General features: G+C 43.3%; 1 pseudogene; it reads left to right on the forward strand.

Annotated features, from left to right (window-relative positions):
- The first annotated feature begins 88,716 nt into the window (after positions 1-88,716).
- On the forward strand, positions 88,717-88,834 carry LOC124723589 (annotated as a pseudogene).
- Positions 88,835-144,179: the final 55,345 nt, after the last annotated feature.

The following is a 144,179-nucleotide window of genomic DNA, read 5'->3' on the forward strand; positions in this document are numbered from 1 at the left end:
TACTAATGATTATTACTTACAAAACGCAATTTATGTTTTGTATGGTTGTAAAATACACAATGGAATAACGTTGAACAAATTGCGGTTCTAATTATGTGCAAACAAACAAATGGTTCAAATGGCTCTGAGCACTATGGGACCCAACTGATGAGGTCATAAGTCCCCTAGAACTTAGAACTACTTAAACCTGACTAACCTAAGGACATGACACACACCCATGCCCGAGGCAGGATTCGAACCTGCGACCGTAGCGGTCGCGCGGTTCCAGACTGGAGCGCCTAGAGCCGCTCGGCCATTCCGGCCGGCTGCAAACAAACAAACAGACAACAAAGAGAGGTCGTCGGCTCTCAGTTTGTCTCTCACACGTTCATTTGTGTTTCTTTTCCTATTAATTCTACCAATACTACCGGTAATCTTACTATTTACTTAGTCATTTATGCACTGTACAAAAACTGTTCTGGTAGAACGGAACTCTAATAAGGCGGTTAGCCACACTTCAGTTACTACTAATACTACTAGTATAATAAATAAGTAATCCCATACTCACGGAATTAGCATAGGGGGAGAAGATGCAGGGATCCTGCACCGCCGCGCGGGATTAGCCGAGCGGTCTATGGCGCTGCAGAAAATGGTTCAAATGGCTCTTAGCACTATGGGACTGAACTTCTGAGGTCATCAGTCCCCTAGAACTTAGAACTACTTAAACCTAACTAACCTAAGGACATCACACACATCCATGCACGAGGCAGGATTCGAACCTGCGACCGTGACGGTCGCGCAGCTCCAGACTGTAGCGTCTAGAACCGCTCGGCCACTCTGGCCGGCTAAGGCGCTGCAGTCATGGACTGCGCGGCTGGTCCCGGCGGAGGTTCGAGTCCTCCCTCGGGCATGGGTGTGTGTGTTTGTCTTTAGGATAATTTAGGTGAAGTAGTGTGTAAGCTTAGGGACTGATGACCTTAGCAGTTAAGTCCCATAAGATTTCACACACATTTGAACGGTTTTTTTTTTTTTTTTTTTTTTTTTTTTTTTTTTTTTTTTTTTTTTTTACCGCCGATCATGGCAAGGTCCTAGTGGAGGTAGTTTGCCATTGCCTTCCTCCGACCTGTTATAAAGTGCCAAGTGTAAGAGTCGTTTGGATGACCGCTATGTGTGCTTGTATAATGTAATGTTGGGTTTGTATTGTTATTTATGAAGGGAGGGAAGAGGATGAAATCTGGTGACACTACACAGCTGATTCCTCTGAAAAAGCCCGAACGATGATGCTGAGTACCGTTCCCATCCGACGCACGGATTACCACAAACAGTGTCGCATAGCATCACTTCATGAGACCTGGTCGAGCGGTTTGGAATTTAATCCAGGACACTAGTGCAATGACTAGTGATCAGAAACTTCACGCCATCCACTCCTCTCATCTTGGCGGCCAAATATTGCCATTGAAAACTCCATCTTCCACCAGTATTCGCACTGGCTTACATCCAAATCGAGCGCCATTGCACACGCGTGCGTTAGCGACCTCACTTACGGAGGCGGGAAACACGACTATTAAAAACAAACACAGTCAGAACAGGCCTGGAAGCCTCAACGGTACTGACCGGCCGTCGTGTCATCCTCAGCCCTTAGGTGTCACCGGATGCGGACACGGAGGGGTTCTGCCGGTCGTTGTCAGTTCTAATGACCGGTGTAACACGACTATCACCATGGTAAAACTTCCGGTTTGTTACATGAGATTTCTTAATTTTTTAGATTGTATGCATTTCGATACTTCATGCTGTTCGACACTTTCTACTCCCATGCTAAGTGCGATTACACTGAAATACGAAGCCATCAACAAACTGTATTAAGAATTGCCGTCTCGCTTCCCGCGCCCGGGTTCCCGGGTTCGATTCCCGGCGGGGTCAGGGATTTTCTCTGGCTCTTGATGACTGGGTGTTGTGTGCTGTCCTTAGGTTAGTTAGGTTTAAGTAGTTCTAAGTTCTAGGGGACTAATGACCATAGATGGTAAGTCCCATAGTGCTCAGAGCCAGTTGCCGTCTTCACCCACTGGTGCTACATCACTTCAAGTTATTTCAATCAACGTGCTTTGCACGTGTGTATCTAATGTATATGTATTTTAGTCCACAAAAGATATCTTTTTGTCTATCCGTCACTTCCAATTATATTTAAGCACACATTTTGTGACATGCTTCCGTAACATTGCATCAGAAATCCATGGACTCTTTTCTTCTCTGTCTCCCTAAACGCAGCTGTGTCATTTCACTGCAGTGCGGTTTTTCAAAATTATGGTTCCGGAAACTCTTTCCATGGTTTCCGATCAACATTTGACAATAATAAATTCGCATTGTTGAAGACAGCATTTATTATCGATTCTATTTTGCTTCAAATGTTCTCACTTCAGTAACAAAGAGTGATTTACATTTACACACTCAAAATTTTATTTCTCTTCTTGTTTTAGGCCTTCATAACTTTAGTATTTCTCGTGTTTTTGTTTAGAAAGCACAAAATACATTTTAGTTAATAATTAGTTTGGAGAACCGTACATTCAGTGAGAACAGACGTCTCCTTGACTGATCCATTAGTGATGATTTGAAACATTACTGACTAACCCGTGAACCTGTTACTGATTTTTCGTGGTTTCCCTGCATCGCTACAGGTGGACGCCGCGTTGGCCTCTTCAGCAAGCCACGATCGATCCTTCCGCTTGTGTAAACTGGGCTAATGCTCTGCTCCTAATGAATCCGCTGTCAGTGCGAGATTAAAAGGAGTAACAGAAGACACCTTCTTGACACGACATGCGGTATAAACAAAACTGGTGATAAGTCAGTTCCCTGCCTTACTTCCTTTCAAATTAACGTCTTTCTTCCCTTTTAATAGCCATTCGGTTTTCGTAATGGCAGAAAATAACTCGCCCAAGACTATACTTCATTGTAAAATCTTTACAGATCACACACTCTGTTATCAACACGACCTTTATAGGCTTTTCTTCTTAGTCAGTCTTTGTTTCGTTGAAAGCACAATGATGACGATGAAATATTACGGGAAATCTGATAATACTTCACTTATTGTACAAAGCTTTGCTCAGGGACTAAGTTATCCGCTGGCTTCTACGTCACAAGCCGGTTATAGCATTATATCGACAATTACCAAGGTATTTTCTTTTAAATTTTAAGTTTAATTCTTCAGTCACACTAATAAATACTTCTCCCTTCTTGTAAGTTCCCGCAGAATTACTTCCGTCAGTGTGCTTAACGGCAGATTTGCGTTCATACAATCTGTACTGATAGTCATAAGTCTTAGTTCCAAAGATTGTGCTTGCTACCCATGCGTTTGGCACTGATTCTTTCTTCAGTCTTCCTTTTTTCACTTTTAGTGTAGTATTTTCGATGTTAACTTTTTGTAACCCCTGTTAATTTTTTTTTCTAAGCGAACCTTGCCACAGTCTTTTTCCTCAGTCTATGAATTTATATTTTCATCATGAGAAAGACGAGTTATCTGTCCTTTGACCCAGTGTTCCATTAACAATACCTCTCTGATATTTTCAATTCTTTCTCCAATATCGAGAATTTTTCGTAGAACGTTGTGAAAGACGTTAACCGAGTTGCAGGTGCCTTCTGACAACCATTATGATCTGCATCAGTTGGACTTTTCAAGAGACAGATAACTCCCCATGGTCTCAGATGTGGTAATGAAAACTTTTGCACAACCTAATAACCTGATGAAGAGGGTGACTGACCCTGACAAACGAGTTCTGGATGTCTTTCTTTCGAAAAGCATTAATGATCTCAATAAAAAGGGGGTTCATCTACCTACTGAAATAGTGTGACTCAAATTTATTACAGAACATCTGTATCAACTACACAACACGAAATTTCTGACAAACTGATACAGAGAGGAATAACCACAGAGGAAATAAAACAGCTAATCTTAATGGATAATGAGCAACATAAACTAATGACTGATTCACTTGACAAAGACCGCGAGAAATAGGAAAAAGAGAATAGTCATCATCTTATTTTTTTTTTTAAAAAAAGAGATAGCTGTATCCGCACACACACACAGTGACTGCTTCTTCGACAGTTCCAGAGAGCACAGTATTTCATGTGCACTTAACAGGGTCTTTCTTGAGCCTCGGAACACCTAATGAAACATATCGTGATTCCGAAATCTAGCCGGCCGATGTGGCCGAGCGGTTCTAGGCGCTTCAGTCTGGAACCGCGCGACCGCTACGGTCGCAGGTTCGAATCCTGCCTCTGGCATGGATGTGTGTGTTGTCCTTAGGTTAGTAAGGTTTAAGTAGTTCTAAGTTCTGGGGGACTGATGACCTCCGATGTTAAGTCCCATAGTGCTCAGAGCCATTTGAACCATTTTGAACCGAAATCTAACTTAGTCAATGGTGTCACCGCCAGACACCACACTTGCTAGGTGGTAGCCTTTAAATCGGCCGCGGTCCGTTAGTATACATCGGACCCGCGTGTCGCCACTATCAGTGATTGCAGACCGAGCGCCGCCACACGGCAGGTCTAGAGAGACTTCCTAGCACTCGCCCCAGTTGTACAACCGACTTTGCTAGCGATGGTTCACTGACAAAATACGCTCTCATTTGCCGAGACGATAGTTAGCATAGCCTTCAGCTATGTCATTTGCTACGACCTAGCAAGGCGCCATTACCAGTTACTATTGATACTGTAAAACATGTACCGTCAAGAGCGACGTTCACCATTTATGGATTAAAGTTAAGTATTCCACAGCTACGTCCTTTTTTGCTAAAGTCTAATTCCCTTGTCCTGTTCCAGACCTCATGCCAGCCTGCGTGAGCTAAAACGCGTGCCTTTCGGCTTCCTCTCATACCGGTGTTGGCTCTCCTGCCAACCCACAACAGTCAAAACCATGCTCCTACCGACCAATTGGTAAACTCCTGCTTCCAGTCCCCTGGGCTGCAGATTCTCTTCATTATTTAAGATGTAGGATGGAGTAGTGTGGACGGATCCCGACAGATTGGCCACTGGATCCCATCTCCTCCCTTAGAAGGAAGCCCATTTCCATTCAGTCACGGATGGTGGTACAGAATCACAGTGCTCCCGAGGAGATGTCGAACTCGTCTGTTTTCTAGAGTTGTCGAACCAGAGTGCCCTTGGCAGAGATGTATCCACTTTGCTCTCCCCATAGTTCACTTGAACTATCTTTCGACAATAGAAATGCTTCGTTAAATTATTGTCAACGAAAACATTTGTAACGAAACTACGAAACTACCATCCTATGGAAAATTTGATCAGCCAGTCAGTGACTTGTGTTACCGTGAGCACAATTCCTAAAATTTAAACAGAAAATTTCCACTCTTCACGGATGTTTTTTTTTCAGCCAGTCGCTAGCTATCCTGTCTGTAATTCTCAAAACACGGCATGCCACCTTACACTCTCCATTAATTTTTAGGGGCAGCCAATGGGCCTCTTTCCCACGTTTTCTACAAAATGACAGATCATTTATCTTGGGTGGAGAAGGTGTCTGGCTGACAGCATCTCGTCTCCACAAAGGGAGAAAAGAAAATCTACGACGGACTCAATTACACTGCGCAACGCAATTAAAGGATCATTTTTGGAAACCCTGTAACTGTCTCCCAGAGCAACTTAGAAGTTTGAAATGTGACTCAAAGGTGCCTATAAGCTCTCTCTGTAATGGTGCAAGAGCGTTGTGGCCTGCGACGCTACCCTGGGTCTCGGCGACAATTCAGACGCAAGAAGTCAACCCATGCGAAAAGAAGGCCAGAGCAAAAAACGTCATTAGAGGCGTAAGGCGTCTTAGTGAAGTCATATTGGCATCACGTTTCACCACAATTCCTCCCAACGCCACCATGGACGTTTCACACGATGGGAAGGTCGTCACACCTCCTCTTACCCACATTTCACCCCTTTCTTTAACACCCTTTCGATGGAGGTCAGAACCAGCACGCCCAGCGTTGAAATCAAACGGTTTCCTTATGGGTAGCCGAGCAAAACAATACAGACCCACTGCCTCTCAAAACAGACACGGAAAGACCTTAGGTGGTTGCACTAAGCACCTATTTCCTTGAGGCGTTGATTCCTGCACATGCAAAGTCAGAAACGACATTTCGAAGGCAGTGTGATGACCAACAGGAAGATGTTCTTGACAACCTTTGACACTGCTGATATCCCCCCTGCCGCCTGAGCCCTTCTCTAAGGACATCGTGGTTGTACCACATTGAACATGATCGTATCGGTTTCGAGTGCAGTGAGACTGCAGTTATTGCTCTGGTGTACAGGGACCGTTAAAAACCATTCGACGAAATTTGAACGTGATCTGAAAGAGCAAAACGTGCTTATACTTTTTCAGCCCTCCTGTTTCGAGTCCTCCTGTAGCGAGATCGTGGGAGGTGGTGTGACATTGACACATGCATGAATGAAACGCCAAAGTGTTCCTCTAAGACCAACCGGTTTGGCAACTCCGTCGATACCACCGACCCATCTTTGTAGAGCGCTTTAAAAATGTGCCTGTTGAGGGGCCTGCAGACAAGCTACACTACTGCTGTGTCCCCTGCTAGTGAGCAGGCAGAATCGGAGTGGTGTTATGGATTTTCCTGCCTGAAGGCGCCTAGGACTCCATCACGAATTATCTGTATACAGGCACATTTTTAAAGTGCTCAATAATGATGGTCGGAGGGCACCGAGGATGTTGCCAAACTTAGTAGACTTACAGGACAGGAACTGTTTGCCATTGTATTCACACATGTGTCAATGTCGAAGCCCCTCCCTCCCCCTCCCATGACCACGCCACAGAAGGGCACAAAACAGAAAGGCTGAAAAAGTGTAAACACCCTATGGTACTTCAGATTACTTTCAAATTTCGTCGAATGGTTTAGAACAGACTCTAGTGGTTCCACCCTGTACACCAGAGCAAGAATTGCAGAAGCACTGCACTCCAAAGGGCTGTGATCACTTTCAGTGAGTTGCAGATCCACGATGTCCTTAGAGAAAGACTGAATCATCCGGTTGGTGTTATCAGTGTCAAACGTTGCCGAGAACCTCGTCCTGTTGCTCATCTCACTGAGAACTGTCGTTTTCGTCTGGGAGATGTGTACGAATCAATCCACCTCCCCAAAAATAGAGAGTGGTTTCGTTGACACCTTGTAGATAGAGAGATGCTGAATGAAGTGCGTTTGGCGATGGAGATAGACAGTAACTCAAATTGAGAGTAGCAAAGCAAAATCAGAAATGTTTACCTCGTTTTCAAAAGTTCCTTTACAAAGGAAAACAAGAATGTTACCCCAATTTAATTCTAGTACCACTGAAAAGGTGAGTGAGATCGATATTAGTCTCAGTGGCATTGAGCAACAGCTGCAGTGGTTAAAATTGGACAAAGTCCGAGGACCCAGTGGAATCCCAACAGATTGTATACCTAGTCTGCGGCTCTCTGACAACTGTAATCTGTCGTAGATCACTCGAACAAAAAACCGTGCCCAGTAACTGAAAGAAAGCACAGGACACACTTGTCTACAAGAACTACCACCCAGTATCCTTGACATCGATTTGTTGTAGAATCTTAGAACATATTCTGAGCTCAATCATAATGTGGTATTCGAACAGAACGAACTCCTCTATTGTAATGTTGTTGCATTAATTTGTTCTGAAAGCGGTGCTGATATTCAAGACCATAAAAGTGGGTTAAAAGCTGTGAGCTATCTGAGGAAGTTAACCTTGCATTACTGCGCAACTGTTTCATCAGGTATCCAGTCTAGCTTACCAAATTCCCAACCAGACAAACATTAATTATAATCTTTTAGTACTCATCTTACCATAACCGGTGATATATATATATATATATATATATATATATATATATATATATATATATATATATATATATAAAGACAACTCAAATAAAAAGAAGTAAATCAGTTTATATTTGGACATTTATTTTAACGTTGCTTAAAATCCGTCTTGATTGCAAATTTTTCTATTATTCATATGACCGGTTTCGGTTTCGGTTCATTCAGAACCATCTTCAGATCTGATATTTCAGTTACAGGAGTAACCCGTCCAAATCCAGCAACTTTCACATGCTACGTCACATAACGTAGCATGTGAAAGTTGCTGGATTTGGACGGGTTACTCCTGTAACTGAAATATCAGATCTGAAGATGGTTCTGAATGAACCGAAACCGGTCATATGAATAATAAAAAAATTTGCAATCAAGACGGATTTTAAGTAACATTATAAAATCACTGATTGCTGTTATCCCATACGACATTTGTCTGTTTTCGCAAAATTTATTTTAACATTGATCATTGTTCTGTTAAAATTTCAGCATATCAAACTTGATTCATAACTGAACTGGTGCCTTATTTATGATTGTGTAAACGTGAGTTTGTAATCTTACGGAACACATCAAATAGGGAGCCAAGATTGGGAGACTACATACAACACTGCATTCATAAAATAACACACGAAGAACGTTGAAACATATGCAAGAGGAAATTAACCACAACCAGCCGATTCAATTTTCACCCAAAGAAGTTACGTTCGTAGCGCAATCCTGTCCGTCATGAAATTACCACACACTGGTATACTAAATTCATACTGACTCTCTGTGAAATCTTCCCGAAAAGAATAGTTGAGGGCTACTTTGATGCTTACACCACCTGCTTCACGTGGTCAACTTGGTTTACACAAAGAGTGTAACTCCACAATAATTTTGATAGTTAAAATAAATTACATCGAAACGCAATTTACAAAAGAAAAACCTCGAACTGGTTACTATCGTCTTATTATTAACCTGATGGGTCAAACAATTGTATAAGCACGTGCTACTGGTCTCACAACGTACACCCCACGTGGGTTGAACATAAAGAAAAGTCGCTATATTGAAAAATATTGTCAAGACGAGACGTTATAATCTCACGCACATTCGCATTTAAGATTGATGATCTTAGAGTTACTGATCAACGCGTGGTTCCACTTTACTCACAAAGTAGTGACAAAGCGACTACCGGAAGATGTTCTGAACTTCACACTCGAATTACACTGCGTTGCAATTTAAGATAATATGAGATATTTTAGAGCTAAACCTGAAATAAAGGTGATTAAATTTTCAGTTAGGCTGAACTTAAGAAATCCATTGTCCTACGGACTTTGCAGACACGCGCTTAGCCGGAGATCTTACCACTTCAGACGCTCGCCGCGGACAGACTGACTGGGCCCGTACCGAGGGTGCTTAACCGATACAAACGGAAGTGACCAGGCAGGCAGCTTCCTATACCAACATGACAAGGGACGGACAGGACCATACTAAGAATAGAAACCTCTCTGCTTTTAGAAAGCGTAGCTACCTGTTCCGACGTTGGTCCTACTGTTCTCTAGCAGACAGGCTTGTCTGCTACCATCAAGCATGCAACTAGAAATACATTTGCTCATTCATCCTCTCACACAGAAGGGAAGGGGGGTGACAGTATCTTATCATATACAGTATATAAAAGAAAGCGGATGTAGGTTCCGTATGAGACTGTGTAACATGAATTACATATAAACTGTGTTTTAAAGTGTAGTAGTGTGACAGATCGTTCTTGTTCATGTGTAAAAGTAACACGTTCCACTGCTCAGTCTCCTCCCAGATAGTCAGAAACACCACAGTAAATTTAGAAGAGGAATTTATGCCGTAAATGACAACATGTTTAAGAAATTAACATGAAATGAATCCAACAGAGACCTTTCACTATGACAGCCAGCATAGATTTCGAAAACATAGATTATGTGAAACTCAACTCACACTTTTCTCACATGACATGCTGAAAGCCATGGCTCAACACAATCAGGTAGAATCAGTATTTCTCGACTTCCGAAACACATTCGACTCAGTACCACACCTGCGCTTATTATCAAAAGTAAGACGCAGCGTGTTATCTCGGATGGAGAGTCATTGACAGATGTAGAAGTAACATCTGATGTATCTCAGAGAACTGTGTTGGGTCTCTTGCTGTTCGTGTTGTATATCAATGACATTGCGAACAATATGAATATTGGCCTCAGACTTTTCGCAAATGATGCAGTTAGCTACAATGAACTACAGTCTGAATGAAGCAGCACAAATATTCAGTCAGACTCGATAAAATTTCAAAGTGGTGCACCGATTGGCAACGTGGTTTAAATATTCAGAAATGTAAAATTCTGCGCTTCACAAAACGAAAAAAACGTAGTACCATATGACTACAGTATCAACCGCCGCCGCCGCCGCCGCAAGCCGGTCCCAAGCCCGGGCCCATCTAAAAACAAGAGGATGGGGAAGTGTGGAGGGGGAGGAGTAACAACCTCGTAAAAAAACCAGGGTCCGTCCGGCTCCAGATGGTAGCACCCTGTCATAGGGCCCCTGCCTAGGGTTACTAGGTGAAACCCAGCCAACGGTCTCAATGGCGGAAGAGGAACAATTTCCCAACGGCAGAGAGAGCGGAAGAGCTAACTCCAGGGCTTACTACCTTGGTTTTAATTTCGGATTCGGGGCAACCCGATCCCCCAATTTATTATCCAACAATTACTGCAAAGCATGATGGGAACGTCGTCAAAGATAGACACTACTCCAAGAGGTAGACCGAATGGCAAATCCTCCGTTGTTCGTAGAAACAATGCAAAGGGGTCAAAGGATTTTGGAGGACCCCAACCAACATGTATGCAGCCCTCAACACTGAAATTTAAGAAAGCAACTATGTTTGCAACCCTAAATGTAAACTCTCTAATTAAAGTAGGAAAATTGAAATTATTGATTGAAAAGCTGAACCAGAAAGAAATTTTAATATGTGCATTACAAGAAACAAGGTTTTTAGATGAAACTGCTTTAGATTTTGAAAACTATCGTTTATTTAAAGGAAAACCAGGTAAAATCTTAATGAAACAAATGCCATACCTGGGAACAGCATTTCTGGTACATCACTCAATTTTAGATTCAGTTACTAACTTCTACTCGAGTTCTGAGAGACTATCCATTCTTGAGATTAAATGTAAAAACAAAGGATACTCTATAATCAACTGCCATGCACCCATAAACCAGGACAACAAAAATAACCCGGAGAAAGTTGAAGAATTTTGGGAGATACTTGAAATGGAACTGGATAGATGCTCAAAGAAGAACATAAAAATGTTAGTAGGCGATTTTAACGCACAAATAGGAAGGGAGAAAAAATACCATGGAACAGTAGGCCTCTTCCCAGGTCACAAAAGAACTTCAAAAAATGGAGAAAGGCTTATAGAGGTATGTAGGCATTTCAACTTGAAAATAATGACAACACATTTCAAAAAGCTGAGCCGAAAAACTAAAACATGGAGATCACCAAATCCACTTCTCGGAGAATTCCAAATTGACCATGTGGCTATCTCACTTCATTGTCAAGAAGAAATTCAAAACACTAAAGTGCTGAAAAGCCTTGATGTTGATTCAGACCACTATTTGACTACGATTAAATTCAGACCACTCCCATTTCGAAAAGAGAAGAAAACCTTTTACAAAATTCCAAAATATAACACAGAAACGTTAAAAAATGAAGAAATTAAACAACGGTTTCAAAGAGCATTGCACAAAGATAGCGATGGCATATCCACAATAAATAAGGAAGCGGGATGGGAGGAGATCAAAAACGAAATAGTTGAAATAGCAAAAGAAAATTGTCTCGTGAAAAGAGTAAGAAGACATCCATGGTGGGACAATGAATGTGATGAGAACCTGGAGAAGAGACAGAAATTGTGGCAGAAATGGAACTCCACAAAAGATCCTCAAGATCTTGACAATTTTAAAATCCAGAGAAGAGAAACAGCTAAGCTTTTCCGTAATAAAAAAAGAAGACAATTTCAGGATAACCTAGAACAGATTGAGGAAGACTTTAAAAGAAATAATTCTAGAGATTTCTACAAAACTTTTAGAAAACAGCTAACCAAATACCAATCCCCAAATTTATGTTTTAAAGATGAAGAGAACAAGCTAGGTTTGACAAACAAGACTAATTGTGAAATATTAGCAAAATATTTCGAGAATCTACTAAATTGCTAACCACCCAAAGATAAAATGAGTTTTGAAAACCACCGAAATACTAATACCGAGTCAAAACCTCCAGACGCTGAAGAAATAAAACACATAATACACAGTCTAAAAAACAATAAAGCCCCAGGTGAAGACTCCATAGTACCAGAAATCCTAAAAATAATGGATACCAACCTCCCACAAGTTTTGGAACATATGTTTAAGAAGATCTGGGACGAAGAAAGAATTCCTGAAGACTGGCAGTGTGCCCTGATACACCCACTACACAAAAAGGGGGATAAGATGAATGTTAATAATTATAGAGGGATCTCGCTACTACCAGTAGGATACAAAATTTTGTCAAGGAAATTACTTCAAATCGTGGAGCCAGTTCTGGATAAAAAAATAGGTGAATATCAAGCAGGTTTTAGACAAGGTAGATCCTGTGTTGAACAAATATTTAACCTGAAAACACTAATTCGTTACAGAATCTCAAGAGGCCAGAGATTTGCAATAGTATTTGTAGATTTCAAAAAAGCATACGACTCGGTAGATAGAGAAACATTACTGAAAGTATTGGAAGAATTTGCGGTCGATACGAAAACAATTCAAATTATCAAACAGACGCTAACAAACAGTAAGGCCAAAGTTAAATTTATGGGTGAAATTTCAAGGAAGTTCGAAATTAAAACAGGTGTTAGACAAGGTGATGGTTTATCCCCAATCCTCTTCAACTGCGTACTGGAAAAGATATTGAGAATATGGAAAGAAGAACTCAAAGGCACCAAGAATGACATCAGAATTGGAACAAAAAAAGAAAAAATAGAAGTGGACTGTTTAGCTTTTGCGGACGATCTGGCAATAATTACAGAAAACGAAGAAATAGCTCAGAACTACCTGGAGAAACTACAAGAAGTTTCGGCCAGAGCTGGACTGCAGATTTCATTTGAAAAAACCGTGTATATGTCTAATCATAGAAATAACAAGAAAAATCTTATTACTAAATACGGCAATATTAAGAGAGTAGAAAAATTTAAGTATTTAGGTGAAATAATTCAAGTGAATGGTTTAGACAAGAGTGCAAACCAGGCGAGAGCAAGGAAAATGGAATTTGCTTTTCAAAAAACCAAAGACATATATAACAAAAAAAAACATTTCGATTCAAGCTAAATTAAGACATTATAAAACTGTCATTAGACCAGAATGCCTGTATGCATCGGAGTGCTTAACTCTTAACAAAAAGGGGGAAATAGAAAACATGGAAAAGAAAGAAAGGAAACTTTGAGAAAAATATTAGGACCGAGAAAGATTGGAGAAGAGTACAAGCTAAAGAGTAATAAGGAAATATACAAAACTATTGAGAAAGTGAGTGAGGCAATGCGTAAACGCAGACTAACGTTTTATGGTCACCTGTCGAGGATGGATGGAAACAGACTAACAAGAAAAGTGTTTGAACATAGTAACAGGAACGAAAAAACCAACAATAAATGGATACAGATGGTGAAAAAGGATTTGGCCTATTTTAATGTCACCCGTGAGTCAATCAGGGACAGGGAAAAGTTTAGACAAATAGTGAACGAAATTAAGTGTTTTCCAGAAGAAACGAAACTAAAGAATAATAACAGGAAATGGTCGGAAGAGCGGAGGAGGAACCACTCGAAAATGATGAGGAAATATTGGGAAGAGAGAAAAAAAGATCAAAAAGCCGGGCAAGTGAATTGTTGAACGTGGTCCAAAGATGGCCGAAATCGAAAGAAGAAGAAGAAGACAGTATCAACGAGTCACGGTTGGAATCTGTAAACACTTTGTAGGAACATGAAATGGAATGATCACATAGGCTAAGACGTAGGTTAGCAAACATCGGTTTATTGGTAGAATACCAGGGAAATGCAGTCTGTATACAAAAGAAACTGCTTACACATCAGTCATGCGACACATCCAGGGATATGCTCAAGTTTGTGGGACTCATACCCAAGAGGACTGGCAGGGGATATTGAACATATACTGAGAAGGGCAGCACGAATGTTCACAGGTTTTTTTGACCTGCGGGAGAGTGCCACAGTGATGTTGAAAAAACTAAACTGGCAAATTCATTAAGATAGAAGGATACTATCCCGAGAAAGTCTACTAGCAAAGTGTCAAGATCCAACTTAAAAAGATAATTGTAGGCATATACACACATTAAAAAAAGCTTTGCGTCACCCCAGTGTCCAGAACTCCTGAAGATAGACGTTGACTGTGGATATTCTATCACAAACACAGTCCCTTTGACTGTTCAGAGACGTCACTAAACCCGCCTAAAGATGTAAACAACCAAGCACGAGCAGCGCCTATTACACAGAAGGGGTCAGACAGCCGATCAGTTCCAGTCATTCCACCAGGAAGGAGGTACACGGCTCGTGTTGTCTGTAGTTCAGCCATGCCTAGACGGTCAATACCGCGGTTCGATCGCGACCGCATTGTTACTTTGTGACAGGAAGGGCTCTCAAAGAGGGAAGTGTCCAGGCATCTAAGAGCGAACCAAAGCGATGTTGTTCGGACGTGGAGGAGATACAGAGAGACAGGAACTGTCGATGACAAGCCTCGCTCCGGCTGCCCAAGCGCCACTAATGCAGTGGATGCCCGCTACCTATGGATTACGGCTCGGAGGAACCGTGACAGCAACGCCGCCATGTTGAATAATGCTTTTCGTGCAGCCACAGGACGTCGTGATACGACTCAACTGTGCGCAATAGGCTGCATGATGCCCAACCTCACTCCCGACGTCCATGGCGAGGTCCACCTTTGCAGCCGCGACACAATGCAGCGTGGTACTGATGGGGCCAACAACATGCCGAATGGACCGCTCAGGATTAGCATCGCGCTTTCTTCACTGATCAGTGTGACATATGTCTTCAACCAGACAACCGTTGGAGACTTGTCTGGAGGCAACCCGGTCAAACTGAACGCCTTATACACACTGTCCAGCGAGTACGGCTTGGTGGAGGTTCCCTGCTGTTTTGGGGTGGCATTACGTTGTGCCGATGTACGCCACTGGTGGTCATGGAAGGCACCACAACGGTTGTACGATACGTGAGTGCCATCCTCCGACCGATAGTGCAACCATATCGGCAGCATATTGGCGAGGCATTCGTCTTCATGGACTATAATTCGCGCCCCCATCGTGCACATCTTGTGAATGACTTCCTTCAGGATAACGATATCACTCAACTAGAGTGGCCAGCATGTTCTCCAGAAATGAACCCTGTCGAACATGCCTGAGATAGAATGAAAAGGGCTGTTTATGGACGACGTGACCCACCAACCACTCTGAGGGATCTACGCCGAATCGCCGTTGAGGAGTGGGACAATCTGGACCAACAGTGCCTTGATCAACTTATGGATAGTACACCACGACGAATCAATGCAAGAGGACGTGCTACTGGGTATTAGAGATACCGGTGTGTACACCAGTCTGGACCAGCACCTCCGAAGGTCTCTCTGTATGGTGGTACAACATGCAATGTGTGGTTTTCGTGAGCAATAAAAAGGGCGGAAATCAAGTTTATGTTCATTTCTATTCCAGTTTTCTGTACAGGTTCCGGAACTCTCAGAACCGAGTTAATGCAAAACTTTTTATATGTGTGTACTACTAACCCATGCATATCGCTTCCATAGGGATCGTGAGGACAAGATTACATTAATTACAGCACGCACAATGACATTTCAACAGTCATTCTGTGATTTCAGGAGTGCCGCAGGGCAGTGTCGTAGGAACGTTGCTATTCGCAATATATATAAATGACTTTGTGGATAACATCGGAAGTTCACCGAGGCTTTTTGCGGAAGATGCTGTGGTATATCGAGAGGTTTTAAAAATGGAAAATTGTACTGAAATACAGGAGGATCTGCAACGAGTTGACGCATGGTGCAGGGAATGGCAGTTGAATCTCATTGTAGACAAGTTTAATGTGCTGCAAATACATAGAAAGAAAGATCCTTTATCATTTAGCTACAATATAGCAGGTCAGCAACTGGAATCAGTTAATTCCATAAATTATCTGGGAGTAGGCATTAGGAGTGATTTAAAATGGAATGACCATATAAAATAAACCGTCGGTAAAGCAGATGCCAGACTGAGATTCATTGGAAGAATCCTAAGGAAATGCAGTCCGAGAACAAAGGAAGCAGGTTACAGTACACTTGTTCGCGCCTGAATACTGCTCACCGGTGTGGGATCCGTACCAGATAGGGTTGATAGAAGTGATAGAGAAGATCCAACGGAGAGCAGTGCGCTTCGTTACAGGATCATTTAGTAATCGCGAAAGCATTACGGAGATGATAGATAAACTCAAGTGGAAGACTCTGCAAGAGAGACGCTCAGTGGCTCGATACGTGCTTTTGTTGAAGTTTCGAGAACATACCTTCACCGAGGAGTCAAGCAGTATATTGCTCCCTTCTACGTATATCTCGCGAAGAGACCATGAGGATAAAATCAGAGAGATTAGAGCCCACACAGAGGCATACCGACAGTCTTTCTTTCCACGAACAATACGAGACTGGAATAGAAGGGAAATCCGATAGAGGTACTCAAGGCACCCTCCGCCACACACCGTCAGGTGGCTTGCGGAGTACGGATGTAGATGTAGATTCTTCTCGTGCTCCAGCTGTGAACGGAACGAGAAAAATACTAGTAAATACGAGTACTGTAAGGTGTCAGGCAAATCCAACACCTTCCATGAAAACCCTGACATGATAAGCAAATCCAGTAGTATGTCACATAGCTCCGAATAAATCGTGACATTAAATTAACCAAAGTAATTCGAGTAACGAGTGAGCAAATGGAATACCACAGACTAACACAAGAATGCCTAAATGCATGTCATACCTTCCCACCGTGAGACAGAAGCAGTTCCGAGGGGAGAAACGAGAACAGAAGCCGAGAGCAGAACCGTGTTAAGCTAGAAGGCCCTACGGTAAGGGACGGACACCCACGTCGCCAGCTAACCGACAGGACCACTCCCCAGCCCATGTTAAAAGCTAGAGCCCTCCAGAAGAACAGTATAAATCATACAATAACACCAAAAGGGCCACACCAGCCGCAAGTTTTAGCGTGAGACTTTTTCGCGTCTCTGTTACGTTGCAAATGTTAAAAAAATTGCCCCACCACGAAAAGTAACCGACAGGACCACCCCCCAGCCCACGTTAAAAGATAGAGCCATCCATAAGAACAGTATAGATCTTACGATAACACTAAAAGGGCTACACCAGCTGCAAGTTTTAGCGTGAGACTTTTTCGCGTCTCCGTTACGTTGCAAACTTTAAAAACATTGCCCCACCACGAAAAGTATAACGTTTCTCATTGGACAGACAGAATTTTTGCAGGCGGAGCTTAAGGTTAACATTGAGACCTGACTGGTCATATGAAAACACAGCCAGATAGTTTTTTTTAAACCAACTTCGGTAAATTGTAGTAACGAGAAGTTAGGAGAGAGTTGCTTCCGAGACGGCGAGGTGAGCGGAGCTGTGCTGCCCGCCGCCCCATGACAAACTCTGACGAGGTAATGAATGCACGCGATGCCGCATTTTTGAGCGCATAAGGCTTCACTCAGAACTGAAGAAGTCTCATCTGTTACATCCCCTTTTTACGTAATACTAGTGTCGATCGTCAATTAAAGCTCATGGTATTCACATTTGCTACGTAAGTTAAAATCTGAAACGCGATGATTTTTCTGTTATATAATTATTGAGAAGCCACATCAGCCACTGTAATTTACGACAAGTTAGATAAGTAATTAAAGATAATTGAGGGTCACTGTAGACCATTTTGATAGTTTTCTCTTTTGTGAAACTTAATTTAAACCTAGATTATAGATGTGATATGGCATAGGTCATCCTTCGGTCCATTGTAGAACTTGGAAACCCATTCAGGGAATATTCGTTCACATTTTTGTTGAACGCAGTTGGTTTTTATCATCCTGTATTAAAACATTTCCTTTTATCAATAGTGCAATTTATAAACAATGTTTTGTGAGTTGAATAAAATTTCCAATGGTAAACTTAACTTCTTTTTCGACGTTATTTTACCAGCTAACTAAAAATAGGAAAGCCTTGAACCCCTTCCACTAAATTTAGTTATTATTAAGATTCTTTTACAGAGAGTGCAGTGGAGCTGACGCTGAAATCATTAAGGATTTGATTATATCATCGGTAGTCTCACTGAACTCTTCTGAACTCTACATGTCATGTGTGGTCTGGCGTCTCCTTACCAGCAACAGGTCCCAGGTTCAAACTAGTCAATTCCCTAAAAACACGCTCAGTGCGTCGTTGCGCGAAAGTGGTAGGGAGACACAACTTAGAACAAACAGAAACAACGCAGAATGTTAGAGTACTACTACTTCCACTACTACTACTCCTCTCTGCCATGCACATGCAGAGCATAGATATAGATGTAGATTTCAACTCTAGGCTTCGCGGTTCTGACCTCCATCGCAGAGGTGTCAAAGAAAGGGGTGAAATGTGATTAAGACGAGGTGTCACGACCTTTCCATGTTGTGACACGACCACCGTGGCATTGAGCAGAATTGTGGTGAAATTTGATGCCAATGTGACGTCATTAAGCCATCTTACAAAGTCACATGAACTTTTGAGACCCGACCTTTTGCGCATGTGTCGACACCTATCTGTTTGAAGCGACTCCGAGGCCTAGAGTTACGCCGCGGAGCGCCACACATTTGCACCATTGCAAAGGAATGCTGTAGGCACCTCTGAACTAAGTTTTATACTTCTATGTTTCAGTGGGAGATAACTACGGAGTTTCAAAAAAGTGGTCCTATAATTGTGTTGTACAGTTTATTTCTCTTCCCTCGAAAAATACAGAAATCTTTGGCGTTCCACTCTTTTGCTTTCTAGGAAGACTGTCGGCTATGGCAAACAAGATTCCGTGGAGCCTTGCTCTGACTGAATGGATTTGGCTTGTAAAAATTCGCAGCATCGAGCACATTGCCAAGTTTTCGTCACGACTCATTATACTAGCGTTTTGATGTGGAGTTGATGGGCTACTGAGCTGTACTGACCACCGTAATCAGGCAAAATGTATGGGCTAAAGAAAACAGGTGACGGCCTACCTGCCCTTTGTCCCATCGAAGATTGGCGGCATTCTCTTAGAAATGGAACTGGCTCTCCAGGGAATAATCCTGAGTCACCTAGCCTCGCCTGTTCCCTCCTCATTACGTTACCCAGACATTCACCCCCAGAAAAATTTCACAATCATTAGCTATCTAGTCTGGAGAGAATACTAAAGCAGCAGTTGACGGCTTATTGGTTGCTATCACTCATACTGTCCATTAACAACACTGACGTATTTAATCGGTACAAGAGTGTCTCACATGCGAAAATGAATTAAAGAAGGGTAATAAATATGAGACGAGTCGGTCCACAAGAGACTGACACTTTCCGTTGAACAACGAAGGGTACCAAGCGAGTGGAAATAAGTGGAAATCTTTCCCATTTTCAAGGAGGGAGTTCAGACATATGCCCATAATTACAGCCCTGTATCACTGACGTCAAGCTGTAGCAGAATTATGGAACATTTTGATATTAACGTTATCGGAGAACGAAAACGTCTTTTATAGAAAACAACATGGATTCTATAAGCAGAGATCTTGTGGAACGCAGCAGCCTCTGTTCGTAAATGAAATGCAGCTCTCTATAGAAAAGGGCATCTTGGTTGATGCCATGTTCTGTGATTCTGAAAGGCATTAGATACAATTCCATACTTTCGCTTTATGAAAGAAATACGATTATGAGAGCAGATTTATAGCTAGATTCAGGACGTCCTAGCAGGCAGAAGTCAGCACATTGCCCCTGATGTGACGAAGTCTACAGACGTAATTGTGATTTCGGGAGTACCACAAGGGTTTGTTATATGGCCGATTCTGTTTATGGCGTATATAAATGATATAGTCTATAATTAGGAAGCTCCACGAGGCTGCAGGTGAATACAACGAAATGCTGGAAGGCCTAAGGAGGATCGATGATTGGCATTCGATCCTGAATGTAAAAAAGTGTTATTTGTGTGCGTAAATACACTACTGTTCGGTTACACTGTAGATGATAACCCACAGGAAGTAGTAATACCCGTAAAATACCGTGGAGTAACCGTCCGGAGAGACGTAAAGTGGAATGGACACATGAAACCAATTGTGGGAAGGGCATATGCTTGGCTGAGATTACCGGGAAGAATGTTAAGGGAATTTAATTCATTCACGAAAGCAGTAGCTTAAAAGCCACTTGTAGGAAGGATTCTTGTCTATTATTAATTAGTCAGGAACTGTTACCAATATCGGTTAACGGAGCAGTACATTTCGTCACGAGATGGTTTAGTGAACGGGAGAGCGCTATGAAATTGCTCAACAAACTCCAGTGGCAGAGATTTGTGTTTTGTGTCACGCAGCCGTTTACAGTTGAAATTCCGAGTATGCACCTTCGAAGAAGAGTGGGTGAACATACACTACTGGCCTTAAAATTGCTACATCAAGAAGAAATGCAGATGAAAAACGGGTATTCATTGGACAAATATATTATGTGATTACATTTTCGCCGGCCGGAGTGGCCGAGCGTTTCTAGGCGCTACAGTCTGGAACCGCGCGGCCGCTACGGTCACAGGTTCGAATCCTGCCTCGGGCATGGATGTGTGTGATGTCCTTAGGTTTAAGTAGTTCTAAGTTCTGGGGGACTGATGACCTCAGAAGTTAAGTCCTATAGTGCTCAGAGCCATTTGATTACATTTTCACGCAATTTGGGTGCATAGATCCTGAGAAATCAGTACCTAGAACAACCCCCTCTGGCAGTAATAACGGCCTTGACACGCCTGGGCATTGAGTCAAACAGTGCTTGGATGGCGTGTACAGGTACAGCTGCCGATGCAGCTTCAACACGATACCACAGTTCATCAGGAGTAGTGACTGGCGTATTGTGAGGAGCCAGTTGCTCGGCCACCATTGAAGAGACGTTTTCAATTGGTGAGAGATCTGGAGAGTGCGCTAGCCAGGGCAGCAGTCGAACATTTTCTGTATCCAGAAAGGCCCGTACAGGACCTGCAACATGCGGTCGTGCATTATCCCGCTGAAATGTAGGGTTTCGTAGTGATCGAATGAAGGGTAGAGCTACGGGTCGTAACACATCTGAAATGTAACGTCCACTGTTCAAAGTGCCGTCAATGCGAACAAGAGGTGACCGAGACGTGTAACCAATGGCACCCCATACCATCACGGCGGGTGATACACCAATATGGCAATGACGAATACACGCTTCCAATGTGCGTTCACCGCGATGTCGCCAAACACGGATGTGACCATCATGATGCTGTAAATAGAACCTGGATTCATCCGAAAAAAATGACGTTTTGCCATTCGTGCACCCAGGTTCGTCGTTGAGTACAACGTCGCAGGCGCTCCTGTCTGTGATGCAGCGTCAAGGGTAACGGCAGCCACGGCCTCCGTGCTGATAGTCTATGCTGCTGCAAACGTCGTCGAACTGTTCGCGCAGATGGTTATTGTCTTGCAAACATCCCAATCTGTTGACTTGGGGATCGAGACGTGGCTGCATGATCCGTTACAGCCTTGCGGATAAGATGCCTGTTATTTTGACTGCTAGTGATACGAGGCTGTTGGGATCCAGTACGGCGTTTCGTATTACCCTCCTGAACCCACCGATTCGATATTCTGCTAACAGTCATTGGATATAGATCAACGCGAGCAGGAATGTCACGATACGATAAACCGCAATCGCGACAGGCTACAATCCGACCTTTATCAAAGTCGGAAACGTGATGGTACGCATTTCTTCTTCTTGCACGAGGCATCACAACAACATTTCACCAGGCAACACCAGTCAACTGCTGTTTGTGTATGAGAAATCGGTTGGAAACTTTCCTTATGCCAGCATATTGTAGGTGTCGCCATCGGCGCCAACCTTTTGTGAATGCTCTGAAAAGCTAACCATATGCATATGGCAGCATCGTCTTCTTGTCGGTTAAATTTCGCGTCTGTAGCACGTCATCTTCGTGGTGTAGCAATTACACTCCTGGAAATGGAAAAAAGAACACATTGACACCGGTGTGTCAGACCCACCATACTTGCTCCGGACACTGCGAGAGGGCTGTACAAGCAATGATCACACGCACGGCACAGCGGACACACCAGGAACCGCGGTGTTGGCCGTCGAATGGCGCTAGCTGCGCAGCATTTGTGCACCGCCGCCGTCAGTGTCAGCCAGTTTGCCGTGGCATACGGAGCTCCATCGCAGTCTTTAACACTGGTAGCATGCCGCGACAGCGTGGACGTGAACCGTATGTGCAGTTGACGGACTTTGAGCGAGGGCATATAGTGGGCATGCGGGAGGCCGGGTGGACGTACCGCCGAATTGCTCAACACGTGGGGCGTGAGGTCTCCACAGTACATCGATGTTGTCGCCAGTGGTCGGCGGAAGGTGCACGTGCCCGTCGACCTGGGACCGGACCGGACCGCAGCGACGCACGGATGCACGCCAAGACCGTAGGATCCTACGCAGTGCCGTAGGGGACCGCACCGCCACTTCCCAGCAAATTAGGGACACTGTTGCTCCTGGGGTATCGGCGAGGACCATTCGCAACCGTCTCCATGAAGCTGGGCTACGGTCCCGCACACCGTTAGGCCGTCTTCCGCTCACGCCCCAACATGGTGCAGCCCGCCTCCAGTGGTGTCGCGACAGGCGTGAATGGAGGGACGAATGGAGACGTGTCGTCTTCAGCGATGAGAGTCGCTTCTGCCTTGGTGCCAATGATGGTCGTATGCGTGTTTGGCGCCGTGCAGGTGAGCGCCACAATCAGGACTGCATACGACCGAGGCACACAGGGCCAACACCCGGCATCATGGTGTGGGGAGCGATCTCCTACACTGGCCGTACACCACTGGTGATCGTCGAGGGGACACTGAATAGTGCACGGTACATCCAAACCGTCATCGAACCCATCGTTCTACCATTTCTAGACCGGCAAGGGAACTTGCTGTTCCAACAGGACAATGCACGTCCGCATGTATCCCGTGCCACCCAACGTGCTCTAGAAGGTGTAAGTCAACTACCCTGGCCAGCAAGATCTCCGGATCTGTCCCCCATTGAGCATGTTTGGGACTGGATGAAGCGTCGTCTCACGCGGTCTGCACGTCCAGCACGAACGCTGGTCCAACTGAGGCGCCAGGTGGAAATGGCATGGCAAGCCGTTCCACAGGACTACATCCAGCATCTCTACGATCGTCTCCATGGGAGAATAGCAGCCTGCATTGCTGCGAAAGGTGGATATACACTGTACTAGTGCCGACATTGTGCATGCTCTGTTGCCTGTGTCTATGTGCCTGTGGTTCTGTCAGTGTGATCATGTGATGTATCTGACCCCAGGAATGTGTCAATAAAGTTTCCCCTTCCTGGGACAATGAATTCACGGTGTTCTTATTTCAATTTCCAGGAGTGTATAATGGCCAGTAGTGTATTACTCCTATAACTAAGTACATGTACTGGCAAAAGCATCCTACAAATAATTCACATGCTAACGAATCTCTACACTGTGTCTCTAGTAAGAGCCGTCAGGCGCATTTTCTCTTATGTGTCGGCAGATGTTTGCTATTTTGTTTTCGCAATGTTTAGCTGGAATCGGCCCAAACATATACTGGTTATAAAGTGCGTCATGCGGCGCCCATTGTCTACGGAAAGCGTCGGTTTGTTCCCCATTACAAACAAAATGAATTATAATATGGAATTTTACGTGCCCAATCGATAGAGGGGTCCCAAATTAGTCTAGTGTGATATTCGTTACATCGATATGGATTAAGAGGGGCAGTAAACGGCAAAGACTAGTCAGCAGTCCAGCAGCGGCTGAGCAGCGCTTCTGCATGCCGGTCGTCGGGACCCAGTTCGAAGCAGGACTCATCGCTGAAAACAGCTCTACTCCAGTCAACGAGATCCCAGGCCGAAGACGGGTCTGGAGACCACCGGATAGCGGTGGGATACTTGCCTGACTGTCGCCTGCCAAACAGCCCAACAACCAGGAGTGATGGCCCTGGCTGCCGTTTCTTTTCACAGCTGGACCCCTATCGTTGTCACCCGTGGCACCCTTACAGCACAGCGGTACGGCGATGATATTCTGCGGCCCGTTTTGTTGCCCTTCATGGCAAACCATCCTGCACTTACATTTCACTAACAAGGGGACCCTCCATACTGTAAATCGCGGATTTTTATGCGCTTCTAATATGTTGTAGAGGCACGTACCCTGAGTTCCTGGCTATCCGGTTTTTTAGCGACGGGCCTTGTTTTTGAGAAAATAGATTTTGAAGTCATTAAGTGTTTTGTATATTTGTTACGTAATAAACAGCTCGAGCAAGTCGGCGTAGCGCAGCGGTAAAGGTTCAGGGCTACTGTGCTGGAGGTACTGTGTTCGAATCCTACTCGTGCACTTTTTTTTTTCAAAATCGACCGATTTTTTCAATTTTATGTCAAAGATTATCAAAAAACAGTGTAAGGTGTGCGAAATTATAAAGATGTATTCAGTTACTAATTTTTCAAATATTCATTCCGTTTGTAGTTCGCATTATATTCTCCCAATTCATCGTCTTCGTTTAACTCTGTCAATTCAACAACAATAATGATTTGTCTTTCGACCAAGAGATCATGTATTGCGACACATATCTCTTCGCCAATTGCAATGGAATTGGCAGAGATCCGCTAGGCGGTGTATTCGTTACGAGATTCAAATCGCGAAGTAGATTTTCGGCCTATTTAATGGCATTTGTGATTTCGCCATTTGATTCTTCGTTCGACTCCTCTACTTGTGAATCTTCTTCTAGGTGCAGTACACTTGGTTCTTCCATCTCACAGAATTTTTCTAACTCACGGCACTAGAGACGCTTTGCGATTAACTGACGCTGTAGTTAGAAGCGAACGTAAAGGAATACAACTCGCATCCTCATTGGCCTAGGAGCTGATGTTCCCGTTACGGCTAACGGTATTCGCGGGAGAGGGGACGATAATGGGTGGAGATCGATTTCAGGTAATACAAGAAGCGACGGTTGTACGAACATTTGGAATTCCAACTGCGAACCACAAACAGAATGAATATTTGAAAAAGTTAAAAACTGAATAATTCTTTATAATTTCGCACACCTTACATTGTTTTTTGATATTCTTTGACATAAATTTGAAAAAATCGGTCGATTTTGAAAAAAAAAGTACACGAGCAGGGTTAAACACAATTCCTCCAGCGTAGTACCCTGAACCTTTACCGCTGCTCGACGCTGACTTACTCGATCTACTTCTTGTGTAACGAATATACAAAACACGTAAGGAACTTCAAAATCGATTTTCTCAAAAACCAAGGTCTGTCGCTAAAAAATCGGATAGCCAGGTACTCAGGGTAAGTGCCTCTACAACATATTTGAAGCGCATCAAAATCCGTAATTTACATAATGGAGGGTCCCCTTGTAAGACAATGCCCGCCCGCACACTGTGACAGATTCTACCGTTTTTTTCGTTCTTAACAAACCCTAACTTCAAAAGAAAGTTCGCCGGATCCCTGCCCAAATGAGAACGATTGGAGAATCATGGACAGGGCCCTCTAACCGTCTCGGAAATCTGACGATCTGACGCGCCAATTGGACCGAATCTGGCACGATATCTATCAAGAGGACATTCAGCAACCCTATCAATGAGCCAAGTCGAATAAGTGCTTGGATAAGGGCCACAGACGGATGAACACGTCAATGACTTGTTCAGTGTGTAAACCTTTTTCTCTAAAAAAAATCATTAATTTTTTTCTGCAATTGTAATCATTTGTTTGTCTGTATATGTAAAGCACATCTACCGATTTCCGTCCGATTTGGATAATTCATTCGTCGTATGTCTTTTTTTATTTTCATCATCTCCCACTTCTTCGAGGAGACGAGCATATACAGGGTGGTCCATTGATCGTGACCGGGCCAAATATCTCACGAAATAAACGTCAAAAGAAAAACTACAAAGAACGAAAATTGTCTAGCTTGAAGGGGGAAACCAGATGGTGCTATTGTTGGCCCGCTAGATGGCGCTGCCACAGGTCATACGGATATCAACTGCGTTTTTTTTTTTTAAATAGCAACCCCCACTTTTTATTACATATTCGTGTAGTACGTAAAGAAATATGAATGTTTTAGTGGGACCATTTTTTCGCTTTGTGATAGATGGCGTTGTAATAGTCACAAACGTGTAAGTATGTGGTATCACATAACATTCCGCCAGTGTGGACGGTATTTGCTTCGTGATACACTGCCCGTGTTAAAATGGACCGTTTACCAATTGTGGAAAAGGTCGATATCGTGTTGATGTATGGCTATTGTGATTCAAAATGCCCAACGGGCGTGTGCGATGTATGCTGCTCGATATCCTGGACGACATCATCAAAGTGTCCGAACCGTTCGCCGGATAGTAACGTTATTTAAGGAAACAGGAAGTGTTGAGCCACATGTGAAACGTCAACCACGACCTGTAACAAAAGATGATGCCCAAGTAGGTGTTTTAGCTGCTGTCGCGGCTAATCCGCACATCAGTAGCAGAAAAATTGCGCGAGAATCGGGAATGTCAAAAACGTCGGTGTTGAGAATGCTACATCAACATCGATTACAACCGTACCATATTTCTATGCACCAGGAATTGCATGGCAACGACTTTGAACGTCGTGTACAGTTCTGCCACCGGGCACAAGAGAAATTCCGGGACGATGACAGATTTTTCGCACGCGTTCTGTTTAGCGACGAAGCGTCATTCACCAACAGCGACAACGGAAAACCGGCATAATATGCACTATTGGGCAACGGAAAATCCACGATGGCTGCGACAAGTGGAACATCAGCGATCTTGGCGGGTTAATGTATGGTTCGGCATTATGGGAGTAAGGATAATTGTGGCCCCCATTTTATCGATGGCAATCTAAATGGTGCAATGTATGCTGATTTCCTACGTAATGTTCTACCGATGTTACGACAAGATGTTTCACTGCATGACAAAATGGCGATGTACTTCCAACATGATGGATGTCCGGCACATAGCTCACGTGCGGTTGAAGCGGTCTTGAATAGCATATTTTGGAATGGATTGGTCGTCGAAGCACCATACCATGATCCGCACGTTCACCGGATCTGACGTCCCCGGATTTCTTTCTGTGGGGAAAGTTGAAGGATATTTGCTATCGTGATCCACCGACAACCCCTGGCAACTTGCGTCAGCGCATTGTCAATGCATGTGCGAACATTACGGAAGGCGAACTACTCGCTGTTGAGAGGAATGTCGTTACACGAATTGCCAAATGCATTGAGGTTGACGGACATCATTTTGATTATTTATTGCATTAATGTGGTGTTTACAGGTAGTCACGCTGTAACAGCATGCGTTCTCAGAAATGATAAGTTCACAAATGTACATGTATCACATTGGAACAACCGTAATAAAATGTTCAAACGTATGTTTTTTTTTCCTTTATTGTAATTTTAAACACCTATACAGGCGAGCTGTCAGCAGCATAGTACGCTGCTCTTCAGCCTTAAGTGGAACAATAAACATGACAGAGAGGTGATATATACAATACAAAAAACGGCGGGCAAAAAATGGAGATACAAAAAAAACGAATAAACAAGAAGCCCTTCACGGTGGACGAAAAAAACACTAACACTTGGAGACATGGCGCACAAAACACGGAGAACGGCGACGGCACATGTGAACAGTTGAGTTGTAACTGCACGAAACACAAAACGATGCACACACACTAAACACAGATGGCGATGATCTCCGGCGCTCGAATGTTCACTGAGCTTGTACGAGTCCGGGGGCCTGAAAGAGAGGAGGTGGAGGAGGAGGAAGGGGAAATGGGAGAGGGGAGAGCAGAGATGCCATGGGCAAAGGAGAGAGGGGGAGGGAGGAAGGGGGAGGGGAAGCCCAGGGGAGAGGGTAGGAGGGAGGGGGGAAAGGAAAGAGAAGGGAAGGGAAAGGGAGGGAGGGAGGGTGCCTAAAGGAAAGGACACAGGAGGTGGGGGGGGGAGGATCAAAGTTGATAGGAGGGGTAGATGCAGGGGAGGAGGACATCATCAGGGAGGGGGAGCTGGCGGAAGCCACCTTGGGAGAGGGTAAGGAGGGTTGAGAGATGGAGACCGGGTGGGACATGGGAATACAGGCACGGCAGCGGGCGGGGGTGGGTGAGGATCGGGGAGACGAGCGAGTGAGGAGGGTCGAGTTAACGGGAGGTGTACAGGATCCGTATCCTGTTCAAACGTACCTACGTTCTGTATTTTAATGTAAAAAACCTACCTGTTACCAACTGTTCGTCTAAAATTGTGAGCCATATGTTTGTGACTATTACAGTGCCATCTATCACAAAGCGAAAAAGTGGTCCAACTAAATATTCATATTTCTTTACGTACTAAACGAATATGTAATAAAAAGTGGGGGTTGCTATTTAAAAAAAAAACGCAATTGATATCCGTTTGACCTATGTCAGCGCCATCTAGCGGGCCAACAATAGCGCCATCTGGTTTCCCCCTTCAAGCTAGACAATTTTCGTTCTTTGTAGTTTTTCTTTTGACGTTTATTTCGTGAGATATTTGGGCCGGTCACGATCAATGGACCACCCTGTATATTTGGGCGTACAAGTAACACACACTCCAATAAATAAATGAGACTAATGCTGGTCATCAAGTAGCGCTGCTAACGTACGATGCTACTGCGCCCCGCCGCTACCGTCCGGCGTACGGCGCGCTCTCAGCCACATTCACTCCTGTGTAAATGGAACGCGTAGCCCGGGGAAGAACGGCCATGGCCTCAAAGCACACGCGTTGGCTCCAGTAACTGGCGGAAAAACGTCCTACGCAAAACTGATAAATGATGAATCACGGATCTCTGTCCTTGTTGTTAATGGTTCAGAATTCCTCTCGCCTGCCTGCTTCCACCAGATAACAGTCACAAAACCTCTTAAAAGACGACCGCTGGCGCCGATGTGCGTACTTGCGATTATAGCTTGCCGGCGGAGGAGAGGACGCGATAAGATGACACTCGTCAAAAAGCCTAACAGCCAGAGGGTATAGAAAGCAACGAGCCTTAAAAAGTTCAAAAATTACTTTCATTACACGCCTCATGTATGCCCCTCAGCAAGTCTGTGAGCTGCTGGATTTGTCCATACAGTCCTTTTCGCAAAGTACATTGATATCCGGCGCAAATAAATACATCATTTCACAAGAAATACATGCCTAATTTACTCGTGATATCACTTCAGTACAATAAAATCATCAGGTGAAAGTGTTGGATGTTAAGATTTACGACGATACCTTCTCTCCAGTTTTTCAACTGTCGTTAGAGCGGTAATGACTTCGGCAACATCTAGTCTATGACAGTGTCTTTGATGATGAAGCGCAAATCATCTAAGATCAGAGTCAAGTTCAGTGCCTGAGACTGATGAGAAGGGAAGTTTATAGACAGGATATTACCTACATCACTGTACAATTTCTTTTCTTTCTTTTTTTTTCGTTCTCTTGGAACGTGGTAAATACAGAACTTCGTGCCGTCGAACCAGAGTTCCCCGGAAGAGTTCTATCCTCTCTGCTCTCCCCGAAGTTCACATAAACTATCTTTCGCCAACAGCAATGCTCCGTTAATTTCTGGCCAACGAAAATCTTCGTAGGAAAACCAGTAAACTCCCACCCTAGGAAAATTTTTGTCTGCTAGTCAATGACTTATGTTTCCATGAGCACAATTCCTAAAAGTTAAACGGAAAATTGGCACTCTTCACAGATGTTTTTTTTATTTCAGCCAGTCCACAGCTCTCCTGTGTGTTTAATTCTCAAAAAGCAGACCGCCACCTTACACTCTCCACTAATTTTTAGGGGCAGCCAGTGGACCTACTTCTCACATTTCCTATAAAACGACAGATCATTTATCTTGGGTGGAGAAGGTGACTGGCTGATGGGACCTCGTCTCCACAAAGGGACAATAGCAAATCTAAGAGGAACGCAATTACACAGCCCAACGCATTTAAAGGATGATTTTTTCGGAACCCTGTAATTGTCTCCCAGTGCAACTAAAATGTGCCTCAAAGGTGCCTACAAGCTCTATCGGCGACAATTCAGACACAAGATGTCGGTACATGCGAAAAGAAGGCTCGAGCTCAGAAGCTCATTAGAGGCGTAAGGTGGTTTAATGATGACACATTGGCACCAAATTTCATCATAATTCTTTTTAACGCCATGACGGACGTTTCAAACGATGAGAAGGTCGTCACACCCCCTCTTACCCGCATTTCACCCCTTTCTTTGACACCCGTGAGATGGAGGTCAGGACCACGACGCTCAGCGTTGAAATCAAGCGGTTTTCTTTTGGGCGGCCGAGGAAAACATTACAGAGTCACTGCCACCCAAAACAGACACAGGAAGACCTCAGGTGGCTGCATGAAACCACTCCATTCCTTGAGGCGTTGATTCCCACACATATAACGGTCGGAAACCACATTTCGCAGGCAGTGCGTTGAGCAACAGGAATATGTTCTTGACAGCCTTTGACAGTGCTGACAGCCCCCAGCCGATTCAATCCTTCTCTAAGGATATCGTGGTCTGCCCCAATGAACATAATCGTATCCATTTCGATTGCAGTGCTCTGGTGTACAGGATGGAACTAATAGAGACCGTTCAAAACCATTCGACGAAATTTGAACGTGATTTGAAACAACGAAACGTGCTTACACTTTTTCAGCCCTCCTGCTGTTTCGAGCTCCTCTGTAGCGAGATCGCGTAGAAGGGGGGGGGGGGGGGGGGGGGAGGGGGTCAGGTGCGACATTGAGACATGCATGAGTAAAATGCTAAAGTGTTTCTCTAAGACCACCCGGTTTGGCAACTCCGTTGGTACCACCCACTCACCTTTGTTGTGCACTTTAAAAATGTACCTGTGCATTGGCCTGCAGGCAAACAGCTCTGTTGCTTTAGGCTCTGCTAGCGAGCATGCTGGATCAGAAGGTTGCCTGCCTGAACGCATATCACGATTTCCTCGTATGGATCGTCCCCTGCAGTGCAGTTTTTAGGGTGCATACGTTTACGGTAGGTTGCGCGATTAATTAAACACCGTCGCGCGGCGTGGCCGTGCGGTTTGAGGCGTCATGTCACGGATTGAGCGGCCCTCCCGCCGGAGGTTCGAGTCCTCCCTCGGGCATGGGTGTGTGTGTTGTTCTTAGCATAAGTTAGTTTAAGTAGTGTGCAAGTCTAGGGACCGATGACCTCAGCAATTTGGTTCTTTAGGATTTCACACACATTTGAAGATTTGGGCAATTAAACACCGCAGCATTATATCTATTAATCCAATCTGGTAGGAACCTCAGACTTACAAGCGAATCTTGTAACCTCTTTTTTCTTTTTTTCGTAGCACACGACGAAAAACACACTTGAAAATCCGATTATTTTCCGAAATGTGGTATACGTGTTGTAAATAATCATAGATTAAATAGGTCATTATTGGTAATCATAGGTAGTTTTCGAGAGCATACTGACATCAGTGTAGCATGATGGAACTGTAACACACATATTCATGTATAATGTTATCTTGCATAGCTGTAAAGAAGCTCGTCGGCCGGTGTGGGCGAGCGGTTCTAGGCCCTACTGTCTGGAACCGTGCGACCGCTACTGTCGCAGGTTCGAATCTTGCCTCGGGCATGGATGTGTGTGATGTCCTTAGCTTAGTTAGGTTTAAGTAGTTCTAAGTCTAGGGGACTGATGACCTCAGATGTTAGTCCCATAGTGCTCAGAGCCAATTGTAGAGAAACTCCTATCACAAATCAACAACGGCACAAACCATCTAATCATGTTACGTGGTTTTTTTATGTGTACTATCAACACGAATTCTAATTTCTTATGAAAGATCACCTGAAGTCGCCGAAGTGGCGTCAAATCGAACCCGGCGAATGGTCTACCCTACGGGAGGCCCTAGTCACACGACAACAGACAGATCACCTTAAGTGAAGCCATGATCACGTGATCAGTTTATAATACATGCATGGTGGTTTTTAATGTTAGTTGGAGGCATCTGTCCGTAATCTCGCAACGCAGTCTCCATCTTGTCCTTAAATTTCTTGAAATTTGTTCTCACTTTGGATTTTTCCCACCACCCGATGAGAATCACAACATCCTTCGTATTTGCTCTTGAGAATAATTACACTTCTGATTGGTAAATGGTTATATGTAGCCCATTCTTTCCCAAAGCACTTGAAAATCCGAATCATTTCCCGGAATGTGGTTTGCAAATGAAAACTAATTGTAACTAAATCGACCCAGACGTGTAAAATATGCTTGCTGTGGCTTATTACCAATAGCTTAGCTTAGTGGGATTGGACCACATACGATTATGTGTATCAGTCAGGTAATTTTTAACAATGGGTGAACTGTCTTAAAACTTAACTACGTTCGTTTTCATATTTAACGTGCTTCCCTCTACTACAGTAAAATCATTAGTTTTAAAGTGCTTGACAACAAGACTTCCCTCATATCCTCCTTTTCTGTTTTTGATGTTTCTTGCTTGTATTGTTAGAGCAATAAAAAATTCGCGTTAGAGGTGGAAGATGACATCACGAATCAAAATCCAATCACATAACGTGTTATTTTTATCTGTATTGTCAATACGTATTCTAATTTTAGGAGTCACGTCCGGTAGTGGAGAGACGATCATGTGACCAACTTCAAGCTCATATTATTTACCAGTAGGCGAATTTCAGAACTACGTATTCTCAAGAGTCTCATTGTATGGTGGAAAATCCATAGGGAGAGCAAAGGTTCAAGAAATTGAAAGACGAGATGGAGATTGTGTTGCAAAATTGCAGACTGATGCCTCCAATTATATCTCTAACCTTACAAACCGCCATGTATGTATTATAAATTGATCATATGATCATGGCTTCACTTCGGGTTATGACTGATAATAAATTACAATGTCTGTTGACAGGGCACATGAAAATTCACGTAACGTGATTGATTGATTCGTGGTGTTTTAGATTTGTATTAAGTGCTTCTCTAAGGCAACAACACATAACATATGTGGATATGTGTGTTATACTTCCACCATACTGCGCTAATGTCAACATGCTGTCGTAAAATACCTGTGATTACCAGTAATGATCAAGCTAATCTATAACAATTTAAGCCGGCCGCTGTGGCCGAGTGGTTCTAGGCGCATCAGTCCGGAACCGCGCTGCTGCTACCGTCGCAGGTTCGAATCCTACCTCGGTCAAGAATGTGCGTGGTGTCCTTAGTTTAGTTAGGTTTAAATAGTTCTATGTCTAGGGGACTGATGATCTCCGATGTTAAGTCCCATAGTGCTTACAGCCATTTGAAACATTTTATAACAATTGATCATTTGCATATACCACGTCTCAGAAAATGACTCGTGCATCTTTCGTCGAATGTTACGTAGAAATACGAGGGACGTTCAGTAGGAAATGCGACACATTTTCTTTCTGAAAGAACGTTGGCTTTATTCAGCATTCCAGTACACCACATTATACCTGACTTTTTTGGCTTCAAGACATATTTTTCAACATAATCTCCGTACAATGCGACGACTTTATGCCATCTTCCTGGGAGGGCTTGTATGACCGCACGGTAGCACTCTAGCACTCAGTCGGAGCCAACGGCTTCCTGCATTAATAAATTATCCATAATCCACTTACTGCTTCCCACGGAGTGAATCCTTCCTTAGGCCCAACAGATGAAAGTCGGGAGCTGGCACAAGGGAGATCGGACAGGTTTGCACGACCTTGTTGTGAAGATAACAGACGCCTCACCTAACGACTCACCGTGCTTTTGTTCACTGCCAGATCTCCACAGACATTCTACAAGCGCTGATTAATATCTGCGATACTCTGGTTTTCCCCCAAAAGAAACTCAGTGAGAGCTCTCTGTTCGGAACCTACCTCCGTTACAGACCTCATTTTGAAGACTACGTACAGCACCGCCACCTATCGGAACTTCATAAAGCTATAGTGGCTGAAGTGGGAATATTCCACGACGTCCCACGACAAACTGTGCATTTTTTTTTCAATACGCCCCTCTTACTTTGAATTATCTATGCAACTGATTTTTGAACCTATAATGTCACTTGTCAATAGTGCATGGGTAATATAGTCTTAGTACTTAGCAAATAGATATTTTTGTTAAATAATTAATTACGTAATTTATTCAACATTCAAGCTTCTCTTATGTGTTTTAGAATACTGGTTGGGCCCATGCTTTGTAGTGCGTACAGAAAAGTCAGACATACACACACACACCCACACACACACACACACACACACACACACACACACACACACACACATACTAAAAATACTGTAGCGGTAATGTAGATTTCGTTTATTTGTTTAAGTATCTTGTTGTGGCAGGTTAATTGTAATTACATGTCTTTATTGTCTTTTTTATTCTATGTGACGGTGCTGGCTGACCAAAAATGATGATGCACACACGTAGACTCTGATTTTTAAGAGCATGTTGGGTGGGGGATGACGGAGCTTGGTTCTCAAAGGTCCAGAGAGAAGGTGGGAGGGGGTGGGGGGAGGGGGGAGAAGAATTCTGGTTGGTTGTAGGGCAGACAGCTATAAACAGAAATGAGTGTGAATGATCATTCGGCAGTGAGCTCGCAGGCGGTCCAAGTAGGAGTTTATTTTTTGTTAATTTTTTCCGATATGTCTATTGTTAATAAAGTATGATCGACTTATAGGGGACTAAGGTAGTTTCGTCTGTAGAATGGCACTGTGGACCTCCTGTTCGCACCTGAAGGAAACGGACAGGTGTCCCCTCCAGGCTAACTTCGCCGAGATGACGGAAGCACGCAATTCGCCTAGAGGAGTGGATAAACTAACATTTTCCGCCATTTTTTGCAAAAGCATCTACGTATTTTGAAGACTCAAGTTTAGAAACAATGTCATGCTTTGTAATGAATGAGATTGACTCTTCCACCTTACTGGACAAGATTTGCCACACAGAATTGTCACACTATATTACACCATGAATTGTATTATATTTACCATTTTTTGCATAATATATAGCGACGTCTTCGATTTACTCATACGCTGCATTGTAAAAGTGTCTTACACTATAAATTACGTTAATATTTACCGCCATTCTGCGTAATATATCCTGATGTCATTCATTTAGCTACACACTGCACTATTAAAGTGTCTTAGATCGCAAATTACTTTAATATTTGCGTCCATTTTGAACAACATACCTTGGGTTGGTTTGGTTGTTTGGGGAAGGAGACCAGACAGCGTGGTCATCGGTCTCATCGGATTAGGGAAGGATGGGGAAGGAAGTCGGCCGTGCCCTTTCAGAGGAACCATCCCGGCATTTGCCTGGAGTGATTTAGGGAAATCACGGAAAACCTGAATCAGGATGGCCAGACGCGGGATTGAACCGTCGTCCTCCCGAATGCGAGTCCAGTGTCTAACCACTGCGCCACCTCGCTCGGTAAACATACCTTGAATTTATTAATTTATAACGTCAAAGTGTCTTTCCTCGTAATATTTGCCAAAATTTAGCTGTGATCATCTTGACGTTGATGTGATGCAACGAGGACGTGATGTACTGCACCACTGATGTGACGTGACATGACGTAGTTGTGACGTCGAGAGCAGTAGTACAATACTAACGTAACTCGAATAATAATGAATTTTATTTATTATTTATAACAAATACCCACACCTTGAATCTCTCACTACAACGTACAGATCCCAAATGACAAAAATTCACAATTCGAATAATGATACAGTTAATGAATTATTTATAACAAATACCAGCACCCTGGTCCTCTCATTATAGAGCTCAGGCCTAAAATGACGAAACTTGCAAAACTGAAATAATAATAAAATTAATTTATTATTATCAACAAGGACAAATACCCACACCCTGATCCCAAACAATCATTATCATCTCCGTATGATGCACATAACAAGACTGAGATCACCGATTCGGTTTCTGTAGTTATCAGGGATGGGGAGGGAAAGTTGTGATATGAATCTTATTGGTCCAGGGCGAGGGTTTCCCCTGCGTGACCTCACTCTATTGTCTTTGGTGCGTGGACTTGACAGGGGATCCCCAAGGAAGAGAAGTGGGGGAGAGGGGGGCTGACCTCTTCGAAGAATTCCCTTGGGTGTAACCAGACACTGGATGTGTACTCTGATGCTCAAGGTCAAAGTAGTGCATAATATTCTCTAGATAACTACTTACGTTATAACTTTTTCAATTTTTTGTGCCTACAAATATTCATGTCAATTTTTCTTCCAGTGTTTCATAGACTAATATTTGGATAACTGCTTCTTCTCTTTTAGGTGATGTTGTACATTTGATCAAGTTACCAATGTATTTTGAGTGACTGACCATCCATGAAAGCTGAGTCTTGTCACTTCTCGATGAATCACTGCAGCTGACTTCTTTTTCCTGTGGCTGTAACAGTAGACTTCTCCCACAGAAGCTGTAATACACCAATTATCCGAAATCAATCATTCGTAATCAATAATCTTACACTATTATCCCTATACTATCACTTCCATTCCAATGCTTTCTACATTATTTACTTATGATGTTACTTTTACCCTGTGATTTCCTGACTAAAATGTCGTTTTGCTCTTTGTATTTAAAATCTCTGATGACCCAGTTCACTTCTGACTTTAATCGCTTATAATTTCCTTACAAAACTGAGGCTTTTTAGATTTTACACTCTCATTCGTTGGATATTAGCTGAATGAATTTACTGTTGGTATCCCAGTTCGAGCAACTGCTACATAATGTTCAGATTTAAGTCTACATCCACATACACAGGACTACACCACTAACCACTTTGCAGTAACATGGCGGAGCATATTTCGCACTATTCTTAGGGATTCCTTTTGCTGTTCCAGTGACAAACTGTGCGAAGGAAAAGTGATTGCCTCGTTGTGGGTGGAAGGGAAGGGTACGAGGGGACAGGCGGGCCGTAGGAAGTACGCAGTTACGCCACTAGATTTCTTGTTACAGACTATTCCACCCTAAAATGCTGATACCATTTGAGCTGTGAGGAAGCAGTACGTCCCAAACGCAGAATCAGCCACCTCTCTGTATCTTCATACTATTTATTATTACTGCTTCTTTGACCGGCAGGACAAGCTTCTCTCGTCTGTCAGACAGGAGCTAAGAGTAGTTCCCTAATTTCTGGCCCTTCAGGAGGAAGCTTTCGAGACAAATTTCGGAGATCATTCGTTCGACAGAACCTTTCATCCGAAATACCTTGAAAGTTGCATATTAAATAGGCACTTCCAGTTTTCCAATTATATGTTCTCGTTGGCTCACAACCTAGTCTTTGCTGATACTCTACAACGAAATTTCTGTAACAAATATAACAAGTATCGACTACAGACAGTCATGATGTTTCAACAGTCAACGCTTAAGCCGGGGAGGGGGGGGGGGGGGGACAGCAGGCTGGCTAATAACTGCAATAACTGCGAAGGAGACACGTTGTCTTACTACATCGAATGTGTAGACAGCTGGCAGGTAAGACTGCCGCAGGTCTGCCGTCTTGGTGAGGCAGTTCTATTAATTACGATTATCCGAACGGATTCCTCATAAGCAAGTTTACTTTATTAAATTGTTCATGAGGTGTTCCACGGATAACTTTTTTTTCTAAACTTGTTATGGACTGCGGAAATGAACATGTTTACATCCATGTGGTGTTGCAAACGATTCGCGCCTTTGTGAAGTCAGTAAGTGCGAGTCCGGTTACAGAATCGAAGTCTTGTCACTTAACCCGAAACATTACGCAGTCAATTCAGTAATTCTTTCCTTCGGTTTATTATTCAATGATTGTCCTTGTGTCGTGTACAGAAATGAGTTCATGTGACGCTGACAGCCCTATATCCGACTTGTATTTCACGTGTCTTTGTGGTTCAAGGGGTCATCTGTAATGTCCATTTGGTTTTTGACCAATTATATAACTTAAATTTAAAGACAATTTCTTCATTTAACCATTCTGATCATTTACTGAGTATTTAAGTGCACCTTTGCATAATGTTTGTCTGTCGCCATTTTGTAATCGTTTGTTACGAGACACTACCTTTATCTAAGCTAATGGTTGTATCTGATGAATTCCATCGATGATTTAATTTCACAAATAGCATCGGTACTTTTAACAATACATAACCCGGTTCTGATGCATACATTTCCAGCTAACAAGGAAGGTCTTGACGACGAACCTTGGCCGGAGGGACGCTGTGCTTGATCGTGCAAAAGTGTGTTTATTCCTGTTTTACAAACTACCTCGAATAGAGTATCTACAGCTGTATCTACATGAGTACTCTGCAATTAATACTTACGTGCTTGATAGAGGGTGCATCGAATCACTTTCACACTATTCCTTTACCGTTCCACACCCGAACAATGCACTGGGAAAACGAACGTTTAAATCTCTCCGTGCGAGTTCTGATTTCTCTTATTTTATTACGATAGTCATTTCTCCTTAACAAGGTGGGCGCCAACAAAATGTTTTCGCATGCAGAGGGTAAAGTTATAGGTGAAAATACCGTGAAAAGATCTGGCCACATCGAAAAAGCCTTTGTTTAATGATTGCCATCCCAACTCGCGTGTCGTATCTGTGTCACTCTCTCTCCTATTTCGAGACAGTACAAAACGAGCTGCCCTTCTTTGAACTGCTTCAATGTCCTCCGTCAATCCTATCTGGTAGGGATCCCTTACCGCACGGCACTACTCTAGCAGAGATTGGAAAGCCATAGTGCATGCATTATCACAAAGTGTCCCTCGCGTTTTGGATAACCACCGACATTCAGATCTTCCAGACCGAAACATCATCCAACCGACTTTAATTCGTATTATTAGTAGATATTTAACGTTTCATATTTGGCTATTATCATTACAGTATGGAGTCTGTGTCTCCATTGCACAGTGACCAACAATAAGTTGCTCACTACTAAACTCTTGATATTGTTAGGATCTTGAGAGTGATATTCATGTTACATGCTGTTCTGTTTCTAACGCTGCAGCTGATATTTTCTGGCGCGCGATTTAACGTAAGCGTGTGTAGTTCATTTAACTTTCTTTCCTCACACCGAAGTCAGATTGCGTTTATTAATGAGTTCCTTTGGTCATTATCGGGCATGTTACAAGCTGTAATTTCTTCTTATCAGAGCTAGTAGGTTTATTATACAGTGGATAAACCATTTCTCAAAAGAGTACACACCTTGCAACATTCCCCGTAATATGATTTAGCGTTCTCTGTAATTCCTGTGTCGCTGCTGACTTAACAGAAAAAGAGACTGGCGGTCACAAGCTTTTTTACACATTTATTTAAGCATCAGGGAAAATCGTAAGATTGTTATTACTGCATTTCTTGAAAAAATAAAGTTAATCGATCGCTCCTCGTGACATTGATTTGAATTTATTTCACTTCACAAATGTAAAGCATTCTGCTAGGAAAATAATCGATTTGTTCTCAAGTTTCTGCTCAACCAACTGTTCAAGGTCTCATACACATTGAGCTACTTACTACTCAGCTTACATTACAGATGTGCTTGACAATGTCAGACAACAATTAATTATGCCACCTGAAGTTGGTTCGAGTTCGTTGCATACCGTAGTTTAGAAGCAGTTACACTCTCACTAGATGCCGTGTTTGCATGAGTAATGACACGCAATCAAACCTACAACGATATAGTGATGCACGGCAGAGGTTATGTGTGGAAGTGGAAATCGCTGTCGAGTTGTGACTCCTCATCTGTCTACAGTAAGTCACCTTTATTAACATTGTAAACATCCTTGAGAACGTTCTCATTGTATGAGGATGTAGAGAAATGACTTCTAAAAGCAGACTTCCAAAACCTACAGCATTTCCCTGCATTTAGGAAAAGGGCTTCGAATCCATATACAACTATCGGCTCCAAAACCGTTTCATAGTGATGTATCCTAGTGTTTTGTGAAAGGAATTTTTTGGTGTAGATCGTGCGCGACGTTTGGTAGGCCACTTGAAGTCCACATATTCGCTCCTGAAATGCTTCCTAGTCTAATCCGTTTTTCATAATGATGTAACCCAGCTACTTAAATATTTCTACTCTGCTGATGTCTCCAAAGTTTGTCCAGAGTTTTGGGAGAGCATTTTTATGTCAATTATTATTTCTATTTTTTCTTTCAAATGCTACGTATCTGTAACTCAGTTTGTTCGGCGGTTTTCTTTAGTAGTTACAGTTAAATCCTAGCAGTTTCTACGACGTTTGACAGAAGGGCTACATCATCGTCAACAGATACACAGTCTACTATCATTCCCTTGATTTAATTCAGATTCTTATGGGGCTATAGTAATTTTCCATAAATCTCGTCCTGATAATTTTTTCAGTAACACAGTTGAAAAGCATCAGAGGCAGCCCATCGCCTTGTCTTCCTCCTGCTTTGATATTAAAGGAATCTGAGAGGCACAATGGGAAGTTTGTCTTCGAGTTTGTATCCGTAAGGGTGACTCTAATTCCAGGAGTTTAAGCTCGATATTATCATAATAATAATAATTACTATTATTTTATTGTAATTATTACTAAGCCGGAACTCAATTTCATAACAAACAAAGTCATGTAATAAAGTCGAAAAAAACTCCTTAACACGACCTACTTTACAAATACACTCCTGGAAATGGAAAAAAGAACACATTGACACCGGTGTGTCAGACCCACCATACTTGCTCCGGACACTGCGAGAGGGCTGTACAAGCAATGATCACACGCACGGCACAGCGGACACACCAGGAACCGCGGTGTTGGCCGTCGAATGGCGCTAGCTGCGCAGCATTTGTGCACCGCCGCCGTCAGTGTCAGCCAGTTTGCCGTGGCATACGGAGCTCCATCGCAGTCTTTAGCTCTGGTAGCATGCCGCGACAGCGTGGACGTGAACCGTATGTGCAGTTGACGGACTTTGAGCGAGGGCGTATAGTGGGCATGCGGGAGGCCGGGTGGACGTACCGCCGAATTGCTCAACAGGTGGGGCGTGAGGTCTCCACAGTACATCGATGTTGTCGCCAGTGGTCGGCGGATGGTGCACGTGCCCGTCGACCTGGGACCGGACCGCAGCGACGCACGGATGCACGCCAAGACCGTAGGATCCTACGCAGTGCCGTAGGGGACCGCACCGCCACTTCCCAGCAAATTAGGGACACTGTTGCTCCTGGGGTATCGGCGAGGACCATTCGCAACCGTCTCCATGAAGCTGGGCTACGGTCCCGCACACCGTTACGCCGTCTTCCGCTCACGCCCCAACATCGTGCAGCCCGCCTCCAGTGGTGTCGCGACAGGCGTGAATGGAGGGACGAATGGAGACGTGTCGTCTTCAGCGATGAGAGTCGCTTCTGCCTTGGTGCCAATGATGGTCGTATGCGTGTTTGGCGCCGTGCAGGTGAGCGCCACAATCAGGACTGCGTACGACCGAGGCACACAGGGCCAACACCCGGCATCGTGGTGTGGGGAGCGATCTCCTACACTGGCCGTACACCACTGGTGATCGTCGAGGGGACACTGAATAGTGCACGGTACATCCAAACCGTCACTGAACCCATCGTTCTACCATTCCTAGACCGGCAAGGGAACTTGCTGTTCCAACAGGACAATGCACGTCCGCATGTATCCCGTGCCACCCAACGTGCTCTAGAAGGTGTAAGTCAACTACCCTGGCCAGCAAGATCTCCGGATCTGTCCCCCATTGAGCATGTTTGGGACTGGATGAAGCGTCGTCTCACGCGGTCTGCACGTCCAGCACGAACGCTGGTCCAACTGAGGTTCCAGGTGGAAATGGCATGGCAAGCCGTTCCACAGGACTACATCCAGCATCTCTACGATCGTCTCCATGGGAGAATAGCAGCCTGCATTGCTGCGAAAGGTGGATATACACTGTATTAGTGCCGACATTGTGCATGCTCTGTTGCCTGTGTCTATGTGCCTGTGGTTCTGTCAGTGTGATCATGTGATGTATCTGACCCCAGGAATGTGTCAATAAAGTTTCCCCTTCCTGGGACAATAAATTCACGGTGTTCTTATTTCAATTTCCAGGAGTGTATATACGATACTTGCATACCCAAAGTCAACAACAAAATAAAATAAAATAAATTTTCACTTTCCCATGCAGCCACTGTCGAGAGACGGAACTCTAGCGTGACAGGAGAGTGATGGACGAAGGAACCATCCTGGTATTGGTGTGGCATGATTTTAGTGTAACATTTGGAAATCTAAACCAGAATGGACGGGAGAATACATTGAGGAAGTGTCGTGAAGTTGATGTTACATACATTGTAAATCGTAAGGTAAAACTTTGAGAAAGTTATATTTAATAGTTTTTTGCAAAACGAGATTCTCGTGTTAATTAGTTATTCAGTTTCTGCTTGATAAAGCAACTTCATGCTTTTAAGTGAAAAGCGCAAAATAGTGATGTTCCACAGCATTAATTTAGTTAGTAAACGGGTTTTTGGCTTACAAGCCCATCATCAGACTATAACTGATACTGCACGAGTACATATCCACTATTTTATTCTTTTCGTTTGTAAAAGAAGGAACAGGTTCTTAAGTATTCACTTCTATATTACTGTATGAGAACATATATTGTATTTTAATAGGAAATACAATAGATTTCACTGCACATACTTTGTATTGTACTGAAAATAATTTCTATATTTCTTAACAAACTATAGTTACAGTGCCTGTATATGCTGTGTTAAATAACATGAGTGCTTCACATAATTTTAGATAAACAGTTAAGGCATAAATAACTCAAATGCGAACCAAACGGTAGTAAGTGACTCCATGGAACAACTTCAGATTTTACATTTATTGTTATTCCCTTTACTTATTTAATTACACTAAATATAATTCATTTAGTACATGAGTAGATATTCATGAAAATACACTCTTGAGTTGTTCAAGAATTCATTTTACTAAGAGATGTGATTAAAGTACCACACTCACATTTGGGACGAGCGGAAACAGCTTCCCTAAGTCAGTTAAGGCGAATGTTGTGATCGTTCCTGTGAGGAGAGCATGGCCGCTTTCCTTTCCCATCCGTGTCCAATCCAAACTTTTGTTCAGTCTCTAGAGACCTAGTCACTGACAGATAGTTATGTTCTAATCTTTCTTCTACATCTACATCTACGTGATTGCTCTGCTATTCACAATAAAGTGCCTGGCACAGGGTTCAATGAACCACCTTCAAGCCGTCTCTCTACCGTTCCACTCTCGAACGGCACGCGGGAAAGCTAGCACTTAAATTTTTCTGTGCGAGCCCTGATTTCTTTTATTTTAACGTGATGATCATTTCTCCCTATGTAGGTGGGTGCCAACAGAATGGTTTCGCAATCGGAGGAGAAAACTGGTGATTGAAATTTCGTGAGGTACTACCGTCGCAACGAAAAACGCCTTTGTTTTAATGATTGCCACTCCAATTCACGTATCATGTCTGTGGCACTATCTCTCCTAGTTCGCGATAGTACAAAACGAGCTGCCCTTCTTTGTACTTTTTCGATGTCATCCGCCAGTCCCAACTGATGCGGGTCCCACACCGCACAGCAATACTCCTGAATTGGGCGGACAAGCGTGGTGTAGTCTCTTTAGTAATCCAGTTGCACCTTCTAAGTGTTCTGCCAATGAATCCCAGTCTTTGGTTTGCTCTACCCACAATATTATCTATGTGATCGTTCCAATTTAGGTTATTTGTAATTGTAATCTCTAAGTATTTAGCTGAATTTACAGCCTTCAGATTTGTGTGACTTATCGCGTAATCGAAATTTAGCTGATTTCTTTTAGTACTCATGTGAATAACTTCACACTTTTCTTTATTCAGGGTGAATTGCCACTTTTCGCTTCATACAGATATTTTATCTAAATCATGTGTCAAGTCTTTTGATCAACTGATGACTTTACAAGACGGTAAATGACAGCATCATCTGCAAACTATCTACGACGGCTACTCGGATTGTCTCCTATGCCATTAATATACATCAGGAACAATGGAGGGCCTATTACACTTTCTTTGGGAACGCCGGATATTACTTCTGTTTTACTCGATGACTTTCCGACTATTACTACGAACTGTGACGTTTCTGACAGGAAATCACGAATCCAGTCGCACAACTGAGGTGATACTCCGTAGGCACGCAGTTTGGTTAGAAGACGCTTGTGAGGAACGGCGTCGAAAGCCTTCTGGAAATCTAAAAATATGGAATCAATTTGACATCCCCTGTCAATAGCACTTATTACTTCATGAGTATAGAGAGCTAGTTGTGTTTCACAAGAACGATATTTTCTGAATCCGTGCTGACTATGTGTCAATAAATCGTTTTCTTCGAGGTACTTCATAATGTTCGAATACAGTATATGTTCGAAAACCCTACTGCAAATCGACTTTAGTGATATGGGCCTGTAATTCAGCGGATTACTCCTACTTCCCTTTTTGGGTATTGGTGTGACTTGAGCAATTTTCCAGTCTTTAGGTACGTATCTTTCTGTGAGCGAGTGGTCATCAGAATTAACTTACACTAGATCGCGAAAATCCAGAAACGAACTGTCTAATTTTTCTATGTGTCGTTACATGGGATATTTATGCTGAACTAATAGGGTTTTTAAATTTATATATGGTAGTGGCGGTGTAAGTAGTTATCAAGGGCCAGTTCTACCCACATTATGATTATAACTGGTTTCTTATCTAAAGGTCACTGATAAGGGTCTCAGATCACACACTTGGGCTACTTATATTCAAGGTCAACCCCCCTACCCACCCCCCTCTCTCCAGGGGAACACCAGCAATTGTTCAAGGTCATGCGGGGGAACCACAAAACACTGCTTAACACTCCCCATAGGCCAGTGGGATGGCAGGAAGCACCTTGGCGAATAGGAATAGAGTTCATCTCTGCCCTTTATTATATTATGAATCCAAATTCCCAAGACCCCTCAGTCAAGGCTGGATCTTCATAGTGAAAGGATGAAGCACCAGCAGGGACTAGACAGAGCTCCCAGACATAATAATAATAATAATAATAATAATAAGACTGTTAGATTTGAAAGTAGGTATCTATTACTAATATTAGTATTATTAATATCGTTATTTATAGCTTTATACGATTTTCCTTGTTTGTTACTTTTTATTCCAGAAGCAGCACAGTGTGACCATTACCCTGTAGGAGCAGAACTGCTGAATGAGGACACTGATGTACTATTGTCCATACTGCACATCAGCAGCATCTTCCTGCTTTATTGGACTTGGTGACATCCGGCTATTCTGTACTACCCGAGCCGCAACTGCAGCAGCCAATGCCGTTGGAACTACCATAGGTCACCAAGCTGCAGACAAGTCCCACAACAGCACTGATGTTTGCCAACATTTCCACTCGACTTCAAGTGGATCTATATGAATTACGGGGTAGTGACTTTGGTGTGGTAATTAAAGTTGAAAATGCACAGTCAGTCATTGCCAAAGTGCAGTATTCATGGTACAAGTGGGAATGTACGAGCAATATGCTGGAGTATGCAGAAAGAAAGATGACAGACGAGCATGACCTGCCTCACACTCATATACGAGGGTTATTCGGATAGTAAGGAATGATCGGTCGCGAAATGGAAACCACAGTGAAAATCTGATGAAGTTTTTCTCGGGTGTGTTGGGCAGTGTCTCTAGTATGCCTGTCGATCGCGTCACGCCGTTCTTTTTAGTTCTGAGCGCACAGGGAGCACATAAAGATACCTAGAACAATAGTGTCTCCCGCCAAGTACGAGTGCCTGGTGAGAAGTTTCGCCTGAAGTGAGCGGACGCAAGGAGAATTGGCCACTCTTCGGGGGCAGGTGGAGGCTTTGTCTGTTAGGCTCATCGAGCTCGAGGCGCAGGCGTCGGCTCGTAGTGGCGTTGGGGCAACTGTGGTGAGACCTATGCCTACTTCGGTGGCCTTGGAATCACATGGAACCCCTGATGTCGCTGCGTCTTCCGGCAGTGAGCATCTTACCGGTCAGCCATCACTCCAGGGTGAATGGCGGACAGTGGTGGGCTTGCGCGTGCCTGGCCGAAAGGCGAAGGTGGGATCTGGCCGCGTGGCAGCTGCCTTACCCCTTTCCAACAGGTACGGGGTGCTTCCTAGTGGTGATGACATCGTTTCCGAGCCACCACAGGATGCCTCGCCTGTTGGGCCAGTGGCCGATTCTCCGGCAAGGTCCCGACAGTCACAGAGGGCGGGCCTATTAGTTATAGGGAGCTCCAACGTTAGGCGGGTTATGGAGCCCCTCAGGAAAATAGCGGGTAGGTCGGGGAAGAATGCCAGTGTGCATTCGTTGTGCTTGCCGGGGGGTCTCGTCCGTAATGTGGAGGAGGCCCTTCCGGCAGCTATTGAACGCACTGGGTGTGACCGGCTGCAGATAGTAGCACATGTCGGAACGAATGACGCCTGCCGCTTGGGTTCTGAGGCCATCCTTGGTTCCTTCCGGAGGCTGGCTGATTTGGTGAAGACAACCAGCATCGCATGCGGAGTGCAAGCTGAGCTTAATATCTGCAGCATAGTGCCCAGAGTCGATCGCGGTCCTCTGGTTTGGAGCCGTGTGGAGGGTCTAAACCAGAGGCTCAGACGACTCTGTGACTATAATGGTTGCAAATTCATCGACCTCCGTTATTGGGTGGAGAACTGTAGGGCCCCCCTAGACAGGTCAGGCGTGCACTACACACCGGAAGCAGCTACTAGGGTAGCAGAGTACGTGTGGCGTGCACACGGGGGTTTTTTAGGTTAGAGGGACCCCCCCTTGGGCGAAACGATAAAATACCTGACGGCTTACCAGAGAGGACATTATCATCGTTGATAAAGAACGTCCGTCCTCAGAGACTAAAAACAGGAAAAGTTAACGTAATATTGGTAAACTGCAGGAGTATCCAGGGCAAGGTTCCTGAATTAGTATCTCTTATTGAAGGAAATAGTGCGCATATAGTATTAGGAACGGAAAGTTGGTTAAAACCGGAAGTGAACAGTAACGAAATCCTAGACACAGAATGGAATATATACCGCAAGGATAGGATAAACGCCAATGGTGGAGGAGTATTTATAGCAGTAAAGAATTCAATAATATCCAGTGAAGTTATTAGCGAATGCGAATGTGAAATAATCTGGGTTAAGTATCAAAGGTGGGTCAGATATGATAGTCGGATGCTTCTATAGACCACCTGCATCAGCAGCCGTAGTAGTTGAGCGCCTCAGAGAGAACCTGCAGAACGTCGTGAAGAAGTTTCGTGATCATACTATTGTAATAGGGGGAGACTTCAATCTACCAGGTATAGAATGGGATAGTCACACAATGAGAACTGGAGCCAGGGACAGAGACTCTTGTGACATTATCCTGACTGCCTTGTCCGAGAATTACTTCGAGCAGATAGTTAGAGAACCAACTCGTGAAGCTAACGTTTTAGACCTCATAGCAACAAATAGACCGGAACTTTTCGACTCCGTGAATGTAGAAGAGGGTATCAGTGATCATAAGTCAGTGGTTGCATCAATGACTACAAGTGTAATAAGAAATGCCAAGAAAGGAAGGAAAATATATTTGCTTAACAAGAGTGATAGGGCACAAATCGCAGAATATCTGAGTGACCACCATCAAACGTTCATTTCTGAGGAAGAGGATGTGGAACAAAAATGGAAAAAATTCAGAAACATCGTCCAGTACGCCTTAGATAAGTTCGTACCGACTAAGGTCCAAAGCGAGGGGAAAGATCCACCGTGGTATAACAATCATGTACGAAAGGTACTACGGAAACAAAGAAAGCTTCATCATAGGTTTAAGAGTAGTCGAATCATAGCTGATAAGGAAAAGCTGAACGAAGCGAAAAAGAGCGTAAAGAGAGCAATGAAAGAAGCATTCAACGAATTCGAACATAAAACATTGGCAAACAATCTAAACAAGAACCCTAAAAAGTTTTGGTCATATGTAAAATCGGTAAGCGGATCTAAATCCCCTATTCAGTCACTCGTTGACCACGATGGCACCGAAACAGAGGACGACCGAAGAAAGGCAGAAATACTGAATTAAGTGTTCCGAAACTGTTTCACTGCGGAAAATCGTAACACGGTCCCTGACTTCAGCCGTCGCACGGACGCCAAAATGGAAAATATTGAAATAAACGATATCGGAATTGAAAAACAACTGCTATCACTAAGTAGCGGAAAAGCATCCGGACCAGACGAGATACACTTAAGATTCTACGGTGATTATGCTAAAGAACTTGCCCCCTTTCTATCAGCAATTTATCGTAGATCGCTGGAAGAACGTAAAGTACCTAGCGACTGGAAGAAAGCGCAGGTCGTTCCCATTTTCAAGAAGGGTCATAAATCAGATGCGAATAATTATAGGCCTATTTCGCTTACGTCAATCTGTTGTAGAATAATGGAACATGTTTTGTGTTCTCGTATTATGACGTTCTTAGATAATACAAATCTCCTTCATCATAACCAACATGGATTCCGCAAACAGAGATCATGTGAAACTCAGCTCGCCCTATTTGCCCAAGAAATTCACAGTGCCGTAGACACTGGCGAGCAGATTGATGCCGTATTCCTGGACTTCAGGAAGGCATTTGATACGGTTCCGCACTTACGTTTAGTGAATAAAATACGAGCTTACGGAATATCGGACCAGGTTTGTGATTGGATTCAGGATTTCCTAGATGAAAGAACACAACATGTCACTCTTAACGGTTCAAAATCTGCAGATGTAGAGGTAATTTCGGGAGTACCGCAGGGAAGCGTGATAGGACCTTTATTGTTTACAATATACATAAATGACTTAGTTGACAACATCGGTAGCTCCGTGAGGCTATTTGCAGATGACACGGTTGTCTACAAGAAAGTAGCAACATCAGAAGACTCGTAAGTACTCCAGGAGGACCTGCAGAGGATTAATGCATGGTGCGACAGCTGGCAGCTTTCCCTAAACGTAGATAAATGTAATATAATGCGCATACATAGGGGCAGAAATCCATTCCAGTACGATTATGCCATAGATGGTAAATCATTGGAAGCGGTAACGACCGTAAAATACTTAGGAGTTACTATCCGGAGCGATCTGAAGTGGAATGATCACATAAAACAAATAGTGGGAAAAGCAGGCGCCAGGTTGAGATTCATAGGAAGAATTCTAAGAAAATGTGACTCATCGACGAAAGAAGTAGCTTACAAAACGCTTGTTCGTCCGATTCTTGAGTATTGCTCATCAGTATGGGACCCTTACCAGGTTGGATTAATAGAAGAGATAGACATGATCCAGCGAAAAGCAGCGCGATTCGTCATGGGGACATTTAGTCAGCGCGAGAGCGTTACGGAGATGCTGAACAAGCTCCAGTGGCGGACACTTCAAGAAAGGCGTTACGCAATACGGAGAGGTTTATTATCGAAATTACGAGAGAGCACATTCCGGGAAGAGATGGGCAACATATTACTACCGCCCACATATATCTCGCGTAATGATCACAACGAAAAGATCCGAGAAATTAGAGCAAATACGGAGACTTACAAGCAGTCGTTCTTCCCACGCACAATTCGTGAATGGAACAGGGAAGGGGGGATCAGATAGTGGTACAATAAGTACCCTCCGCGGAGTATAGATGTAGATGTAGATGTAGAAGCTATGCAGCCAACATTACATAACTGTTGTGCATTTTCTTCTTCAAGACAATTCTCAGCTGCATTCTGCAGGGGCAATGAAGATGCTTCTGCATCGTTTTGAATTGCAAATGTTTGATTACCCACAATAAAGCCCGTAATTGTCTCCCTCTGAGTTTCATCTCTGCTCACGTGAACCGCTGGCTATGAAGACAACATTTTGGGACAGACACGAGCTGTAGGCCAGCTTAGAGAATTGGCGGAAAGCACTGGCGGCTGCCTTCTATAACGAGGGTATTGGAAAGTTGGTACAACGCTACGACAAAAGTCTAAGTCGGATCGGCGACTATGGAGATAAGTAGCTGGAAGTTGTAGCTAGCTGTTGCAAATAAAACAGTTTTGATTTTCATTGTGTTTTCCATTTTGCGACCTATCGTTCCTTACTTTCCGCATAGCCCTCGTAGAAATTCATATGTATTGATGTAAAGTATCCACACGGAAACGACCACGCAGAATACTAGAACATTTGTGGAGATGTGGATTTGCGAGCATGAATGACACCTAACGGTCCTTCTGGGAAAAGGTGGTAAAGGCTACACACCAGAGGAAATTACAGTAATACAGCAATAATCAAGCTAGAGAGAGAAACACAAGCTCAATATAGAGACAAGTCTGAGTGAGACAAGAAAATTGGAATTCATGGTTATCGAATGCGAGGGCGAGAAGAAAAGTAACGCCTCCGAAATTTTTATTCTGTTCTCAATACCGGTTGAGATATTACATGTTATCGATATTACTCGGTCGAATTTCCTGCTCCGCCGACGCAAGTTGCAACCGTCTGCCGTTAGAGGGACTGCAGTCTCTAACGTAACTATGCCGGTGTCTGAGAAACAGTTCAGTCGAGTTTCTAACTGCAGAAAACGTGCCTCCAATTGAAATCCATGGAAGAATTAATGCTGAGTGCGGTGACGACTCTATTGACATTAGTAATACGCGATGTTAGTTTGCTCGTGCTCGTAATGAAGAAAACAGTGGTGCTAACCTCATCGTGTGTGGCCGAACTCGGAATGGTCGACCACGTACAGCAACCGACGAGACTCAGCTGAATCTAGTTGCAGAACTCGCCAAAGAAAATCGTCGGATAACACAGTTACATTCTCCTTTAGCATGAGAGTGCCAGACCACACACGAACGCAGCAACGTCTGCAACTATCCCGTCATAGATCATCGTCCATACAGTCCCTACCTGGCCTCATCCCATTTTCGTCTGTTTCGAAAACTTAAAGGTCACCTTTGAGGGACTTCACTTTGATAGTGATGGAGCAATACAGTTTGTTTTACTTAGAAAGCTTTACACTGAGGTGACAAAAGTCATGAGATACTTCCTAATCGTGTCAGACCTCCTTTTGCTCGGCGTGGTGCAGCAGCTGGATGTGACATGGACTCAATAAGTCGTTCGAAGCCCCTGCAGAAATGCTGAGTCATGCTGCCTCTACAGCATAGTGTTGCCGTTGCAGGATTTTGTGCACAAACTTATCTCTCGATTATGTCCCATAAATGTTCGATGAGAATCATGTTGGGTGATCTGGGTGGCCAAAAAATTCGCTCAAATTGTCCAGAACGTTCTTCAAACCAATCGCGAACATTTCTGGCCTGGAGATACGGCACATTGTCATCCACAAAAATTCCGTAGTTGTTTGGAAACTTGAAGTCCATGAATGGTTGCAAATGGTTTCCAAGTAGCTGAACATAACCATTTCCAGTCAATGATCAGTTAAATTGGACCAGAGTGCCTGGTTTACAACATGGGTCCATGGTTTTCTGGGATCTGTGCAACACTCGAACTCTACCATAAGCTCTTACCAAAAAAATGGTTCAAATGGCTCTGAGCACTATGGGACTCAACTGCTGTGGTCATCAGTCGCTAGAACTTAGAACTACTTAAACGTAACTAACCTAAGGACATCACACACATCCATGCCCGAGGCAGGATTCGAACCTGCGACCATAGCAGTCGAAGCTCTTACCAGACTGAAATCGGGACTCATCAGACCAGGGCACAGTTTTCCAGTAGTGTGGGGTCCATCCGATACGATCAGGAGCCCAGGTGACGTGCTGCAGGCAATGTCGTGCTGTCAGCAAATGCACTCGCGTAAGTCGTCTGCTACCGCAGCCCATTAACGCCAGATTTCACCGCACTGCCCTAACGGATAAGTTCGTCGTACGATCCACATTGATTTCTGTGGTTATTTCACGCAGTGTTGTCTGTATTTTAGCACTGACAGCTCTACTACGCAAACGCTGCTGCTCTTAGGCGCTAAGTGAAGACCGTAGGCTACTGCATTGTTGTGATGAGAGGTAGTGCCTACAATTTGGTATTTTCGTCACACTCTTCACACTTTGGAGCTCGGAATATTTAATTACTTAACGATTTCCCAAATGAAATGTCCCATGCGTCTAGCTCCAACTACCACTCTGCGCTCAAAGCCTATTAACTCACGTTGTGCGGCCAAAATCACGTCGGAAATCTTTTCACATGAATCAACTGAGTACAAATGCGAGCCAGGTCTGGAGAATAGGGGGGATGTGAAACGAGTTTCCAATAATTTTGCGGCCACAACTTCTGAGGTGTGTGCAGGTGCATTGTCGTGATGGAAAAGGACTTCTTTGTTGTCCAGTCGCCGGAGTATTTCTTGCAGCTCGGTTTTCAAACGGTCCAATAACGATGAATAGTATGAACCTGTAATAGTTTTACCCTTTTCCAGATAGTCGATGAGGATTTTCCCTTGCGAATCCCAAAAGACAGTCGCCATAACCTTTCCATCCGAAGGAATGGTCTTCGCCTTTTTTGGTGCAGATTCTCCCTTGGTAACCCATTGTTTAGATTGTTGTTTGGTCTCAGGAGTGTAGTAATGTATCCATGTTTCATCCACAGTGACGAAACGACGCATAAAGTCCTGTGGATTCTACCTGAACAGCTACAAACCATCCTTGCAACACTTCACACGATTCCGTTTTCGGTCAAGTGTGAGCAATCGCGGAACCCATCTTGCGGATGTGTCCAACTGTTTATGCAAAATATTCTGTACCCGTTCATTCGAGATGCCCACAGCACCAACAATCTCACGCACCTTAACTCTTCTGTCATCCATCACCATATCATGGATTTTATTAATTATTTCTGGAGTCGTAACCTCTACAGGGCACCCTAGAACACTCAGCATCACTTGTGGCCATATGGCCACTGCCATTTTTTTTTCTTTATTGCAATTTTAATCACCTCATACAGGCGGGCTGTCAGCAGCATATTACGCTGCTCTTCAGCCTTAAGTGGTACAATAATATGACATATAGGTGACACAGACAATACAATAAAAACGGCGGGCAAAAAAATGTAGATACAAAAAAACAATAAACATGAAGCCGTTCAAGCTGGACGAGAAAAAACACTAACACTTGTTGACACGGCGCACATAACACGGATGGCTGCGACGGCACACGTGAACAGTGGAGGCGTGACGGTGAAAGAACACTAAACACAAAACGAAGGCACACACACGAGACACTGATGGCGATGATCTCCGGCGCGTGAAAGTCCACTGAGCGTGTACGAGTCTGGGGACCTGCCAAGAGAGGACGAGGAGGAAGGGGAGTGGGAGAGGGAGAGGGGAGAGCAGAGATGCCATGGGCAGGGGAGATAGGGGAAGGGAGGAAGGGGGAGGGGAAGCCCGGGGGAAGAGGGGTGGAGGAAGGGGGATGGGGGGAAAAGGAAAGAGAAGGGAGGGGAAGAGAGGGAGGGTGCCTAAAGGAAAGGGCACAGGAAGTGGGGGGGAGGATCAAAGTTGATAGGAGGGGTATATGGAGGGGAGGAGGACATCAACAGGGAGGGGGAGCTGGCGGAAGCCACCTTGGGAGAGGGTAAGGAGGGTGGAAAGATGGAGACTGGGTGGGAAGTGGGAATACAGGCACAGCAGCGGGCGGGGGAGGGGGAGAGGATGGGCGAGACAAGCGGGTGTGGAGGATCAAGTTTGCGGGAGGTGTATAGAATCCGTATCCTTTCAAGGAAAAGGAGGAGGTGGGGGAACGGAATGAGATCGTACAGGATCCGAGTGGGGGAGGGGAGACGGATGCGATAGGCGAGGTGGAGAGCATGGCGTTCAAGGATTTGAAGGGATTTATAAAAGGTAGGGGGGGGGGCGGAGATCCAGGCCGCATGGGTGTAACAAAGGATAGGGCGGATGAGAGATTTGTAGGTGTGGAGGATTTTGAAGGGGTCCAGACCCCACGTACGGCCGGAAAGGAGCTTGAGGAGACGGAGTCAGGAGCGTGCCTTGGCTTGGATTGTCTGGAGATGGGGGGTCCAGGAGAGGCGACGGTCGAGGGTGACGCCAAGGTACTTAAGGGTGGGGTGAGGGCGATAGGATGGCCATAGATGGTGAGATAGAAATCAAGGAGGCGGAAGGAAGGGGTGGTTTTGCCTACAATGATCGCCTGGATTTTGGAAGGATTGACCTTGAGCAACCACTGGTTGCACCAAGCGGTGAACTGGTCAAGATGGGATTGGAGAAGGTGTTGGGAGCGCTGCAGGGTGGGGGCGAGGGCAAGGAAGGAGGTGTCATCGGCAAACTGGAGAAGGTGGACAGGGGGTGACGGTGGCGGCATGTCCGCCGTATACAAAAGGTACAGGAGGGGGGAGAGGACGGAGCCTTGAGGCACACCGGCGGAGGGAACGAAGGTGTAGGAATCCGTGTTATGGATGGTGACGTAGGAAGGATGGTGAGAGAGAAAGGAGCCGATGAGACGGACGTAGTTAATGGGAAGGGCGAAGGTTTGGAGCTTGAAGAGGAGACCAGAATGCCATACGCGGTCATAAGCACATTCGAGGTCCAGGGAGAGGAAGATGTCGGAGCGACGGGAATTAAGCTGTTCAGAAAGGAGACGAGTGAGGTGAAGGAGAAGGTCGTCGGAAGAGGAGGACGGCCGAAAGCCACACTGGGTAACGGGAAGGAGGCAGTGCTGGCGGAGATGCTGGTGGATGCATCAGGTGAGGATAGATTCCAGGACCTTGCTGAAGACCGAGGTAAGGCTGATGGGACGGTAGGAGGAGACAGCGGACAGTGGTTTGCCAGGTTTAAGGAACGTCAGGATACGAGAGTTTTTCCACAGGTCGGGGTAGTAACCGTTGGACATTGTAGAGCTTGGCCAGGGTGGAGAGGAAAGAGACAGGAGCCTCACGAAGGTGACGGTAGGTGATACGATCGTGACCAGGAGTGGTGTTTCGTTTTGTGCGGAGTGTAGCAATGAGTTTCTGTGTAGTGATAGGGGCGTTGAGTTCTGTGTGTGCAATGTGGGAGTAAGGTAGGACAGTGGGGGGTGGATGGCGACAGTAGGGACGTGGGCCTCGATGGCCTCAGACAAGGTCTGCTGGAGAAAGTAGGCAGCATGGGTTACATCGTCAGGGTGGTGGTAGGTGAAGCGGTGGCTATCGACCTGGGTTGAGAGGGTATCCCGGCAAGCATCCCAGTTGGCATGGGAATAGTCATGGACGTACTTTGGGGGAGGGTCATTACGAGGGTTGGGGCGGGGGCGACGACCGTCTGAAACGGTGAGGAGGGCAGGGAGATGGTCGCTACCAATAGGCTCCAGGACTTCCACCGTTATGCGGCCAAGGAGGTTAGGGGAGGAAAGGATAACATTGGGAGTGGAGTTGGATTCAGGATGGGTGTGCTGGGTAATGGGGATGAGGTCGCCTTGAAGGGAGGAGAGGAACCGATGCCACCGCCGTAACTGGACTGCGGAACGACTATGGATGTTGAGGTCTTCGGCGATCATGTAGGACGAGAAGGTATGGTCAATGTGGGAGAGGAAGTCGAGTTGAAGGGAAGAGGGGCGTTAGGGCGGACATAGATGGTGGCGCAGGTGACGGTAAGGCCAGGGAAGAAGAGACTCAGGATCAGGTGTTCGGTGGGGTCGGGAAGAAGAGGTTGGAGCTGAATTGGGATCTGGTGGTGGTGGTGACCAATGGGAACTCCGCCACGTGCAATCGGGAGGGGATTATCAGAGCAGTGAAGGAGGTAGGGCGAAGTGTGGACGGTATGGTGGGGTTGGAGGAAGGTTTCATTGAGGAGGAATGCATCCACGCGGTAGGTGGCAAGGGTGTGCAGGAAGAGGTTCTTGTTGGCGGGAAGGGAGCGGATGTTGTTGAAAAGGATACGGTGCTGTCGTGCCATGACAGGGATTTAGACAAGGGTGTCAGGACGGGAGAAGTTGAAATGGGCCTGGTTGTTGGAGTAGGTGGCATACATTTTTAAGTGGAAAACGGAACGGGTGGCGAGGGATACCTGTTGGAGGGTGTGAGGGCGCTGGAACGGGTGAACATTTTGGAGGACGATGGTGAGGAATCTGATGATATCCTCAGCGGTAGGGGGTGGGCAAAGGGAATTGCCAGGAGGGGTGGGGGCGTCCAGATGGCAGACAGGAACGGTGAGTTCAGGAGTGGTAGGAGGGGGTCGGGCCTTACATTTCGGGGAATACGTAGGATGAGGGAGGTTACAGGTATTACAGGAAGGGGGCGGATTGGAGATTTGGGCACTGCTGTAAAAAGTGGGCTTGCCTAAAGTGCGGGCAGATGGGGGCCTCGTGGCACTCAGATGTTGGGTGTGCATTATACCGCAAGCACCTTTGGCAGCGGAGGGAGTGAGGAAGGGAACGGGAAGGGTCAACTTGGTAGCGTTGGTGAAAGAGAATGGCACCCTCCTTCAGGAGACGGTCTATGGAGGGGACGTGTTCGGAAAAGACCCGCATAAGGTGGGTGGGGCCGGCTGAGTTATGAATGCAGTGAACCACATGCACCTACAGATGGGAATGCACCTTGAGCTCCACCAACACCTCCTCGTCCGTGATCGCCAGACGAAGCTGAGTGATCACGGCAGTGACAGTCGGGGGGCGACGCGGGGGTTGGGGTTGGCAGGAGGGAGGCAGGGAAGGAGCAGGGGTGAGGGAGGCATTAGGGCCAAAGCAGGTGACAGGGATGCAGGAAAGGAGATCTGTGTGGAGGGTAGGGCTGGGGGAGGAGATGAGGACCGAATCACGGCGAGGGGTGAGGAGGGAGATGGGGGCACCAGGAAAATTCTGGCGAAGGAAGAGGGTGAGGTTCCGGGCCTCAAGAAGGGAGGGATGAGGACGGGAGAGGAGGTAGCGGTAGGGGGAGGGGGCATAGGAGGAGGAGGGGGAGGGGGCAGGGACAGGTGGGGAGACATCCATGGCATCATGGGCTGGGGAAGGGGGATGAGGCGGAGCCTTTTTGGGAGTAGAGGAGGCAGGGGTGTCACTGGGGCGCTTGACGGTGGCGGAGGAGGTGTGGGGGATGGGAGCGACTCGACTGTGGCAGGGAGTGGCAGGTCCTGGTGCTCGAGTCAGCGCCGGAAATGGTGAGGGCGATGGCGAAGGCGACGGTGGTGATGAAGGCGAAGGGGAGAGTTGAGCGTGGGCCGTGGCCCTCCGGGCGACCACCCTAGCGGGGGCCGCACAAACGGGAGGAACAGAGGGAGGGAGTGGAGGGAAGGGATCAGAGGAGGTGCAGGAGGGAGGAGCCGGGGATGGGGCGACAAATAGTAAGGGAGATGGGAGAGTGGGGAGTGGGGGGGATGGACTGAGGGGGGGGGGGTGATGGGGCACACCACGTGATAGTGGTGGCGGCGGCGGAGGGGGATGTGTATATGATGGCAGTGGTGGTGGCAGTAGTGGTGGTGGTGGGGGTCGACATTACGATAAGGGGAAAGACACAGGACAGGACAAAGAAGCAAATGAGGGATGGGCAAGGCGATGAGAGACACAGAGTAAAATGGACGGAGAACGATGAAGGAGACTGGGGCCGAAGTCCTACTCTGCTGCTGTTGGTGGGGGAGGCTACCTGTCTGGCTGGCCGGTGGGGACGCTGCTGCTGCTGCTGCTGGAGGCTGGCTGGGACCGCTGCCAGATGCTGGACGCTGGACGCTGGATGGAACCACCGCTGGCTGCTGGCAGGAACCGCTGCTGGCTGCTGGCTGGACCGCTGCTGGACGCTGGCTGCAGGCTGCAGGCTGGACCGCTGCTGGACGCTGGCTGCTGGCTGCTGGCAGGAACCGCACTGGCTGCTGGCTGCTGGCTGCTGGCAGGAACCGCTGCTGGCTGCTGGCTGGAGCCTGCAATATACCTAACGCTTCGATTAGAACCGAAAGGCCAATCGAAGGGCGGTAGCCTTCCGGATTACCGCCCGGAGCCACTCCGAAAATTTTGAAACCGCTTATAAACTGTTCTAATCGAAGATGCAGAGTCACTGTAATGTTTATCAAGCTTCTCTTTAGTCTCCTGAGGCGTTTTGCCTTCCATAAAGTAATGTTGAATCATCACACGAAATTCTTTTTCGTACATTTTTTGACAATCACTCGACTTCCTTGATTGACACGTATGTCAAACATAAAGAAATAGACCAATACATCTGAAACTTGGTGTGCGTTCTTTCCAGAGATGCTACTAACTAAACGTGACCTCGATACGCGCCGGTGGTGCCATCTCTCGGACATTGCACGGACTTTTCAAACGCCCCTCGTAACACCTCCGATAATGCACTGCCCTTCTTCGCCTTGCATGTGCGATGCTGCCGCCATCTGTATTATGTGAATATCGTTATTCCATGACTTTTGTCTTTTCAGTGTAAGAGATTACACGCAAAGATACTGGGAGGCAATGCTTTTCAGCACGCCCTCGTATTAAAAAATAATAGCAAAATTAGACAGGTAGATCTGTGATTGGCTGGCGCTTCTAAAGAATGGCTCACCTAGCAGAACGTGCCATCTGCCCAAGATTCTCGCTCATTTCCCTAGGAGAAATGCTAAAGGCCACTTGTAGCGATGCCTTGGTGGCTATGACTTCTCATAGAGATTTTCTGAGCTGAAGAAGGCACGGTGGTTTAATGTCTAGGTAAGTGGTAGCGATATTTCTGTACGCAGAGCTTTAGACACGTTTATTTCTCTGTTACAACTGTGTAGTCTTTGTGGATAGTTACTGTGAGTAATGGCCGGCCGCGGTGGTCTCGCGGTTCTAGGCGCGCAGTCCGGAACCGCGCGACTGCTACGGTCGCTGGTTCGAATCCTGCCTCGGGCATGGATGTGTGTGATGTCCTTAGGTTAGTTAGGTTTAAGTAGTTCTAAGTTCTAGGGGACTGATGACCACAGCTGTTAAGTCCCATAGTGCTCAGAGCCATTTGAACCATTTTTTTTGTGAGTAATGTGTTAAAATACAGCAGACGCGATGACGTTTCCAGGGTTTTTCTAAAGGTGGGCGTACTAAACTTTAATGTAAGTAATAAAATGTAGTTTTTATCTTTACAGTCAAATTACTATCGTCTCGTGTCGACCATTGGCTACAAGGCTGAACCTAGATGCTAGGAGATGTAAAAAGGGTTTTCTAGCCCAAGCTACGTAATTTCATGAAGTATAAGCATTCGGACCATTAGCTAAATTTTTCCGCGGATGGGTGAGAATACATACCTCGATATTGTTGACGCAAAAATACAGTATTCGCAATTGATGAGTTAGAAACCATTCGTGAAACCTACGAGGGTCACTCCAAAAGAGATACACACTATTTTTGTAAAAAATACAGTTTTCATTCTGCATATGTGAAAGTTTTACAGTGTGTAGATTGCATGGGGGCTTAATTATTTTAATGAATGCAAATATTTTTTATTTTTTCGTAACTGTATGTCCGATTACGAAGTCTCGTAAACGGTTGGCCCTGACTAGTTTTTGTACGCAATCTGACTGCATAGAACAACAACAAAGAATGAAATGAAAATTTTCGTTAACACAATTAATTAATTAAGTCCCCAGCAACTATAAAACCTACGAAACCAAAACACAAGTGTAATTGTTCTCTGTGTGGGAGTGTGATTCAACGTACACATCTGGCACGGTTCTTCTTCAACAAGACAAGAAATTTTAAATACCATTTATACTGAAGTAATTAAACAAAATAGAAATACTATAATTGCGCAAGAAAACCAGAATTACACTCTAATATAAGAACACAAGCCAGATGCTTTGTTGACTGAACCTGTAATGACGCATTATTTAAGACACTGAAATAATAAAAAGACAAGGAAATTTTTTTTTACCTTCATATATATTGACGAAAAGCACTCTGATCATTACAATATCTCCATTAGAACAACATCTGCTATCTATCCCATCAAACAACTGCATAAAACATGGAACAAGCACTCTCCACTACGACTTTTCGACAAGAACTTTTCACTACGACATCTCAGCAAGCACTGACTACTACGAGTTCTCGACAAGCACTCTCCACCACGACTTCCCGACAAGAACTGCCAGTGGAGGCGGCGGAATAATACTCTTTGGCGCAATCTCTGGCGCTGTGGCTCAGTGTAGCCACCTTTCATATGCCCTTCCTCCACAGGCCAGAATTTGATGGTATTTTTGCCAGCAGGGGTGGTGAAAATACCACCAAATTCGTCCATAAAAATACAGACAAAAAATAAAAAATAAAAGATAATATTAATACGTAAATATCACGTAATTAGATAAAATTTTGGCTTTGCACTGACCTTTCAATAACCTAATATATGAAATACAGTAAGCAATACAAATTCTTTCATACATGTGACTTTACATAATAGTTTACACAATACACAAAAAATCAGTTTATACAAATGTTCACATAAAATACTTTTAATTATTAAAAAAAACAAGTAGTTGATAGTTCCAGCAGTAGCACCCAGCCTTGGTCAACAGGTGCAAATACCAACAAGTGACATCATTCAGCAGAAGCAGTTCCATTAGTGGCACCCAGCGATGTTGAACAGGTGCAGACAGCAAGAAGTAACATTATTTCAGTAGAAACAGTTCTAACAGTGGCACCCAGTAATGTTGAACAGGTGCAGACACCAACAAGTGACATTATCTCAGTAGAAGCAAGCCATCAGTGGCACCCAGCAATGTTGAACAGGTGCAGACACCAACAAGTGACATTATTTCAGTAGAAGCAGTTCCATTAGTGGCACCCAGCAATGTTGAACAGGTGCAGACAGCAACAAGTGACTTCATTTCAGTAGAAGCAGTTCCATCAGTGGCACCCAGCAATGTTGAACAGGTGCACACACCAACAAGTGACATCATTCAGCAGAAACAGTTCCATTAGTGGCACCCAGCAATGTAGAGTAGGTGCAGACACCAACAAGTGACATTATTTCAGTAGAAGCAGTTCCATCTGTGGCACCCAGCAATGTTGAACAGGTGCAAACACCAACAAGTGACATTATTTCAGGAGAAGCAGTCCATCAGTGGCACCCAGGAATGTTGAGCAGGTGCAGACAGCAACGAGTGACATTATTTCAATAGATGCAGTCCATCAGTGGCACCCAGCAATGTTGAGCAGGTGCAGACAGCAACAAGTGACATCATTTCAGTAGAAGCTGTCCATCAGTGGCACCCAGCAATGTTGAACAGGTGCAGACACCAACAAGTGACATTATTTCAATAAATGCAGTCCATCAGTGGCACCCAGTAATGTTGAACAGGTGCAGACACCAACAAGTGACATCATTTCAGTAGAAGCAGTCCATCAGTGGCACCCAGCAATGTTGAACAAGTGCAGGTAACAGTCCATAATATTCACCATCACTAACCAGACAGTTCACGCATGAACAATAGTTTGAATGCACACACAATTGCTTTTACAAAATTATTCTCAATGTTCTTACACTAAACACACAAATTATAAGAAACACACAAATGATATCAGAAAATTGTCATATTAACTATTACAAATACACAAATATCAGTAAACCTATAATATTTATGAGTGTCAGTGCAAGCCACAACAAACAAGTAAAATAATATTTAGGAGATAAGTCGGTACCAATTTGGGATTGGGAAAGGAAAACACACAAAACACACTCACTCATCTTTCGTCCACATTAGTGCTACTGTGTAATTGAATAGTGTTAACTGTGTAAATGCAATTCTGTCAAAATTTGATGTTCATCATGTGTATCAAATAGTAGTGGCACAGTGTATAACAGTCAATAATAGTTAGTCAACGTCATAGTCATCATGTCAAGACCAATGTTTGCCAAGCCAAATCAAATGTACGGTTGCTGAACAACTGTCAGTGAGCCTAGATATGCAAATGCTTCCTCTCTCCAAAAAAAAAGTATGTACTGCTTAGTGATTTAACAAAGTGTGTGTAGACAATCTTCCTTCCACTTTAGTGTTCTAGTCTGCCATCTTCATCCTCCTTGTTCCATATAAACCAACAAAAAAAAAAAAAAAAATGCTCCTCACTTACTTTACCTCTTATCCACCAAAACTCCAATAATCATCAGCATCACATGATCTTAATACTTCAATAATAACTCTTACGTCGATACATATAAATCTTATCATCAATATCATTTACCTTACCTCTTGTCCACCAAAACTCCAATAATCATTAACTTCACATAATCTCAATACCTCAATAATACCTCTTCAATACATCGATACATATAAACCTTATTACCAATATCATTTACCTTACCTCTTGTCCACCAAAACTCCAATAATCATCAACTTCACACAATTTCAATACCTCAATAATACCTCTTCAATACGTCGATACATATAAACCTTATTATCAATATCATTTCACTTCCATAACAACTCTTTCCTCTAGTCAGTCTCCTCGAACAAGTACAGATAAAATTCTAGTGCAAACTTCAGTTCATCATCCCATACAATCCGAAGACACAATGTCCACACACAACCTCTGTGTAGTCCACCTGACCCATATCTTCTACTCATTATGAATCATAAAATACATTTTGGCTACCTTGTCCATCATTAAATAAAAGAAATGCATACATGACATCTAACAGACTTTAGTTCGAATAACTCTCAATAATTAAGTACGATTACGGAGTGTGAATGATCATAATTTTTCACAGTGTGTACACCACTTCAAGAATTATGGCAAACAGAAGCAAACATGTGGAGTATTTATTGTGTGAAGTGTCACTTGCTATTTCAATTGCTCACGAAGAATGCAGTGTAATAATTGTTAATGGTCTAACCCTAGTGTTGGTATGTCATGTCGTTAGCTTCCTTTCTATTAGCACAAATTTATACAGCTTCCATAAAACCTCCAGCTCATGTGACTTCTATGAAGTTTCTTGTACTAATGTCGTTCGTCGAATTATAGCAGTTCATTTTCTTATCTTAAAAATATAAGGCACTGAGCGTAAGCAAAACATGCAATAGCGAGTAAATATACCAGTAGAGAACAGAATGTCAACAAGTGGATGCAGCACAATCCCTACAACGAGGCTCTGTCAAGCGAACAATAATTAATACCATAGTGTAACCTAAACTCCATGTTCGTACACTGTATATCAGCATTTCTATATATAGCAAGTTAAAGAATAGTTATGACAACAAACAGAAATGTATAAATATGCAATCCATACGCATAGCAGCAAACATATGTCTTACACAATAAACAGGTCATTAGCATCACATCAGCGTAAGCAAATAAATGTTCATATGTAATCTTAATAAGTAAACATGAAGGCGCAAGCAGATAAATCACAAAGTATAACCTACATACATAACCATAGTCAGCACAATTAATCAGGTGACAATTATAATTTAAATAAATAAGCACAGCAGGCACATAATAAAAAAAATATGACATCAGTGAAGAAGCAGTGCAGCCAAGCGATGCATAATATATACAAATAACAACCCTGTTCATTAATCAATCATTGTCAAAATCAGTTAACGTACGCAAGCACGTCGCTTGACAAGTAAATTCATAGAACATGAAATTAGCACAAAGTATGAATCACGTAATCGCGAGCAGCAAATTACGTCTAAAGTACATACCTAAGTGGAAATATGTTACCTGAAAAATAAACTCAATTAATAGTTACCTTTTTGGTTTATTACTTTTTTCTTCTAAATTACATTCTTCCTGAAATTATCTCGATAGCAAGTCGTCTTAACGTCGGACACGCACAGAATTTACCTGAAGTTCTTAAATATTTTATACAACCGTATCCTGAAAAATACTGAACGTTAATAACATAATTCATCAAGTCACTATAGCTTTATACTGAATTAAATCGGAGAAATTAGACTGTGTATTTGTTTACGGTTGTCAGTGCATTCGCACTGAGCGCTCGATCAGCTGTAGGCGCGTGACGTAGGAAGTAATAGTTTGCGGTCAACGACTGCCTTGTGCGGCGCGCAGACTTGACTGTTGCTTTGAGTATATGCCGCCGCCAAAACACAGCGCGGTATCCTTGTACTCTCCGCATGTTTACATGTAGCTGTTAGTTTCTCTAAAGTATGTCATTCCACAAAAATTTTAACGTTTGATATATGATGTATTCCCTTAGAGCGTCGAGATTTAAGAGTTTCTACTTCAACAGTGTTATCATGAATAATTTTGCGAATTCTATATGGACCGTTATAAAGCAGAAAAAATTTGCGACACAAGCCTTTTCCTTTGTGAGACAAACGATGAGACTTAATTAACACCTTTTGACCAACTGACAAGATTTTTAAACGACCAGGATGTTTAGCTGATTTCTCTCTTCTAGCAGCCGCAGATGCAATATTTCGTAGAGCCAGGTTGACAACTTGAGAATGCCGCAGTTTCCGTGAAGGCGGAAAAGGAACGATTTCAGAAATGCGATTTGTCGGTGCTTTGTTTTTTAATATCAATATAGGCAGTAAAGAAGTTGAATCATTAGGGAGTTCATTCAGAATGTTTTGAAAAATATGAAGGTACTGATCCCATGTTCTGTGATTCTGATGACAATAAAGTCGACACAATTTATTGATTTCCTTCATCCATCTCTCTGAAGCGTTAGATTGAGGGTGAAAAAGTGAAATGAAAATTGGTTTAATCTTACGACGCCGTAGAGTACGAAGCCAAATTTTAGAGCGAAACTGTGATCCATTATCTGATATAACCTTATCAACATGACCCACTTCTTTAAGAAAATGTTTGATGAAAGCATTAGATACTGAACGAGCTGTTGCTTTGCGTAAAGGTGTAAAACACACATATTTTGATGTCAATTCCACTGCTACGAAAATGTACGCAAAACCATTAGTAGAACGAACCACTGGACCGAACAAATCGACTGCAGCAATGTCCTTTAATTTCGCTGGAATGATAGGAAACAACGGTGTTCTGTGAGAAATAGTTGGCGGCTTAGCCTTTTGACATAATTTGCATTTGGCAAGAACAGATCGAATACGTTTTTCCATATTAGTGAAGTAGCAATTTTCTCGTAATTTATGAAAGCATTTTCTGGGACCAAAGTGTGCATAACTGAAATGTGTGTACCAAATCAATTTATTGACCCACTCATCAGGAATACAAACTAACCAAACAGAGTTGTCGACCGATTTTCGTTTAAAAAGAACTTTCCAGATAGTTCGTAAAAACGAGGTGTGGCCAAATTGTCCAATCTAACAAAGCGTCTAAGAAAATTACAGACACCAAGGAAACTACGAACATCACGTTTTGTGGTAGGAACAGCATAATTACGAATAGCATCTAGTTTCTCTGGATCAGGAAGAATACCTTCTGTAGAAATAATGTGACCGAGAAATTTCACCTGAGAACGACCAAATTCAGATTTTTCTAAGTTCACTGTAATGCCAACTCTTGCAAAGATACGTAATAATGAATCCAAAATTTTGTTGTGTTCACTCCAAGAATGTTTAGCAATAAGAATATCGTCAACATATGAAGTAATATTGTCACGAAGATAAACAGGTAAAATTTCGTTTAAACTACGAATAAATGCTGCAGAAGATATAGTAAGTCCAAATGGTAATTTCCGAAATCACTTTTGGGTAAATTAGTCATATCCGGTTATTGTTAATCTACTGTCTAGATAGATTGATAGTCGAAGAGTTGGTTTGACAGATGCAAAGAATAGTAAAAGAGTAGGCAGCGGTGCAGAAAACTAAAAGGGAAATAGCACCATTACAGCTCGGGGCCCTATGCACGCTACGGCACATATTCACTTAGTGTAGTGAATCCCCTGAGGACTTTAATAGCCGCACATAATTTCCAGTTTGTGACTTAGTGGCAAACTTGGCGGGAGTGCGTACGTAAATTGATCTAACCATGCACATGGATGTATGTCATTCTTAGAATTGCGAAAGATCTTAAATTTCCGAACAGTCAAAAAGTGTTTATAGTCAAAGTTTTTCGCCTCGTGGCGACAAAGACCTACCGCGACTGTTCCAGTCCGAATGTCGATTATTGTCAAGTTCACGCGCCTGGCGCTCTCTTGTTGCATCCCGTAAATGAAACAAATTATTTTCTTCAAACCCCTCTGCTATTTGTGATTCTAAATTTCTTTTGCTGTCTTTTCCTACGATTTCGCCTTCAATTTGTTTGACTTGCTTCGTAATGCCTCAAATTCCCTTTTAACGCATTCATTAGATTTTCCCTGATTTTCAACATGCTTATTTATGTTCTGGTACTCTTCGGTTTCTGCAAATGGCAATGGTGCTGTGTCATCTGGATCTCTGTCCCCATTTAAACTAAGACTTGTCAATTTGTCTGAAATCTCCTCAACTCTTTCCGATAAATCACCTATTTGTTCTTTCTGTTTATTTACGTCTTCCGTAAGTGTCGCGACTCGGGTTTCAGTATTGACACATTTGGTAGTTAACTGTTCATATTGTTGTGTTAGGTTATTTAATCTGTCATTTGGTATGGATTCCTCGATTCTCTCAAATATTTCTTCCTTATCGTTTGCACGTTGTAAATTTAACTCTGAAAATTTCTGTACTATCACGCGATCTCTTTCTTCCTGTTCTCTATCCTGTTCCCTTTGTCTAATCTCTACTGCAATTAATCTATTATTGTGAGAATTCAAAATCGGTTGTACTTCTTCTCTGATTTCTTTGTTTTATTCATCTTTCATGTTTTTTGAAACATGTCCCTATTCGTGAGCTTAACCGTGTTGCCATTGCTTCCATCTCAGTTTTAATTTCAGATCCCAAAGTTAATATTGCATTCATCAACTGCTCCATATCTTCTGTCGTTAATCTCGTATTCTGAAAATTTTTTGATTGTGAAAAAATTTGAACTGGTTCCGGACTATTTTCCCGACTTATTAAATTGTTTTCAACTTCATTATTCATCATACTGTTGTCCTGTGTTGGCGAGTTCGCCATGTCAACAATTTCGTCATTCTGACTATCCATCATTTTTGCCTTTTTCACCGATCGCGTAATCATTTACAAAACATACAAAACTCGTCACTATACGAAAATTACACAGAATGACACCTTATCCCCAACAATACCATTCACACGAAATACTTCCCGACAAACACGCCTAACGAACAATTAATCTTCCTAACTGCACAAAATTGTCAAACCCATGTACAAGACGACAAAAATTAAACTCTGCAAAAAATGCCATTAGAAGAATGACAATTACCAAATCTACACATGCAATATAGACTACAATTACTAAACTACGAATTACTACAACAATACTACTGTCTACTATTTTTACAATCAGAAGAATTCCAAGGGACGATCCGAAGCAGCGGTCGCCACGTGCATGGGGGCTTAATTATTTTAATGAATGCAAATATTTTTTATTTTTTCGTAACTGTATGTCCGATTACGAAGTCTCGTAAACGGTTGGCCCTGACTAGTTTTTGTACGCAATCTGACTGCATAGAACAACAACAAAGAATGAAATGAAAATTTTCGTTAACACAATTAATTAATTAAGTCCCCAGCAACTATAAAACCTACGAAACCAAAACACAAGTGTAATTGTTCTCTGTGTGGGAGTGTGATTCAACGTACACATCTGGCACGGTTCTTCTTCAACAAGACAAGAAATTTTAAATACCATTTATACTGAAGTAATTAAACAAAATAGAAATACTATAATTGCGCAAGAAAACCAGAATTACACTCTAATATAAGAACACAAGCCAGATGCTTTGTTGACTGAACCTGTAATGACGCATTATTTAAGACACTGAAATAATAAAAAGACAAGGAAATTTTTTTTTACCTTCATATATATTGACGAAAAGCACTCTGATCATTACAATATCTCCATTAGAACAACATCTGCTATCTATCCCATCAAACAACTGCATAAAACATGGAACAAGCACTCTCCACTACGACTTTTCGACAAGAACTTTTCACTACGACATCTCAGCAAGCACTGACTACTACGAGTTCTCGACAAGCACTCTCCACCACGACTTCCCGACAAGAACTGCCAGTGGAGGCGGCGGAATAATACTCTTTGGCGCAATCTCTGGCGCTGTGGCTCAGTGTAGCCACCTTTCATATGCCCTTCCTCCACAGGCCAGAATTTGATGGTATTTTTGCCAGCAGGGGTGGTGAAAATACCACCAAATTCGTCCATAAAAATACAGACAAAAAATAAAAAATAAAAGATAATATTAATACGTAAATATCACGTAATTAGATAAAATTTTGGCTTTGCACTGACCTTTCAATAACCTAATATATGAAATACAGTAAGCAATACAAATTCTTTCATACATGTGACTTTACATAATAGTTTACACAATACACAAAAAATCAGTTTATACAAATGTTCACATAAAATACTTTTAATTATTAAAAAAAACAAGTAGTTGATAGTTCCAGCAGTAGCACCCAGCCTTGGTCAACAGGTGCAAATACCAACAAGTGACATCATTCAGCAGAAGCAGTTCCATTAGTGGCACCCAGCGATGTTGAACAGGTGCAGACAGCAAGAAGTAACATTATTTCAGTAGAAACAGTTCTAACAGTGGCACCCAGTAATGTTGAACAGGTGCAGACACCAACAAGTGACATTATCTCAGTAGAAGCAAGCCATCAGTGGCACCCAGCAATGTTGAACAGGTGCAGACACCAACAAGTGACATTATTTCAGTAGAAGCAGTTCCATTAGTGGCACCCAGCAATGTTGAACAGGTGCAGACAGCAACAAGTGACTTCATTTCAGTAGAAGCAGTTCCATCAGTGGCACCCAGCAATGTTGAACAGGTGCACACACCAACAAGTGACATCATTCAGCAGAAACAGTTCCATTAGTGGCACCCAGCAATGTAGAGTAGGTGCAGACACCAACAAGTGACATTATTTCAGTAGAAGCAGTTCCATCTGTGGCACCCAGCAATGTTGAACAGGTGCAAACACCAACAAGTGACATTATTTCAGGAGAAGCAGTCCATCAGTGGCACCCAGGAATGTTGAGCAGGTGCAGACAGCAACGAGTGACATTATTTCAATAGATGCAGTCCATCAGTGGCACCCAGCAATGTTGAGCAGGTGCAGACAGCAACAAGTGACATCATTTCAGTAGAAGCTGTCCATCAGTGGCACCCAGCAATGTTGAACAGGTGCAGACACCAACAAGTGACATTATTTCAATAAATGCAGTCCATCAGTGGCACCCAGTAATGTTGAACAGGTGCAGACACCAACAAGTGACATCATTTCAGTAGAAGCAGTCCATCAGTGGCACCCAGCAATGTTGAACAAGTGCAGGTAACAGTCCATAATATTCACCATCACTAACCAGACAGTTCACGCATGAACAATAGTTTGAATGCACACACAATTGCTTTTACAAAATTATTCTCAATGTTCTTACACTAAACACACAAATTATAAGAAACACACAAATGATATCAGAAAATTGTCATATTAACTATTACAAATACACAAATATCAGTAAACCTATAATATTTATGAGTGTCAGTGCAAGCCACAACAAACAAGTAAAATAATATTTAGGAGATAAGTCGGTACCAATTTGGGATTGGGAAAGGAAAACACACAAAACACACTCACTCATCTTTCGTCCACATTAGTGCTACTGTGTAATTGAATAGTGTTAACTGTGTAAATGCAATTCTGTCAAAATTTGATGTTCATCATGTGTATCAAATAGTAGTGGCACAGTGTATAACAGTCAATAATAGTTAGTCAACGTCATAGTCATCATGTCAAGACCAATGTTTGCCAAGCCAAATCAAATGTACGGTTGCTGAACAACTGTCAGTGAGCCTAGATATGCAAATGCTTCCTCTCTCCAAAAAAAAAGTATGTACTGCTTAGTGATTTAACAAAGTGTGTGTAGACAATCTTCCTTCCACTTTAGTGTTCTAGTCTGCCATCTTCATCCTCCTTGTTCCATATAAACCAACAAAAAAAAAAAAAAAAATGCTCCTCACTTACTTTACCTCTTATCCACCAAAACTCCAATAATCATCAGCATCACATGATCTTAATACTTCAATAATAACTCTTACGTCGATACATATAAATCTTATCATCAATATCATTTACCTTACCTCTTGTCCACCAAAACTCCAATAATCATTAACTTCACATAATCTCAATACCTCAATAATACCTCTTCAATACATCGATACATATAAACCTTATTACCAATATCATTTACCTTACCTCTTGTCCACCAAAACTCCAATAATCATCAACTTCACACAATTTCAATACCTCAATAATACCTCTTCAATACGTCGATACATATAAACCTTATTATCAATATCATTTCACTTCCATAACAACTCTTTCCTCTAGTCAGTCTCCTCGAACAAGTACAGATAAAATTCTAGTGCAAACTTCAGTTCATCATCCCATACAATCCGAAGACACAATGTCCACACACAACCTCTGTGTAGTCCACCTGACCCATATCTTCTACTCATTATGAATCATAAAATACATTTTGGCTACCTTGTCCATCATTAAATAAAAGAAATGCATACATGACATCTAACAGACTTTAGTTCGAATAACTCTCAATAATTAAGTACGATTACGGAGTGTGAATGATCATAATTTTTCACAGTGTGTACACCACTTCAAGAATTATGGCAAACAGAAGCAAACATGTGGAGTATTTATTGTGTGAAGTGTCACTTGCTATTTCAATTGCTCACGAAGAATGCAGTGTAATAATTGTTAATGGTCTAACCCTAGTGTTGGTATGTCATGTCGTTAGCTTCCTTTCTATTAGCACAAATTTATACAGCTTCCATAAAACCTCCAGCTCATGTGACTTCTATGAAGTTTCTTGTACTAATGTCGTTCGTCGAATTATAGCAGTTCATTTTCTTATCTTAAAAATATAAGGCACTGAGCGTAAGCAAAACATGCAATAGCGAGTAAATATACCAGTAGAGAACAGAATGTCAACAAGTGGATGCAGCACAATCCCTACAACGAGGCTCTGTCAAGCGAACAATAATTAATACCATAGTGTAACCTAAACTCCATGTTCGTACACTGTATATCAGCATTTCTATATATAGCAAGTTAAAGAATAGTTATGACAACAAACAGAAATGTATAAATATGCAATCCATACGCATAGCAGCAAACATATGTCTTACACAATAAACAGGTCATTAGCATCACATCAGCGTAAGCAAATAAATGTTCATATGTAATCTTAATAAGTAAACATGAAGGCGCAAGCAGATAAATCACAAAGTATAACCTACATACATAACCATAGTCAGCACAATTAATCAGGTGACAATTATAATTTAAATAAATAAGCACAGCAGGCACATAATAAAAAAAATATGACATCAGTGAAGAAGCAGTGCAGCCAAGCGATGCATAATATATACAAATAACAACCCTGTTCATTAATCAATCATTGTCAAAATCAGTTAACGTACGCAAGCACGTCGCTTGACAAGTAAATTCATAGAACATGAAATTAGCACAAAGTATGAATCACGTAATCGCGAGCAGCAAATTACGTCTAAAGTACATACCTAAGTGGAAATATGTTACCTGAAAAATAAACTCAATTAATAGTTACCTTTTTGGTTTATTACTTTTTTCTTCTAAATTACATTCTTCCTGAAATTATCTCGATAGCAAGTCGTCTTAACGTCGGACACGCACAGAATTTACCTGAAGTTCTTAAATATTTTATACAACCGTATCCTGAAAAATACTGAACGTTAATAACATAATTCATCAAGTCACTATAGCTTTATACTGAATTAAATCGGAGAAATTAGACTGTGTATTTGTTTACGGTTGTCAGTGCATTCGCACTGAGCGCTCGATCAGCTGTAGGCGCGTGACGTAGGAAGTAATAGTTTGCGGTCAACGACTGCCTTGTGCGGCGCGCAGACTTGACTGTTGCTTTGAGTATATGCCGCCGCCAAAACACAGCGCGGTATCCTTGTACTCTCCGCATGTTTACATGTAGCTGTTAGTTTCTCTAAAGTATGTCATTCCACAAAAATTTTAACGTTTGATATATGATGTATTCCCTTAGAGCGTCGAGATTTAAGAGTTTCTACTTCAACAGTGTTATCATGAATAATTTTGCGAATTCTATATGGACCGTTATAAAGCAGAAAAAATTTGCGACACAAGCCTTTTCCTTTGTGAGACAAACGATGAGACTTAATTAACACCTTTTGACCAACTGACAAGATTTTTAAACGACCAGGATGTTTAGCTGATTTCTCTCTTCTAGCAGCCGCAGATGCAATATTTCGTAGAGCCAGGTTGACAACTTGAGAATGCCGCAGTTTCCGTGAAGGCGGAAAAGGAACGATTTCAGAAATGCGATTTGTCGGTGCTTTGTTTTTTAATATCAATATAGGCAGTAAAGAAGTTGAATCATTAGGGAGTTCATTCAGAATGTTTTGAAAAATATGAAGGTACTGATCCCATGTTCTGTGATTCTGATGACAATAAAGTCGACACAATTTATTGATTTCCTTCATCCATCTCTCTGAAGCGTTAGATTGAGGGTGAAAAAGTGAAATGAAAATTGGTTTAATCTTACGACGCCGTAGAGTACGAAGCCAAATTTTAGAGCGAAACTGTGATCCATTATCTGATATAACCTTATCAACATGACCCACTTCTTTAAGAAAATGTTTGATGAAAGCATTAGATACTGAACGAGCTGTTGCTTTGCGTAAAGGTGTAAAACACACATATTTTGATGTCAATTCCACTGCTACGAAAATGTACGCAAAACCATTAGTAGAACGAACCACTGGACCGAACAAATCGACTGCAGCAATGTCCTTTAATTTCGCTGGAATGATAGGAAACAACGGTGTTCTGTGAGAAATAGTTGGCGGCTTAGCCTTTTGACATAATTTGCATTTGGCAAGAACAGATCGAATACGTTTTTCCATATTAGTGAGGTAGCAATTTTCTCGTAATTTATGAAAGCATTTTCTGGGACCAAAGTGTGCATAACTGAAATGTGTGTACCAAATCAATTTATTGACCCACTCATCAGGAATACAAACTAACCAAACAGAGTTGTCGACCGATTTTCGTTTAAAAAGAACTTTCCAGATAGTTCGTAAAAACGAGGTGTGGCCAAATTGTCCAATCTAACAAAGCGTCTAAGAAAATTACAGACACCAAGGAAACTACGAACATCACGTTTTGTGGTAGGAACAGCATAATTACGAATAGCATCTAGTTTCTCTGGATCAGGAAGAATACCTTCTGTAGAAATAATGTGACCGAGAAATTTCACCTGAGAACGACCAAATTCAGATTTTTCTAAGTTCACTGTAATGCCAACTCTTGCAAAGATACGTAATAATGAATCCAAAATTTTGTTGTGTTCACTCCAAGAATGTTTAGCAATAAGAATATCGTCAACATATGAAGTAATATTGTCACGAAGATAAACAGGTAAAATTTCGTTTAAACTACGAATAAATGCTGCAGAAGATATAGTAAGTCCAAATGGTAATTTCCGAAATCACTTTTGGGTAAATTAGTCATATCCGGTTATTGTTAATCTACTGTCTAGATAGATTGATAGTCGAAGAGTTGGTTTGACAGATGCAAAGAATAGTAAAAGAGTAGGCAGCGGTGCAGAAAACTAAAAGGGAAATAGCACCATTACAGCTCGGGGCCCTATGCACGCTACGGCACATATTCACTTAGTGTAGTGAATCCCCTGAGGACTTTAATAGCCGCACATAATTTCCAGTTTGTGACTTAGTGGCAAACTTGGCGGGAGTGCGTACGTAAATTGATCTAACCATGCACATGGATGTATGTCATTCTTAGAATTGCGAAAGATCTTAAATTTCCGAACAGTCAAAAAGTGTTTATAGTCAAAGTTTTCGCCTCGTGGCGACAAAGACCTACCGCGACTGTTCCAGTCCGAATGTCGATTATTGTCAAGTTCACGCGCCTGGCGCTCTCTTGTTGCATCCCGTAAATGAAACAAATTATTTTCTTCAAACCCCTCTGCTATTTGTGATTCTAAATTTCTTTTGCTGTCTTTTCCTACGATTTCGCCTTCAATTTGTTTGACTTGCTTTCGTAATGCCTCAAATTCCCTTTTAACGCATTCATTAGATTTTCCCTGATTTTCAACATGCTTATTTATGTTCTGGTACTCTTCGGTTTCTGCAAATGGCAATGGTGCTGTGTCATCTGGATCTCTGTCCCCATTTAAACTAAGACTTGTCAATTTGTCTGAAATCTCCTCAACTCTTTCCGATAAATCACCTATTTGTTCTTTCTGTTTATTTACGTCTTCCGTAAGTGTCGCGACTCGGGTTTCAGTATTGACACATTTGGTAGTTAACTGTTCATATTGTTGTGTTAGGTTATTTAATCTGTCATTTGGTATGGATTCCTCGATTCTCTCAAATATTTCTTCCTTATCGTTTGCACGTTGTAAATTTAACTCTGAAAATTTCTGTACTATCACGCGATCTCTTTCTTCCTGTTCTCTATCCTGTTCCCTTTGTCTAATCTCTACTGCAATTAATCTATTATTGTGAGAATTCAAAATCGGTTGTACTTCTTCTCTGATTTCTTTGTTTTATTCATCTTTCATGTTTTTGAAACATGTCCCTATTCGTGAGCTTAACCGTGTTGCCATTGCTTCCATCTCAGTTTTAATTTCAGATCCCAAAGTTAATATTGCATTCATCAACTGCTCCATATCTTCTGTCGTTAATCTCGTATTCTGAAAATTTTTTGATTGTGAAAAAATTTGAACTGGTTCCGGACTATTTTCCCGACTTATTAAATTGTTTTCAACTTCATTATTCATCATACTGTTGTCCTGTGTTGGCGAGTTCGCCATGTCAACAATTTCGTCATTCTGACTATCCATCATTTTTGCCTTTTTCACCGATCGCGTAATCATTTACAAAACATACAAAACTCGTCACTATACGAAAATTACACAGAATGACACCTTATCCCCAACAATACCATTCACACGAAATACTTCCCGACAAACACGCCTAACGAACAATTAATCTTCCTAACTGCACAAAATTGTCAAACCCATGTACAAGACGACAAAAATTAAACTCTGCAAAAAATACCATTAGAAGAATGACAATTACCAAATCTACACATGCAATATAGACTACAATTACTAAACTACGAATTACTACAACAATACTACTGTCTACTATTTTTACAATCAGAAGAATTCCAAGGGACGATCCGAAGCAGCGGTCGCCACGTGCATGGGGGCTTAATTATTTTAATGAATGCAAATATTTTTTATTTTTTCGTAACTGTATGTCCGATTACGAAGTCTCGTAAACGGTTGGCCCTGACTAGTTTTTGTACGCAATCTGACTGCATAGAACAGCAACAAAGAATGAAATGAAAATTTTCGTTAACACAATTAATTAATTAAGTCCCCAGCAACTATAAAACCTACGAAACCAAAACACAAGTGTAATTGTTCTCTGTGTGGGAGTGTGATTCATCGTACACATCTGGCACGGTTCTTCTTCAACAAGACAAGAAATTTTAAATACCATTTATACTGAAGTAATTAAAAAAAATAGAAATACTATAATTGCGCAAGAAAACCAGAATTACACTCTAATACAAGAACACAAGCCAGACGCTTTGTTGACTGAACCTGTAATGACGCATTATTTAAGACACTGAAATAATAAAAAGAAAAGGAATTTTTTTTTTTACCTTCATATATATTGACGAAAAGCACTCTGATCATTACAATATCTCTATTAGAACAACATCTGCTGTCTATCCCATCAAACAACTGCATAAAACATGGAACAAGCACTCTCCACTACGACTTTTCGACAAGAACTTTTCACTACGACATCTCAGCAAGCACTGACTACTACGAGTTCTCGACAAGCACTCTCCACCACGACTTCCCGACAAGAACTGCCAGTGGAGGCGGCGGAATAATACTCTTTGGCGCAATCTCTGGCGCTGTGGCTCAGTGTAGCCACCTTTCAAGATACACCCTTCCATCTTGTTTTCAAACTTAGTTCAACCTGTTCCCGTTAGTGGCTCCGTCACAGCATGTCTTCAAGATGGCTGCTGCACTTGACATTCGTCAGAAGCAACGTGCTGTCATAGAATTCCTGTGCTGTGAAAACGAGACAGTGGGAAACATCCACAAGAAGTTGAAAAAGGTGTATGGAGATGCTGCTGTCTATCGCAGTACAGTTAGTCGGTGGGCAAGCAGATTACGTGATGAAAGCGGGCACGGCAATATTGAGGATTGTCCTCGCAGCGGCAGGCCTCGTACTGCACACACCACAGACAATGTGCAGAGAGTTAACGAATTGGTGACTGCTGACAGAGGCATCACTGAAGAAACTTCAGACTCGACTGAGTTGTGTTCGACCACATCGGGAAAAGCAGGATGTTTTGCTCTTCCACGACAATGCACGGCCACATGTCAGTCAAAAAACCATGGAAGCGATCACAAAACTCGTATGGACAACACTGAAACACTCGCCTTACAGTCCTGACCTGGCTCCATGTGACTACCATCTCTTTGGGAACCTGAAAGACTCTCTTCGTGGACCAAGGTTTAAAGATGATGACTCCCTTGTGCACGCTGCGAAACAGTGGCTCCAACAGGTTGGCCCAGAATTTTACCGTGCAGGTATACAGGCGCTGGTTCCAAGATGGCGTAAGGCAGTTGAGAGGGATGGAAATTATGTGGAGAAATGAAAACATTGTTCCTAAAGGATGTATCTACACACTGTAAAACATTCAAACATGTAGAATAAAAGATGGATTTAAAACAAATAGTGTGCATTTCTGTTGGAGTGACCCTCGTACAATAGGATGATGGGAAGTGAAACTTGAACGCGATTTCTACAGACATTGGGGACACCGCTTTGTCACTGTGTCACGTCGTCCCCTCGCGGGGACGAGGAACTGCAAGCAACGGTCAAACTTCTGGGCCGAGTCTGAAACTGCAAAAGCAGCGTAGCGAGTAAAGAGCGGTGCACCAAAGGGTCGACGGCGCTTTTATCTGCTGGATGCCGGGAGCTGGCACGGCACAAAAAGCCGGCAGCTGCCGCTTCTTGCGCCAGGGCCTGCCCTCTGCCCTCTGTCATCTGTTACGCGACAACCAGCTGCCGACAAATGAACGGCCACAGTTTCCTGTCTCCAGTTCTGTCCTCTCCTCATGATACATGCGGCAAGAAATTATCAGGCTTCCTTGCTTTTCATGCACTCGCATCCAGTTTTGGTGCAAATATACACTGCCACATCGCGAATTTCGATCTCATAAAGATGCGTGTTTCCTGACAAATAATACTAATGGCTTTTGTACAACTTCAACCTGATATCCTCGCACCAGAATTGTGTGTTTTTCACTTAATATCCGGGACAACGAAGAAATCATTTTTACACAAGATCACTACTCCATACTTTGATGATCCCTCTCAAATCTCCGAAAAATAAACTGAAAAATGTAGAAAGAAATTAAATACACGTCCTAGCAACGATTTTGTTATTTTTGAATGTTCGCTTTGCGAGTAGTGGGCTCGGACATTTCAGTGGCCTCATTAGTCTTAAGAAAAACGAATTTAACCTGACATTTCAATGAAACAGCTAAATTCCCGAGTTCTTGCGATTTACTGTCGTCAGTGAAACACGAACGTCTAGTGAAAGTGTCGAAGTCGTAAAGCATTGTGCTGACTTGATGTAATGGGCCACACACTCGGCACACCAACACACCAACGGAACGTTCAAAATGGTTCATATGGCTCTAAGCACTATGGGACTCAACATCTGAAGTCATCAGTCCCCTAGACTTAGAACTACATAAGCCTAACTAGCTTAAGGACATCACACACATCCATGTCCGAGGCAGGATTCGAACCTGCGACCGTAGCAGCAGCGCGGTTCAGGACTGAAGCGTCTAGAACCGCTCGGCCACTGCGGCCGGCCCAACGGAACGTACCTCGATTCCAAGACTCGTAATGAGACGGTTAGAAAGTGAAATCTTAATGGTGAGTATGAGAACCTTCGACGAAAGAAGTCACTGACACCACTCATGAAGACTTGTTCCTCAGAACTATATTTCTTAATGAAAGTGTGAGGAAACAATGTCACGTAGCGAAATCAAAAATTTCCGTGCGGTAAGTATTCGACAAGTATTTTCGTATTCTAGATCTATATGAAAGAAGAATGTCATGTCTACTTTGGAAACAAAATTTGTTTCATTAATAAAGCTGTAGGACCAGGTAGGTGGAAAAGGCAATTCTTATTTAGCTAACAAAAAAAAAAAAAGTGGTTCAAATGGCTCTGAGCACTATGGGACTTAACTTATGAGGTTATCAGTCCCCTAGAACTTAGAACTACTTAAACCTAACCTAAGGACATCACACACACCCATACCTGAGGCAGGATTCGAACCTGCGACCGTAGCGGTCGCGCGGTTCCAGACTGTAGCGCCTAGAACCGCTCGTTCACTCCGGCCGGCATTTAGCTAACACAGAGTAAAATAGCTCAGAGGTTAAAATACTTATTTTGCATTCGGGAGGACCGAGGTTCGAAGGTTTGAAATCACTGCTTAGGAGAACTTCTATTTTCCGTAATTTATCTTAGTCATTTGAGAACAATCCGTAATGCGTTCTGCAGCCAAATCACAACCAATTCCCTTCGCCTACCTACATGGTTCTAACTCAGACTGCAATGACCTTCATGTCGAAAAGACGCTTAACTATCTTTCCATCGTTCACCTGAGAGGCTGCATTGTTCATGAAGTAGTATCATTCTGGAATAGTGTATTTTGCCTCTATTTATACGGATATGATTATCATTGTATGAAAATCCGAGAAACGATCGAGCTCGTGTAATAAACCGTCGATCAGCTTACAGAAAAAATTTTCAGAAAACACATTTCAAAACCACAAAAAGGTCTTTTTATAGTTGTTGTTTCCGCGTAGTTTCGATGTTAAATCATTAGCAGGTCGACAAATACTGTGAAAATAATGGGAAGCCGATTCGTTGGTATAAGATAAAGGGAGAATACAGCAGACCAATGTATCAAGTCTTACGATTTTACAGTGTAGTTCCAGAAGATCGTCGCCACGACTTTACCAGCTGAGATTGTGGCTGAACTTTTTCTTCGGCGGTTAGGTGGTGTGGTGCCATACCATGGACTGCTATTTTTTTTACGTTTAGAAGTGATGAACCCATGGTTCATCACTTGTGACGATGTTCGACAATCAATTCTCACGATCATCCTTGTAACGCGTCAGCAATTCCACACCGACGGTCATTCATGGCTCTTTATGGTCTTCTGTTAGGCAGCGAAAAAACCAGCATTCTCACCATACGCCTCTGAGGACCACAACCGGTGGGAAAGTGTGTCAGCTCTATGGACAGAGCCGGCCGGAGTGGCCGAGTGGTTCTAGGCGCTACAGTCTGGAACCGCGCTGCCGCTACGGTCGCAGGCCCGAATCCTGCCTCGGGCATGGTTGTGTGTGATGTCCCTAGGTTAGTTAGGTTTAGGTAGTTCTAAGTTCTAGGGGACTGATGACCTATGCAGTTAAGTCTCATAGTGCTCAGAGCCATTTTTGAACTACGGACAGAAGCCGTGCGGGGTAGCCGCGCGGTGTGAGGTGTCTTGTCACGGTCCGTGCGGCTCCCCCTGTCGGAGGTTCGAGTCCTCCCTCGGGTATTGGTGTGTGTGTCGTCCTTAGCGTACGTTAGTTTAAGTTAGATTAAGTAGTGTGTAAGATTAGCCTCTACAACACGTTACGAGAATTTAGTATACCCAGTAAAATCATTAGCATGATACAACCGTGCATGGATGGCTCCCAGGCAGCAGTGAAGTTCAGAGGATACATATCCCCCGCCTTTCCAATTACAACAGGCTTACGACAAGGAGACGCTCTTTCATGTGTCCTCTTCAACCTTGCATTAGAGAAAGTGGTTCAGGAGAGTAATTTACATCTATACAATGGTCTCCAACTCGAACACAGTGAAGTAAAACTTCTGGCTTATGCAGATGATATAGTGTTGCTGAGTGAAACTGAAGAAGAACTGAAAGACATGTACAGATCTCTCAGTGACAGTGCCAGCAAAATGGGGCTTTTGGTTAACCAAGAGAAAACAGAATGTATGGAAGCAGGTCGAGTCATAAACCCACATCCTTACTTTGAAATAGACCAAAACTCTAAATCCAGAAAAGTTCTTCAGTTTAAATACCTTGGATCACGTTTCAACAGTAAAAATATCATAACAATGGATATAAACGAAAAAATAGCCTCAGGGTCAAGATGTCTGTACTCACTAAGCATCCAACTCAAAAGTAAAGCTCTGTCAATCACCACAAAGATGAAGATATGCAACACTATCATCTGTCCCCTAGTACTGTACGGTTCAGAAAGCTGGACGCTTACAAAGAATGAAAGGGAAAAACTGAATATCAGCTAATGAAGCAACCCACTATCATCCAGAAATTAAAATGTAGGAGACTGCAATGGGCTGGACATGTGGCTAGAACGGAAAACAACAGAATCACCAAAAAAGCATTTGAAGGAACTCTCCAGGCAACAAGGGCATTGGGCTGACCTCGTAGACGGTGGAAAGATGACATAGAGAAGGACATCGCAGAATTAGGAATTTCCGCAGGGTGGAGAGAGACTACGAGAGATAGAAGGCGGTGGAAGCAGATCGTTGATGCAGCGCGTGGTCTACAGGGCCTGTGATCGCTGAGAAGAAGAGAGAAGAAGAAGTAAGCTTAGGGACCGATGACCTCAGCAGTTTGGTCCCATAAAAAAAAAAAAAAAACATCTACCGACAGAAACATCCAGTTGAGCAAAGAGGTGTTTGATTGAATCCGTTGAGTACATCGAATAAGAGTGTCCGCTCATTCCAACATGACAGGAGTCACAGCCATGTACGGCCGGCCGGCATGCGAGAGATCGGACTAATCTGCGTGACCTTGTTGCAGTGATAACAGACGCCTCGCCCACCACTCACCGTTCTTTGGTCACTGCCAGGTCTCCGTAGACATTCTGCAAGCACCTGTGAATATCTGCGATGGTCTGGTTTTCCTCCAAAAGATTCTCAATGACAGCTCTCTGCTTGGGACGCACCTCCTTTACAGACGCCATTTTGAAGGCTACATATAGCGCTACCACCTACCGGAACTTCGTGAAACTATAGAGGCTGAAGAGGGAATATTCCACGATGTCCCACAACAAACTCCGAACTTTCTCAACCGAAATTTGTCGGGAAAAAATGTGTTGCATTACGTACTGAAACACCTCGTGTATTTTTTATGGGTATTTCAAGTCGGTACCTGTGAAGATGTTCTGCTCTTTAATTGTCAACTAATTCTTAAAAATACACCTACGTGGTACTGTAACATCGTTTGATAGCAAATTTGAAGTACCCGTTGTTTATACGACTGCATAGTAGATACTGAAACTTCTCATCCCTTTCGTATGTCATTCCCATTCATTTTTAAAGGCTTTATGTGTAGACATCCACTGGACCTGAGAACGGCCTTCATAGCACGAACAAATAACAAACGGGATTATGAGAGCATTTTGACTAATCAGGTCGATTCCATGGCGTAATGTTTGTTCCCCAATGGTGATGCTGAGTTGCAAGACGACAGTGCCCCTGTTCACACAGCTCGCATCGTCCGGGCCTGGTTTTGTGGGCACTAGGATGACTCGTCACATCAGCCTAGCCCATCACAGTTACGAGATCTCAAAAATAGTGAGCCTTTACGGTCTGCTTTGAAGAGAATGGTGCGTGATCGCTATCCGCCTCCATCTTGTAAAAATGTTACTCAGTATGGTGGACTTTCATGTCAATACGCCAGCCGCGGTGGTCTAGCGGTTCTAGGCGCTCAGTCCGGAACCGCGCGACTGCTACAGTCGCAGGTTCGAATCCTGCCTCGGGCATGGATGTGTGTGATGTCCTTAGGTTAGTTCGGTTTAAGTAGTTCTAAGTTCTAGGGGACTGATGACCTCAGATGTTAAGTCGCATAGTGCTCAGAGCCATTTGAACCATTTGAGCCATGTCAATACTTGGTCACCGATGTCCGGAAATATACATCGTAATGACCATTCACTGTAACTTGAATGAATGGGCTCAAGTCAGGATACTAAAGGCACCCGCGAAACATCATAGACCCACCTCTGGTCTGAACTAGAATCTCCAGACACTGCGGGTTAAATTGCTGAGATGGACGTCCGTGCACTCGACAGCTCCCATAGTTTGAAGACAGGCAAATCGCAACACGTCGGGCCACACTACACGCTTCGAGGCAACTACCGTGCAGCTACATCGTTGATCGGCTCACTGAAGATGTGCAGCTGTATGCGCCAGTATGAGCAATGTCCTTTTTGGATGTACACGACCGCAAAAACCCATTCTATGCAACTTCATTCGCAATGTTCGTAAGGCAACTGGATTACATAGACCTACGTTCACCGAAAGTAGCAATTTCAGTGGTGTTTGATACTGATTGTCATTGGCGTAGTATACCTATCTCCGTTTTCTACCAGTGGGGATCTTTTACGACCACCGTTATTACGTCATATTACATGGCTGTTTATTCTGTCACTTCAGCCGTCTTACTGTGGTGATTCTATACAACCGACTGTCATAAACTTAGGTCAGTGTTGGAGGGTCACCTGACTGCCTGGTTCCAGTTGTACACCACCTACAGAGCTCCAAAGCGGCAGTTGTGGTCTGTTAACGAAGTGACAAATACACGACCCAGTCCCATTAATGTGAGCATTGCCTCGGTGATACGTCAACGTGCAGTAACCAGTCAAATATGGCAGTTGGTAGCGGTAGCAGTGGAGGATATACCTCGCCCGCCGCGAGGTTGAATGTCGCTTGGTGGTTTTGTGGGCACGTGATGCATTAATGAAATAATGTAAGATGAAGAGAGACGAACAGGCAGTCATTATAGGAAAGATAAGGGCCACAAATGCGGAAATCCATTGATATAAGAGGTTTTGACAAAGGGCACATAGTTGTGGCACTGCAGCTGGAAACGAGAATCTCTGAAACGGCGAAGCCAGTTGCCTGTTGGCCTACTACTGTTGTGAGTACCTATGGAAAGTGGCCGAAGGATGGTAAAATAACGAGTAGATCGTATGGTAATGAACGACCATTGCTCATCACACCTCCTGTGCAATCCATGATAGGCAGCTATCTGTGGTAGATCCGACGACAGAGCACAATGCTGGTTCAGGCGCAAGTGTTTCAGAGCACATCGTTCAAAGGTCATTGTTAAACATGCAGCTCCACACCACACGTCACCTATGTGTTCCTGTGCTGACTGGTCGTGCGGTAGCGTTCTCGCTTCCCACGCCCGGGTTCCCGGGTTCGATTCCCGGCGGGGTCAGGGATTTTCTCTGCCTCGTGATGGCTGGGTGTTGTGTGATGTCCTTAGGTTAGTTAGGTTTAAGTAGTTCTAACTTCTAGGGGACTGATGACCACAGATATTAAGTCCCATAGTGCTCAGAGCAATTTGAACCATTTTGAACCTGTGCTGACCCAACGACATGGTCAGTTGTGACTGCAGTGAGCACAGCATCACTGAGTTTTCTCCGTGGATCGATAGAAACGCCTTTCTAATGACGCCAGACTGATGGTTGGGTCCTTACACGCCATCATCCAGGCGAATGGCTGCACGAAATATGCGCCGCACCACAAATGCGGACCGGTGAGAGCAGAATTATGCTATGGGGTACATGAAGTTGGACTTACATAAGATCTGTGCTGGTAATCTAAGTCATCATGACAGCAGTAAAAATGGAAATGAGCATTTGGAGTCATTGGCCGGGAGGCCCCATACAGGGCAAGTCAGGCCGCCTTGGTGCAGGTATTATTACATTCGACGCAACATGGGGCGACCTTCGTGCCGGATGGGGATGAAATGATGATGAAGACAACACAACACCCAGTCCCTGGGATGAGAAAATCCCCGAGCCAGCCAGGAATCGAACCTGGGCCCCTTAGGACGGCAGCCCGTCACGCTGACCATTCAGCTATCAGGACTGACATGAGCAGTGAACCACATGAGTATTATTGCGCACCATCTGCATCGCTTAATGCTTGAAGTCTCCCAATACGACGATGACACCTTCCAGCAGGACAGCTGTCCATGTTGCAGAATCGTGCAATAGTGGTATGAGGGGCATCATAGTGAACTGACGTTGACGTCTTACCCAGCAAATGTGCCTGATCTCTACCCACTGGAACACATAACGGGCGCCAGCTGCGTACCCGTAAACCACCATCACATAATTTGGGGAATTACTCGATCTGTGCATAGACATCTGGTGCCATATACTTCTGAAATCCCGTCAAGGACGTGTAGAATCCATGCCAAGCGGAATATCTGATGTACCGTGTTTAAAAAGTGGAGCAACACGCTATTAATAATGATTTGGCTCATCGGTGGTGTGTAAAGTGTGTCGGGGGCGAGGGGGGGGGGGGGGGGCGTGATGAGCTTTGCAGCTGTTATAATGCGGAAACGGAGCGATTTATCGATTTATATGACGTCAAAAAAGGCATGGTTATTGGGTTTTGAGCCAAGGGTGGAAAGTTTGTGAAATGTTTTTGTAGTGCCGTGGTTAAAGCATACGGTGCATGGCAAAATGGCACTGCCCGAAATCGGCGCTGGGACAACTGTGGAGCCAACGGGAACATATGACAAGGGTGGACGATGGCTGTGGAAATGTGAGCAGTCGGACAGACATGCAACTGTTGAGCAACGGACAGCCAAGATGAACTATTGGGCTCCCAACAGTGTGTTCCCTACCACTGAACGTTGCTGCGTATGGGCGTTCACAGCAGGCCCCCGGTTCATGATCCCATTCTGATTGCTGAGGAGGGCGACGAACGCTAGAATTTTCTGGCCAATACTGCAACTGGAGTCCATGGAGTAGCGACATATGGTCCTTTCAGATGAATTATGTTTTATGCTCCATCGGACAGAAAGCAAATACCCTGCAACAGTCGCAGGAAGGTACGAGGCCTGAGAAGAGAGTGTTGTGGTCTGGGGAACGTTTTCGTGGCATTCCCTGGGTGATCTTGTCATTCTGGAAGGTACAATGGATCAACAAGTATCCTTGGGGACCGTGTCCAGCCATTTATGCTGTTTGTTTCCCCTGGGCATGATGGTATCTACCAGCAGGGCACTGTAGCGTGTCACACAGCTTTGCGTGGCTTGAATGGTTTACTCTACTCCTCTGGCCAGCGAACTTCCTAAATTTAAACCCAATCGAGAATCTGTGGGACCATCTCAATCGGGCTGCTCACGCCACGGATCCTCAGCCGAGAAATCAATCACACTGGCGATGGTACTGGTGTTGACATGGCTCCACATCCCTTTTGGTACCTTCCAGATCTTCAGTGACTCTCCTCCTGCACATCTCACAGCGATCTGGGGGGCAAAACATAGATATTCAAGATTTTGACAAGTCGTCAAATTAATTTGACTGAACAGTGTATTTTGTGTGGTGAGCTTGTAACGTTACATAAACAGAATTATTTAAACAAATATGAATTTTTAATAAAGATGGTTTCAAAGCGGATTGAAAAGTATAGAATAATTTCTCCTAGCCAAAACAGATTCCTAACCCCATAGAAATGAGTGCTTGTGAATTTTTAATAGCTCTGACAAAAATTGTAAGAATTACAAGGGATAATGTGCGGCGTATCCAATAACTAATTTTGAATGAGTTAGTCATGTATTGTCATAGTTATTAAAAATTCGCAAGCAAATAATTTCGGGACTATCTGTATAGGGTTAGGAATCTTAATGGGGACAGAAGAAATTATTTTATACCTTTTAGTCCATTTTAAAAACGTGTAATATCTATAATTTATTTTTATTTAAATAATTATTTTCTGCTTTTTAGTCATATATGTCTGAAATTTGTAAATGGCTTTTAAACTTTTGAAGAGATTATATTTTGTGTTGAAATATTTATTTATATATACACTGACGGAAAAAAATCGCAACAAGAAGGAGTTGTGCGAGATAAACGGAAGGTGGTGGCCGTGTTTCTACGTCTGAAAGATATGTCTATTCAAATTTAGCGCCAGTCGCACAAGACTGGCTCTAGTGGCGCTAGTATGAGGACGCAAATGAGGTTTGCTTTAAATACATTCTGTAACTGTCGTGAGCGTTATGCGCAGTTTACACGACGACACTCGGTTGCAGGCAACTGCGCTACCGGCCATTGCGCATGCCCGCCGCGCGTTTGCGCAACTCGTTGGTGAAACTAAACAGTTTCGGCGTGTTCTAACTTTGGCGACACTATTTGCATGAGTTTCGAGGTTATGTGTGTTCGTAGAGTGTAGACAAACTGAAATATGAAGTGGGGAACTGAGAATAATGTTCGCTTTTTGGATATCTACGCTTAGCATAGGTGGTTGTGGGATTTCAGTGATGCTGATTACAAAAATATGCAACATATTGCTGCCGCAGAGACCCTCATGTGCGACCATAACACAGATGGTTTGACAATATCTCACCTGCAGGGCAAAATTTTTTGAGTTAGGAGCACATATGGAACTGAATTAAGAGGAAATGCAAGCAAGTGTAATTCTAGCTGTGCCAATGTTCTCGTCTACAAGACTAAAATCCCATCGTTTGAGTTGGCCAACTTGTTGTTAAAGAATTTTGTTAAAGAATATTTTGTTAAAGAATATTGTTGACAGGAGGGAAGGCTATACAAATTCAAGATGCTGCATTCTTTATTCAACATTCATATATTTAAAACGTCGCTGCAGTGCTCCCCATTCACATATGTTAGAATTTTGAAATATTGCTACTGTACAGATCCATCTTCAAGAGAGTAGCTTGCAAACCATTCTCTTCTTAATGCGACCTGTTTAGAATAATTACTGTTGCTAATGTTAATAATTATTACTGTTAATGTTAATAATTATTGATGTTAATCAAATAGCGTCGTCACCAACTATAACCGGTCATATAGCATGCCGAGTGTTCTCGATTGTAATACACGCAATATGATATGTAATTTCAGTTCTGGCGACAGTACTTCATACATTACAGTACCTTTATTCCTTATTGCATAATTAACTCTATTTAGAACAAACGTGAGCAGTTCTTTAATTAAAAGAACTTCTTGGATGTGTGTGAAATCTTATGGGATTTAACTGCTAACTTCATCAGTCCCTAAGCTTACACACTACTTAACCTAAATTATCCTAAGGATAAACACACACACACCCATGCCTGAGGGAGGACTCGAACCTCCGCCGGGACCAGCCTCACAGTCTATGACTGCAGCGCCTAAGACCACTCGGCTAATCCCGCGCGGCGAACTTCTTGGATCTTCCGTTATAAATTATTTCAGCAAGGATGCTGAGCAAACCGAGCTGACATCTTTTCTTCATCCAGTCACGAATCGAAACACGTTTCTCATTTTTTTCTTATGAAGCGATTCCACGCAAGAAGCATTAACTCCATCACAACACGTGCGACGTGCAGCTGCCAAAACTTTCATTTCAGACATGACTCAGGGGGACCGACAAAACGACGAAACTGAAGTGTATGCTATTGTCGCCGTGTCTACAGTCGTATATGAAAGCACTTGTGTGCAACTCATTCCACGCAACGAGTGGTGCAACCCAATGTCGTGTAAACTAGGCTTTAATTACTTAGTCGTGTAATAGGGTAACGAGAAGCTGATTGTTCCTTCTGCGATGTTGCAGAAAGACTTGTAAGGCATGTAGCCACTATACATGATTGCGGACAGACAGTCGCAAGAAGACTGGACGCCGGCCGGCCACGTGGCACTAACGAGAGTAAAGACAATTGAGTTCGCAGTGTGGCTCTGCTAAATCTACTGAATCTGCAGCAGCAGGCTGAGAAACAGTAGGCACCAGGTGACACAAGGAACTGTTATAAATCGGTTCTTTCAAGGACAGTTTTGAGTCAGACTTTTCCACTGGCACCGAACCACCGTTGTTTGCGACTTCAGTGATGTCAGGCCAGAGCTCATTGGAGGTCAGGGCGGAGGTCTCTTGCGCTTTCTAATTAGAACTGGTTCATCCTCGGTGCCAGTGATGGCCGCGTGTTGATTACGAGACCAACTGAGGGCCTGCAGCCAACCTATCTGCGCGCTAAACAGACTGGACCTGCACCTTGAGTTATAGTCTGGGGAGCTATTTCCTAGGGCAGCACGTGCACTCTCGTGTTTATCCTACATACCCTGACTGCAAAATTGTACGTCAGTCTAGTGATTCGGCCTAGAGTGCTGCCATTCATGGACAGCATTCCACGGGGTGTTTACCAACAGGATAAGACTCGCCCGTACTGCTGTTGTTACCCAACGTTATCTACAGAGTGTCGACGTGTTGTCTTGGCCTGCTTGATCACCAGACCTGTCGCCTGTCAGTCACAAAGGGGACAACATCGGTTTACAACTCCAGCATCATCCACAAGCAGCATTAACTGTCCCTTTATTGACCGACCAGGTGCAACAGACATGGTACTCCGTCCCACAAACGGATATCTGACACCTGTACAACACAGTGAGAGAACGTCTGCATGCTTGCATTTAACTTTCTAGTGATTACATCGGTTATTAACGTATCAGCACTTTACATTTGCAATGGCTTATCTCATGCTTGGCAACGGCCTTGCCGCAGTGGATACACAGGTTCCCGTGAGATCACCGAAGTTAAGCGCTGTCGGGCGTGGTAGGCACTTGGATGGGTGACCATCCAGGCCGCCACGCGCTGTTGCCATTTTTCGGGGTGCACTCCGCCTCGTGGTGCCAACTGAGCAGCTACTCGACCGACTAGTAGCGGCTTCGGTCAAGAATACCATCATAACGACCGGGAGAGCAGTGTGCTGACCCCACACCCCTCCTATCTGCATCCTCCACTGAGGATGACACGGCGGTCGGATGGTCCCGGTAGGCCACTCGTGGCCTGAAGACGGAGAGTGCTTTTTCATCTCATGCTTACATTACCGGTGATCTTGCAATGTTTATCACTTAAGTATGTTACATAGACAAATGTATTGCAGAAATTTAATTACTATACATTAATTACTTTTTGGTATAGCGATTTTTTCCTGTCAGTGTATACTACCATTTAACCTGCAGCTATGCACGGGTATGTGTGTATCACATATGTTGCACACATCTGCTCTTCCCCCTCTCTCGGTTTCCATCTTCTCTTCCCCTTTTCTCTGTTCACCCCCCTCTCTCGGTTTCCATCTTCTCTTCCCCTTTTGTCTGTTCAACCATATCCGTTCGGTCACATACCGCCTGGAATGCATTGTGGTATTACCTATTCAACACGCCAGTTCTGTGGGGCAGCCGAGATGTCAGGTGTTACCGAACTTGTTCAACCTCTTTAACATTCTTATCAAACATACCTACGAAAAATTGAGTTAATATTGCTGTGTCATCTAGTTGTGAGTTATGTCTAAAATTTCAGGTCTGTAGCTCATCGGGAAGTTAGTTTAAAATCAATCTCAAATTTTCATCGAACAGATGGACAGATGAGAAAGCAACCTAATAAAAATATGTTAAAATACGAATCGACATTCATAATAGAATCTCTATGTACTACAAAAAGCTTCTGAGATTAGATTTCGAGAACTGAAGTTAGCAATAATATGTTATTAAAGTAAAAAAAATTAATATTTAAAGTCACGGCAATAAAGAAATCATTGCTGTTTTCCCACTACGCGTTTCGATGGTTCATAAATTGCTTCGCATTTGGTCTTTTGCTGTGAAAAGGCGACTATCCTTTACACTAACATCAAGAGCCTAACAACACACTTCTCCATCTGCAGATGATGGAGCGAATCACTCAAAGTCTACAGAGTGCCAAAGATACATCAGCAAAATGATCCTTTAAGGCCAGTAGTGAACGGGATTAAATCGCTTATATACAATTTGGAAAATTATCTAGCCTGCAAACTAAGACCTCCAGTTGCCAAAATGGACTCTTATGTGAGGACCTCGACGCATTTCATAGAAATCATAAAGGGAGAAACAGTTTTACCCCCGGAAATCGTGGCCAGCTTCGACGTCAAGTCATTATTCACAAACGTGCCAGTAGACGAAACTGTTCACACCCTACAAGAACACGTACCGCAAGCTATATGAGACCTCGTTGAGCTACGTTTGACTTCAACATACATCAAAAGGCAAGGACAATACCACGAGCAGACAGACGACGTAGCAATGGGGTCTCTCTTACCACCATCAGTAGCAAATACATTCATGGATGCGTTTGAAGCAACCGCACTTTGTTTCGCTCCTTTACGCCTACGATGCTGGTTCAGATGTGGCCTCATGGTGAAACGGAGCTACACACGTTTCACGAATATTTGAATAAAATGCACTGGAAGATACAACTCACGCTCTAGTTCAAATGGCTCTAAGCACTATGGGACTTAACACCTGAGGTCATCAGTCCCCTAGACTTAAACTACCTAAACCTGACTAACCTAAGGACATCACACACCTCCATGCCCGAGGCAGGATTCGAATCTGCAACCGTAGCAGCAGCGCGTTTCCGGACTGAAGCGCCTAGAACCGCTCGGCCACAGCGGCCTGCAACTCACGGTCTAGGAGAGAAGAATGGCGCAATTACATTCCTGGACGTGGAACTCTACAGGACAACGGACAGCACACTAGGACTCAGAGTATACCGCTACACACACGGACAGGTATTTACACACCCAATCCAACCACCACACAGTGCAGAACAACTCAGTCGCCCGTTCTTTGGCCATCCGTGCGCAGGGCCTCCTCCTCCTCTCACAACAGGCCTTAGAAGGCCCAACGGTACGGACCGGCCGCCGTGTCATCCTCAGCCCACAGACGTCACTGGATGCGGAGATGGAGGGGCATGTGGTCAGCACACCGCTCTCCGGGCCGTATGTCACTTTACGAGACCGGAGCCGCTACTTCTCAATCAAGTGCTGAGTGCGCCCCGCTTGACAACAGCGCTCGGCAGACCGGATGGTCACCCATCCAAGTGCTAGCCCGGCCCGACAGTGCTTAACTTCGGTCATCTGAGTGGAACCGGTGTTACCACTGCGGCAAGGCCGTTAGCGAGCAGCGCCTAAGTGATGCTAAAAACATAACATATGGGCTCAAAAGTCTGCGTACAACTGTTGTTGATAATTCTTCCGGGTTATATGGCCGTGGTCCATGGAATACTTCTATTCCTAGCGTTTCGTCCAATACTACGTTGGACATCCCCAGAGGTATGACTGGTCCTGTTGAGTCCTGCCGACTGACGAGTCGGGCGTCGGAGAGCGGCCTAAATACTAAGGGAAGTGGGCGTGGTCTAACTTGCACATAGTAGCAGAGAGAAAACTAGTCAAAGATAAAATGTAACTATTGATAGTAGTCCGTTATAGATAAAAATCACTTATCGATTCTGTAACGCCACTGTCCATATCTCGCTTAATTTCAAGGCCTCTTCTTTTCTATTAAAATTATCTTCATGTTTATAAATTTCAATAGCCTCCCTATACAGTCGTGGATAATAGTTCGTGGTAGCACTTAAAACTGTAGTTTCAGAAAACTTAACTACATGGTCACCGGACTGAAGTGCATGTTCCGCAACGGCCGATTTATCTATTTTACCCAGTCGGCAAAGACTTCTCTGCTCCTTTACCCTGGTATTCACACTTATTTTCGTAGCACCAATATAGATCTTGTCACAGGTACACGGAATTTTATACACACCGCTAGATGATAATGGTGGCCTTCTATCTTTAACAGAACGAAGTATTTTTCTGGTAGGTTTGAATACCGGTTTCACTTTATGTTTCAGCAAAATTTTGCCGATTCGATCTGTAACCTTACTAATGAAAGGTAAGGACACCGTGTTCTTCCTTACCTTATCAACAACAGTACCATCCGGTCGTTAAAGCCTTCATTGTATGATTAGAAGATTCTGCGTACAGCGTTCGTGGCCAATGACTGCAACCATAAGTCAATCCAAACAGCCATGGCAACGAAACAAAAGGAAGCGAGATAGGCAAGAAATCGATATACTGTGACACTGACCGGATTGGTAAACTCCTCCGTCGGGGCCGGCCTCTGTGACCGAGCGGCTCTTGGCGCTTCAGTCCGGAACCGCGCTGCTGCTACGGTCGCAGGTTCGAATCCTGCCTCAGGCATGGATATGTGTGATGTCCTTAGGTTGGTTAGGTTTAAGTAGTTCTAAGTTTAGGGGACTGATGACCTCAAATGTTAAGTCCCATAGTGCTTCGAGCCATTTGAACTATTTGAAACTCCGTCGGGTTGGTGTCCTGCCTGTCTACCACAGCAACCGCAATATTCAGGATGTGCTAGGTTCCACAAAAGACAAAATAGGTGCTTCACACACTGCGGTATGTACAAGATGGAATATCAGTGTCGAGAAGCATACATCGGTGAGACTGACAGGCTGACAGCAACGCTCATACGAGAACATGAGCACTACGATCGTCTGAGGCTGCACAGAAAGTTTGCAGTGGCGGATCACCAACAAGACTGCGGCAATGGATTCAAATATAACGAAACCTGCGTACTGGCTGAACAGCCGGCTTTGAGCGAAACGCAAGATCAGAGAAGCCAAAGAAATAATGAAACACTGTAACAACATGAACAGAGAGGATGGATACAAGCTTGCCCCATCCTGGTTGCCAACCCTCAGAGTCCAGCAGGGCCGGCCGCGGTGGTCTAGCGGTTCTAGGCGCGCAGTCCGGAACCGCGCGACTGCTACGGTCGCAGGTTCTCGAATCCTGCCTCGGGCATGGATGTGTGTGATGTCCTTAGGTTAGTTAGGTTTAAGTAGTTCTAAGTTCTAGGGGACTGATGACCACAGTAGTTAAGTCCCATAGTGCTCAGAGCCATTTGAACCGTTAGTCCAGCAGGCCGCACGATCAACACGTGACGCGAGCGCTACCTGCCTGCGTCCAGCAGGAGGAAAACAGGAGCCCACGACTCATTCGCCGATGATCACCAATGCAAGAAGCTATAGACAGTAACAGATCCTCACTCCCTCCATCAGAATACACCATTAGAATAAATGAAAGCGGGGTGACGCAGTGGTTAGCACACTGGACTCGCATTCGGGAGGACGACGGTTCAAACTCGCGTCCAGCCATCCTCATTTAGGTTTTCCGTGATTTCCCTAAATCGCTTCAGGCAAATGCCGGGATGGTTCCTTCGAAAGGGCGCAGCCGATTTGCTTCCCGATCCTTCCCTAATCCGTGATTGTGTTCCGTCTCTAATGACCTCTTTGTCGACGGGGCGTTAAACACTAATCTCCTCCCATTATAATAAAGTTCCGTTCCTTCCGCCGCAAGTGACCAACGATAACTGTGACCTTTTAAAACTATGACGTAACGTCATGCTCAGTGAGCCGGAGTGACGAAATATAAGCGACTCCTCACATATAAGTACTTTAGTAGACCCAGAAGAAGACCACTGTAACCCTGGCCGAAACGTTAGTTTCTCCAGGACAGTTTCTTTTTCTTACATTATGACGTGTACGATGCTCGGAGAACTTTTGTGTCAAGTGGCTCTAGTCGCGGAGGCCTACGCAATTATATCCTTGAAAATCATTGTGGGGAAAATGAACGAGTGACTGACGCAGCAACCGTTTCATTTATATACCAATATTTTCTTTAAGTGGTGAGTTAACCAACGTAAAACTTTTGTAAAGAGAGTTAGACGGGTATTTAAACTCCGCTCTTCCCGAATGCGAGTCCAATGTTTTCACCACTGCGCCAATTCGCCCGTTACACACATTACAGCAATTTCGACTGCATACTTCGATTAGTCTGTCTAGAAAACGTTATCTCACGCTCTTTAATTAAATTAATTTTTTTAAAATAGGTTCAGTTAATTTGTTAGTAGTCATGAGTTCCCAAATAATTTTGTCCCTGTCGCAGACGTTTTCGATATTAAGCGTAACTCCTTCGTAAAAAGTGAAACAAGTTGCCGAAATACCCAAAACTGACTGGTTCTTCCTAATTACAGAGTAAGAAATCACATGGTCTTGACGTCGTGCATCTTGGTGTGTGTAATACTGATCCCTCAGCAGCCGCTCACAGAAATTTGAGCTCGCATCTCGTGGTCATGCGGTAGCGTTCTCGCTTCCCACGAACGGGTTCCCGGGTTCGATTCCCGGCGGGGTCAGGGATTTTCTCTGCCTCGTGATGGCTGGGTGTTGTGTGATGTCCTTAGGTTAGTTAGGTTTAAGTAGTTCTAAGTTCTAGGGGACTGATGACCATAGATGTTAAGTCCCATAGTGCTCAGAGCCATTTGAACCATTTTGAACAGAAAATTGAGAGACGATTTAAGGAAGGAAAGTGATAAGTAAATTGAACAAACAGTGTTAATTTGAAAGGATTACCCATGCACGCAAGAAATGTTTGAGCGTGAATGGTGAAATATCGACAGTCTGATCACTCTGTCTATAAGCAGAAGCCCCAACGTGGAATTAAATGTGCCAGTGTCTCCAGAACTAGACTGTGCTGGACGTGATGCTGAATTCCTGCAGAGCTTATTGCACTCAGCAGCGAAACCTGGGGCGGCAGAAACTTTGTGGATATCGATTCATCGTTCCCAGCTGCGGAGAAAAGTTGCCCAATATCGTGCTTTCATACCGAAAGCCACTCTTTCCCGACAGAAAGGAAACTGACTGGTCCAGAGTATCGACTTTCGGGACTGCAGCGTAATTTCATCTCACTTTACGTCTGTAGTTCCCAACGTAACAAACTCAATGTATCACTGAATAAACTACCAATGAAAAATTAGATAGTAATAAAATACGTATGTTTGTTCGGATCTCTATTTTTAACATATTTTCTCTTGTTATGGATGGAGAAGTTGCTCCAAGGGAAGGATTGAAGCAATCATTATTGAATCGGTAGAAGTAAAGCACATGATACATCGCATATGTCTACTCGTAGGAGAAAAAATATAATTTGCAACATGAAAGATACATCTGCTATTTATTGTAAGTGATCCAAAAATATCACAGCGTTCGTGTAGACGCAATGGACGGTGAATGAGAATGGGCGCCCGGAGTGGCCGAGCGGGTCTAGGCGCTACAGCCTGGAACTGTGCGACCGTACGGTCGCAGGTTCGAATCCTGCCTCGGGCATAGATGTGTGTAACATCCTTAGGTTAGTTAGGTTTAAGTAGTTCTCAGTTCTAGGGGACTGATGACCTCAGAAGTTAAGTCCCATAGTGTTCAGAGTCATTTGGTGAATGAGAAAACCGTCCAGCCATTCAGATTTACGGGAGGTGAACAAAAATATGGCACCATCATAAAACAAAACACATTATCGTACCTAATACCGCTTACGAGAACTGTTGGCGTTCAAAACAGCTCCCAGTCGTCTCGGAATGGATAAATACCGGTCCTGTATAGTTTTCACGCGAATCTTGTACCAGTCTACGTTCAAAATAGTGATTAGTTCAGTTAACGTTATTGGAGGTGGATAGAGATCATGCATCTCCTGCCCAAAGCAGACCACTAAGGCTTAATATGTCTGAGATGTTGTAACTGTGACGGGCAGGGGAGATGTGACAGTTGATCCTAGTGCTCACAAAACCTATCCTAGACGAGCGAGCTGTGTCAACAGGTGGCCTGCCGTCCCGGAACCCAGCATCACCAAAGGCGAACAAACATTCCTGATCAGCCAAAATGGTCTCATAAACCTTGGCAGTAATGAGACTTTGCACAGTAGGCTTGCCAAACTTCACGTGCTGCCTGTGCGGCCCATGTGCAGGCCAGGGCTCGACGCATTTTCGGCTTTGCTTGTTCTTTCCCAGAAGTGTTCTCACAACGTTACACTTCATTTAGTAATGATGTGTGGCATTTTTCTGTCGGGAAAATTCTTTTCAGTCCGGCAGAATCGTGGTAGCGGCGCTGCTTACCCTTTACTATTTGTTCGTGATATGAAGGACGTTCACAAGTTCAGTGGCTGTTTGCACAAAAAGAGTCAGTGCAGTGATAGATTGTCACAAGCCTTTATAAATGAATGGGAATGACATAAGAAAGGGATCAAAATTCTCAATATCTACTATGCAGCGACGGGTACTGGAAATTTACTCTGAAGGATTTAGTTGACAATTAAAGAGCAGAACATCTTCACAGGTACCGACTTACAATACCCATAAAAATTTTTTGTCCCTCCCAGATTCGGTTCAGAAAATGCGGAATTTAGGAATTTATTGTGGGACGTCGTGGAATATTCCCGCTTCAGCACCTGTACTTTCATGAACCTTCAAAATGGTGTCTATAACGGAGGTGCGTTCGAGGCAGACAGCTGTCATTGAGATTCTTTTGGCGGAAACACAGAGGATCGCAGATATTCCTAGGCGCTTGCAGAATGTCTAGGGAGACCTGGCAGTGAACAAAAGAACGATGAGTCGTGGGCGAGGTGTTGGTCATGATTGCAACAAGGTCTCGCAGACCTGTCCGATTTCCTCCTTGCCGGCCGGCCGCACATATCTGTGACTCCCGTGGAATGTTGCAACGTGCGGACACTCTCATTCGAGGTGCCCAACAGTTTACAATCAAACACCTCGCCGGTCAACTGGATGTCTCTCTTGGCAGTGCTAACGCACTCGTTCACTAGTTGGGGTCCTCAAACGTAACGGAAGACCATAAAAAGCTTTGTGTTCTGCCCTACGGCAGGTCTGGTCTTGGGGGAAGCCTCGTCAGAGAGGTCCACCGCATGAGTGTCTAGGGAAGTGATTCCAGTGGTGGTTTCCCGTTGCCTTCCACTGATGATGATGAAATGATAATGAGGACAAGGCAACAACCAGTCCCTGTGCCTAGAAAATCTCCGACCGAGCCGGGACAGATCGCCGCGCTGACCACTTTTTTTTCTTTTCTTTTTTTTCATTTTGTTCGATATAGTTCGTTGCGTTTGGTCTGGGCGGACGTCACATGGCATCCGTTCAAGTTGATCGTTGATTCCTTGACACATCCCTCTGACCGAACTCGATGAGCTACAGTGCCGGCATTTAATGACGATGAAAGGACACACAACACCCAGTCCCATGCCGGGAATCGAACCCGGGCCTCCTCCGTAGTAGAAGAGCACTCTGCTATAGGGGCGGACAGAAGACCATAAAAAGCAACGAAAGACCATCTATGTGTAATTGCTAACGCGTTACGAGGATGACCGTGACAGTTTATTGTTGAACATCGTTACAGATGACGATACACTGGTGCATCACTTCGACACAGAAACAAAACAGAAGTACAGTGTGTAAACTTTTAGATGGCAGACCTCTCCCTAGTCCTGAATCGGTAGAAGTCGGTAAACGTCGGGAGGCTTCGGTAGGCACGCAGTTTTGACTGCTGCCAACATTACGTAGGTGACTGTGTTGAACGAGGTAGCCATTGTCGTCTGCTTCGTTATTGTTTTGCGCTGTACTGTTCTGCGTGTTTTTATTGTGCAGTTGTGCTAAACATTATCAAAATCAGTGAAGAGGCAGTTGCTGGCCCATCTCGGGAGTCGCCAACAACCCCTACCGGTAGGCTTACGGTTAGGAGGAAACCAGTATTACGTAGCGACGCTCGCAAAATTATATTGCGTGTTATTGAATGCTGCGAAAGGGAAAGGGGGCAGAAAAAATTGCTTCACCCCATTTACAAATCTTCAGTGAGAGCTGCTACATACACAGGACAAAGCATGCGTAGCATTCGAAGATTCAAACAGTTTTCCAAGAATCATCCTGGCGTATCACCACAAACGCCTGGCAAGAAAAAGTGAGTTTCCATTTCAAATATTTTGTTCGCGATCACTTTGAAGGAGCCCCCTATTTCGTCCGAATTACCTTATATTTCATTTTTCCTTGCTATCGTATTGCTTTGTATGGAAACACCACTGGTTACTGTATTATTTCGATACACATTCATATTACAGTACATTTCAAAATTAAAAAAAAATACACGCAGTGCAGAAGGCATTTTCTTGTAAATCTTTCTCTCTCTTTTAACTTAGGAAAAGAAGTGGAAAAATCGAAGTAATGATCGATGATTTCAACCAGCGTGTCATTCGCGACACGATAGCGGAATTTTATTGAGTGCGGACGATTGTGCCGAGCCTGCAAACACTGCTTCCAGTTTTGTACGACAAAATAGGCTGGAAGTGGAGTATTGTCTCGCTGAGAAAAGTACTTTTGTCTATGGGATTCATATGGCGTAAGGTGGAAAACAAGAGGAATGTGTTGTCAGAACTTCCAGACATCGTGCACTGGCGATCTCGTTTCATGGTTTGTGAGCGCATAGTAGACAAACATACATACATTCATTTATATATATAGATTTTAATGTACATGACGATTTCAGTTTCGTTTACGAACAACATTTAAAGCGAGTTTTACTTCCAAGCGTTTCGTCTGCTTTCGTGTAAGCATGACGCGCAATTTGTAGTGCCAGCACTGCAGCTGGTAGGCGTGCCTTGTCCCCCCCCCCCCCCCAAAGGCTCCACTCCCCTCGCCAACCAATGCTTACTTCCTCCTCTCCCCGCACTCCCCTCACATCTCTGCCGTCTTACAGTTAACACACTGTACATGGAGAGGCGCCACACCACCTCATCTCCGAAGAAAAAGTTCAGCCGCATCCTCAGTCGGAAAATTCATGGGAACGGTCTTCTGGTACTCTGAAGGGGTTATTCAGGTTGACGTCCTCCCTCGTTGTTATACGATCAACACTGAAGTGTGCTGCGCTATCCTCAAGAAACTGAACGAACGGCTTCAGCGTGTCTGTCAACACGTAAACACAAACGTACTTCCCCTGCTCCATGCCAACGCAAGGCGTCACACAAGTCTGTTTTTAGATTCCCAGACGGCTTTCGGCACCGTTCCTCGCAAGCGTCTTCTTACCAAACTGTGTGCCTACGGAGTATCTCCTCTGTTGTGCGACTGGATTTGTGATTTCCTGTCAGAAAGGTCACAGTTCGTAGTAATAGACGGAAAATCATAGAGTAAAACAGAAGTAACATCCGGCGTTCCCCAAGGAAAGAAAAAAACTGGTGCGTGAAAAAAGCCGATTTCAGGCAGGTGCATTTTTGTTCATCCGCGAAAAACAAACATTTCCGTTTCGTATTCGAAAAAACCGTTTCAGGGGTGAATTCTAAACACTTCTATGGATCCAAAAATGCAATTAAAAAATCGATTTTTTGAACCGAAAGATAGTAAACTTATTCTTAAAGCAAATCCGAATACACTTACGATATCAGAAAAATGAGCTCAGTTTACTATTTTCCCAATAATTTTATTTAAATGTTGATTGAAAGTGCTATAAAAACTGTTCTAGTTTAAAAGTGGCCAATCACATGTTTTAACGGTCGCCATAATTGAAAAGAAAACCAAAAGGAACTTCTGCTAAGGAGGCATAACATTTTCTTATTTAAATATTGTTTTAATATATTTTGTCTGCAAAGTGATCGTGTCTAGTTATATCATCTACATAGAGGTTAAGAATGATGTATTTTTGGTGTGGATAGTCTTCAGCCAATGGAAAAGCTAACAGAAGTTGAACACTGCAGGAATCAAGTGGAAATGAAATGATTATGTGGCACTGATGGCCGGCAGGCCCCATCCGAGAAGGTTCGGCTACTAAGTTGCAAAGTCTTATTTCAATCAACGCCACATTGGGCGTCTTGCTCGCCAGTGATGATGAAAGGATGATGAGGACAACACAATACCCAGTCCACGAGCGAAGAAAATCTCCAACCCGGCCAGGAATCGAGCCCAGGCCCCGCTGCATAGTACGAAAACACCTTACCATTCAGCTACGCAGGTGGAGACTGGCATTTTTCGATTGAAGAGCTCAAGGGAGCGGCTCTGGACTCTTGGATGTTCGTTCTTGTAGAAGACAGACCTGCCTGTGGTACCGTGTGGTTTTTGATGGAGTGGGTAATAGATTCCAGGTGGTGAATGACCGCTATCATACTTTTAATTTCTCAAGGGATTTTGTATTTAGAGGGGTCTGAATGTGCTCCAGACTAGTACTCCAACTTGTTCTGCTTGTATCACGGAACTGAGGACAGACAGGGTATGTGTTATTATTCTTCGTCTCATGTTTGATAATTTGCAAATCATCATGTTGAAATCTGAGCTGTTTTGAGCTGGTGAATATTTCGTGTATTGTGGTTACTAAATGGACTTAGTTTTCACCTATCATTGATTACAACTTAGTTTAAGGATTTTATTACGATTCTCGTAATGCTCTCAGCGTAACTTTAATGCGTTTGAAAGGAATTTTTTTCTGTATTGTAACTGAATATCATAAGCCATTTCCTATTTATCTAAGATATCTTTTCTTGAATAAACATCATTCAAGACAATTGTCTGTCATCTACATGAATTACAGACATTAGAATAGAACTCTTGTTATTAAATTATTCATTTAAACTATATTTCGTGTTTCTGTTTAATTTATCAACTCGCAATTCTAGCCATTGCATATATACTACTGGCCATTAAAATTGCTACACCAAGAAGAAATGCAGATGATAAACGGGTATTCATTGGACAAATATATTATACTAGAACTGACATGTGATTACATTTTCACGCAATTTGGGTGCATAGATCCTGAGAAATTAGTACCCAGAACAACCACCTCTAGCCGTAATAACGGCCTTGATACGCCTGGGCATTGAGGCAAACAGAGCTTGGATGGTGTGTACAGGTACAGCTTCAACACGATACCACAGTTCATCAAGAGTAATGACTGGCGTAGTGTGACGAGCCAGTTGCTCAGCCACCATTGACCAGACGTTTTCAGTTGGTGAGAGATCTGGAGAATGTGTGGCCAGGGCAGGAGTCGAACATTTTCTGTATCCAGAAAGGTCCGTACAGGACCTGCAACATGCGGTCGTGCATTATCCTGCTGAAATGTAGGGTTTCGCAGGGATCGAATGAAGGGTAGAGCCACGGGTCGTAACACATCTGAAATGTAACGTCCACTGTTCAAAGTGCCGTCAATGCGAACAAGAGGTGACCAAGACGTGTAACCAATAGCACCCCATACCATCACGCCGGGTGATACGCCTGTATGGCGATGACGAATACACGCTTCCAATGTGCGTTCACCGCGATGTCGCCAAACACAGATGCGACCATCATGATGCTGTAAACAGAACCTGGATTCATCCGAAAAAATGACGTTTTGTCATTCGTGCACCCAGGTTCGTCGTTGAGTACACCATCGCAGGCACTCCTGTCTGTGATGCAGCTTCAAGGGTAACCGCAGCCATGGTCTCCGATCTGATAGTCCATGCTGCTGCAAACGTCGTCGAACTGTTCGTGCAGATGGTCGTTGTCTTGCAAACGTCCCCATCTGTTGCCTCAGGGATCGAGACGTGGCTGCACGATCCGTTACAGCCATGCGGATAAGATGCCTGTCACCTCGACTGCTAGTGATACGAGGCCGTTGGGATCCAGCACGGCGTTCCGTATTAACCCCTGAACCCACCAATTTCATATTCTGCTAAGAGTCGTTAGATCTCGACCAAAGCGAGCAGCAATGTCGCGATACGATAAACCGTAATCGCGATAGGCTACAACCCGACCTTTATCAAAAATGCCTTATAAGAGGCATCACAACAACGTTTCACCAGGCCACGCCGGTCAACTACTGTTTGTGTGTGAATAATCGGTTGGAAACTTTCCTCATGTCAGCACGTTTTAGGTGTCGCCACTGGCACCAAACTTGTGTGAATGCTCTGAAAAGCTAATCATTTGCATATCACAGCATCTTCTTCCTGTCGGTTAAATTTCGCGTCTGTAGCACGTGGTGTAGCAATTTTAATGGCCAGTAGTGTACCATTTGACTGCAGGATCATAGCTACAGGTTATTATTTACAAAGAATTAGCTGTGGGGCATGAAACCAGACATGCATGGCTCGACCCTATGACTACAGTGAGGCATTCTTTTTAAACAGAGCCATGCATAGCTCAAGTAACTAAAGTGTAAACAGCACAGGTAATGACACAATTGGTTTGCTCGTATCTACATCTACATCGATACTCTGCAAATTATATTTTAGTACCTGGCAGAGGGTTCATAGAATCACCTTCACAATTCTCTATTATTCCGATCTCGTATAGCGAGCGTAAAGAACGAACACCTATATCTTTCCGTACGAGCTCTGATTTACCTTATTTTAGCGTGGTGATCGTTTTTCCCTATGTAGGCCGGTGTAAATAAAATACTTTCTCATTCGGAGGAGAAAGTTGGTGATTGGACTTTCGTGAGAAGATTCCGCCGCAACGAAAAACGCCTTTCTTTTAATGATGTCCAGCCCCAATCCTGTATCATTTCTGTGACACTCTCTCCCATATTTCGCGATAATACAAAATGAGCTGCCTTTCTTTGAACTTTTTCGATGTACTCAGTCAGTCGTATGTGGAAAGGATCCCACACAGCGTAGTGGTATTCTAAAAGAGGACGGACAAGCGTAGTGTAGGCAGTCTCCTTAGTAGTTCTGTTACATTTTCTAAGTGTCCTGCCAATAAGGCGCAGTCTTTGGTTAGCCTTCCCCACAACATTTTCTGTGTGTTCCTTCCAATTTATGTTGTAATGCCTCGGTATTTAGTTGAATTTACGGCTTTTAGATTAGACTGATTTATCGTGTAAACAAAGTTTACTCATAACTTTTAGCACTTATGTGGATGACCTCACACTTTTCCTTATTTATGGTCACCCCTAATTTTGGCACCATTTAGATATCTTTTCTAAATCATTTTGCAAAAGAAAAACGTGTGTGAAATCGTATGGGCCTTAACTGCTAAGGCCATCAGTCCCTAAGCCACTTAACCTAAATTATACTAAGGACAAACACACACACCCATGCCCGAGTGAGGACTCGAATCTCCGCCGGGACCAGCCGCACAGTCCATGACTGCAGCGCCTAGGCCGCTCGGCTAATCCCGCGCGGCAATCGTTTTGCAATTTGTTTTGATCTTCTGATGACTTTATTAGTTCAAATGGCTCTGAGCACTATGGGACTTAACATCTGAGGTCATCAGTCCCCTAGAACTTAGAACTAATTAAACCTAACTCACCTAAGGACACTACTACACACATCCATGCCCGAGGCAGGATTCGAACCTGCGACCGTAGCAGTCGCGCGGCTCCGGACTGAAGCGCCTAGAACCCTCTCCGCCACCGCGGCCGGCTAACTTTATTAGTCGATAACCGACTGCGTTATCTGCAAACAACCTAAGGCGGCTGCTCAGTTTGTCTCCCAAATCGTTTATATAGATAAGGAACAGAAAACGGCCTATAACACTACCTTGGGAAGGCCAGAAATCAATTCTATTTTACTCGATGACTTTCCGTCAGTTACTACGAACTGTGACCTCCCTGGCAGGAAATCACAAATCCAGTCACATAACTTAGACGATATTCCATAAGCACGCAATTTCACTACAAGCCATTTGTGTGCTACGGTCGCAGGTTCGAATCCTGCCTCGAGCGTGGATGTGTGTGATGTCCTTAGGTTAGTTAGGTTTAATTAGTTCTAAGTTCTAGGGGACTGATGACCTCAGAAGTTAAGTCCCATAGCGCTCAGAGCCATCTGAACCATTTTTGAACCACTTGTGTGGTAGAGTGTCAAAAGCCTTCCGGAAATCTATAAACACGGAATCGATCTGAAATCCCTTGTCAGTAGCACTCAACGCTTTATGTGAATAAAGAGCTAGTTGTGTTTCACAGGAACGATGTTTTCTAAACCCATGTTGTGTGTCAATAGACAGTTTTCTTCGAGGTAATTCGTAATGTTAGAATACAATATATGTTCCAAGGCTAGTTAGAGACCAGCTACTACTCGGCAGTAACCGTTATGTACTGTCGCAAATGGGATTTTCTCCTCCGGATTATGAATGTAATCCCCTTGAAATCAAAACTGTAATTCTAACACTTAACAATAGTCTGTGAATCAAGCTCAGAATTCGGTGAAGAGTTCTCGGGCTTCCAGCCGGGTGGCGGTGTCTTCAAACTGCAACGTTTCGACGAGTGACATACTCATCATCTTCTGGCGAAGTGCCGAGACTTTGCGGATGCCGGTCCCTTTATACCTGCGGCGTGCCCCCCACCACCTGGACGCGGGAGGCTGGGTCCAGCGGAGCCGGCGGGGTGGGGTGGGGGTTTAGGGGGAAGCGGGTGCGCCGTTCGTGTCTCCGTCAGAGCATTCCGGTCGCGTCTCGTGAACTGGTTGGTTCTGGTGCGTTCCTGGCGTATTGCGGCTAATCCTGGATTCCAGGCCGCGCTCAGTAGATAACCTTCGGCCCTTTTCACAAGATTCTTGTAGACCCGTATTTCTATTGATTCTTTAATGACGCTGTCCCAATAGCTCGCGGCTCGGCACAGCACCATGGTGTTTTCGAAATCAAAGGTGTGGTTTTTTTTTATGCTATGTTCTGCTATAGCAGATTTCTCTATCTGTCCAAGTCGAACATGCCTGATGTGTCCCTCGCACCTTTTAGAGATGCAGCGCTGCGTTTGTCCAATGTACTTCACACCACATTCGCAGGCAATGCTGTATATACCAGGTGTGTTTAGTTTGAGTGGGTCTTTAGCAGAGCCCAGCAGCTCTTTCGTCTTCGGCGGTGGTCGGAAGACGGTATTTATGTTTGATTTTCTCAATAGCCACCCGATTTTGGCTGATCTGGGCCCCAAATATCGAAGAAAGGCGAGTCTCTTGTTAACTTGCTCTTCCTCTTCCTGAAATTTGTCAGCATGTCTCCTCTTGAAGGCCCTGCCAATCTGTGTTTCACTGTACCCGTTTTTCCGAAATACCTCTCTTAGGTGGTGTAATTCGTCTGAGAGGCTTTCTTTGTCACAAATGACGCGCGCCCTATGTACCAAGGTGGTCAGTACTGACTGGCGTTGCATTGGATGGTGGCAGCTGGTTGCATGGAGGTACAGGTCTGTGTGCGTCTTTTTTCTATATACTGAATGGCCCAGCGTGCCATCCGCTTTCTTCCTGATCAGTATGTCCAGGAATGGAATACAGCCATTCTCTTCTACTTCCATCGTGAAGCGGCCAGCAGCAGCTGTGACCTCAACGGCGGCGCTGGAGCAGCGGGGCCCTTGGCAGCGAGGACCACATATGGCGACTTCGAGATCGTCGGCATAGCCAGCATCTACACTTCCAGCAGCAGCAGTACGATTAAGCAGTTACCCAGTCTGTGTGGTTCAGATAATGTTAATGGGCCAATTAGTCCAAATTCTGAACGTGGTAGTGTTCATATTGATGATATTACTCAGCAGATAGTCCGAAATCAGAGAAAGGAGATGTAATTGCCACTGTTTCGATGGCGTGGTTAAGGGAAATCCTGACAAACCTGAAGTCTAAAATGGGGGTACTGGGTACAGTTTAGTATCAATAAAAAGAGAGTTAGGTTCAGTAGGGACAAGTGTAGCAGAAACAGTAAAAGCTAAGATGAAGAAAATTAAATCAGGTGCAGAATGGATAACTGATTCATAATTTGAAGCTATGTAGGCAAAGTTTCTGAGGAGGTTGGTCTGGTCAACACCAGAGTCGACACTGTAGAAAAAGATTTTGGGGACAAACTGCAAAAAAAGACCGGATGAGCTGGGTGGTGATGTTAAGAATTGTGTGCTGAGGTAAAATTCAGTTGAGGATGTGACCACTAAGTCTGTTAACAATTTGTCTGTTACAGTGATGGAGTGTCAAAAAGAGGTGGTGAAAAATAGACAACAGTTGGAAGCAGAGATTAACAACGAAGATTTGGAGCGGGAGCAGCAGATTAAAGACATGGGGCACAGTTAAACTCCTTAGCACCCAAATCAGGATACTACTGTGATGGGTGTTCTGTGAGTTAATTCAGGAACGAAAAAGTGCTTTACAGATGATGGAAAATACTATACATGTGATTTTATTGCTGTACGTACAGAGGGTTTTGTGAGAGAAACGTCGGAAAACGCAAAAATTAAGGTCTCTAAAAAGTATCTCGAAGGCGATGCACAACCATGGGCAGTTTTAATTTATGCTTCATTTACTACCCATGAAGGGGAGGACGGCGGTCCAATCCCGCGTCCGGCAATCCTGATTTAGGTTTTCCGTGATTTCCCTAAACCGCTCCAGGCAAATGCCGGGATGGTTCCTTTGAAAGGGCACGGCCGACTTCCTTCCTCTTCTTTCCCTAATCCGATGAGACCGATGACCTCGCTGTCTGATCTCCTCCCCCAAAAACCACCCCAACTACCCGTGAAGTGGTTTATGAGTTGTCTCCTGAACAAATTCTGGAGTGAAGCGAAGGAAAAGCGATTTCAGAATGAGTTGCTAAACCGATAAAGCTTCAGACAAGGAGGTGGGTCAATGTGGGATTTTTGTGTGGATGAACTGGCTAAGTTGACACTTATTAATCGTCCGCTGGAAGTGTTGTCGGACATTATGATAATTAAGGGACGCATACTGGAACATTTCCAATGGGATCTTACAGATAGTCCCACAAATTCGAACTATGAATTTCTAAATTTAATTGAGAAACTTGAACAAGCTTTGAAAATCAAGCCACATTATAGGAACAATAGACCAGGGTACCAGAATGGGATCAATAATAATATTGTAGCCGGGTAACCTCTTTTGATGCTAGTTAATTGTCAGGATGAGCATTACTGCAAAGGGCATTTGATTCTAAAGCATTGTGTCAGGGTGAAAAACACTAAATAAATTACTTTCTCTCTCTTAACAACATGTGGGCAGAGTGGGTTCCTCCTTGGCTCAGGTATGAGGTAGAATGAAACAGCATTTTTACATCAGATAACTTTTATTGAAAGATTTGTACAATGGTTTCCTTACTGGATTGTTCTGGTTGGGAGAGCGGCAGCTGTGTCGTTTGCGAAGCCTTCTGCTGCGTGAGCGACGGCGTCTGATTACGCCTGGCAGTGTGTATCTCGTGTCGCTGTTTCGCCCAGTTGACTGGAGACGCGCATCGTGAGGTGGCCCGTTTAATTATTGAGAACGAAGTCGTGAATCGGATGGTGATACCTTGGATGTGGCGTCCCAGTGTTTCTCTTCTCTATGCGGCCGCGTGTGTCACTGTTGTGCGTCGGCAAGCGGCGTGGCGCGGTGGTGGAAGGCCAGTGTCCCAGACTCGAACAATGGACTCCAGCTTGCCAGTCTTCGGCTGTCAGATCTTCATCACCAGCTCACAGGTGACTGCTGATGTGAGGCCGTCTCCTTCCCGTCCTCACGAGTCACCCGGGCACGTAAAAATCAGTCTTCAAATACCTTCTAACTTCTGTCTTCTGGCGGCCAGGCTGCTGCTTGCTATTCCATTACAGCGGCGGACTTGGTGCTTCTGTGTATGATGTACTCTCTTCCTGCATGACGGTCTTCAGCACCGACTGAACTGTACTGGAACTGAACTCGAACCGAAACTGAACTGAAAACTACTGTCGGGCCCACTGCGTCTCACGTATTTATTTACTTCAGTTCACTGGAGGTGAACGACTTCACGGTCATTGCCTCTTCTGTCACGTTGAAAAACTTCTCGAAGGATCTTCTTAACTTCGGTCATTGGCTCTTGGAATGTAGGCGAGGGCCTTTGACCACATGTGACAATTGAGAAACACTTGAGTCGGTCAGGCGATGCCCTGACGGCTGAATCGACAGCTACCGCTTATGTGGGGAGGGTGAGGGCTTCTCCTGAACGTGCTGACTTGCAAGCGCCAGCCGTTCCCACTGCTGCTCTGCCTGCTGTTTGCCAGTGTGTAACTCTTCTAAACTAAACTAAGTTTTTCATTTATTTTCTAATTTCTACTTCATTTCACATTGATTTCACTAATTTATTTACCTATCTTTAGCACCACTCAACAATATCCACAATAATTATAATGATCATAACAGAAATAATTATCACCATACTAATAATTACCAAAGGGGAAATAGAAAGGGGAACATTCATAGTGGAAATCAAAACCTGGAACAAAGATCTGAGGGGCAGAAGCCAGAATACGAGGTCTATAAATTAGAGATTGTCGTATCTCAGATCTGGAGATGGCGAAATGAACTGGTGTTGAAATGGACATGTTATTTTAAAAATTCTGTTGGTGATGGAAATTCGGCAAAGAAGCCTCAAATGTTGGAGATGGAAACTGTAGAAAGTAAGAATAAAGTGAAGAATAAGTTTAAGCAACACAACTGTAAAGAGGGCGCAAGAACGGTGTAAAATGAGCAGAAAAATTAGATAATGAGGATATGGGGCTGAAAAATTGATTTTGTCGAAGGGAAGTGAAAGATGTAATGAATGTAATTTTGTTGAAAGATTCTGTGATCAAAAGAGAGGCTAAGGTGGGTATGAATTTGGTGGAGGTAGAATGTTCGATGAATTCTGATGAGGCACTAGTCTGTAGCAACAATTATAGTAATGAATGTGAAAGTAATGTAGATGATTTTGTGTCGGAGGAAGTAGATGAGGCTATCAGTGTAGGCAGCGAAGCTGTTGTCTCGTCAGCTGAATGACGATAGTATGTGAAGGTATATCCGAAGTCGGCGTTGGAATAGTCTCGTCAGCTGCTGATGAATTTTACTGTGTATCGGCGGAAGTGGGTGATTTATTGTTAAGGGGACGTAAAGGCGATATTTTAGGTGCTGAAGTTACGAAGGATGAAGCTAATGATTTAGATATCTCACAGGAAGTAATTTGCGTATTTATTTCTGTCGATGGAAGTGAAACTGTGAGTGTTGATGAAAGCATGAATTATTAGTGGATGTGGAAGGATGAATGTTAAAGTAATGTATTAGGTAGTAGATCAGAATGCAGAGTTACGGAACATTGACAGTAGAGAAAATGTAAAGGAGATATGGTTAGATCTGAGTTTGGTGGGACTCAAGTGTATTGTGAGTTTCACTGTAGCCCATGCAAAAACGGCGATTTATACGGTGTACTGGCGGATGTTGAAAGAGCTATAGGTAGTGATTTCTATAATATATCGATAGATGTAATGTTGGAGGTAGATCAGGAAATCTAGCAAGGGATAATGAGATCGAGGGTTGTTCTGAAATTATAATATCTACCATAAATAAGGAAGAAAAAGGAAGGGACGATGAAAACGATCTTTTGACGGAACAGTGTTTAGATAGGGGTGAAATTAAAAATGTGCAACCTGTAAGCGAAGTGACAGATGATGATGATGAAGAAAAAAGTTTGTGTGATTGTCGAACAAAAGAGTGGGTTTCCAAAATTTTGTCGGTAAAGAGTAAGAGTCCGTTGGTGAACAAGGAAAGAAAGCTTTAATTTGAGCAGGTCAAAAAACGCAGAAAAGGGAGATTCATCCTGGCGAAATAAATGTTATAACAGGAAACAGTGGCGGAGTTGCATCTTGTACAAGAATAATGGCATGTGTATTAATAATTGTGTAAGTAAGGGTATTTTCATGTGAAATTTTTAAGAATTTTTTTTTCTGTTTTGTGTAAAGTACTGATAAATTTCAAATGTACGTGACAGTGTATGGAGGTTCAGTTTAGTGGAGGTAATGAATATGTATTGGCAGCACAACCTTTGGTGCCCGGAGGTCGCCAAATTTCTTTGTTTTCGTAAGAGAGGATTATGAATTGTGCTGTATTTTGGGGGGAAATTTCAAGATGTTACTTATACGTGTTAGTTGTAGTATTTTGGATAGGTTTCTGGTGTAATATGTTTGTAATTATTGTTCCCACAAAATTTGGTGCTTGGATGTCACCAGACCTTATTAAAATTGAAATTCATTGTGAGAGTAGAACGTGTAGGTATGTGCAAAGTATGAGCTACGTTTTTGGAGCTGTATTACGTGGGTTAATTCTATGATGTACGCTATTTTTTGAATAGACCTGTAGGTAACAGTTTGGGGTCAACCTCGCAATTTGTTTATGAGAGTAATTCTGGGGATAAGTGTTTTATTATGAAAATGGCATATTGAAGAGTTTAGAACGTAGTTATCTGCTGAGTTTGAAGGAAAGTTAAATGGGCGATTTCTGCACAATATAATATTACTTTAAAAGTTTCCATTAGCCATGGCAAAACTGTAGAGAAATGGAAAAATGTCAGTTGATTTATGGTGCTGGACAAATTTCATGCCGCGAAATACGTGTTTTCTAGTGGGAACATGGACAGGGTGTTTGAAATGTCGAGATGAATTAAATGTATTTTGCCCACGCTATAAATCAATTTCTGCTTGCTATCTTGTTTGTGATGTATCGATTCCAATGAGGAGGGCGTTCAGTGTCTGCTCTATTTGGATTCGTAGAGCCATATGGTTGCTGATAACTATACCACAGTCGTACTTACACAGCTATCGTTCTCCAACAATAATGATGACTGCGAACTGACGCGTGTCCGGCGTCGTACGTGCCCAAGAGGTCCATGAAATTTTGCAGAGGCGGCTGGACTGCGAACCATCTAAACTTCGGCGCTAGAACACCGACCAAGTGCTGTGTTGGTGATGATGAAATGCAACGATGTGGTCAAAGCAAAAGTCTGCTATCAGATGAGTACAAAATCGCTAAAAACTTTTGAAAAGATCGAGATGACTCGAAACTTACATAAAAGTTATGTGTTTATTTGGGCGTTTAATTAATATACCATATTTTTTTTATAATTTGAGTTATATTTAGTAAATGTATGCTGATAAGTTCTTAGGACATAATCTACGAGGAACACGCTGTTTCATACACCGCCGCAAAGATATTTATACTCTCGTTCTGACAAGCAAGCAGAGTCTTCCATTTATTATTTTATGTGTGTATTTATTATGTTACGTTAGTATGCCAAATTTGGTGCTACTTAATGTGCCAAGATAGCAAGCTAATTCGCCACGGTAAGAAGAGGTTGTAACGTTACGCGTATGTAGTCGAGCGATTCGGCCGCCCAGAATTGCCACAAGGTAAGGTGAATTTGATGTACTGCTGATTGCTAGTGGGCCAGAGGCTCAGGTAAATCCCAAAAGAGAGCAGCTTGGCAATAGTCTCATGATTAGCAAAATGTGGAATGACCGGCAATGGCGGACATTGAGACAAGTTGAAATGTGACTTCTTACAGTTCTTTGAGAACGAATAATCCTTTATAAACAAGTGTTAACCCCATATATACACAATAGTATTTTCAATATCTTTCAAACTTCATTTTCACAATGAACCTCTGAATTAAGAACTCTTAAACACTTCTTGCGATTTCAACAAATGATATCTCAGGTGATAGCATTGCACGACAGCTTTCACCCCTGAAAGCCACTCATCTGTATCTGTTTTATTTATTGAGTTATGATGTCTTTTGTATCTGTTATCTTATGCAAATGTTTTGCAAGACTACACTGGTCTTCCGGTATGATGTGAAAGGCTACAGGCGACTGTGAGTTTACAGATTTAAAGAGGGCACATTAATCATGGCAATTTTCTGCAGACATTCTTACATGCAGTCAGAATTTAACGACACTGGGGCACTTACGAATTCTTGGCAGCTTGCAGGAACAATTTTCTTGCCAACATGGATGGTATGGCAAAGGTGAAGAAGAAAAGAAAATGACTGGCACGTGCCTGGTAGAGGCAATTATAGGGAAAGGTGAGAGAAATGTGTCGGATAGGAGGAATATGTGCACTGTACATACCTGTATTAGTAATAAGAGAAGAGGTGTGTATTATAATTATTATGTTAGGATGTGTGATAGATACTATCCAAAATGAAGAGTAATAACATCTTGTTATTATTTTGATGTCTGTAATAGAGGCAATGAGGTTGCCAGAAGAGGAAACAGGTGTTGCTATGGAGCTGAGGGGCAAAATAGTTAGTGGAAAGGAAGTTATTAACAATGAATTATTATGAGAGCCTACTCAAAAGAAGCATATGTTGATCTGGTTTTTGTGGTGGTGATGCAGCGGATGATGTGAGTATTCTTTGATAGTTATTAAATGGGCTTGCTTAAAAGGAAGCAAGTGCTGATATTAAGATTTTGCGGGTTATGGTGCATCTGATAATGTGGTTATTAATAAAATTTTAAGATCGCGCCTTTATCAGTGGGTGATAATAATTATTTTAGTGATTAATGTGTCAGTTAAGTGAGAATTAATTATTGTTATACAATTAATATGAAATTCGTCCTAAGGTAGAAATTGAGATCTGTTTTTTTTTTTTATGGAAGGTCAACATCATGTGTTTAGGGATAAGAATTTCAGTACTGGTTGAACAGAGACGGAAAAAGTAGAATAGATTGAAAAGTAAAAAGAATGAAGAGAGGTAAATGTATTTATGCTAAAGTATTTATTTATTCTGTATTTTCATGTTACTGTAACTATTTTGGAGGTTTCCATTATATTATTATTATTATTATTATTATTATTATTATTATTATTATTATTATTATATGTGACCAGGAAGCTATATGATTTGCGCAACTGGTGTAAGCGATAGTGATGTTTGAAGTTCTATCTGAATGAGAGGGATAAATTTTGATGTCACGTAAGCATATGCCAGGTGTAAGAAAAGAATTTGGGCATTTATTTGTGTGAATATATGTGTGGAGGCATGCGGATGATAAAATATTGTGAATTGTGCTAATGAGCAGGTGTGGCATGAGAAATGGTACCTGGAGAATAAGTCTGGTGCATAGGGGTGAGATAAATGGTGCGAATTTGAATGTAAATTTTGATTTGTAAAAAGGGAATTAATACATGTTGATTTATTTATTCTTGTTAGAATATAGAGGTAAAGTGTGTTTTGTAAGGTTAGGAAAGGATCTGAGCTAGCTTTGTTTATTGTGGTTATCTATTTAGCTGGGGAAGCAGGAGTTAATTTGTTATTTTTGTTAATTAATATCATGGGTAGCTTGCGGGAAGCAACAAAATCCTGTCAAAATTTAAGTGGTATTGGCTGTAGCATGGTGGAATGACATGGATATGTGAAGCTGTTTGAATTTATATTAATTCATTTGTCTTATTGCCTTAATGAGTTTTATTTCAGAACTAAATACAGTGGACACACGGTGAACCAGGGAAGGGTTTTGTACTGTGTTCACTGGGTGGTCATGGGTCAGTCATTTGAGTTATGACTTGCTGGGGCCATTTGTCTGAACATTTGATAGTACACAGCTTGGCTGGCGAGAGATTGCACAGCACTGCCATCTGAACACAGAGGGAAGTGCGGGAAGGGCTATAGCCATAGTGATGAGGCCTGGACGTAAGAAACTGGTTGCATATATCAGGTGCAATCACCGAACATCAGCGCCGATAAGAAGTGACAGTGATTTACGTGCAATGAAATTGTGTGCGTTAATTTTAAAGTCTTATATGGGCACATAATTTTATTTCAAATAATTGTTCATTTTTTACTGACCCAGAAAAGAACTATTAATTCTAAATTATTTATTTAACCGAATATTTCAGTTGGAGGTATTATAGGGCGTCCATAAATGTTTACCCTGATTTCAAGATTAAATGTTAATTATATTTCTGATCGTAATGTTTGTTTTTTGATACAGGTCTCTTAGGGAACCCTTGAAGTTGCTGTACATCTGTGTCTCATTCAACACTTTCGCCACAAGGAGCGCTGTGTGAGCTGCATCGTAAAAATGGCTTCCCCTTTGGAGAAACGTGTGTGTTGTGTGGCTAGCTGAAACCAAATCACCGATTACTGTGCAGGGAAAGTTTATGTCCCATTATGGAAAGAAAACACCTGTTGTCGAGTTACTTATGAACACGAACGGAAACTTTTTAGCAACGGAATTAGTTCAGAAACGGACAAGTAGCGGCAGACCATCTCTTTCGGAGGAGACCGTGTACGTAGTTCAGGCCGCATTCACCAAGTCGTCACAAAAATCGATTAGACAAGCTTCACGGGGGCTTCAGCTGCCAAAGAGTGCAGTGCACGAAGTGGTTCGCAAACGTCTTAAACTGTACGCTTACAACATCCAAATTGTCCAAGCGTTGCAACCAGATGATCGGCCAACACGTGAACTTTTTGCAATGACATGCAGTACCATTTAGATGAGGACAATGATTTCTTGAAGCTTGTGCGTTTTCCCGATGAGGCTACATTTAATGTTTGTGGCTCAGTTAATCGCCATAATGTCCGGATCGGGGCATCAGACACCCCACATATCGTACGAGAACACATTCGGGACAGTCCTAAGATCAATATGTAGTTTGGGTTTATGTGTGATCGAGTGACTGACCCATTTTAATTCCGTGAAAGAATTGCGAGAGGACATGGTTATCTGGATATTTTAGTGAATTATGCCATTCCATAGCCAAAGGATATGCAAGACTTTATCGTATTTCGGCAATATTACCTCTCCGTCATTGGGTTGTAGAAGTCCATGATTTCCTTAATGAAACATTCCCCAACAGGTGGATTGGCAGGGATGGCCCAGGTCCATGTCCCTTGAGATCAAATAACATTACCCCCTTGGATTTCTTTCTTTACGGGCCTGTGAAAGATACTGTGTACAAAACGGCAGTTCCGGATATTTCGACATTGCAACAACGCATCAGGGATTCCATTGACACAGTGACACCAGACATACTGCAGAATGTGTGGCAAGAGGCTGAATACTGGCTTGATATTTTGCATTTTACCAGGGGTACACATATTGAAGTGATTTAAGTATTGAAGAGTGTTACCTGTATTAAATGTTTACGCAATGTTACAAACTTAATGAGTAGAGGCATGTGTTGTATAACGCATGATTCATTTACTGTATCCATTTAAGAATTACACTGTTCTGTTATCAGGATAAACATTTATATACACCCTGTGTTTATGATTATGTTTGTATTTATGTATGTTTCCTACGTATTACTCATGCTGTTTCATTCACTGCAAAATATGTTTCACACCTTTTTCACAAATTAGGTATTGCTGCCAGTTTACCGTTGTGGTAGGAAGATGGCACTGATAGGACACTTTTGATATCAAGTTGATATGCAAATTAATTAAACTGATCAATTAATTACCCCACCGAACCACGCCCACGCCCACCCCCACATGATGCGATGTGTTTCCCTCAGCCTGCACGTGGGTTCCCGCCCATTCTCCCCTCTTCCACACCTCTCCCCCTCCTTCCCCACCCCCCCTACCCTATTGGTGGGCATTTAGAATTTTGGTTGGAATTTAGAATTTTGATGGGAATTTCGAAAATGGTGGGAACTTCTCTGTCCCAGGGCTGTGCCGACGTCCAACCCGACCCCACACCCCGGAATTGGAGGGAAATTAAAAATGGCCTCTCTGCGGCTCAAACCTTGGTCCTTCTGGACAGAAATCCCAAGTAACCCCCCAACACGTGGAAACTACCCAGATGCATGAGAGGAAGTTTAGGTTAGGGTACTTTCTTTATTTTGGTTGGGTAACTAAAGTAATGATTGTCCTAATTACGCAATTAATCATAAAGATTGGGCCTAATTACACAACTATATGCATAGCGCCACACAAGGAGTGCCTAAAATCAAAATACAGCTAAAATTGATGGTGCCATACAACTGGTGCTATCCTGCTAGGAAAAAATTTCACAATACCACCCGAAACACGTGGCAGACGCACTGAAACTGTACTCTTCACCTACAAGCTGGTAGGAAAAAAGTGTGGAGTGAGAAGTACTATCTTTACATTTTTGGTGGGAAATATATTCAACTGATGAGATGCTTGAGTTGGACAGAGAGGAGTTTAATAAGTGTATTACCTGTAAGCATATAGCTAAGGACTGTATCTACTGTTGTTTGACGTCAGAGTTCGCTATAGATGCCTTCCCGACAATCAATCTGCAGCCCAGATAATCGAAGCTACTACACGCTACCATAACTGATGGAAAATGCTTCACTGTTCTAATTACACATCGTGGAAAAAACCACCACTCATAATGAATGCGTCATTATGCAACACATGAACTGGGAAAAATTGTTGTCCCAATAGACAGCAGAGGGGGCGGTAGTTGAATCCGTGTTCTCCTTCATGTGCTATCACAAACTGCCAAAATTAGAGGCCCTCTTGCCTCCCCTCATCTCTACCCCTCCATCTCCCCTCCCTCCATCCACCTTTGGGTAGGGCATCTGTGAGCAATATGTATGTGGACATGGCCTTTTGGACAAGGTGCTGCGTATTTTTAGTTATTTTAGAGATGACAAACTTTATAATGTGCTGAGTTTTATCCACTTGACATCTTGTGAATGAGATTCAGCATAAAATCCACATGTTTTATTACAAAAAAAAAAAAAAATAAATAAATAAAGAAAGAAAGAAAGTCTGAGACCTGAAGATAACAGCTGAGGCTGTTGAAACCGATTGTATGGAATGAAAAATATTTTGTGCGTCTTGGCTTTTGAATGGTATTTAACAAAAGTTTCAGGTCTTGTATTGCCCACATCAGTCGAATACTGGACAGTTGCGATCACGAACATTGGCAGTCGGCAGTGTTTGCTGGACATTTGCGGTCAGCACGGTTTGCCGGACATCTGCGGTTATCCTGTTCGACAGGTCGTTTAAGCAGCAATCCATCAGGGAACCGAGGCCTTTCTTCGTGCTCGTCCTGTCCGCTTACGAGCCGTCGCTTCCGCATCTTACTCAATACAGCCAGTGCGTAAGGCGCCTCCTTTTTCGACATCTTGAAATCACGTTGCCAAATGAAAATATTGATATAATTATTGATGAGATTTTAGATATAATCGTTACATATAATACTAAAATGTCTCGAACTACCGCTCGATTGTACCGGAATATCGAGCTTCTTTTCAGTATCCGGAACTCGAAACATTTAAAACTTCGGGAAACAAAAGCCATATCATCGACTATGTCGATCTGTAATTAGTTCTTCCAAGCATAAATGTAGTCAATCGGTCTGTGCAGTAGCTACTTTACACACTTGTTGACTGAGATAGAAACAGCTTATCGCCATGGGAGAAACAGAAAAGGAACTCCGTAAAAAGACCACGAATGTTCGCTAATCATTTTGAACACTGCTTTTGTGGCTATTTGAATATCTACATCTACACAGATATTTCGCAATCGAAATCCACCGTGGCAGAGAGTACTCCGTACCGCTACTAGTCATTTCTTCTTCTGTTCCGCTCGCAAACAGAACGAGGGAGAAACGACTGTCTATATGCCTCTGTATGATACCTAATTTATCGTATCTTGTCTTCGTGGTCTTCACGCGCAATCTGTGTTGGGGGTAGTAGAATCATTCTGGAGTCAGCTACAAATGCCGGTTCTCTAAATTTTCTAAGTTCCAAGCACTCCAGCAGTACTCAAGAATAGGTCGCACTAGTGTCCTATATGCTGTCTCCCTGTCTCCTTTACACATGAACCACGTTCTTGTTGTTGTTGTGGTCTTCAGTCCTGAGACTGGTTTGATGCAGCTCTCCATGCTGCTCTATCCTGTATAAGCTTCTTCATCTCCCAGCACTTGCTGCAACCTACATCCTTCTGAATATATTTAGTGTATTCATCTCTTGGTCTCCCTCCACGATTTTTACCCTCCAACGCTGCCCTCCAATGCTAGCTTTGTGATCCCTTGATGCCTCAGAACATGTCCTACCAACCGGTCCCTTCTTCTTGTCAAGCTGTGCCACAAACTCCTCTTCTCCCCAATTCTATTCAATACCTCCTCATTAGTTACGTGATCTACCCATCTAGTCTTCAGCATTCCTCTGTAGCACCACATTTCGAAAGCTTCTATTCTCTTCTTGTCCAAAATATTTATCGTCCATGTTTCACTTCCATACATGGCTACACTCCATACAAGTACTTTCAGAAACGACTTCCTGACACTTAAATCTATACACGATGTTAACAAATTCCTCTTCTTCAGAAATGCTTTCCATGCCATTGCCAGTCTACATTTTATATCCTCTCTACTTCGACCATCATCAGTTATTTTGCTCCCCAAATATCAAAACTCCTTTACTACTTTAAGTGTCTCATTTCCTAATCTAATTCCCTCAGCATCACCCGAATTAATTCGACTACATTCCATTATCCTCGTTTTGCTTTTGTTGATGTTCATTTTATATCCTCCTTTCAAGACACTGTCCATTCCATTCAACTGCTCTTCCGAGTCCTTTGCTGTCTCTGACAGAATTACAATGTCATCGGCGAACCTCAAAGTTTTTATTTCTTCTCCATGGATTTTAATACCTACTCCGAATTTTTCTTTTGTTTCCTTTACTGCTTGCTCAATATACAGATTGAATAACATCGGGGAGAGGCTAGAACCCTGTCTCACTCCCTTCCCAACCGCTGCTTTCGTTTCATGCCCCTCGACTCTTATAACTGCCATCTGGTTTCTGTACAAATTGTAAATGGCCTTTCGCTCCCTGTATTTTACCCCCGCCACCTTTAGAATTTGAAAGAGTATTCCAGTCAACATTGTCAAAAGCTTTCTCTAAGTCTACAAATGCTAGAAACGTGGGTTTGCCTTTCCTTAATCTATTTTCTAAGATAAGTCGTAGGGTCAGTATTGTCTCACGTGTTCCAACATTTCTACGGAATCCAAACTGATCTTCCCCGAGGTCCGCTTCTAGCAGTTTTTCCATTCGTCTGTAAAGAATTCGCGTTAGTATTTTGCAGCTGTGACTTTTAAACTGATAGTTCGGTAATTTTCACATCTGTCAACACCTGCTTTCTTTGGAATTGGAATTATATTCTTCTTGAAGTCTGAGGGTATTTCGCCTGTCTCATACATCTTGCTCACCAGATGGTAGAGTTTTGTCAGGACTGGCTTTCCCAAGCCCGTCAGTAGTTCCAATGGAATGTTGTCTACTCCCGGGGCCACACTTTCCTAGAATTCTCCCACTAAACAGAAGTCGACGATTCGCCTTCCCTACCACAACCCTCATATTTTCGCTCCATTTCATATTGCTTTGCAACGTTGTGCGCAGATATTTGAACGACTTGACCGTCAAACAGGACACTACTAATGCTGTATCCGAAAATTATGGGATTGTTTGCGCTACCCATCCACATTAATTTAAATTTTTCTACATTTACAGCTAGCTACCATTAATGACACCAACTAGAAATTTGGTCTAAGCCACCTTGTACCCTGCTATAGTCACTCAACTTCGACACCTTACTGCACACTACAGCATCATCAGCAAACAACCGCAATTTGCTGCCCACCCTGTCCGCCAAATAAATTATGTATAGAGAATATTATTGGCCCTTTCACACCTCCCTGAGGCACTCCTGACGCTCTCCGGGAATCTATAAATACGGAATGTGCCTGTTGCCCTAGCCCCATCGTTTGCAGGATATCATGTGAAAAAAGAGCAAGCTAAATTTCGCACGAGCGATGCTTTCTAAAACCATGCTGACTCGTGGACATACGATTCTCAGTCTCAAGAAAATTTATAATATTCGAAATGAGAATATGTTCAATGGTTCTGCATCAAACCGATGTTAGGGATATTGGTCTGTATTTTGCGGGTCTGTTGTTTTGCTCTTCTTATACGCAGCAGTCACCTGCTATGTTCTCTCCTGTCTCTTGGAACGTTGTTCTGGGCGAGAGATTCGCGATAAATGCAAGGTAGGTAAGGAACCAATGCCATAACGCATTCTTTGAAAAATCGAATAGGGATTCCATCGGGATCTGGTGACTTATTTGTTTTCAACTCTTTCACTTGCTTATTACTATGTCGTATACACGGGAGTCTGTTCAATGGTCAAAAGATGGTACATTTTTACGATTCTCCTGCGTGAACGATTTCTTGAACGTGAAATTTAAAACCTCGGCTTTCGTTTTGCTATCTTCAACTGCCACACAAGACTGGTCAACAAGTGAGTGGATGGAAGCCTTAGATCCACTTAGCGATTTTACATAGCACCAAATCTTTTGCGAAGATATGACGGTGGTAGTTGTTGTATACTTCGCATACATATATTTTCACAGTTGCACGAACCTCTACTAAATTTTGCGTGTCGTCGTTTGTGATTTCTCTTTTCATCCGAAGGTGCAACAGCCGCTGCTTCCTCAACATTTTCCGAATCTCGTTATTAAAGTATGTTAGGTCTTTTCCGTCCTTAATACTCTTACTGGACATATAATCTGCTTAAACTTTGCCGCACAGTTCTTCTACGTCCATGTTACTGGAACTAAGTGACGTTAATTTACTGTCCAAGTTAGATGCTAACAAAAGCTTATCCGCTCTTTTTAGCAGAAACACTCTCCCAGCCTTCTTTACTGATTTATTAACGTTAGTAACCATAGTTGCTAATGACTGAAAGCCCAACAAACAATAAGGAAAGAAGAAATGGGTAAGTGAATGGTTGAAAAGAAGAATGAAATACTGCGTGATCATTTACTCACCAAAATACGATATCCCTTACGGCCAAAAATTCATTAATATTATGTCGCGGCACAACGTTCAAAATAGAGAAGGAAAATATGGTCATTGAATAGGAAATTACAGTTGAATAAAGTTAAATGTAAGTGTAATTAGGAGCGTCATTTGAGTAATGTTTAACATTATCTTCGTTAAGTTCAAAAAAAAGGTTCAAATGTGTGTGAAATCTTATGGGACTCAACTGCTAAGGTCATCAGTCCCTAAGCTTACACACTGCTTTACCTAAATTATCCTAAGGACAAACATACACACCCATGCCCGAGGGAGGACTCGAACCTCCGCCGGGACCAGCCGCACAGTCCATGACTGCAGCGCCTGAGACCGCTCGGCTAATCCCGCGCGGCTCTTCGTTAAGTCAAATCCCATTGCTTATTGAGTAAACGCTGGAGAACCGAGCTGCGACCAACTATTTCCGTTATTGTTTTGCGAGACTGATGGGAGACCTGAAACACGTTTTAATTTTTACAACTAATGAAGGCTGATTCGCATCACATTTTGCACGGGCTTTGGACTGTGGAAATGATATATGATCATTTACCATTTAGGGGTGCTTAAAAACAGCCTAAATAGGCTTCACCATTTTTAGGCAAGGACTAGAGTACACTTTACGTACAACTATAGCTCAATATTACCGCCGACAAAATTGCTTCAGTATACTTAAAAATTTTAATTAAATAATTTGCGAGGACTCAGTGGTATTAATGGCTTTTTAATACATTACTTTTTAATTTATTAGTCCAGTTTCTGAGAACGGAAATGGCTTTCAAGCAGGGCCTAATGTTGCCAGTCTCTTCAGAATTTTTTTGGTTCTCTGTATCCTGTCGTCTAGCTTCAAGTATTTCTTCTTTTTCGTCTTCCCTTCAAGATTCATCTCCAACTTCATGTACATCCGTTTTGTGAGTTCCGCTTCCTTCTCAAACACTCCACCAAATAGGTGATTCTAGAGTGGAGGGTTTCCAACGACGTTGTTTATTACGCTTGCCATCCTTCAACAACATTCGTCGTTAGATGCCTTTTTCCGTAGCAATTCCACATTGCCGTGGGGTTGCCTTCATTCTGTAGCCGATGTCGACAAAACAGCCAAGAAATTGAGAGAGCCTTTCTCATCAATGTCAACTCATCCGTTATTTACGTCCTGCGGTTTTACAAACGCCAGCGCTGCGCACATGCTGACGTGAAGTCTTAAATCTCCGTTCTAGTGGTAATCACCAGTTAGATTCAGATTAGACGAAAGAAGCGAACATATGTGTCTTCTTTCTTGTCAGGGAGCAGTGCAAATACAGCAAGAAGAATGTTTGTTTCGGTCACTCGGGCCTGCTATGGCTGCGTGTATAGTATAGATTTGTGCAAACTACTTGCTGCAGCTCTCAAAGGTTCTATTCATTTAAAAATGGGAAGACGCTTTGAAGCTTTCTTTCCTTTGTTTCCACTAAAAGTTATTACGCTTTCCTCTAATTTATCGTCTTATAGAAGAAAAATACTGTCATCTCTCATTTTTAAGAGATCTTCGTGAAGAATAATTTCGTAAGAGCTCCTGGGCTCTTATTTGTTCCCCCGCTCTTGACTCCGTTGACGACGCAAGGTACTCCTCATTCTTAGTTAGACATCACTGTAAAAAGGTCAATATTTATTACGAAGATTTCCCATTCCATCAACGTATCTGTGATAATTGTGTATTTTCTTCTCGAGCCCTCCTCTTCGCCCTCTCCATTTGCTTCTTTACTTCCAGAGCTGTATCATCAGGTGGTCGACAGAAAGATCCTAATCTTCTAAGAAATTCTCCTTTCTTCGAATGCATTCTTCACTTGGAATGATCCGACTTTTGGCAGAACAGGTAAAACTGCAAGTGGCTGGACACCGTACAGGGGAAATCCATGGCCCGGCTAGTGGGGGAGGAGACAAGAGTAGCCAGCCCTTCTGAGCAGGTGAAACTGCAAATGTCAGGAGTCGCAACTGTCCGGAAACACATCAGTCAGATCGTCCAGTCACAACTGAGCTGACTTGTTTAAGGCACTCGGGTTGACAAATCATAATCTATGTAAATTGACTCCTCTGTTCCAATTAGAAACCATTGGTTGAAACATGCATAGAATAAACCCGATTTAAAAGCACCAGTTAACGTACAACAAATCATCATTAAAAAAAGAAAAAAATTGATGCTAAACTATGAAATCACCTAACACTCCAAAAAGTCTAATCGACAGTAGTATTTCGCTATATACCAATTTTTTACCAACAGTTCATTATAAAGAGGCAGTACTATCTTTAAACACAGCAATTTACTTAGAAATGTGAGTATTGTTGGTGTAAGTACGAAGACTTCTGGGACCAGTGTATTTTTGTTTAGGCATTAGGCTGTATCACAAAAAAATCATGGTTAACACCATCTCGCGGCGGTTTCAAAGCTATTATTTGCTTATTTAGATTGACGTGATCCAGTATCCAAACTGCTTTTCTTCTTCTTCTTTCGTTTCACCCTACTTTGCGTTACGTTAAATCAGTCAATTTTTAATGTTCTGCGCTTTTCTATTAGCCCAGTATTGTTTCTGACCTTGCTTTCCTTTCTTCTTCAGAGATTTGGATTGTTCGTTCGGTTTTAATTTTGATTTGGAACTTCTGTTTCTTGTCTTGCCTTTTATTGCAGTTTTGTCTATGAGCATATTTTCTGTGATTTGGAGTTCTCTTAAGTCATTCTCCGCTTCCTTCAACCATTTTTTTTGAGGAAGGTCAAAAAAATTTTTGTTAAATGGATTATGTTCAAAATAAGTATTATTATATGCTTATGTATTATTATATTTGAGTCGAGCATTAATTCTTGACTCTGTAAACAAGAAAACCTAATTCCTAATCTGATACTAAAGAAATAAGAAGCAAATTCGACACAATTTGTTTACTACAGAATTGCTGAATTTGCTGTCACATGTAATTTATTGCAACACAACGGTAGCGGCAGTAGTAGTACCTCGCGGACGTAAGTCAGCAAGGCAGACTAAGCGGACAATACTTTTATTATGCTGTCATCGCTCGTCGGACCGGTTAATAATTCCTGACATTATTCTGTTAGGGAATCGCACGATGTTTGCATTTTGTGCTAAAGAGTCCGCGTACTTAACTGAATGTTACCGTACTTGCCTCCAATGTAGCGGGCCTGGGTTCGATTCGCGGTCGGGTTGGAGATTTTCTCCGCTCGTGGACTGGGCGCTGTGTTGTCCTCATCATCATTTCATCCTCATCACCGGCACGCAAGTCGTCTAATGTTCCGTCGACAGAAATAAGACTTGCACTCGGCGGCCGAAGTTCCCCCGATGGGGCCTCCCGGAAAACAATGTCACACGCTCATTTCATTTTTTGTCCTAAAGTGTAGTTATCCAGTCATAAACATATCTCACTTTTTGCACCCTGTAGAAATCACATACTTGGTAAGCTGACGCTATGCTGTGGTGTCACGTCCTGATACGATCATCACCCGCAGTCAGACTGGAGCGTGACTCATGTGGAAAGACAATGCAACGGCACTCCTTGGCCTAATGCCGATGTTCGGTGTTCCGCAGCGGACGCGCTGAACGCTGGCGTTGCGTCAAGGAAGACTGGCTGAGAGAACGACTTGGCCAGAAAATACTTTTCTCAAACAGCAACGACATGGAGACCTTTTGTATTCGTAGTAAAAACAGGCAGGCAGAGCCTGTAACACTGGGAATGCCTTCAGATTTCCGCCTGAGTCAGGCGAGACTGGTATATTTTTCAGAACTACGTTGCTAATATGCTTGTGACGTCGCCCACATTGGCAGCTTTAGACTGATTAAACAATTAATGCCGTGCGAATGTAATTTACGTCTTCCACTACAGCTGCACTCACTCCTCTAGTGCTTGTCATAGCTTGCAGAGTCATACAGCGTGTGCTATCATCTGAAAATTACCTGACAGCTCAGGAGTTAATCATACAGTTGCTGTATCGCTCTTGAACTATTTTCGTTTTATAATTGGCACAGTCGGTGAAGGAAAAATTTTGCGCTTTAGGCACCAGACATAATCATTAGTTTATACAGATTAAAATGTTATTCATAGACTTCAGTGTCATCAAATATCATTAATTTTAAATATGGTTTCAACTGTACCTTTTAATATTACAGTTAGACAGTTTGATTTATATAGATTATGTTTATTCTTTATTATATGTAGCTTTTCAAATACTCCAACGCCATATCAAAATCAGTAACTGTTAAATCTTATGACATCACGGAAGCCTCCGAAATAATTCGACACCTTCCGCGGGTGTTTGAAGATTCCTGCAGTTAATGATACAACGAGTGCATGGGTGTGTGGAAGCAAGACAGTGATATTTTGAATATCCGTTATGATTTTCTGACTCGATTACTTCATAAAGTAACTACAAAATGAAGAGTTTTACAGAATGTCTCATTTTTACTGTGCCCCGTGCTCACAGAAACCGAAACTGAGAAGGATATCTCCAGGCGCCACATTCATTGCAGACCGATCAATGGACTTTGGTGGGTGGCGTATCGGTTTTAGCTTAAATCTAAGGAGAGGCCTTGGAAGGAAGTTTTGAGAAAACGTCCAGGAAATGATGATAGGATGCGTTGATTTTATTGACATCAAAGTTTATTAAATTCCACATTTGTTGTGACTAAATTTGGAAGTGATAAAGGCTATTTTATATTCTCCCCTTTTATCATCACTCATACCTCTTTTGGATTTGCAGCTCTTGTATTTCTTTTCCGTGTCTGTAGTTAAAATTTTTGAATATAGTTTCCGTCTTTTATGCAAAACACTGTTTTTTCTTGTTGCCCAAACGTGTTTCGACACCTCTGTGCCACCGTCAATGGAATTTGTTTAGTGAAAAACTGTAAAAAGTGAACATATTTTAGGTTGTAACTGATGTGATAAAATGAGGCCTACAGAAAATTTTTGTTCGTATTTGTTATTACCTGGATTTTACATTATGTGGTTTACAGAACCATCTGTATGGTGTCCTGTACTGATAGCTAGTCATCTGCAAACCAAAAGATGTAACTGTGAATTGTATCAGGGGATGTGTTAACTTGCTGATAAAATTCAAATTTACATCGTGTGGTTTGCAGATGACGACCTATCAGCGCAGAACACCATACGGACAGTCCTGAAAAACTATGTAATGTAAAATCCAGGTAAGAACAAAAACGAACAAAAATTGTCTTTAGGCCTCATTTTGTTACATCAGCTGCACCACTAAAATATGTTCACTTTTTACAAAAATGGTGCAAATGGCTCTGAGCACAATGGGACTTAACATCTGTGGTCATCAGTCCCCTAGAACTTAGAACTACTTAAACCTAACTAACCTAAGGACATCACACACATCTATGCCCAAGGCAGGATTCGAACCTGCGACCGTAGCGGTCGCAGGCTGTAGCGCATAGAACCTCACTTTTTATAGTTTTTCACTAAACAAATCCCACTGATGGTGGCACAGAGGTGCAGAAACATGTTTGGGTAACAAGAAAAAACAGTGTTTTGCATAAAAGGCGGAACCTATATCCAATAATTGAAGGTAGGTAAATTTGCACCTGTACAAGATGTTAAAAAAAGTATTCTGTATTTTGAGAGGCAACAGCATGGACAAAAACAAGACAAAATGTCCAGCAAAAATTGGCTCTAAATTGCACATTTTAAGAACTATGAGCACTTGTTCATCTTTCTGCTGCTAGCTCTTTGCTATTGCGATCGGTTTAAAGAATGAAATTTACAAATGACTACACATATCTCTGTTATTATCCTTGAATAAAGCAGGCGAGAGGAGATATCTTCCAACAGCTGCTGCAGATGTGGTTCATGCGCTACGGAGTACAATCCCATTTTCTCCGAAGTGTCCGAGAACACCTCACAAAGTCATTTAATGGGAAGTGGACTGCTGGGGGAGGTCCAGTTCCTTGGCCAGCTCGTTCCCCATAACCCTTTAGATTTTTGGCTCTGGCAACGCTACAAATATTTGATGTATGTAAGCCTGATTAACGATGTACAAACACTACAGTAACGTATAAATGCATCCGTAAACAACCTGGAGTATTTCAGAATGACGTCGGACTGAAGCATGCCTTACTATGACTCGACCACGATACTCAGCGCGTCCTTCAACCATAGCTCACAAGAGCAGGTAGTATATAACAATAAACAGATTTCATAGTAACATAATGATGTGTTACTTTTTTACTCATTTCTTTATTGCATTCTGTAGGTCGTTCGTAACAGTGAAGAGTTTGCAGTAGTCGAGATGTATTCCACAGCAATGAAGATGGAAAAGTGCTGACAGCTCTTAAGATATGCATTTTAGAGCTCATGGTTACTGAATATTGTTTTCTTGTTTGTGTCGATACTAGCAACCCTCAAAATATGGAATATTTTTTAACACTCTGTCTAAGCTTGTCGGAACTATATATTTGGTACACAATGTTCTCTCCTGTAAGAGTGCTTGCTATTACTGTGGCTATCTTAGGCAGCCGCTTCCACCAAAAAATCTAGGATAATGTGTGATGTCTTAGCATTAATGTTCAGAGTTTGTTGGGCTCCACATCACCCAGAACGCAGAGTCAGGGCCGCTATGGCCTGGCAAGTACAGCAAAGAAAGCTGATCACTTTCTTCGTTTTGTTGTTTATGATCGGTCACATTGCAAGCAAGTATTCACTGAGTAAAATTTTCTGAAATTTGTTAAATGGAAAAAACACGTATTGCACTTATGTTAACTAGACACACTCAAGCGCCAAAGAAACTAGTATAGGCATGCGTATCCAAACACAGAGATATGTAAACAGGCAGAATACGCCACTGCGATCGGAAACGCCTGTATAAGACAAAAATTCTCTGGCGTATCTCGGTTACCGCTGTTACGATGGCAGGTTATCAAGATTTAAGTGACTTTGAACGTGGTGTTAGAGTCGGCGCAGGAGTGATGGGCCACAGCGTCTCCGAGTTAGCAATGAGGTGGGGATTTTCCCGTACGACCATTTCACGAGTGTACCGTGAATGTCAGAAATCCGGTAAAACATCAAATCTCCGACATCGCTGCGGTCGGAAAGAGATCCTGCTAGAACGGGACCAACGACCACTGAAGAGAATCGTTCAACGTGTTAGAAGTGCAGCCCTTCCGCAAATTGCTTCAGATTTCAATGCTGAGCCATCAACGAAACATCATCTATATGGGCTTTCGGAGCCGAAGGCTCACTCGTATACCCTTGATGATTGCACGACACAAAGCTTTACGCCTCGCCTGGGCCCGTCATCACCGACATTGGACTGTTGATGACTGGAAACATGTGTCCTGGTCGGACGACTCTCGTTTCAAATTGTATCTAGCGGATGGACGTGCTCTGTAATGGTGTGGGGCATGTACTGTTGGATGATGATGATGATGATGTTTGGATTGCGGGGCGCTTAACTACGCGGTTATCAGCGCCCGTACAAATTCCCAACCTTTGCTCAGCCCAATTTCGCTACTTTCATGATTGATGAGGACATCACAAACACCCAGTCATCTCGAGGTGTACAGTTGGAGTGATATGGGACACCGGATACATCTAGATTCCACTCTGACAGGTGACACGTACGTAAGCATCCTGTCTGATCACCTGCATCCATTCATGTCTATTGTGCATTCCGACAGACTTGGGCAATTCCAACAGGGCAAAGCGACACCCCACACGTCCAGAACTGCTACACATTGGCTCCTTTAATACTCTTCTGAGTTTAAACACTTACGCTGGCCAGAAAACTCCCCAGACATGAACATTATTGAGCATATTTGGGATGTCTTGCAATGTGCTGTTCAGAAGAGATCTTCACCCCCTCGTACTTTTGCAGATTTGTGGACAGCCCTGCAGGTTTAATGGTGTCAGTTCCCTCCAGCACTATTTGAGACATTAGTCGAGTCCATGCCACGTCGTGTTGCGGCACTTCTGCGTCGTCGTGGGGTCCCTACACGACACTAGGCAGGTGTACTAGTTCCTTTGGCTTTTCAGTGTGCGATCAGCGCTGCATAATATGAGAGAGGGGATATCCACGTTCATTGAGTCTTCACGAGTTTAAGGACCCTTCTGTTCAAGTCACATGATTTATTTTGAGTATTTGGAGGCAATTCAGGCCAGTTTTGCAAAATTAAATCTGTTTTTTCTGGTGCTCATTTACTTAGAGTAATAGAGCACACGACCAGGACTCCGGGTTTTCGGTCTGAGCTTTGGTTAACTGTTGTTTTTGAAGAACAGTAAGATGAACTTACGGAGTTTAATGTTCCGATGTGGCTCTTTCCCACATGTAATTTTTCTTGACTTTTTTGTGATTCTTGTTGTGATTAAGTGGGCCATGAGGTAATTTATTCTTAAAGCAGGGGATGTTCTTAGACCATTCGCTAATTAGATTTGTCACCAGTTAATATGCTCCTTGAGTGCATCAAGCACGCACTATGCACGTAAATTAATTAAAAGCAGCGCCCCACCTTGCCGACGTGGGATAACGTACGGAGAGTAAAAGCAAGTTCATCGCTTGGGGCAGTAAAGAGCAAAGACCAGTAACAGCACCACATGAAATGGCAAAATATCTGGATATGTTAGTGCTGCTTCCATGTTGCATCTGCCTCTCTGAACGAGCGATACTCCTTTATCGACCGTTACAGCCCCTTCTTTTGCGCCACTTTGTCGGCGACAGGTATTGCAATATTACTGGGCAGCAGGACAATGGATGTGCCGGAATAAAAGCGATGGTGCCGCAGTTGCAAGTTTCGCATCTGCCTCGGAGGGGACGGGGTGAGCATCCGCATGTGATTGCTACCAAGCCGGCGGCAGAATACTCGGGCACGGGATTCAGGGGAGAAGGGGGAGATTACTGTTTAACGTCCCGTCGACAACGAGGTCATTAGAGACGGAGCACAAGCTCGGATTAGGGAAGGATGGGGAAGGAAATCGGTGGTGCCCTTTCTAAGGAGCCATCCCGGCATTTGCCTGAAGCGATTTAGGGAAATCACGGAATACCTAAATCAGGATGGCCGGACGCGGGATTGAACCGTCGTCCTCCCGAATGCGAGTCCAGTGTGCTAACCGCTGCGCCGCCTCGCTCGCTCACACGTGGTTCACCCCTCTCTCGATGTCTCATATAATTCTCTTGATACTAGGCCTATATATAGCAAAAAGAGGAACATTCGAATACGTGCTGACATTACATTACTGTGAAAGCCTTTTTCTCAGCATACCATAGATTTTGTTTGTCTCTATTTCTTAGAGGTGCGCGAAAGCTATTGTCACCAGTTCGGTATAAGTCAAGCGTGGTAGCGCAGTGGTCACTTCACTAGACTCGCATTCGGAAGAAGTGGGATTTAAAACCCGTTCGGCCATCCGGGTTCAGTTGTCTCATAGTCCTCTAACCCGATGAAGGTAAATGCTGAGCCGGTTACTTTTGATCGACACAGACAGTTGCATTACCCACTCTTGTTCATGCGGCCTTGTTGTCCGTTCCTAATAACCTCGTCCTTGCAGGGACATAAAATTCTGATTTCCTTAACTTTGGCACCCTGATCTCTCTTACCTTTGCAGGTCATTTCCTATCCTTTGTGGCCCTTTAATGTCACTGTCCTATGTGGTTCTTTACTATTCTTCTTTTCCTGACTGGTTCTTCCCTGTCCTTCATTTCCTGTCATATCAACACTACTGGCCATTAAAATTGCTACACCACGAAGATGACGTGCTACAGACGCGAAATTTAACCGACAGGTAGAAGATGCTGTGATATGCAAATGATTAGCTTTTCAGAGCATTCACACAAGGTTGGCGCCGGTGGCGATACCTACAACCTGCGTACATCAGGAAAGTTTCCAACTGATTTCTCACACACAGTCTGCATTTGACCGTCGTTGCCTGGTGAAACGCTGTTGTGATGCCTCGTGTAAGGAGGAGAAATGAGTACCATCACGTTTCCGACTTAGATAAAGGTCGGATTGTAGCCTATCGCTATTGCGGTTTATCGTATCGCCACATTGCTGCTCGCATTGGTCGAGATCCAATGACTGTTAGCAGGATATGGAATCGGTGGGTTCAGGAGGGTAATACGGAACGCCGTGCTGGATCCCAACGGCCTCGTATCACTAGCAATCCAGATGACAGGTATCTTATCCGCATGGCTGCAACGGATCGTGCAGCCACGTCTCGATCCCTGAGTCAACAGATGGGGACGTTTGCAAGACAACAACCATCTGCACGAACAGTTCGAGGACGCTTGCAGCAGCTTGGACCATCATCTCGGAGACCATGGCTGCGGTTTCCCTTGACGCTGCATCACAGACAGGAGCGCCTGCCATGGTGTACTCAACGACGAACCTGGGTGCACAAATGGCAAAACGTCATTTTTTCGGATGAATCCAGGTTCTGTTTACAGCATCATGATGGTCGCATCCGCGTTTGACGACATCGCGGTGAACGCACATTGGAAGCGTGTATTCGCCATCGCCATACTGGCGTATCATCCGGCGTGATGGTATGGTGTGCCATTGGTTACACGTCTCGGTCACCTCTTGTTCGCATTGACGGCACTTTGAACAGTGGACGTTACATTTCAGATGTGTTACGACCCGTGACCCTACCCTTCATTCGATCCCCGCGAAACCCTACATTTCAGCAGGATAATGCACGACCGCATGTTGCAGGTCCTGTACGGGCCTTTCTGGATACAGAAAATGTTCGACTGCTGCCCTGTCCAGAACATTCTCGAGATCTCTCACCAACTGAAAACGTCTGGTCAATGGTAGTCGAGCAACTGGCTCGTCACAATACGCCAGTCACTACTCTTGATGTACTGTGGTATCGTGTTGAAGCTGCATGGGCAGCTGTACCTGTACACGTCATCCAAGCTCTGTTTGACTCAATGCCCAGGCGTATCAAGGCCGTTATTACGGCTAGAGGTGGTTGTTCTGGGTACTAATTTATCAGGATCTATGCACCCAAATTGCGCTAAAATGTAATCACATGTCAGTTCTAGTATAATACACTCCTGGAAATGGAAAAAAGAACACATTGACACCGGTGTGTCAGACGCACCATACTTGCTCCGGACACTGCGAGAGGGCTGTACAAGCAATGATCACACGCACGGCACAGCGGACACACCAGGAACCGCGGTGTTGGCCGTCGAATGGCGCTAGCTGCGCAGCATTTGTGCACCGCCGCCGTCAGTGTCAGCCAGTTTGCCGTGGCATACGGAGCACCATCGCAGTCTTTAACACTGGTAGCATGCCGCGACAGCGTGGACGTGAACCGTATGTGCAGTTGACGGACTTTGAGCGAGGGCGTATAGTGGGCATGCGGGAGGCCGGGTGGACGTACCGCCGAATTGCTCAACACGTGGGGCGTGAGGTCTCCACAGTACATCGATGTTGTCGCCAGTGGTCGGCGGAAGGTGCACGTGCCCGTCGACCTGGGACCGGACCGCAGCGACGCACGGATGCACGCCAAGACCGTAGGATCCTACGCAGTGCCGTAGGGGACCGCACCGCCACTTCCCAGCAAATTAGGGACACTGTTGCTCCTGGGGTATCGGCGAGGACCATTCGCAACCGTCTCCATGAAGCTGGGCTACGGTCCCGCACACGCCCCAACATCGTGCAGCCCGCCTCCAGTGGTGTCGCGACAGGCGTGAATGGAGGGACGAATGGAGACGTGTCGTCTTCAGCGATGAGAGTCGCTTCTGCCTTGGTGCCAATGATGGTCGTATGCGTGTTTGGCGGCGTGCAGGTGAGCGCCACAATCAGGACTGCATACGACCGAGGCACACAGGGCCAACACCCGGCATCATAGTGTGGGGAGCGATCTCCTACACTGGCCGTACACCACTGGTGATCGTCGAGGGGACACTGAATAGTGCACGGTACATCCAAACCGTCATCGAACCCATCGTTCTACCATTCCTAGACCGGCAAGGGAACTTGCTGTTCCAACAGGACAATGCATATCTGCATGTATCCCGTGCCACACAACGTGCTCTAGAAGGTGTACGTCAACTACCCTGGCCAGCAAGATCTCCGGATCTGTCCCCCATTGAGCATGTTTGGGACTGGATGAAGCGTCGTCTCACGCGGTCTGCACGTCCAGCACGAACGCTGGTCCAACTGAGGCGCCAGGTGGAAATGGCATGGCAAGCCGTTCCACAGGACTACATCCAGCATCTCTACGATCGTCTCCATGGGAGAATAGCAGCCTGCATTGCTGCGAAAGGTGGATATACACTGTACTAGTGCCGACATTGTGCATGCTCTGTTGCCTGTGTCTATGTGCCTGTGGTTCTGTCAGTGTGATCATGTGATGTATCTGACCCCAGGAATGTGTCAATAAAGTTTCCCCTTCCTGGGACAATGAATTCACGGTGTTCTTATTTCAATTTCCAGGAGTGTATATTTGTCCAATGAATACCCGTTTATCATCTGCATTTCTTCTTGGTGTAGCAATTTTAATGACCAGAAGTGTAGTTATTTCTTATCCTTCCTCATCCATTCCTATCTTGTCAGTTTGTTTCCTGTACTACCTTTCGTGTCCTGCTTCTTTCTTGTCCTTCCTTCCTCATCCTTTCCTGTGTTACCTGACTCTTTCCTCCCTATATGGTTCTTTCTTGTTCTTCCTGGTCCGTTCCTGTCCTGTTTGGTTCTATCCCGTTTTCCCGATCCTTTGCTGTTCTATCTGGTTCCTTCGTGTTATTCCTGATCCTTTCCTGCCCTGTCTGGTTCTTTCCTGTCCTTTCTGGTCTATCCTGTCCTTTCTGGTCCTTTCCTATCTTGTCTAGTTCTCTCGTGTCTTTTCTGATCCTTTCTTGTCGTTCTCGGTCTTTTCATGTCCTTTCTAGTTCTTTCCTACCCTTTATGGTCCTTACTTGTCCTTTCTGATCCTTTCCTATGCCTTATTGTCTTTTATGGTCTTTTCCTATTTTTATCCTTTCTTTCTGGCCCTTCGTCCTTTCTTGATTTTTCTTGTACTCTCTGTCCTTTCAGATACAACTTATTGTCACAACGCATAGCTAATAACTTTTTACTCACCGCATGAAACTTACACACGGCAACGTGTGATGTTTTTAACTATTTCTCTCGCAGTCAAATATGGCTTCGCAGAAGCAACTCATAAGAAAATACGTACGGATCGTAGACTGTCTCGTATCTGCTACCTTTTCGACAGTTTATTTCGAATTTGGCAAAACACTTGTACTGTAATTTCATTAACCCTACGATTGAATTAGAAATTCGATGAAATCATATAGCCGGTTCGGAGGCATGCTCCCTGTATAATGGCAACATTTTAGAATCGGAACTTTTTTGTGTCTGCATTATAATGCTCCTATCGGTACAATCACGATCATTACGTCGTAGATCGAAGGGAAGGAACCTGATTTGCTGGACTGGCCTCCTCAGAGTCGGAAACCGAGTACTTCTGCCACCTTCGTCTGAAGTAGACGAATTGTTAGTTGCTCGCCAGATCAATTCACCAAAAAATCTGGCAACAACTGTTCACAATGGTTTAGTTAGGATGGAAAAAAAATTGCTTGTCCAAGGTATCGATAATAAATACAAAGCTGTGAAAATAAGAAGATAGATCTGTATCGATATAAATAGGGACATGCTTATTTTTTGGCTTATGAATCTGTCACCCACAGGAAGTTAGTGGAAGCAACCGTTCATTATGTGGCATTTGCTGAATTTTACGAATTGCTCAGAACACCTCACACAAAGTCTACGAAGTGCCTACCTTGCTGGAAGGTGGCACTTCTGCACATTTTAGTGTTCATCTTCAAGGGCATCTCAGTGCATATTACCCTGGGAAGAGGATTGGTCAAGATGGAATAATTCATTAATGCCCACTTGTTGTTATGGTCTTCAGTCCAGAGACCGGTTTGATGCAGCTCTCTATGCTACTCTATCCTGTGCAAGCTTCTTCATCTCCAAGTAACTACTGCAACCTACATCCTTCTTAATCTGCTTTGTGTATTGGTCTCTTAGCCTTCCTCTACAATTTTTACCCTCCATGCTTCCCTCCAGTACTAAATTGGTGATCCCTTGATGCCTCAGAACGACCAACCGATCCCTTCTTCTAATCAAGTTGTGCCACAAATTCTCCTTCCCCCCAATTCTGTTCAGTGCCGCCTCAGTAGTTACGTGATCTACGCATCTAATCTTCAGCATTCCTCTGTAGCACCACATTTCGAAAGCTTCTATTCTTCTCTTGTCTAAACTATTTACCGTCGACGTTTCACTTCCATACATTGCTATACTCCATACAAATACTTTCTGAAAGGACTTCCTGACATTTAAATCGATATTCGATGTTAACAAATTTCTCTTCTTCAGAAACGCTTTCTTTACTATAGCCAGTCTACATTTTATATCCTCTACTTCGACCATCATCAGTTATTTTGCTTCCCAAATAGCAAAACTCTTCTACCACTTTAAGTGTCTCATTTTCTGATCTAATACTCTCAGCATCACGTGATTTAATTCGACTACATTCTATTATCCTAGTTTTACTTTTGTTGATGTTCATCTTATATCTTTCTTTCAAGACACTGTCCGTTTCGTTCAACTGCTCTTCCAGGTCCTTTGCTGTCTATGACAGAATTAGAATGTCGCCGCAAACCTCAAAGTTTTAATTTTTCTCCATGGATTTTAATTTCTACTCCAAATTTTTCTTTTGTTACCTTTACTGCTTGCTCAATATACAGATTGAATAACATCGGGGATAGGCTACAACCCTGTCTCAATCAGTGCTTCCCTTTCGTGCCCCTCGACTCTTATAACTGCCCACAGCGCACAACAGTGTGCAGAGTTGTGCAGACTGCCAAAAGTCGTTACGCCTGACTTGCTGGTGAATACTGTACAGAGCCAAGGAAAGCCTATACCGGTTCGAGGAAGAGCTTACTATGTTATGCTATTGCTGTTTATAGAAGCCGATGCGTTTACTAACACGCGTGCCTTCAAGCGTTGAAGATGCTTAGCTTAAGCTGGCCAAAAGTCCACTTTTCATGAGTCACGTAATGCATAACTTTCTGCGATAGTCTGATATGTGGGGCATTGCTGAGGCAATGTGTTATTGTTTATTGTGCACTGATACACGGTAGAGCTAGTCTGTATTTACGTCTCGCTTGCAGTGCATATGAAGCTTCTCTACTGGCTTGAAATCATTGTACGTTTGTGTATGTGTCAAATTGTGTTTGTACTTGAAGTGTGGTGAAAAGCAATATGAATTCCGAAGAGCTGGATATATACCGTTATTTATAATTATTTTCATTCATATTATTTACTACTTTTATTAGTAATTGTAATAGTTCCGGGTGTTTCCCTAAATATTCGTTAATTCAGTTCAAATTGGTTCAAATGGCTCTGAGCACTATGGGACTTAACTGCTAAGGTCATCAGTCCGCTAGAACTTAGAACTACTTAAACCTAACTAACCTAAGGACATCACACACATCCATGCCCGAGGCAGGATTCGAACCTGCGACCGTAGCGGTAGCGCGCTTCCAGACTGTAGTGCCCAGAACCGCTCGGCCACACCGGCCGGCGTTAATTCAGTGTGATAGAAAAATCATTCCACTATCGGAAATTTAAAAATGTGGCCACCGAATACAGCAGTTTGATTTCCTATGATTGTTTTACATTACTGAGTTGTAAGCTACAAAAAATGTCATCTCCGAAATGAATACTGAAAACATTTTGTTTGTATTCTGGGCCCATCGAAAGTCAAAATTAAGACAAGAAAAGGCTTCTATGTGGAGACATGTTCTGAAAAAGAGTTTGTAAAAAGATTCCACTTTGTGGAAAATTATATATTGTCAGTTGCTACCTTCCCTGATAAGGGTCGGCCGTGGTGGCCGAGCGGTTCTAGGCGCGTCAGTCCGGAACCGCGCAACTCCTACGGTCGCAGGTTCGAATCCTGCCTCGGGCATGGATGTGTGTGATGTCCTTAGATTAGCTAGGTTTAAGTAGTTCTAAGTCTAGGGGACTGATGACCTCCGATGTCAAGTCCCATAGTGCTCAGAGCCATATGAACCATATATGAACCTGATAAGGAAAGGAAAAGTTTTAAACATACGCTGTCTTATACGAGTATAAAGTCACAATTAAAGAAACGCTGGCTTGCTTCACACGAAGATGAAAGTACCTTCTTAACAATAATCATAATTGTCTACAAAGGGTCCTGGCGGAGGTTCGAGTCCACCCTCGGGCATGGATGTGTGGGTTTGTCCTAAGGCTAATTTAGGTTAAGCAGTGAGTAAGCCTAGGGACTGATGACCTTAGCAGTTAAGTCCCATAAGATTTCACACGCATTTTTTGTCTCCAAAGTACCATTAAAATTCTATGTTGCAAAACTCGCTTTGGAAAGGCATCAAAATCGTTCGTAGATTTAAGCGAACACTGTAAAAGGTGTAAAACACGGTTAACGAGAAATAATTTTGGAACCACAGAATTAATGTACGTCAGTCAAATGAAAGTCTGAGAATCTGGAAATGTTGACGGTTCCGAAGCGGTTAAAGATATTACTTCATCTTCTACACAAGGAGCTAAATACAGACAAGCATTAGATCGGAGTCGTAGAGACTTACAAGCAAAAAATGACTTTCACGTATCCAAGTCTTGCCAGTCTTTGTGGAAGCTTCGTTGACAAGGAAACAATAAGAAATAATCCGAACAGCTGATAACAAAGTCTGTCCCTGCTACACTATCCTCCAAGAGGCTAAAAACCAGTGCTAGCCTGTGTCTGAATCCAATCAGTTGTTACCACGTGTGTGGAATTAAACTTCAAGCCTTGCTTAGTCACACATGTGAACGATTAATATTATATTTGGAAGAGGTTTTAAATTATCTTTCAAATGATGACATAAATGCATTGGAACGTTTCTATAAATGGGGTTTTGGCCGTTCACAGCGAATTTAGTTTAAACCAAAATTTGAAAAAATCCCTGATACGAGCATATGTCAGTCATCTTCTGGTTTACTCGATGGTTTGCCGTCGATTAATACGCACTGCGACCTTTTTGAGAGGAAATGTCGAATCGAATCGCACAATATGCGGTAGGGACGCAGTTTTATTAGAAGTCTCTCGTGAGAAACGGTGCCGAAAGCCTTTTGGAAACTTAGAAATATGAGAGAAGTTTCAGATCCCTTGTCGATATCACTAACTTCTTCGAGGAAATAAAGAGGTAGTTCTGTTTCATAAGAACAATATTTTCTAAATTCATGCTGACTGTGTGTCAATAGACAGTTACCTTCGAAGTAATTTATAATTTCCAAAACCCTACTGTAAATAGAAGTTAGCGATGTGGCTCTGTAATACAGCGGGTTACTCCTATTTCCTTTCTTGAGTATTGGTGTGACCTGTGCAACTTTCTCGTCTTTTGGTACGGATCCTTCGCCAAGCGAGCGGTTGTATGTGATTGCAGAGTATGGGGCTATTGTATCAGCATACAGGTCATTATCGGTATGCTATCTGGACCGGAAGACAACCCTTTACTAACTACTTTAAACTGCTTCTCTGCATCGAGGCTATCTACTTCTAAATTACTCATGTTGGCAGTTGTTTTCGATTCGAATTCTGGAATACTTCCTCTTATTTGGTGGAGGATATTCGGAAAACTGTGTTTAATAATTCCACTTTAGTGGCGTTGTCATCGGTTATATTAACTTTGATATCGCACAGTCAAGGTATTGATTGTGTCTTGCCGTTGGTGTACTTTACACACAACAAGGATCTCGTTGGATTTTCTGTCAGATTTCGGGTCAGAGTTTCATTTTGGAAGCTATTCTAACCTTCTCGTGCAATGTTTCGAGCTTGAGTAAAACATCACCAGTCTTGGAGATTTTGTGTTCCTTTAAATTCAGCATGTGTTTTTAGTTGCTTCGGCAACGGTCTTCTGTCATGTTTTGTGTGCCATTGGAGATCTGTACCATCTCTTATTAATTTATTTGGTATAAATCTCTCAGTTGTCTCGGATACTATTAGTATTTCTTTGAATTTAAGCCACGTATCGTCTGCACTCACATAGTTGTTTGGGAAGGAGTGGAGACGTCAAGCGAATTATTATCTGGCTCTCAAATAGATATATTTTGCTTTTACTTTTGATGGATTTGGATGCTGCCGTGCTCAAGCGCACTACAACGATCTTGTGATCACTAATCCCTGTATCTGACATGGATGCTACGTATTTGCTCAGGATTATTTGTTGCTGCGAGGTAAATCTTCTTTCCGCAACCATTTACACTTGGAATGGAATTCATTCACCCCTTTCATCTATAAATGTAACTCCATCACGGGTTCAGGAGCGCGGAACAGCGGCTGGCCGATGAAATGTAATAATACAGTACTAGCAGCAGTTATTTTGATATTGTTTTATTAGGCAACCAGTTCCGAGTTTCCAATCACATTATCTTCAGGCCGGTCGCGCGGGGTAGCTGCTCGGTTTAGGGCGTCTTGTCACGGTCCGCGCGGCTTCCCCCGTCGGAGGTTCGAGTCCTCCCTCGGGCATGGGTGTTTGTGTCGTCCTTAACGTAAGTTAGTTTAAGTTAGATTAAATAGTGTGTAAGCTTAGGGACCGATGACCTCAGCAGTTTGGTCCCATAAGACCTTACTACAACTTTCCAAATTTTTCGGTCCTGCCACATGAATGACACCAACCTGTTAGCGAGAGAACGAGAACTGCATGCAATGAATATCTGAAGTCGGTTACTTCGCAAAAGGCACACAGGCACATAAAGACTACAACAGCAAAGTTCGTCGGCGATCAGAGGGACCGGTTTTCTGAACACTTCCCCACGCTATTGTATCAGGACTGGCCAGCAAAATCGCCTTACTTGAACCCCTTAGAAATTTTGTGGAACATGTTGGAACAGCGGATGAAACGCCGACATCAACACCCCCACAGTTTGGTGGAGTTGTGCGATCAGATCCTCAGCGAGTGGCTTACTGGTACAGACCAGCACAACCTTGAGTACTCCTTTCCTAACCGAATCCAGTCGGTTATCGAGTCAAGGGACGGAATCGCAGGGCAACAACTGATGCTTGCAATGATTTCTCTAGGGAACATCAATTGTTTCTTCTGAGCTTATTTCTTTCAACACCACGATTAATGTAGTAATTATACTATGGTGCTCTCTGAAGCTGGACTGATGTTTATCGTAGGTTTTATAACTTTTGAGATAATTCTTCAGCTGTTCATGAACAATGTCCAATGATGCTTTAGATACTCCGGGCAATATAACGATCGGCCAATACACATCTAGTGATCTTGGATTATGTCATATCTCTGGGCACATGTTGAATTAAGGATTTCTTATACTCGGTGGGATATGTACGACTAACAGCGGGGAATTGGAAGATGTCTTTGAGAACTGGAATCACATTATCGATTCCTGTGTTCACTCCGTAATTAGTACTGCCTCGGATGATATTCTCATTATTGCTTTCTGTACTGGGTACGTAGAAACATGTTTTAAGAAGAACACAACTATCGGGAAGGTGGCTGATAATTTATTCCAGCTTCAGAACTAGTTACTATTAAGAAAAAGAATCGCTTAATTCGTCTGCAGCGGCTTGAAAAACAGAATCATGCTTTGCCTTTTTTAGGCCGAAGGGGCTCAGTCTTCTTCAGAGTGCTGTCGGATTGGACGCAACGCATACAAGAGAGCGGACAAAAGAGATTTTTACAACCACTAATAGCATCTGAACCTCTTTTACATCTAACACTACACTCCGAAAGTCATCGCGCGGTGCGTACTTGAGGGTACACAGTATACCGATATAATGTACAGGGTGTTCATAATTAAAGTCCCACTTACAAAACGATGTAAAAAGAGAACCACTGCGCAGACTGAAGTCAAATTTGAACTGCATATTTTTGACGTCGGGTGGATCATCATGGAACAAAAATAAAGAGTTACGAGAATTTTACCGATAGATGGTGCTGTAAGCGTCAGAATGCGCACACTAACGGACGAAACATACGGGCGTTTTTCAGTTTGCGTGCGAGGCGCCCAACATGACTCTCGATGAACGATCGCGCTCTTTCACGAGAACGGTGTTTGTTCACCAGTAGCCCCCAAAAGTTCCGGACACTCAAGGGTATGGAAAAAGGACATTGGTCCGATGTCTGCTACGGGACCGGGGAAATGATTGTAAAATTCTAATGATAGGTTCTTTTGAAGTGCAATGTGGCAAAGTAAGGAAACAGTTAACCCGACGTCTTTCGAAGATGTGGCCACAGCACTGTTAGAACAACATATCGGAATTCAGCCGGTGATGTCTGCAACAATCGCCGATATTTCGACGGGTGAACATCCCGTCATTTTCAAGGCACAAGTGCAACGAGGGAGCGCTGTACAAGGAAATTTAAAAACTCGGTATGCAGAATATATTACGAAAGAGAACAAACATCTCTCTCTCTCTCTCTCTCTCTCTCTCTCTCTCTCTCACACACACACACACACACACAACACACACACACACCGTAAACATTAAAGTCACCACACAACCGAAGATGAACAAGTCATCAATAGTAAATATTAATTACCAACACGTGAGTTAGAATTAAGTCTGTCTCTCTGTTGTTTGACCAGGGAGAGTGTAGGATTCCAAACAGAATTTCAGGAAAAACCTCCATCTCTATTTATAAGGTCGCTTGCTAAATCTATCTCAACTGCTTTCTTAATAACACAAACCCTATAGCTGGAAGTACTTACCGGAGTCTCCGTATTGTTATATACCATAAAATGACCGCTGCTAAGACAGTGTTCTGCAAGAGTAAATTTGCCCGGCTACTGTAAGCGTGTGTGACGCTTATGTTCCATACATGGATCCTATTGCAGACCGCTCTCACGTTGTATTTGTGCCCTGAAAATGACAAGGTGTGCACCTGAAGCAATATCGGCGTTTGTTGAAGACATCAAACTGATGCATTCTTGTACATTTTTGAACATTTTACACGTCGGAATGAACTCAAGTTTCACAGTGACATCGTGTTTAAATGAATAGTTTGTTCATTGTGAACACTTTGACAGTGTGGTAACATATCTGTGTGAGAGCGGCATGTAGCTTTTACTTCATTAGAATTAGCTTCACGTTCACTATGTTTTTATCTTTTAGCTCTTTGAAGATTCTCATTCCCACATTTTTGGTGAGTCTGGCAATGTAATAAAAGTCGACGAACAAGAAGCATAAGATGAGTTTTGTCGTGAATTTTACCATATGTATTTTTGAGATATTTTGTTTCAACTGATTTAGAAGGAACCTTGTTTCTACGCTACCGATTGTATTAATGTTGCATTCAGGCTTTTTATTCGGCTTGTATTCAGTTGAAGCGGATGCTTCATCTGCAAACAGTACTGATAGATCGTTGACATTCATGGGTAAATCATCAACACAGAACAAAAATGAATGGACTATATAACACTACTGTTCTAAATGCAAAGTGATAAGTGCTACCCGTTTACAGAGTTATGTGACTGTGAACGTGTGCAATAGGACTGCTAACTTCGATTTCCACCAGTCCAAAATGGACAAATAATACGAGAGTTGTTGTCTACAACTTTTTCCTTCTTTACGTTTAGAATTTAGAAGTTAAATGTAAACTCTTAATGTTAGAACTGGGCGAGAACATGCTATTAATATCAGTCACAACTTCTATAAAATTCGCTACTGCTAAGAATGACCAAAGTAATAAAACTTCCATACTATAAAGTTTATTAGCTGACCAGCTTTATACAACAAACACTTTCTTAATGAAAATTAATCAGTCACTGATCAAAACCGTTTCTAGCATATGGGAATCCCAGAAATGTGACAGGATTCAACAACACTTTTAGTAGCACTTTCCACCCACAGAAACGTGCAGCACATATATTAAATTTTGTATCAGTAATTGAAGCAAAAGACATTGTATGGGAACACGAAAATTTAACCAACTGCTTTCTGCAGCAGTTTGATCTTTAGATCACGTTGAGCATTTTATGACCCTCAGTACCTTTGAAACTGATGTAATAATTCGAGTGACATATTTGAACGCTTTGATTATTAACTGTAGCCGGCCGCGGTGGCCGTGCGGTTCTGGCGCTGCAGTCCGGAACCGCGGGACTAAAAAATGGTTCTGAGCACTATGGAACTTAACAGCTGTGGTCATCAGTCCCCTAGATCTTAGAACTACTTAAACCTAACTAACCTAAGGACATCACACACATCCATGCCCGAGGCAGGATTCAAACCTGCGACCGTAGCAGTCGCGCGGTTCCGGACTGCGCGCCTATAACCGCGAGACCACCGCGCCTGGCGAACCGCGGGACTGCTACGGTCGCAGGTTCGAATCCTGCCTCTGGCATGGATGTGTGTGATGTCCTTAGGTTAGTTAGGTTTAAGTAGTTCTAAGTTCTAGGGGACTGATGACCTCCGCAGTTAAGTCTCATAGTGCTCAGAGCCATTTTTGAACTACGGACAAAAGCCGTGCGGGGTAGCCGCGCGGTGTGAGGCGTCTTGTCACGGTCCGTGTGGCTCCCCCTGTCGGAGGTTCGAGTCCTCCCTCGGGTATTGGTGTGTGTGTCGTCCTTAGCGTACGTTAGTTTAAGTTAGATTAAGTAGTGTGTAAGCTTAGCCTCTACAACACGTTACGAGAATTTAGTATACCCAGTAAAATCATTAGCATGATACAACCCATAGTGCTCAGAGCCATTTGAACCATTAACTGTAGCAAAAACTGAAATAATTAACTTAAGATTTGTAGATACTTAGTAACTTTTAGTATCAGGATTAGACCAGAACACAGGTTACCTGACTAAGGTAGGCGATGTTCTCATTACCCACTCCCATAGAATTTCACAAATATAATGACGTAGTGTAATGACATGACCGATTCATGTGTGCCGGACCGAGACTCGAACTCGGGGCCTTTGCCTTTCGCGGGCAAGTCCTCTACCAACTGAGCTACCCAAGCACGACTCACGCCCCGTCCTCACAGCTTTACTTCTGCCAGTACCTCGTCTCTTACCTTCCAAACTTTGCAGAAGCTCTCCTGCGAACCTTGCAGAACTAGCACTCCTGAAAGAAAGGATATTGCGGAGACATGGCTCAGCCACAGCCTGGGGGATGTTTCCAGAATCAGATTTTCACTCTGCAGCGGAGTGTGCGCTGATATGAAACTTCCTGGCAGATCAAAACTGTGTGCCGGACCGAAACTCGAACACTCCGCTGCAGAGTGAAAATCTCATTCTGGGAACATCCCCCAGGCTGTGGCTAAGCCATGTCTCCGCAATATCCTTTCTTTCAGGAGTGCTAGTTCTGCAAGGTTCGCAGGAGAGCTTCTGCAAAGTTTGTAAGGTAGGAGACGAGGTACTGGCAGAAGTAAAGCTGTGAGGACGGGGCGCGAGTCGTGCTTGGGTAGCTCAGTTGGTAGAGCACTTTCCCGCGAAAGGCAAAGGTCCGAGTTCGAGTCTCGGTCCGGCACACAGTTTTAATCTGCCAGGAAGTTTTATATTAAAAGTGTTTCAATTGAATTGATTCTGCATTATTTCTCTTCCTCATGTCCTTGACATTAATGCTACCAAGTTTGGTCGTCGTACGGTAATTAGGTTCCGTGTTATAACCTATTAAATAGGGAAAATTTAATTATAGCCACCCGTTACTTCCATCCGAACCCCCTGCCTCCCGCAATGGATAAATTGCGTGCACTGTACAGCGCCTGTGGTACATTTGCTGTTTACTATATGTATGATA

Source organism: Schistocerca piceifrons, chromosome X, assembly GCF_021461385.2.
Source record: "Schistocerca piceifrons isolate TAMUIC-IGC-003096 chromosome X, iqSchPice1.1, whole genome shotgun sequence".
NCBI lineage: Eukaryota > Metazoa > Arthropoda > Insecta > Orthoptera > Acrididae > Schistocerca > Schistocerca piceifrons.